General features: G+C 36.1%; 24 protein-coding genes, 1 long non-coding RNA gene, 5 other non-coding genes and 1 pseudogene across 43 annotated transcripts; 15 read left to right on the forward strand and 16 right to left on the reverse strand.

Moving 5' to 3' along the window:
- The first annotated feature begins 2,112 nt into the window (after window positions 1-2,112).
- On the forward strand, window positions 2,113-5,039 carry LOC108839800 (two-component response regulator ARR18). The gene is made up of 5 exons (XM_018612574.2): window positions 2,113-2,628; window positions 2,745-2,894; window positions 2,977-3,375; window positions 3,486-4,696; window positions 4,788-5,039. Exons 1-5 carry the CDS (start codon window positions 2,490-2,492, stop codon window positions 4,851-4,853), a joined length of 1,965 nt encoding a protein of 654 aa, XP_018468076.2. The 5' UTR covers window positions 2,113-2,489; the 3' UTR covers window positions 4,854-5,039.
- A 6,379-nt stretch (window positions 5,040-11,418) lies between these two features.
- LOC130507886 (temperature-induced lipocalin-1-like) lies at window positions 11,419-12,338 on the forward strand. The gene is made up of 3 exons (XM_057002598.1): window positions 11,419-11,517; window positions 11,630-12,022; window positions 12,112-12,338. Exons 1-3 carry the CDS (start codon window positions 11,419-11,421, stop codon window positions 12,241-12,243), a joined length of 624 nt encoding a protein of 207 aa, XP_056858578.1. The 3' UTR covers window positions 12,244-12,338.
- Window positions 12,106-24,223, reverse strand: LOC108827959 (uncharacterized). Its single transcript, XR_008942518.1, has 8 exons — window positions 24,061-24,223; window positions 23,852-23,955; window positions 23,580-23,670; window positions 23,187-23,320; window positions 22,364-23,056; window positions 16,012-16,183; window positions 15,699-15,804; window positions 12,106-12,239 (listed from the first exon to the last, which is right to left on the reverse strand). It is a non-coding gene; the product is annotated as an uncharacterized LOC108827959 (transcript).
- Window positions 14,316-15,331, forward strand: LOC108825253 (uncharacterized). Its single transcript, XM_018598568.2, has 4 exons — window positions 14,316-14,506; window positions 14,596-14,719; window positions 14,808-15,023; window positions 15,121-15,331. The coding sequence occupies exons 1-4, from the start codon at window positions 14,457-14,459 to the stop codon at window positions 15,268-15,270; spliced, it is 540 nt and encodes a 179-aa protein (XP_018454070.2). The 5' UTR covers window positions 14,316-14,456; the 3' UTR covers window positions 15,271-15,331.
- Window positions 24,224-26,788: 2,565 nt separating the features above from the next.
- Window positions 26,789-32,546, forward strand: LOC130507885 (temperature-induced lipocalin-1-like). 4 transcript variants are annotated; one of them, XM_057002596.1, is made up of 6 exons: window positions 26,789-27,198; window positions 27,293-28,114; window positions 28,205-28,330; window positions 31,686-31,725; window positions 31,838-32,230; window positions 32,320-32,546. In XM_057002596.1, exons 3-6 carry the CDS (start codon window positions 28,239-28,241, stop codon window positions 32,449-32,451), a joined length of 657 nt encoding a protein of 218 aa, XP_056858576.1. In that variant the 5' UTR covers window positions 26,789-27,198; window positions 27,293-28,114; window positions 28,205-28,238; the 3' UTR covers window positions 32,452-32,546. The 4 variants fall into 4 exon arrangements, with proteins under 4 accessions (XP_056858576.1, XP_056858577.1, XP_056858575.1 ...); XM_057002597.1 differs by having other exon boundaries at window positions 27,293-27,853; XM_057002594.1 differs by adding an exon at window positions 29,068-29,229 and having other exon boundaries at window positions 26,790-27,198; window positions 27,293-28,330.
- Window positions 32,547-35,579: 3,033 nt separating this feature from the next.
- LOC108841503 (VAMP-like protein YKT61) lies at window positions 35,580-37,417 on the reverse strand. Its single transcript, XM_018614262.2, has 6 exons — window positions 37,088-37,417; window positions 36,843-36,940; window positions 36,661-36,765; window positions 36,372-36,437; window positions 36,094-36,180; window positions 35,580-35,850 (listed from the first exon to the last, which is right to left on the reverse strand). Exons 1-6 carry the CDS (start codon window positions 37,278-37,280, stop codon window positions 35,800-35,802), a joined length of 600 nt encoding a protein of 199 aa, XP_018469764.2. The 5' UTR covers window positions 37,281-37,417; the 3' UTR covers window positions 35,580-35,799.
- An 849-nt stretch (window positions 37,418-38,266) lies between these two features.
- Window positions 38,267-41,439, forward strand: LOC108841498 (glycerophosphodiester phosphodiesterase GDPDL6-like). The gene is made up of 8 exons (XM_018614257.2): window positions 38,267-38,386; window positions 38,496-38,792; window positions 38,874-38,983; window positions 39,082-39,580; window positions 39,665-39,985; window positions 40,062-40,204; window positions 40,377-40,860; window positions 40,950-41,439. Exons 1-8 carry the CDS (start codon window positions 38,284-38,286, stop codon window positions 41,246-41,248), a joined length of 2,256 nt encoding a protein of 751 aa, XP_018469759.2. The 5' UTR covers window positions 38,267-38,283; the 3' UTR covers window positions 41,249-41,439.
- A 1,954-nt stretch (window positions 41,440-43,393) lies between these two features.
- Window positions 43,394-44,769, forward strand: LOC108841502 (transcription factor LRL3-like). Its single transcript, XM_018614261.2, has 5 exons — window positions 43,394-43,595; window positions 43,684-43,821; window positions 43,899-43,964; window positions 44,044-44,178; window positions 44,377-44,769. The coding sequence occupies exons 1-5, from the start codon at window positions 43,401-43,403 to the stop codon at window positions 44,725-44,727; spliced, it is 885 nt and encodes a 294-aa protein (XP_018469763.2). The 5' UTR covers window positions 43,394-43,400; the 3' UTR covers window positions 44,728-44,769.
- Window positions 44,770-45,648: 879 nt separating this feature from the next.
- On the reverse strand, window positions 45,649-48,619 carry LOC108841505 (reticulon-like protein B21). Of its 2 annotated transcripts, XM_057002593.1 has the most exons (9): window positions 48,532-48,619; window positions 47,283-48,336; window positions 47,135-47,182; window positions 46,931-47,033; window positions 46,784-46,858; window positions 46,532-46,685; window positions 46,369-46,438; window positions 46,194-46,259; window positions 45,649-46,122 (listed from the first exon to the last, which is right to left on the reverse strand). In XM_057002593.1, the coding sequence occupies exons 2-9, from the start codon at window positions 48,229-48,231 to the stop codon at window positions 45,821-45,823; spliced, it is 1,767 nt and encodes a 588-aa protein (XP_056858573.1). In that variant the 5' UTR covers window positions 48,232-48,336; window positions 48,532-48,619; the 3' UTR covers window positions 45,649-45,820. The 2 variants fall into 2 exon arrangements, with proteins under 2 accessions (XP_056858573.1, XP_056858572.1); XM_057002592.1 differs by lacking the exon at window positions 48,532-48,619 and having other exon boundaries at window positions 47,283-48,419.
- Window positions 48,620-51,687: 3,068 nt separating this feature from the next.
- LOC108841497 (ubiquitin carboxyl-terminal hydrolase 23) lies at window positions 51,688-55,800 on the forward strand. Its single transcript, XM_018614256.2, has 10 exons — window positions 51,688-52,221; window positions 52,316-52,430; window positions 52,550-52,660; window positions 52,752-52,924; window positions 53,011-53,334; window positions 53,442-53,567; window positions 53,653-54,420; window positions 54,532-55,105; window positions 55,270-55,351; window positions 55,436-55,800. Exons 1-10 carry the CDS (start codon window positions 51,910-51,912, stop codon window positions 55,599-55,601), a joined length of 2,751 nt encoding a protein of 916 aa, XP_018469758.2. The 5' UTR covers window positions 51,688-51,909; the 3' UTR covers window positions 55,602-55,800.
- A 278-nt stretch (window positions 55,801-56,078) lies between these two features.
- Window positions 56,079-59,494, forward strand: LOC108841500 (uncharacterized). Its single transcript, XM_018614260.2, has 13 exons — window positions 56,079-56,431; window positions 56,521-56,663; window positions 56,757-56,873; window positions 57,127-57,241; window positions 57,344-57,481; window positions 57,680-57,775; window positions 57,866-57,979; window positions 58,081-58,149; window positions 58,289-58,359; window positions 58,457-58,550; window positions 58,675-58,803; window positions 58,893-58,982; window positions 59,077-59,494. Exons 1-13 carry the CDS (start codon window positions 56,084-56,086, stop codon window positions 59,188-59,190), a joined length of 1,638 nt encoding a protein of 545 aa, XP_018469762.2. The 5' UTR covers window positions 56,079-56,083; the 3' UTR covers window positions 59,191-59,494.
- A 194-nt stretch (window positions 59,495-59,688) lies between these two features.
- Window positions 59,689-63,182, reverse strand: LOC108841499 (probable cyclic nucleotide-gated ion channel 5). Of its 2 annotated transcripts, XM_018614259.2 has the most exons (9): window positions 63,016-63,182; window positions 62,825-62,864; window positions 62,638-62,730; window positions 61,960-62,545; window positions 61,637-61,849; window positions 61,206-61,519; window positions 60,980-61,091; window positions 60,652-60,888; window positions 59,689-60,543 (listed from the first exon to the last, which is right to left on the reverse strand). In XM_018614259.2, the coding sequence occupies exons 3-9, from the start codon at window positions 62,664-62,666 to the stop codon at window positions 59,872-59,874; spliced, it is 2,163 nt and encodes a 720-aa protein (XP_018469761.1). In that variant the 5' UTR covers window positions 62,667-62,730; window positions 62,825-62,864; window positions 63,016-63,182; the 3' UTR covers window positions 59,689-59,871. The 2 variants fall into 2 exon arrangements, with proteins under 2 accessions (XP_018469761.1, XP_018469760.1); XM_018614258.2 differs by lacking the exon at window positions 62,825-62,864.
- Window positions 63,183-63,576: 394 nt separating this feature from the next.
- LOC130508905 (small nucleolar RNA U3) lies at window positions 63,577-63,792 on the reverse strand. The gene has a single exon (XR_008943089.1). It is a non-coding gene; the product is annotated as a small nucleolar RNA U3 (small nucleolar RNA).
- A 589-nt stretch (window positions 63,793-64,381) lies between these two features.
- On the reverse strand, window positions 64,382-66,348 carry LOC108818679 (APO protein 2, chloroplastic). 6 transcript variants are annotated; one of them, XM_018591599.2, is made up of 5 exons: window positions 66,207-66,347; window positions 66,077-66,110; window positions 65,953-66,043; window positions 65,499-65,845; window positions 64,382-65,397 (listed from the first exon to the last, which is right to left on the reverse strand). In XM_018591599.2, exons 1-5 carry the CDS (start codon window positions 66,229-66,231, stop codon window positions 64,566-64,568), a joined length of 1,329 nt encoding a protein of 442 aa, XP_018447101.2. In that variant the 5' UTR covers window positions 66,232-66,347; the 3' UTR covers window positions 64,382-64,565. The 6 variants fall into 6 exon arrangements, with proteins under 6 accessions (XP_018447101.2, XP_056858580.1, XP_018447123.2 ...); XM_057002600.1 differs by having other exon boundaries at window positions 65,980-66,043; window positions 66,207-66,346; XM_018591621.2 differs by having other exon boundaries at window positions 65,980-66,043; window positions 66,077-66,104; window positions 66,207-66,327.
- A 1,320-nt stretch (window positions 66,349-67,668) lies between these two features.
- Window positions 67,669-69,545, forward strand: LOC108840274 (uncharacterized). Of its 2 annotated transcripts, none has more exons than XM_057002604.1 (4): window positions 67,669-68,141; window positions 68,570-68,640; window positions 68,728-68,989; window positions 69,070-69,545. In XM_057002604.1, the coding sequence occupies exons 1-4, from the start codon at window positions 68,031-68,033 to the stop codon at window positions 69,238-69,240; spliced, it is 615 nt and encodes a 204-aa protein (XP_056858584.1). In that variant the 5' UTR covers window positions 67,669-68,030; the 3' UTR covers window positions 69,241-69,545. The 2 variants fall into 2 exon arrangements, with proteins under 2 accessions (XP_056858584.1, XP_056858585.1); XM_057002605.1 differs by lacking the exon at window positions 67,669-68,141 and adding an exon at window positions 68,181-68,197.
- A 131-nt stretch (window positions 69,546-69,676) lies between these two features.
- LOC108838329 (uncharacterized) lies at window positions 69,677-70,135 on the reverse strand. The gene has a single exon (XM_018611282.2). The coding sequence runs from the start codon at window positions 70,061-70,063 to the stop codon at window positions 69,815-69,817; it is 249 nt and encodes an 82-aa protein (XP_018466784.1). The 5' UTR covers window positions 70,064-70,135; the 3' UTR covers window positions 69,677-69,814.
- Window positions 69,677-72,805, reverse strand: LOC108840884 (protein MULTIPOLAR SPINDLE 1). 2 transcript variants are annotated; one of them, XM_057002602.1, is made up of 11 exons: window positions 72,623-72,805; window positions 72,398-72,455; window positions 72,120-72,242; window positions 71,972-72,028; window positions 71,736-71,815; window positions 71,591-71,639; window positions 71,325-71,438; window positions 71,057-71,234; window positions 70,902-70,972; window positions 70,449-70,658; window positions 69,677-69,984 (listed from the first exon to the last, which is right to left on the reverse strand). In XM_057002602.1, exons 1-10 carry the CDS (start codon window positions 72,788-72,790, stop codon window positions 70,474-70,476), a joined length of 1,083 nt encoding a protein of 360 aa, XP_056858582.1. In that variant the 5' UTR covers window positions 72,791-72,805; the 3' UTR covers window positions 69,677-69,984; window positions 70,449-70,473. The 2 variants fall into 2 exon arrangements, with proteins under 2 accessions (XP_056858582.1, XP_056858581.1); XM_057002601.1 differs by having other exon boundaries at window positions 72,120-72,269.
- On the reverse strand, window positions 70,786-70,857 carry TRNAM-CAU (transfer RNA methionine (anticodon CAU)). The gene has a single exon. It is a non-coding gene; the product is annotated as a tRNA-Met (tRNA).
- Window positions 72,806-73,513: 708 nt separating the features above from the next.
- On the reverse strand, window positions 73,514-74,922 carry LOC108841368 (putative F-box only protein 15). Its single transcript, XM_018614131.2, has one exon. It carries the CDS (start codon window positions 74,770-74,772, stop codon window positions 73,594-73,596), a length of 1,179 nt encoding a protein of 392 aa, XP_018469633.1. The 5' UTR covers window positions 74,773-74,922; the 3' UTR covers window positions 73,514-73,593.
- A 1,234-nt stretch (window positions 74,923-76,156) lies between these two features.
- On the forward strand, window positions 76,157-78,082 carry LOC130508623 (uncharacterized). Its single transcript, XM_057004215.1, has 2 exons — window positions 76,157-76,591; window positions 76,688-78,082. The coding sequence occupies exons 1-2, from the start codon at window positions 76,157-76,159 to the stop codon at window positions 78,080-78,082; spliced, it is 1,830 nt and encodes a 609-aa protein (XP_056860195.1).
- A 541-nt stretch (window positions 78,083-78,623) lies between these two features.
- LOC130508624 (uncharacterized) lies at window positions 78,624-81,721 on the reverse strand. The gene is made up of 6 exons (XM_057004216.1): window positions 80,870-81,721; window positions 80,657-80,792; window positions 80,043-80,497; window positions 79,557-79,903; window positions 79,397-79,478; window positions 78,624-79,313 (listed from the first exon to the last, which is right to left on the reverse strand). Exons 1-6 carry the CDS (start codon window positions 81,719-81,721, stop codon window positions 78,624-78,626), a joined length of 2,562 nt encoding a protein of 853 aa, XP_056860196.1.
- Window positions 81,722-83,033: 1,312 nt separating this feature from the next.
- Window positions 83,034-87,172, reverse strand: LOC108842507 (eukaryotic translation initiation factor). The gene is made up of 9 exons (XM_018615437.2): window positions 86,749-87,172; window positions 86,080-86,151; window positions 85,886-85,993; window positions 85,600-85,803; window positions 85,396-85,493; window positions 85,204-85,291; window positions 84,774-85,124; window positions 84,435-84,677; window positions 83,034-84,355 (listed from the first exon to the last, which is right to left on the reverse strand). The coding sequence occupies exons 1-9, from the start codon at window positions 86,926-86,928 to the stop codon at window positions 83,366-83,368; spliced, it is 2,334 nt and encodes a 777-aa protein (XP_018470939.2). The 5' UTR covers window positions 86,929-87,172; the 3' UTR covers window positions 83,034-83,365.
- Window positions 86,294-86,401, reverse strand: LOC130508887 (small nucleolar RNA snoR103). The gene has a single exon (XR_008943072.1). It is a non-coding gene; the product is annotated as a small nucleolar RNA snoR103 (small nucleolar RNA).
- A 370-nt stretch (window positions 87,173-87,542) lies between the features above and the next one.
- On the reverse strand, window positions 87,543-88,821 carry LOC108840356 (uncharacterized). The gene is made up of 4 exons (XM_018613189.2): window positions 88,626-88,821; window positions 88,269-88,454; window positions 88,137-88,176; window positions 87,543-87,823 (listed from the first exon to the last, which is right to left on the reverse strand). The coding sequence occupies exons 1-4, from the start codon at window positions 88,626-88,628 to the stop codon at window positions 87,765-87,767; spliced, it is 288 nt and encodes a 95-aa protein (XP_018468691.1). The 5' UTR covers window positions 88,629-88,821; the 3' UTR covers window positions 87,543-87,764.
- A 70-nt stretch (window positions 88,822-88,891) lies between these two features.
- LOC130508941 (U2 spliceosomal RNA) lies at window positions 88,892-89,087 on the forward strand. The gene has a single exon (XR_008943125.1). It is a non-coding gene; the product is annotated as a U2 spliceosomal RNA (small nuclear RNA).
- A 164-nt stretch (window positions 89,088-89,251) lies between these two features.
- Window positions 89,252-90,780, forward strand: LOC108822560 (uncharacterized). 2 transcript variants are annotated; one of them, XM_057002606.1, is made up of 4 exons: window positions 89,252-89,431; window positions 89,462-89,821; window positions 89,888-90,514; window positions 90,607-90,780. In XM_057002606.1, exons 1-4 carry the CDS (start codon window positions 89,375-89,377, stop codon window positions 90,628-90,630), a joined length of 1,068 nt encoding a protein of 355 aa, XP_056858586.1. In that variant the 5' UTR covers window positions 89,252-89,374; the 3' UTR covers window positions 90,631-90,780. The 2 variants fall into 2 exon arrangements, with proteins under 2 accessions (XP_056858586.1, XP_018451180.2); XM_018595678.2 differs by having other exon boundaries at window positions 89,253-89,821.
- A 36-nt stretch (window positions 90,781-90,816) lies between these two features.
- On the reverse strand, window positions 90,817-91,736 carry LOC108822570 (uncharacterized). The gene is made up of 3 exons (XM_018595689.2): window positions 91,669-91,736; window positions 91,127-91,336; window positions 90,817-91,028 (listed from the first exon to the last, which is right to left on the reverse strand). Exons 2-3 carry the CDS (start codon window positions 91,323-91,325, stop codon window positions 90,817-90,819), a joined length of 411 nt encoding a protein of 136 aa, XP_018451191.1. The 5' UTR covers window positions 91,326-91,336; window positions 91,669-91,736.
- Window positions 91,737-91,901: 165 nt separating this feature from the next.
- LOC130499252 (uncharacterized) lies at window positions 91,902-93,417 on the forward strand. The gene is made up of 3 exons (XR_008938138.1): window positions 91,902-92,198; window positions 92,591-92,693; window positions 93,102-93,417. It is a non-coding gene; the product is annotated as an uncharacterized LOC130499252 (long non-coding RNA).
- A 3,051-nt stretch (window positions 93,418-96,468) lies between these two features.
- LOC108817700 (tetraspanin-15) lies at window positions 96,469-98,444 on the forward strand. Its single transcript, XM_018590462.2, has 2 exons — window positions 96,469-97,229; window positions 97,748-98,444. Exons 1-2 carry the CDS (start codon window positions 96,612-96,614, stop codon window positions 98,072-98,074), a joined length of 945 nt encoding a protein of 314 aa, XP_018445964.1. The 5' UTR covers window positions 96,469-96,611; the 3' UTR covers window positions 98,075-98,444.
- Window positions 98,445-98,568: 124 nt separating this feature from the next.
- Window positions 98,569-102,440, reverse strand: LOC108817691 (very-long-chain aldehyde decarbonylase CER3). The gene is made up of 11 exons (XM_018590450.2): window positions 102,137-102,440; window positions 101,798-102,021; window positions 101,446-101,690; window positions 100,903-101,122; window positions 100,460-100,587; window positions 99,984-100,240; window positions 99,788-99,895; window positions 99,492-99,698; window positions 99,306-99,416; window positions 99,045-99,218; window positions 98,569-98,942 (listed from the first exon to the last, which is right to left on the reverse strand). The coding sequence occupies exons 1-11, from the start codon at window positions 102,182-102,184 to the stop codon at window positions 98,772-98,774; spliced, it is 1,893 nt and encodes a 630-aa protein (XP_018445952.1). The 5' UTR covers window positions 102,185-102,440; the 3' UTR covers window positions 98,569-98,771.
- Window positions 102,441-117,565: 15,125 nt separating this feature from the next.
- On the forward strand, window positions 117,566-119,859 carry LOC108840263 (VAN3-binding protein-like; annotated as a pseudogene).
- Window positions 119,860-125,281: the final 5,422 nt, after the last annotated feature.

The raw sequence follows: 125,281 nt of genomic DNA on the forward strand, positions 1-125,281 counted from the left end.
ATATACATATATATATATATATACATGATATTGCATGGTTCAAGTTTGCGATTTTAAATTGGTTTCTGTTTTAATCTCTTACTATATTTTGACACACGCTTTAAAAACGCAGAATTAATTTTTGTTTACAAATGTATTAATCTGTTTGTTTGTTTTACTAATATGTTTAAGTTTGAGTGTTCGATTTTCGGTTCTAGTTTTTCTCAGGCTGTTACTATTGAACAAAATCTGGTGAAAGCAGCTCATGTTAGGTTTATGAATCTGGATCTGGTTTTGCTTTGGTTTTCAGTTTGGTTCAAATAATAATACTATGAACCCGATAAAATTTTAAGTCCAGTTACGTATTTCTGATCATTTTAATAATTTAGGTAAAATCACCTTTTATATTTTATGGATCAAATAAAATAAAAAATTCAGGTAAAAAGTACTTAAGTGATTCAGTTCTATTGACAAATTAGAATAATTTTAAATATATTGATATAAAGTAATAAGGTAATCAATTTTTGGGTAGTTATGTTTATAAGTTGCATTTTAAGAAAAATTATAATTTTAAAATTAAATATAGTTAACATTTTAGGAATATCTGTATATTGGATATTCTAGTATATATTCTGTTTTTGGTTTGGTTTCGGTTTTGTTTTAATCAAATATTTTCAGTATTTTGATGTTTATAACTATGAAATTTTATTAGATTTTATTGTAAATCAGTGTATGCATATATGAATGCTAACGATACTCATGCTGATATATGATGTTGCCTTTTATTCTGTTATAAAGATTAGATGGAATGAGCTGGTGAATGGTGAAGAAGACCACTACAGTTCATTTAGTATGACGGTGGTGGTCTTCTTTAAATTTCCTTGAAATATTGTTCGGTCATGTTTTAATTGATTCTCGCATGTGTATGATGATTACTGTGACATAAAATTGGGAGCTTCCCCAGCAGTAAGCCTTGAAGCATCAGTGGAGCCTAGTGCACATGTGAAAGTAAGTAAGAAGGGAATATAAGATTTTTTCAGTTATGTCAAACATTCATTGCAAAAATGGTCTCATCATTCAACTATCCTTTCGATTGTAGCTGTTTCATTATAATTGTTTTTTGAAAAATAGAGGATATAGTCCAGTATTTAAACGATATACGTTTTTCGACCAGATATTTACTAAACCATCGATAGTAGAAGGAAGAGAGTATTAATCTAGTATAAGGTAGTAAGTAGTTACTAAACAATCAATAGTATAAGGGAGGGAGTTTTAATTATTTTTGAATGGGTTTAACTTTATAGAAAAATTGTGTATTTAATTTAAAATTTTACAAAAAAAATTGAGTCCAACAAAATGGTTTTGTTTTAATAAAAAAGATTTGACCCATGTTTGAAAATATGGATTTGATTTTTGGATAAAAATATTAATTGGTATTAATTAATATTTTTAAATTTTGGTTTACACATTTATGTTATTAAAATGATTATATATCTATCTTTATTTTTATTTATTTTCATACCAGACATGCATAAATCTGCAGTTAAGCAAGCAAACCCAATAATCCGCACGAAAAAAAGAAGGTGGACTGGTAAAACATAAATGAGTGTTAATTTTTGAAAAAAATAAAAGATATAATCCAGTATTCAAACAATATACGCTTTTTGGACCAAATATTTACTAAATCATCGATAGTAGAAAGGAGAGAGTATTAATCGTGTATAAGGTAGTAACTAGTAACTAAACCATTTTATCGTAAAAGGGAAGGAGTTTTAGTTATTTCGGATGGGTTTAGCTTTATAATAAAAAGATGTATTTAATTTAAAAATTTACACAAAAAAAAAGTCGAGTCCAACACAATGTTTCCGTTTTAATAAAAGAAAAGATGGAACAATCTGTGAGATTAGATTTTGGATTAGTATAACTGATAAAGAAAAGGGCAGAAGAATGGCTAAGAATGTAAATGCCAGGTCAAAGTGACTGGATGGTGGTATGAATCAGGTCAGTCTTTCTGCCTTAGTCAAATTCTCAATTTTTGGACAAGGTCATCATAACTTTGTATATATGTGAAAAGGAAAGCGTGTCTATCAGAATAGGAAATGAAAACATTTAAGGAAAGCCAGGAAAAGATGAGAAACGCTAGCTTTGAACGTTAGATATTTGAAAAAAGGGAAACAAAAAAAAATAAATGGGGACATTTTTACGAATAGTTGTCTTTTGTGTACAGCTAAGGGAAAGATTCAACCAACAATAAGGAAAGAAAGAGAGGCATGTGACTCTCCATGTCCCTGTTAATGGAAAGAAAGAGCGAAAAACAGAAGGGAATATGTAAATTTATGTAGAAAATTAAGGACCGGATTAAAGGCACAATCACTCTCTCTTTTTGGCCTGCCTCCTTGGACTTTGGTCTCTCTCCTCCTTGTACAAACACTTACAGGTTGTCACACACAAAGATAAAAACCAGATTCGAAGTGTCTATCTACTTACTTCCTGTAGGGACGAGAAAAACTATGGAAAATATGGAGTCTATGAGCAATGAAGAGGGGAGGACTGATCAGTTTCCGGTGGGAATGAGGGTCCTCGCCGTGGATGACAATCCAACCTGCCTTCGGAAACTCGAGGAGTTGCTGCTTCGATGCAAGTATCATGGTACTTCTGACTCTTTGCTTCTGTCTTTTTTTTTCTTTTTGTCTGTTTTTGCGTACGGGCATGATCGCATCATAGTGAGATGTTTGGTTGATTTGATTTGATTTGATTTTTGTCAGTGACGAAGACGATGGAGTCAAAGAAAGCTTTGGAAATGCTGAGAGAGAAGAGCAATATGTTTGATCTGGTGATAAGCGATGTAGAGATGCCTGATACAGACGGCTTTAAGTTACTCGAGATTGGTCTCGAAATGGACCTTCCTGTCATCAGTACGGTCTCTCTTTTCATTCCTTTTCATCTCAGCTTATAGCCTTTCTCTAAATCCTTTTGTTTTGTTTTTGGTGTTCTTAGTGTTGTCAGCGCATAGTGACTACGACACTGTTATGAAAGGGATTATCCACGGCGCGTGTGATTACCTCGTCAAGCCTGTTAGCCTCAAGGAGCTTCGGAACATATGGCAACACGTTGTGAAGAAGAACATCGGCACTTACAAAAAAATCATCGGCGGCCCTTCTCGCCACCTCCTCCCCTCTTCCGAATCCGCCCCGAGCGGCAGCAGGAAACGTAAAGAGAATGTCCAAGAAGACAGCGGTGACAACGGAGACGACGACAGTGACAGAGAAGAGGAAGATGGTGATGGGAGCGAACAAGACGGAGACGAGTCATCCAACCGGAAGAAGCCTCGTGTTGTTTGGTCACAAGAGCTCCACCAGAAGTTCGTCCATGCCGTTCAGCAATTGGGCCTCGACAGTGAGTAAACCTCTCTTTCACGTTTCCTTGTGTGTATGTGATGTTTTGATGCATAGTAGTAATATGGCCGTAGTAATATTTGTTTTTTCTCTCCTGGTCTCAATTAACAGAAGCTGTGCCCAAAAAGATACTTGATTACATGAACATAGAAGGTCTAACTAGGGAAAACGTAGCCAGCCATTTGCAGAAGTACAGACTCTACTTGAAAAAGTTAGACGAAGGTCAGCAGCAGAACATGTCTCATGATGCATTTGGGAACAGAGATTCATCTTACTATCACATGGCTCAGCTTGAAGGAGGACTCAGAGATTATTCTTCCACAAGACATCTCTCAACCTCCTCCCTCTTAGCCCGCTCCAGTCTCTCCAAATTTCATCCCTCCGTGTATTCATCGCTTAACCTCCAAGGATCAAACTCCTCCCCCGGCTTCATCCAACAGGGGGGGCATCACCAGAACTCAAGCAGCTCGGCTAATCCGTTCGGAACATATCACAGTCCTCTGCTGGCAAGATCTCAGTCTCCTCTAGAGCCCCTCCAGTTTCCTAGAAGCAAGTGCTCTCCATACATGGGAGATTTTAAAGGGATAGGGGACCGAGGAATCGGCGGCACTAGCTTCCTTGATTCTCGGATGACATTTGGCAGCTCTAGCTCCTCTTTGCCTAGTGCTGCTTCAACCAACAATCTGATGATGCAAGAGAACTTTACTCACAATCTGCATGGTGCATCTGATGGGAACCAGTCTTGCCTTGATGGAGCAGCTCTGTCCAACTCTGCCTCCCTAAACACCGGCGTCAACGGCTTATCTAGTTTTCCTAGCTGGCAAGGGAATCTGAGAACAACTAGATTCCCATCACACTCTTTGCCGCTGAACCATGCTTTTGGTCAGGATCAGATGACATGTGGAGTGACCGGTCTGGGAGATTATAACACATCTTTGGTGTCCGCAGATAATCATGCTGGAGTAATGCAGTGTGAGCCTCCGTTTCTTGGTGACTTCATGCACAACATGAATAATCAAAAATGGGAGGAACAGAACTGCACCATGATGAACAACAACAACTCATTCGGTAACGTTGACTATCCCTTGCAAGCGGCGGACAACAACATGGTTTTCAGGGATCACAATGCGACCAGAAGCAAAGGTTTGGATGATTCATCACTGATGATGAGTCCAGTAGAGGACAGTGCAACGACTCTCAACAGTCGAGAGTGTGTGGGAAACCTTGCGATGATGGATCCTGAGATGAGGTCGGCGAAGCTAGAGAATGATCTTGTTGACAACCATGTATTCGATGATATAATGAATGAGATGTTGAAACAGGTAAAGTTAAAACAAAAATTACGTTTGTTTGGTGTGATTGGACTGTAAGGTAGAAAATGAAAGTTGGTTGTTGTGTTTTGTTTTGTTGCAGGACGAGAATAACGGAATGGTGTCAGTGGCTGCTAGGTTTGGACTTGATTCGTTTCCTCCTCCTTAGTTCTCATGGCCTTCTCTACCGGTTGCACCATTCATTGTTGTCATTGCTTTTTAAATTTTTTTGTTTTTTTTTGTTCTCCACATTGTTTTATCTGATTATCAATAGAGATCACCTGACACACTGTACCAACAAATTTGGTACTCTCTTTTCTTTATTGGATATTTTAATTCTACAACTTTTATGTTGTTTGGGTTTGAAACTGAAGAAAAAAGAAAAGTAGTACGCCATTGCTTCTTCTCGTGCTTTGATGGAAGAAGCATTTGATTCACATACACATAACATGGATACACACCAACAGACATATAAGTATATAACCTACCTATTAAGAAGCCTCCTCGGTTTATTTCTGTTGAATGTGGTGGCTGTCATGTAAAAGAAACCATCTACGGCAGCTATTTCTTTGCAATGAGTCTTACTGTAATGGTTGGTCCCATAAGGACCCAAGATCAATCATCACACCATGTTAATTCAAAGATGAATTGGTTAACAAATAATATATCATAAACATTATTATGAATTGGTTAAAAATAATAATGTTCTTGGTTAACACCATAAATAATTTATTCTTTTTAAGCTTCCAAATATTTCTATTTTGATGGGATAATTATGATCCACCCTCGATTTCTGCAAAACTTTATAATATATTTTGTTTAATCCAAATTTTTGTAATTTCAACTCTAAATTTAAAGATTATATAATTTTTCTTTCGTATTTTTCGAGTTTTATTATTTTTTGCCGACGATGGTGATGATGGTTTGACTGTAACTCTAAAAGTTTAGCGGCAAAGTTCAACCATAGATGAATTGGTTGCAACTATAAAACTATAATTGTAGTATTTTTACAGGAATTTTTGTTATAGTTAAATTTGTTGTATCTATAAGTTATAGACCGTATGTGAAATATGTGATGTAAAAATGAAATAATTATTTTATCAATTAAATTGTTATATTAATATTTTCTTATAAATGATCAAATTTATTGTTATTTGAAATGTGATATGTAAATAACATTTATGTTATTTAAAATATTTTGATAATTTTAAAACACTCAAAAATAAATTAAATTAAATATTTGTAGATATTTTTAATTATCATTATCTAATTTATTTGATATTATAGATAATTTTTTTATTTTACGGATTGTATAGCCTGTAAAAAAGATTTAGGTTTTTTACTTAAAATACATAATAAAAAATTACTTTAGTTTTTTTGCTATATCTTTCAAAATAAAGTTAAAACATGATTGGTAAAAAAATTATAGAAATTTTATGTAGGTTTTAGTTTTTAAAAATAAAAGTACAATATGATTGATAAAATTTAGTGATTTAAAAATAAATAAAGCTAAAATAAAGAGATAAAACTGAACCATTAACCTACGATGTCTACTAAAAAAGTCTAGTTGAATTAGTTGGAAATAAAATATATATTTTTCTTAATATGCAAGGAAATCAGTATTTTAAAATAGTGTTAATATATCTTACCTATAAAGACATTCAGTTGATCAATTTACAATCAAGACAACTAATTCCTTCTGATTTATTTCCAAAACACTACAATAAACTTTAATTTTAACACAACTAAATATTTATGATTTTTTGTGTAATGTTACAATCTAGTTAATTGCACTATTATGAAAAATGTCTAATTTCCTTCTGATTTCTTTCCAAAACAACAATGAACTTTAACTTTAACACAATTAAATATTTATGATTTCTTAAAAATGTTTAATTGTATTAGAAGAGATTATGGGTGTTCAATCCGGATATCAGTTTGGTTTCGGTTCGTTTTTTCGGTTTTTTGGTATTTTGGTTAGTAAAATACAACTACCAATCTAAATCCATATTTACTTCGTTTCGGTTCGATTTATATACTGTCGGTTTTCGGTTTATTCGGTTTTATACCAACACAGTCATTTATTAAAAAATATTATATGTTTAAATAAAAGAAAAAATGCTTATACCATCTAATAAAATAATCAAGTTTAGAATTAAAATCAAAGTTCAAAATTTTGAATAAAAGTAAAAAGCTAAAAACAAAAAAGAAGCACGAAGCACTAAAGAATTTTTTTTCTATTCTTCCATATTTAACATTCATCAAATTCATGTTTCTTCGATTGAACACGAATCTCTGTTCATTTATAGATTAAAAAAGTTGTGAATAATTTCTACTAATTGTTGTGCATCAAATTTATAATCTTTATTTCAATTTAGTCAATGCTAAAATAAAACAAAAAATAAAGAAAAAAACTAAAAAAAATAAGAAGCATCGGTTGCAATGTTTTACAAATCATGACTTCTTTATTACTGTAAAAATATGGTAATAGTTATTAGCAAACAAATTAATTTATGATTTTCATATGTCGTTATAAAATATATACATATTTACATGTTTCTATTTTTATCGGTTTTATTCGGTTTTATCGGTTATATACTAAACCATATCATAATCCTACGATTTTTAGAAAATTACATCCATTCGGTTTGTATGGTATATACCAAATCCAAACGACATTGTCTATGTCGGTTCGGTACGGTTCGGTTTTACCGTACTGAACAGCCCTAGAAGAGATATCCACATTTTCGTTGGGGCGTTAAAATGGCAAAAGAAAGTCAAATCAAAGAGTGAATGTTCGGCTTTGCCCATTGTATTGTATTCTTCTACCTCCCACACAGAACAAAGAAAAAGAAACAAGACATTCGTGTCCTGCTCGTTTCTTCGCGTTGTATAGCTCATAGACGCTACTAGAAACATCTGCCCTACACGCTTCCCACGTGGCATCCTCTCTTTCCATTTATTATTGATATCTATTCTATTAATTCTCCAGCATGATCAGTGGGAAAACGGCCATTTCATACCCAACATATTGTAATATGTTCAATTCATACCCGACTTATATGGTCGTGCCAAAACATACCTGAACTTATATGATCGTGCCAAAACATACTCAATTTATAATTTTTCGACAAAATCATACACCAGTCGCCACATCAGCTGCCATGTCATCTACTTTTGTTCGTGTGGATACAATGTCAGCTAATTTTGCTGACGAATATGTCATGTGTATAAAAAAATTTTAAAACTAAATAATTTTCTTATAAAAATAACTTTTAGAAAATGTAAAATTTTATAATTTTTTATTATTTAGTAAAATTAACAAAAATAATTTAATTAAATTTTAATCTTATATAAAAGATATATTCGTAAATATTTTGATCATATAAAAATCGTCTTTATAAGAGTTATATATTTATTTCAATGATTCAAATCTAATGCTAGTGTTACAGACATGTTACTCTTGATTAATCATGGTTGTGTTAATCTAAATTTTTAAATATAAATAATATATCCATAATTAATAAAACATAAAAATGAATCATATTACGCTTTATTAATCATGAGTATGTTATTTATATTTAATCTAATTTTTTAAATGTAATAACATACCAATGATTAATAAAGCGTAAAAATAAATTATGTTACGTTTTATTAATCAAGTGTAAAAATAAACTTCTTACATTTTATTAATCATGGATATTTACATTTAAAAATAGATTAACAAAACCATTAATCAAGAGTAACACGTCCTCAACACTAACATTGCATTTGAATCATTACAATACATAAATAACTCTTATAAAAATTATTTTTGATAGGATCGGAAATATATCTTTTATATAAGATTAAAATTTAACTAATTAAATAACTTTTGTTAATTTTACTAAATATTAAAATTATAAATTTTACATTTAAAAAAAAAAATATTTTTATAACAAAATTATTTAGTTTTTTCTTTAAAATTATACATATGGCATATTCGTCAGCAAAATTAGCTGACGTTACATCCACACGAACAAAAATAGATGATATGGCAAGTGATGTGGCGACTGGTGTATGATTTTGCTAAAAAATTATAAGTTAGGTATGTTTTGACACGATCATATAAATTCAGGTATGTTTTAGCACATCCATATAAGTCGGGTATGAATTGAACATATCGCGATATGTTGGGTATGAAATGGCCGTTTTCCCCATGATCAGTTGATAAAATGTTGTATCCAATTAAATTTTTTATGCTTTACTAACTAATTGCCATTAGTCACATATACTATTACGTGACTTTGAGGTATTATTATAACTTCCACTTCACTTCACATATACTACTCTTCTCCTTTTTTATAACTTCCCTTTCTTACTTCCTAAATTCTAGGCCCCATTACTCTGTTTTTTTTTCAATATTGACTTTCATAAATTATTCTCATTTATACTAAACTAAATTCACATCTATTCTATTATATATGAGCAAAGAAAAAATACGATCATAAACTGTTCCATTAAAACATATATTATAACTACATCTAAAATTATTCACGATAAAATCATTGACAGCGAACATTTTCACTATTAGCACCATTGTTTTTTCTTCATACCCGATATCACTTTACTATATAGAACAACACCTACAAAATAATACAAGTCTGTATGTATAATATCATAATAGAAATACAACTATAGCTTTCGGGTCCAACAGTTCATGTATTGTAACTAAAATATAATTTATTCAAATATATTTTTGAATAATCAATATTCATAAATTATTTTCAAGAAATTATATATTTAAAGGCACATTTTAAATTGCAGATTATGTCAATTCTTTTCAGATTTTTTTGGGACAACCACATACAAAAACAACTAAAATAAATTATTTACATTTTTTACTCAAGCACTATGATATAAACTTTTTAAATAGAGATTTTCAAATCAAAATTATAAATGATTAAAAAAATTAAATAGTCACTGAAAATAGACAAGCGTGACCAATTGATAAATGATTAGTCCAATTATTAAGAACCACTCGAGTATATAGGTCATATTTAATAGAGTATAAGACTTGATTTTCGAGTCGATTTCGAATCGGGTTTTTTGGATACAAATATCTATTCTATTAAAACACAAGTATGACCAGTTGGTATAATATTGTATCTAATAATTTTTTTTATAAACTGATTTTAATATAACAGCATCTAACCATGTTTTATATTACTTTTCTGCCGGTTACTTTTCTTCCTGGGTAAACCAGTTGGTTTTATTGGTTTTTGATCCTACACACGATTCATGATCATCTGATATGGAAAGCAGAAACAAACAAAACCGGTTATTGAAAAAAATATGAGAACTTGGAGAATATGAACAGAGTACAAGTTCTGTTTATGTTACAAAGTAAAATATTTTTGGATAACATAATATATATATTTTTCAGATAACGATAATTTTTTAGATACTAATAAAAAAACATCTACTAAATATATATTTTACGGCCATATTTATCGGTTTAACTGTGGGTCTACATTCTGCTTATATCTAATTCATCAAAAAACCACATATATATCCCACTAAAAGAATTAATGTGTGAAATAGTTATGACATAAGTGTATAGTTATACAACATCATAAATTTAATACAATTATCAAAATATCTTACTAATAATTTAGAAAAAAACATTATGATTACAAAAAAACACATATTATAAAACTAAATTTCTTAAAAATATAAGACAAAAAATATACCCGCCCTTTTAAGGACGGGTCAAAATCTAGTGTTTCCTTAAATTAACATTCCAGAATCTTTTTGGTCAATATACAATGATGTCATTTGGGAAAAATATCATAAAATATCTGGTAATACGTTCATTATTAGGATTTGTTTCTTCACACGGTTTAGGTATAAAATATACTACTCACTCATACATCATTTTATGTTAATCTCCATTAAAATTGAAAAACTAGATAGTAACATATAATTCTTTGCATAAGAAAAAGATTAGGCCTGGGCATAAAATCCGAAACCCGAAATCCGAACCGAATCCGAACCGAAAAACCCGACCCGTTATCCGACCCGAAATGTAAAAATATCCGAACGGGTCTTGTAAGGTGGTATAAAAAATATCCGAACCCGAAGTGTTATTAACCGAACCCGAACGGGTTACCCGAAAAACTCGAAACTAATAATTAATATAAATATTTTGAAATATATATATAAGTATTTTAGTTATTAAATTTAATATTTGTGGTAATATGATATATAATAATAAATATTAACAATATTAAAAATGTTTTAAGTATACAATTAGTTATAAATAAGTAATTTATAATTTGTTCATTGGAATAACAAGTCTATTCTCTATAATATAATGTATATTGTTTACAAATACTGTTTGTTTTCATACTTGATTTAACATTTTATTGTTATTTTAGCAATTTTATGTATGATAGATTAATTTTTATTAATTTAGTTGTTTTTCTTTATGTTTTTCTTTAAGTTTTTGTTTTTTTTAATTTGGTTATATCCGAACCGAACCGATATAACCCGAACCCGAATGATATATGGTTACTTTATGGGTTTTAGAATGCAATATAATTTTTAACCGAACCCGAAGTGTTATTATCCGAACCCGACCCGCACTAATGAAATTTTACTATGGGACCTAGGAGCGTAAACCCGAAAATCTGAAAATCCGAAAAACCCGATCCGAACGCCAACGGGTACCCGAACGCTCAGGCCTAAAAAAGATGGTGAAACGAGCATCTTCCTTTTGTCTCCTCTCATGTGTCGTTGTCTTGTTGTTCAGTTTAGTCTCAGCAGTCCCAGATAATCGTCAAGATAATCAGGTACACTGTCATAAATCTACTTTGTCGTCTTTTTCTGTTTTTCCTATATAAAAGTAAACAGAATCCCTCTTTCTTATCCTACATACTACAATAAAATATCTGAAACTTACAGAATAATAAAAGAAAGATGACGACCGAAAAGAAAGAGATGGAAGTGGTGAAAAATCTCGACTTGGAGAGATACATGGGCCGCTGGTATGAGATTGCTTCTTTCCCTTCCATTTTTCAGCCCAAGAACGGTGTGGACACTCGCGCCACCTACAGCCTCAACCCTGACGGCACGGTGCACGTCTTGAACGAGGTGTGGAACGGTGGCAAGAGAGCTTTCATTGAAGGCTCGGCCTACAAGACTGATCCTAAGAGCGACGAGGCTAAGTTCAAAGTTAAGTTTTATGTCCCTCCTTTCCTCCCTATCATTCCTGTCACTGGAGATTACTGGGTGTTGTATATTGATCCTGAGTACCAGCACGCCGTCATCGGCCAGGCTACAAGGAGTTATCTCTGGGTATGTCTTGTTGTGTTTTTCTCTTTATGATGAATGATAGAAAAAGCTAAGGATTGATATTGACTGACTATGTGGGATATGTGGTCTAGATACTGAGCAGGACAGCGCATGTAGAGGAAGAGACATACAAGGCGCTGGTGGAGAAGGCAGTGGAGGAAGGGTACGATGTTAGCAAGCTTCACAAAACCCCTCAGAGTGACACACCACCAGAGTCCAACTAGGGGCGGACCCAGAAAATAATTTAATATGTGGCACAATATATAAATTATATATTATGTTATATTAAATATAATTTAATAAAATTAAACTAAAACTATATTTTTTACAAGACATCAGTCATTAATTTTTCAGAATGAATCTAAACCATTAAAACTGAAGTACAAAAATGAAATACCCTAGACTTTTCCACAATAATTACTAAACAATGCCACTGCCTTAAACTATGTCGTTTTATTTAATTTCGACACCCACACTAACCAAAAACTGTGTCGTTTCTTTTGTGACTTGCGTACTAAGTGCTAATCATTTATTACCAACGAGCTGTTACCAACGATATGATCTCATCACCATATATTTTTGGGATTTCAAAATCATAACTAATTATTTATTACTATCCTTAACAAAATTATCTTCCTATATTCTCGCTATTCACATTATCATTTTTGCATCCATTAGTTACCGCAGTCTACATTCTAATCTTGCTAATCAAGCATAATATCTAACTATTAATAACCTACGTTACTAAAGAGTCGTGAATAGTTAATAAAATAATCATTTTTAGGAAGATAATTATATATGTATATTCGGTTTTAATGATAACATCACAACTAAAAATATCTTTATAAAATTTTCTCGCGTTAACTCTACTTTCTCATCGCTAACTATATATACATCTTCCCCTACACCTACAAACAATATCGTTCAAAGCTGAAACCTCCCAAAAATGTCTATCATGACTACTTTTGTTCCTCTCACGAAACTCAGGCCGTTTAAAGATAACTGGCGAGTCCAAGTTAAATGCCTTCATTCATGGAGATCCATCACACCTTATTCAGATACTTTTGAATTGGTTTTAGCAGATGAATGGGTAAACTATCTTACTCGACCTTTTTAGACTTATATTTTAAAGAGTTTTATCCTTTACCAATATACTAATATAACTTTGTTCATTTGTTAGGGAAACAAAATCCAAGCAACTTGCAAAAAGACACTCATGTCCCGTGTTCAACGTAACATACCTATAGGAAAATGAGTGGTTATTGAAAAAGTTCATATGACAACAGCTGGTGGCCAGAATAAAACAACACACCATCCATACAAGATGAATATCTCAGATGAGACTGTTGTTAGAGGTTCTGATTTATCTGATGATCGTATTTTTCTTAATCTTTCCGATTATTCTCAAATTGGAAATGACCCTAAAGAGCTATCCTTCCTCATAGGTACTGTGTTTTGCAGCTATTATCTTATCATCCTTAATATTTCGTATTATTTTGACTATTATCATCTACACACTGACCTATTTAATTTTTTAACAGATGTGATGGGGAAAATTCATGACCTTGGTGATGTTCTAACCGTCAGAGCACAAGGAGAAGACAGAAAGAGGGTTCAATTTCGCTTAATGGACACACAGTTTGATCTTATAACCTCTCTTTGTGCAAGTTTACTTAACTATTTTGTCCCTAATTAAGTTTCTAAATTTAACAGAGGAAACAGTCTTGTGTGTTGTCTATGGGGTATTTATGCTGAGCAAATTGAAGCTTTTCGCGATGAATACCAAGATCGATCTATTGTTGCTTTGATTAGGTTTGCTAAAATCAATTTCTTTAGAGGTATTTCACTTGGTTCTTCATATTTTTACATTGATTTTCCCCTATATGATTTTAAATAAACGTCCTCTGTTATAGGAGAGGTTCAAATTACTAATGCATTTGGTGCATCACTTCTGTACCTCAATCCAACTCTTCCAGAAGTTTTAGAGTTGTCAGAAAGGTGGTCTACTTTGCTATATTTGTACTTTTTAAAAAAAATATGTCCTTAATGGATTGATGATTAAATAAATTTTCTTTTCTAGGCTGTCAGATGAGCAACTACAGCTTGCCCTGCCTGATAATGGAAAAAAAGGATGGTAAACGCATAAAATATGATTGGAATGATGCTGAGGTGAAACCGATTTCTGAAGTTCTTTCCGCAAATCAGGTTACACTAAATTGTTCCGAGGTTATGTGTTTAATGGTTTAGATGACCATGGTTTTTTTTAAGATGAGCTTTAATAATATATATGCAGGTGGAGATTTGTAAAATCATATGCAGTGTTGAAGCAATCGACACTGACTGGACATGGTTTTATTTTGGCTGTAACCGCCATCAGAAACGTGCCAATAAACTACCCAAGATTGATTATGAAAATCTGAGAAGAGGTGATAAACCAATGTTTCATTGTGAACTTTGTAATGCCAATATCACTAACGTGTTACCAAAGTAAGTTGTTTCCATTTTTTTTTTTACTTACAATTTAAAGTTTGGACATCATACTTATTTTTACAAACGTTTTTGGTGTTGTCTACTAGATTCAAACTACATCTGGTAGTTAAAGATGACACAGACACTTGCAATGTAATGTTACTAGGATCTGTTGCAAAGTCCATCATTGGACATAAAGCTGAGGACTTGTGGGATGGTTCTTATGCAGAGGTTAGTATAATGATGTTTGTTCTGTGTCGTTTGATGATTATTCATTTTTGTGACACAAACAATTTTGTGGATCGACTTTGACACCTAGATTGAAGATCCAGAGATACTTCCTGCGCCTATTCAAGATTTGGTGGGGAAATCATTCTGTTTTGGGCTATCTATAACTTCTGATAACGTCACAAATGGATCAGGAAACTATATTGTCTTAGAGGTTTGTTCTGGAGATAAAGTGTTAAGTATTGAAACTGTCTCCGAGGCTATTTCTGATATAGGAACAACTTCTTCTACCATGTCATCTGCTCCTGTAAGTTTATTAGAAACTGGGGTTTTTATTTACTATTACAATATTACTAAGTCTTTTCTTTTATAGACTGAAATAAATCTTTATTTCATCATTTTAGTGCATGCTGTTGGATACAAACTCATCAGAAGATCCTAAAACTCCCTTTTCGAAGCGCAAGGACGAGAAGGATGATCTACCCGACATAACATCATCCTCAAAGAAAATGTGCACTAAATTGATCAAGGAGGAAAAGCATAAATCAGATTAATTAGATGATATTCTATTCAGTTCCTTCCCTTTTATGATGAGTTATTGTTTTAGTTTTTGATGTTTTTGCTACTTTGATTTGATTTTGTTACTTTGTTTTTTTTCTCCATTGCTTTCTATTGGTTTTTATTTTCATAATAAGACCTACATTTAATAGTTTGATGTATTGCAACTTTGGTTTGTTTCTGTCTTATTTTCTATAGAATTTTTTCTCATGTTTAAGATAATTTGTGTATTTTTAAGGGGTTGCAACTTTGGTTTGTTTCCATTGCTAGCAGACATATATTTGAATAAACGTAGTATAACTTAACATCCTAATTCCCAGTATACGCCAACACACCTAACTAACCATGGAAACATCCTAATCGTCTAAACCAGGCACTTAATTCAATCTAGCTTAAAATACCCGTTATGAAAAAGAATACATACCCGTGTTGATTAAAAGTAGCCGAATATATTGCAGGTGTTTGTCGTAGACTGGTCCTTAAGACAACCTTCTCATCCATCTCTTTGATTATAATAATTTTTGTGTTTGCTTATTAAGCGTAAAATATAAAAATGAGAAAAAATTGTATTAGTTTTCAAATAAGGTATGAATCAATAAATTATATCGATAAATAGTGGAAACTGTATCACTAAAACCTAGATTTCAGCAATAAGCACAACCATTTCACTACATTTAAGGTAACCATATATTTTTCCTCAATAAATGTTTTCCCTAAATAAAAAGATTAGAGATTACATGAGAGAAGTAATTTATTTTCGCCACATATCTCCTTCTTCTGCTTATTGCTCAACGTTTTCTTCTGCATCATTGTCTAAGATGTCTAAACGGAAAAAAGTTGACGAGGGAATAAGCGTTGGCACTCCCACCATCTCCACAACACCGATCAGAGAATTGCAGCGCGACTTTCCTGTGGATTACAGTATACAGAATAACATTGAGTTTAAGGATGTTCCACTCAGTTCTATATATTACAGACTGTTTGAAACAATTGAAAACCACAAAGTTCCACTCAATACAACTTCACCATATCAACAAATAAGTATGCTTTCACCACAAACTCCTAGAAACAAAAGAAGATGTGTCCTTGGTAAGTATTTCTCATGACAAATAAATCTGTTTATATAAAATGTTAAGTCAACCTACTTATTATAAAAATGTGTTCAATGTGTAAATCTTTGCAGGTTTGGATTCGTGGAAAGACCAGGTAGAAGACACACCAATGCCGACCAGTTGTTTAACCTCATTAGCAAGTAAAATTTACACACAGAGCATATTAATTTCGTAAGTTTGTTCATTTCTTATTGGGTGCATTCTTAATGTTTTCTTTTTACAGAGGATTTACATCAGAAGAGCTTAAAATCTATCAAATCTAAGGCGCTTCCTCCACGCGGAAAATCACGTTCTGTACTTAAAGACATAATTAATATAGTCCATTTGCGTAAAACAAACTCACATTCACCATCAAAGAGTGCATTTGATGCATCAACTCATAGCATGGGCGAAGAAGATGAGATTGTTGGAAATGATTTGTTTGGAGGTACCGTTTCTCTTTTTATTTTAGACATGTGGAATTAGATTTTATAAATTTATACCATTATAAATTTTTGTAAATCTTCATTTCGCAGGGATTATTGATACAGATCACCAACAGGTTTTTGAATGTAGTTCGCCATAGAACACTGATACAGAAGATGATGAATCCGACTTTGATGATTCAATAGATTCAGAAGGAAATATTGTGCTACGCAATGTTACAACAGATTATGGTCGTGTTGGGAAATTACCTAAACCTACTAAGATCAATTTGAAAGACACTGGTAAAGCATCAGAACTGATTTATCAAGACTCCACAAGTACTTTACTATTTTTATATTATTATTCATAGTTTTGTGACACTGAAAATCTATGTTACTTGCAGATTATATAGATGAGGGTGATCCTGACTATAATTGTTCTCATTGTGGTGCTATCATGTGGTATGGAGAACAGCTAAATAAGCGTCGAACTGCAAAGAGTCCAACCTTTTCATTATGTTGTATGCAAGGACAAGTGCAGTTGCCTTTACTGAAGGAACCACCAGCAGTACTAAAGAAGCTTTTAGAAGGGGATGATCCACGAAGCAGACATTTCCAGAAACATATAAGACCTTATAATATGGTTTTTTCATTCACTTCTCTTGGTGGAACAGTAGTGAGGGGGTTGAAAAAGGGTAGAGGACCTGATATGTTCCAATTACAAGGAGAAAACTACCACTTAATAGGCAATTTAACTCCACCAGATGGAAGAGAAGCGAAGTTTGGGCAGCTATACATAGTTGACACAGAGAATGAAGTAGAAAACAGAGCTAAATGTTTAAGGTATTAATATTTAACAATATGGTTTTACTTTCAAAACTAATCTAGGGACCTAAATAATATCTTTGTTTAACCTTTTTCAGCTCTGGAAAGCAGAACATCGAGGTCAAGAAAAAAGATAATCTCAGGAATGATATTATTGATGTTTTGATGAAGATGTTAAATGAAGTTAATCCATATGTCAAGCAGTATAGATCAGCAAGAGATCGTTTTAACACTAATCCTGAAGATTCTTTTCATATGAGGATTGTTAGTGAGAGGGTTAAGGATGGAAGGACATATAACACCCCCACGGCTGCAGAAGTTGCTGCCCTTATTCCTGGAGATTTTAGTCTTGATATGGACAGACGGGATATTGTTCTACAACAAAAGTCAGGGAAACTGCTGAGAATAAGTGAGATTCATGCTTCCTACCTTGCACTTCAATATCCTCTATTGTTTACCTATGGTGAGGATGGATTCAGACTCGGTATTAAGAAGGGAGCAACCAAAATTACCAAAAAACAGAAGAAGCCTAACATAAGTATGCGGCAATACTTTGCTTTTCGCCTGCATGAATGTAAGAATGAGTCTCATTCCCTTCTACATTCTAGAAGATTGTTTCAGCAGTTTGTGGTCGATGCCTTCACAACCATTGAGTCTAACCGCCTCAGATATCTACGGCAGAACCAGCCATCTTTGCGACCTGACAGTTACGACTCCATTAAAGAGTCTGAGAATGCAGGCAAGGTTGATATGAATGACCAAGGATCGGAGTTTACCCTACCAGCTTCTTACGTGGGGAGTCCTAGATATATGAAGAACATGTACTTGGATGCTATGGCGATTTGTAAGCATTTTGGATTTCCAGACTATTTCATCACTTTTACATGTAATCCAAAATGGCAGGAGATCACTAGATATGTTAAAGCGAGGAAGCTAAAGGCAGAAGATAGATCAGATATTGTCTGTAGGATTTTCAAGATGAAGCTTGATTCATTGATGGATACTTTAACCAAGAAGAATATTTTGGGAGAAACATCTTCATGTAAGTTCAAGGCGTTTTGCATGTGTTTTTACTAGATCTATATTTCTTTGAACTAATGATGTTTTAATTATTTTTTTTATTGATTGAAACAGCTATGTACACTATTGAGTTCCAGAAGCGTGGTTTACCACATGCTCACATTCTCTTATTCATGAAAAAGACTAAGCCTACTACAACAGATGACATTGACAGCATAATTTCTGCAGAGATTCCTAATAAGAAGGAAGAACCTGAGCTTTACGAGGTCATTAAGGACATGATGATTCATGGTCCTTGTGGAGCAGCGAATAAGTATTCACCATGTATGGAGAATGGGAGATGCTCTAAGTCCTATCCTAAATCATTTGTTGAGAACACCTTTATTAATAAAGAAGGATTTCCGATTTACAGAAGGCGTCAACAGTCCGACAACTTTGTTCTGAAAAATGGGGTGAAATGCGACAATCGGTATGTTATTCCTTATAACCGGAAATTATCTCTTCTTTACAGAGCTCATATTAACGTGGAGTGGTGCAACCAATCCGGCTCTATAAAGTACTTATTCAAGTACATTAACAAAGGTCAAGATCGGGTTACAGTTGCCGTTGAACCACCAGAACACATTGTTGCAAATGAGCTAGGAGATGTTGAGATTACTAAGGAAAAGCTTGACAAGAAAAGGGATGAACTCAAAGAATTCTTTGATTGCAGGTATTAAACTGTTACGATTTAATTAGAAAGAAAGTTATATTGGACGTGCAATTTTGCTAATTATTTTGTCTTTCTTTTTTTTTGGCAAACAGATACGTCTCTACATGTGAAGGAAACCGGAGAATATTCAAATTCCCTATTCACTATCGATCAACTGCAGTAGAGAAGCTTAGTTTTCATCTCCCTGGAAAACAACTTATTACTTACAAAGGAAAAGATAAACTGATAGCAGTTGTGAGCAGGAAGCTTATTGAGAATACAATGTTTCTAGCTTGGTTTGAGTTGAACAAAATCGACTCCTTTGCAAGAACATTGACATTTGCTCAGATTCCTAACTTCTATACTTACGATAAAAGTAAAAGGAAGTTCAAGAGGCGTAAGAGAGGTTTTAAGCTAGGGAGGATTAATTATGCTCCACGTAACCAGGAAGATGCTTACTTCTTGCGTGTGCTGTTGAACGTTGTCCGAGGACCGACCAGTTATGAAGGTGTTCTATATCCGAGCTACAAGGAAGCATGTTATGCCCGTGGGTTATTAGATGATGACCAAGAGTACATTGATGATATAATGAGAAGAGCTTATGACAGTACAGCAAGTGAGCTACGTAAAGTATTTGTTATGATGCTTATGAGTAACACTTTATCTTCCCCAGAGGTAGTCTGGAAAAGCACTTGGGAGGTATTGTCTGAAGATATTGAACACTATAGGAGGAAATATTTCAATCGACCAGGTTAGTAATTTATTTTACGATGTGCAATATTCGATTTGTGATCATATCTTTTATTTATTTTGAATTTTTTTCCCTAAAGGTCTACAGCTGAGTGATGATGACAAGAAAAGGTTTGCTTTATTAGAGATAGAATCACTACTGAGGCGCAGTGGTACTTCATTGGCAAGATTTAACAGTATGCCTAAATTACCAAAGAGAAGTAGTCGTGATTCTAATGTCTTGGCAGTGGACGAACTGAGCTACTGTCGTTCTTCTTTGTTGGAAAATCTTGAAAGAGATATTCCAAAGATGACTTTGGAGCAAAGGGAAATATATGACCAGATTCTAGGAGCTGTTAGTAAAGCTGATGGTGGAATGTTTTTTGTGAGTGGTTTTGGTGGAACTGGTAAAACTTTCCTTTGGAAATTACTTTCTGTATCTATCAGGTCTAGAGGAGAGATTGTTCTAAATGTGGCTTCGAGTGGCATCGCATCTTTGTTGTTGCAAGGCGGTCGAACATCTCATTCCAGATTTGGTATTCCACTCAGTCCAGACGATTTTTCTAGGTGTACGATGAGACATGGAACAGACCAATCTAATTTAGTGAAAGCATCATCACTGATTATCTGGGATGAAGCTCCAATGATGAGCAAACATTGTTTTGAGGCTTTGGATAGAACATTATCTGATATTCTTGGGAAGCATGACACACAACCATTTGGTGGAAAGGTAATTGTTTTTGGAGGTGATTTTAGACAAGTCTTGCCTGTTATTAATGGAGCTGGTAGAGCTGAGATTGTGTTGGCTGCATTGAACTCATCCTATCTTTGGAACCACTGCAAAGTTCTTAAGCTCACCCAAAATATGCGATTGCACAAAGGTGGATTGTCAATTGAAGATGCAACTGAGCTCAAGGAGTTTTCGGAGTGGATATTAAAAGTTGGTGATGGTACACTTAATGAACCTAATGATGGTGTTGCAGAGATTGAAATCCTCGAAGAATTTTTGATAACTGACTTCAATGATCCTATAGAAGCTATCAGCTCAGCTATATATGGTGATTCAAGCTCATTGCATGAAAACAAAGAGGCTAAATTCTTTCAAGAGAGAGCTATCCTTTGTCCAACTAATGAGGATGTTCATACAGTTAATGAATATATGTTGGATAAGCTACAAGGTAAAATTTTATCGCCATTAAGAACTAAAAGTGATGCCTACTTTATGTTTGTTTCTTTCTCTCCTAATATATGTTTTCTGTTTCAGGTGAGGAAAAAATTTACACAAGTGCTGATAGCATTTGTCCTTCTGATACGAGTTCTGTAAACGACGAAGCTCTTTCTCCTGATTTTCTAAACACGATTAAGGTGCCTGGTTTACCAAACCATTGTGTTAGACTAAAGGTTGGTTGTCCTGTTATGATACTGAGAAACATAGCGCCTACTGATGGTTTAATGAATGGGACAAGACTTCAGATCACTGAGCTCATGGATTTTATGGTTCGAGCAAGGATTCTTACAGGAGAAAGCGTTGGGAAAATTATTGATATTCCTAGATTGTTGATAACTCCATCAGACACCAGGTTGCCTTTTAAAATGAGGAGGAGGCAACTGCCTCTGGCTCTGGCATTTGCGATGACAATCAACAAAAGCCAAGGGCAATCGCTTTCTCAAGTATGTCTCTACCTACCTAGACCAGTCTTCTCACATGGGCAGCTATATGTTGCTGTTTCTAGGGTGACTTCCAAAAAAGGTTTGAAGATTTTGATTTTAGACAAAGATGGCAAACCTCAGAAAAAAACTACGAATGTTGTTTTCAAACAAATATTCACCAACCTTTAAATGTTGACTTCATAAGGTAAATTTTTTTTTAAAGTTTATCTATGTTATTCAGATTTTGTTGAAGATTCATCAAAGAATAATAATTTTGAGTGCATTTATTCTTTTGTTTTTTTGCAGATTTCAGTTGTTGACATTTTATCTCGGGTGGAAGTGTGCTTGCTGGTTCAGAAAGTTTTTCTAAACTAAAATATTATTTGGATCTAGATTGTTATTCTTTATCTTTCGACAAACCTACCTATTCTACTACAGTTTATAACAGAAACTATTTTTATTGGTTCTAATCTAAGACTATAAGTAACATATAATGCAAGTAACATCAAACTATTATCAATATCTAAAACTAATGCAAGTACGAAATCAATATCAAACTGTTAATATCGCAGTGTTTCTCAGGAAATAAACTATTTCTAGACTATCTTAAATTCGAAACACCTAACAAATTAGTGTGAGTAGATACGTGATTACTAACCATTTTTTAAGTCTGGTGTCACGTGAAGGTCTTATTCTTCTTATGCAGCTTCTTTCTCATGTCCTTCTGTTACTCCGCAGACAGTCAACTTTAACCCAGTCCCTTTTGCTGTCTTCTTATGTAGTTGAATTCCCTCAATCATTGGAGAACATCCAAGATCATGTAATATATAAAAAATAATTAGAGAATGACAGTATGATTGTATAAAATATTTAAAAATAGTTCTCCAATGATCAACATTTGTTGGATCTAGACTAAAATTTTATCCTTTAAGATTGTTATTCTTTATCTTTCGACAAACCTACCAATTCTACTAAAGTTTATAACAGAAACTATTTATATCTAAGACTATCAGTAACATCAAATGCAAGTAACATCAAACTATTATCATAGTTTAACTAATGCAAGTACAATTGGTATCAAACTTTAACTTAAGGCAGTGTTTCTCAAGAAATAAACTACTAACCGAGTATCTTAAATTCAAAACACCTATCAAATTATTAAGAGATATAAGTGATTATTCAATTCAAAAAAAACAAAAAAGATATAAGTGATTACTAACCATTTACAAGTCTGCTGTCATGTGAAGGTTGTATTCTTCTTTTCAGCTTCTGTCTCATGTCCCTCTCTTACTCCGCAGAGAGTACTCTGTTTTCCAGTCCTTTTTGCTGTCTTCGTATGCAGTTGAATTCCCTAAATCATTGGAGAACATCCAATATCATGTAATATATTAAAAAAAATTTAGAGAATGACATTATGATTGTATAAAAGATAAAAGAAAAAAATAATTTTCCAACAATCATATACAGCTCTGAAGACTTACAGAGCACTGAGAACTAACTGATTATCGTGTCTTCCCTTTCCTCATCACTATGTTGAAACATGAAACTCTTGATCTATAAGTTTTGTCGCTTCTGTCTCATGTCCCTCTGTTACTCCCCAACGAGTACTCTGTCTCTAAAACTAATATATGTCAGACCAATAGCAAAACAGGTACTAGACAAGTGACTCAGACTTCAAAATTTTATAATAGCAAAACAGAAAAACTGCAGCATCCTTAACCGGATTCTCTAAAGCAAACCTTTTTAAGCAAGTAGACTGCCAACTATATCAGATATCCATTTAAATTGTGTTGCTCAATTAAACCCGAGCTAAGGATGGTGCGACTAATAAACTTATCAAGCGAAACTTGCTCTAAAGGAAGAAGTTATTATACCTTTCATTTTTTAAAATTTTGAAACTTCATCAGTTATGACTCCCAGCTTCCTCATTTATGACTCCCGACTTCGCTTCTGTTAAAACCGTACCTGATGCAAGTATCAGACTTTCCACACTTAATACAGATTGACCAGCCTAATGAAACATCATTAAACGGCAGAAGAAGAATGAACAAACATTCATACTTCGAACTGGTAATTTGATAATCACTAATCATACGGTAAATGTTAAAATTGAAAAAAAACGTTTTATACAGAATCAAGGACAAACCATTCAACATTCCTTGTAGATCTTGAGCTCCAGTTTGATGTCTTCTTTGAATGACATGTTTTTGACTTTTTAAAGCATAAGACGAAACTTGAAGCGCAGATCTACTGCATGCAAATGACAAAACTGTTGAAATTAAAAGATTTTTCTATTAAACTGATGGTTAGGGCTTCGAAACGATTTTGTTAATCTCATAAAAATATGTAACTAACCTTAAATCAACTTGATTGATTCCACCAATTGAACGTAAAAAGAATGACTGTTTGGTTTGATTCTTGATTCAACAGTTTTTGCTTCGATTGATGAGAATCCGATGAACATCGAGAAGAGATAAGAGAGATAGAATGAAAGAGAGAGAGAGAGAACAAAAGTAGATCCGAGCGAGAGAGGAGGAGAGAGAGGGGTTAGTTGACCGACAAAAAAAAACATTAAGTACATCTTTCTGTTTTTTTCCCAGGAATAAATTTCTTTTGGGCTTTGATTTTTCATCATGGTTCAAACATGTATCATATCACGGTCCAATATCATATTTTTTCATTGTCAAATTGATTATCACGGTCCAATATCATAATTTCGGCCATTTTGGAGTTCATGTCACATGAAAAATCAATTTTTGGGTTACATGTCCTTTAACTTTTATTATGGAAAAGGCCCATAATTAGATATAGTATTAACAAAAAATATACAAATTTTTTATATCATATAATAAAAATACACACAATGTAATATTCAAAATAATATAGATTTATAAGTTGTAAAACATAGTACTGTTTAATAATACCCTAAACAAACAAAACAAAATACACAAAATTCAATTTTTCAAAAATTCACCCCCCCCGGACGGGCGGGTCCAAAATCTAGTAAAACTTAAGAGAAATAATTTTTACAATTTAAATATTAATTTTAATTACTATCATAGAATTATTTATGCAATAGTAATTTCATTATAAAAAATATTCCTGTTAGTTTTTGTTTTCGTGTTAAGAAATTTACTTTATTAATTCTTCATCACAAAATATTCATGAAAATAATCATCTTTATTAAAAATAAAATAATACAGTTATAAAAAGAATTTTTTTAGGTTAGTAAATCAGAAAAGAAAAATTTTACTAGAAAATGCAAGAAGAAAACGAAAGAAGTGGGATCATACTATCGAACAAGGGTTGGGTGGGGCACATTCTGACCACTACAACCAAACAGCTACACGATTCTTCCTGTCCATTATGTTTGGGTTTGAAACTGAAGAAAAGAGAAAAGTAGTACGCCATTGCTTCTTCTCGTGCTTTGATGGAAGAAGCATTTGATTCACATACACATAACATGGATACACACCAACAGACATATAAGTATATAACCTACCCATTAAGAAGCCTCCTCGGTTTATTTCTGTTGAATGTGGTGGCTGTCATGTAAAAGAAACCATCTACGGCAGCTATTTCTTTGCAATGAGTGTTACTGTAATGGTTGGTCCCATAAGGACCCAAGATCAATCATCACACCATGTTAATTCAAAGATGAATTGGTTAACAAATAATATATCATAAACATTATTATGAATTGGTTAAAAAATAATAATGTTCTTGGTTAACACCATAAATAATTTATTCTTTTTAAGCTTCCAAATATTTCTATTTTGATGGGATAATTATGATCCACCCTCCATTTCTGCAAAACTTTATAATATATTTTGTTTAATCCAAATTTTTGTAATTTCAACTCTAAATTTAAAGATTATATAATTTTCTTTCGTATTTTTCGAGTTTTATTATTTTTTTGCCGACGATGGTGATGATGGTTTGAGTGTAACTCTAAAAGTTTAGCGGCAAAGTTCAACCATAGATGAATTGGTTGCAACTATAAAACTATAATTGTAGTATTTTTACAGGAATTTTGTTATAGTTAAATTTGTTGTATCTATAAGTTATAGACCGTATGTGAAATATGTGATGTAAAAATGAAATAATTATTTTATCAATTAAATAGTTATATTAATATTTTCTTATAAATTATCAAATTTACTGTTATTTGAAATGTGATATGTAAATAACATTTATGTTATTTAAAATATTTTGATAATTTTAAAACACTCAAAAAAATAAATTAAATTAAATATTTGTAGATATTTTTAATTATGATTATCTAATTTATTTGATATTATAGATAATTTTTTTATTTTACGGATTGTATAGCCTGTAAACAAAAAATTTAAGTTTTTTACTTAAAATACATAATAAAAATTTACTTTAGCTTTTTTGCTATCAATATACTATACTAAAAGGCTAATAAGATCAATGGAGAGCATGTCCACGTCACCTATTAATTCAGTCCAATCAGCGAACAGCATTCATCCACGTCGATCCTTTCTTTCCTCTGTTGGGCTTAGAGCTGGGAATCTGAATCTTTACCCGCGGGCCCCGCCTCATTTGACCCGCTGCGGGGCGGGTGCGGGTTGAGCATATTTTCTGCGGGGCGGGTGCGGGTCGATCGAATTTAGACTGCGGGTACCCGCCAACCCGCAAAATAAAAATAAAAAACTTTTTTTTTTAGTTTTTGTTTATAAAAATATGTTTTTATTAAAAAATAATAATAAAATTATGAATATTTAAAATAAAATTATTAAAATATATTATTTATATTATTTTTTTACAAAAAATATTAATAAAACATATAAAATAATTATTTTTTTATTTTTTTATTTTATCCGCGGGTCCCGCGGGTCACCCGCTAATTTATGCGGGGCGGGGCGGGTCTTATTTTTTTCAGTTACGGGTCAAGCGGGTCGGATTTTTGAATCAAAAAAATGATTCGATCCGCAGCGGGGCGGGGCGGGTCGGGGCGGGTCGACCCGCAAACCCAGCACTAGTTGGGCTTCAGCCGAAATCCGACTCTGGGCTTCGACGTCGGGTTGTTTCTGCCAGCCCATTAGCCCAAGACAATGCTCACATCACTTTTCTCTTAACGCGATGAAGAAACCCTAAGCGCCGTGTGCGATTGTCAATTCAGGATCCTGTTCATCTTCCTCTTTCTTCCGTTTGCGAGCCAATCGTCCGTGAAATCAATTTTCCCCCACGCCTTCGCACTCTTTAATCCCTCATTAACCCCATTAATGGGATCCTTTGGCTTCCTCCTTCATATCTTCTATAAAACCTCCACTTCACGAAATTGGATTTACATCCAAATTGTTTTTACTCTCTCCAATTTCAATCGCGATGAAGACTACCGGTGCTCCCGACTCTGTGAACTCCAAATGCGAGGCGGCGGCCCTCTCGGCTCCGGTCAAAACCGGTGATCAATCCGGTGTTCCTTCCGGCATCGTCCCCTCGATGAAGCCAGCGGTGAAGGCTGCTCGGGTGGGGAGCTACTGGACCAATGAATATATGCATTGGTCTTTTTTTTTTTTATGTTGCTTAAAGTCAAAGCTTTGTTGTTTATGTATTGTGATAGGATCGAGAATGTGCCTGATGACTTAGCTAGCAACAACGTAGCCGAGGTTGACGTGAGCGATAAATACATTGACGCAGTAGACCTCGAGAGACGGATGTGGAAGGATCGTGTACGCCTCAAAAGAATCAAAGAACGTACCAACAAAACCGGTTCCCAACAAAACTGTGGTGAACAGTGACAATGATGTTGATGGGACAGAGGAGGCTTCAGCTTCAATAACAGCCACCTCGCAGCCAGTAAGAGATCAAGATAAAGCAGAGAAACACAGGAGAAGGAAAAGACCAAGAAGCAGATCAGAAGCTGAACAGAGAAATGTTATACCTCACATGAATCATGTTGATGCCTCTGCTAGGACATAACATCAACGGTACTCATCACCGTGAAGAAGGTGTTTTGGAACCAAACATAGCCTTAGGACCAGAGGAGAACGGTCTGGTATTGGTGGTTCCAGAGTTTGATAGCAACTGTACTCATCTTCTCCCTGTTAGTGGACAAGCTATGATGCCTGTAGAGGAACGGTTTACGGACCAAACCATAACCAGGAGTTGCAGTTTGGGTCAGGTTAAAACTTCTATAATCCCTCTGCAGTGTTTGTGAATAATCAGGAAGAAGATCTTATAGAAATGAACCCATCTCACAACAATGGGTTTGAGGCCTCAGTAGAAGTACTTCAACCCCATGGTTTACATGAAAATGAAGAAAGAGATTTGTCTACTCAGTTTCAGAGTGACAGTAACAGTCTCAGAGATTTGATTCCTATTGTGCATTTGATGATGACTTCTCATGGTTTCGAGCATAGTTTCTTGAAGTTTTTGTTGGGAGGTTAAGTAACCATTGTGAGGTAGCTTAAGATCTTATAATCTTTTGGTATTGTCTTAATTTTTTCTTTTTTTTTTGCAAGTTATGTTGCAGGTTCAGAAAAACATGGCAGTAGTCTTGAATAACTATGAGCTTGATTATGAGATCCACTGATTTGCAAAAGACATCTATCGCTTTACCTAATTACTTGGTCTCAACTCTTTCGCTCTTTACTTCTTGGTATGTTACTTGATCCTCATGTCGCTAACGCTACTAGAGTTAGGACGAAGTGGAACAATTTTTTTGAAAAGGCACATGTAAAAGTTGTGAATTAAATGGTTCTAAAATTAGAATAAAATTATAATTGGTTGTACATTTAATAAAGTCTTACATCAAAACTTATATAAGTTAGAGATAAACAAATATTCAGATCATGAGCCTGATTAGTTGGGTTGTAAGAATGTATAAAAATATTACAAATTTTAAAACAGTTGTTTTAAAAAAATTATTTTTTTCAAAGGACTATGGACTTAAAGAGAGAGTCAATTAAATTACTACAAGAATAATTGGAAAATAGTTTATAGAAAATTAAAGGGAAAATCCCATGAAAAACTTTATAAGTGGCAAGCACTTCCACTTTAAACCTCCAAATTTTATGTTTCCATAATAAACCTTGAAATTGAAGATATTTTTAACAAAAACCTTCAAAAGGTTAACATGTTTTATGTGATGTTATTATAATAATAAACTCTATTAATGTTGTTATTAATTCTGTCTCCTTTCGATAAAACATGTGACTTATTGTAATTACTTATATTTTTAACAAACCATTTTTTATTTTATTCATGAGCCATCATAAGTGTTTGTGAAAGAAAATAATAGAAAATCTAAGAAAAAAATTTATAAGTAAAAAAGAGATCGTGTTATACACAACATGGAGTAAGATAGTTCTAATATTTTGAATCTTCTTATTCTAGATTTTCGAGTCCATGGAGTAAGATAGTACCTCAAAGAGATCATTCGAAGGTGATGTTGCTTCTCTTCGGAATTTCCTTGAAATCTAGAAGGAACCTACGCCCAATGCTTCTCGTCTCTTCATCCTATGGTTTTCTCTTTGCTTCTCTTCATCTTGTGCTCTGGTAAAAACCGATGATGAAATTGCAATACCGTAGGCGAAAATGATGAACAGATACATCAGAGACTTCAAAGAAGCTATCTTCTTTGTCGTCATTTCTAAGAAACATAAAACACGTTAGTTATCTTAACATCACATAAAACACGTTAGTCATTTTGAAGGTTTTTGTTAAGAATATCTTTAATTTCAAGGTTTATTATGGAAACATAAAATTTGGAGGTTTAAAGTGGAAGTACTTGCCACTTCGAAGGTTTTTCGTGGGATTTTCTCGAAAATTAAATGAAATAAAACATTCCTTCAGTCAGTCACACATAAATAAAATTTAATCAATTTTTCATTTTGGTTCTCACCTTATATATAATTTCCAATAACAAAAATATCAAAAATTTGAATACTAAAATTGTTGAAACTCATATACAGAAAATTAAATAATTGAAAATAATTTTGTAGTTACCTAAGTACTTATATAAACATACAAAATATATAATAGAAACTAAAATTTAAACAAAAAAACCCGGACGTAGCCCGGGCCAGACCCTAGTATCTTTAAAAATAAAGTTAAAACATGATTGGTAAAAAATTATAGAAATTTTATGTAGGTTTTAGTTTTTAAAAATAAAAGTACAATATGATTGGTAAAATTTAGTGATTTAAAAATAAATAAAACTAAAATAAAGAGATAAAACTGAACCATTAATCTACGATGTCTACAAAAAAAATCTAGTTGAATTAGTTGGAAATAAAAATATATATTTTTCTTAATATGCAAGGAAATCAGTATTTTAAAATAGTGTTAATATATCTTACCTATGAAGACGTTCAGTTGATCAATTTACAATCAAGACAACTAATTCCTTCTGATTTCTTTCCAAACACTACAATAAACTTTAATTTTAACACAACTAAATATTTATGATTTTTTGTGTAATGTTACAATCTAGTTAATTGCACTATTATGAAAAATGTCTAATTTCCTTCTGATTTCTTTCCAAAGCAACAATAAACTTTAATTTTAACACAATTAAATATTTATGATTTCTTAAAAATGTTTAATTATATTAGAAGAGATTATGGGTGTTCAATCCGGATATCGGTTCGGTTTCGGTTCGTTTTTCGGTTTTTTGGTATTTTGGTTAGTAAAATACAACTACCAATCTAAATCCATATTTACTTCGGTTCAGTCCGATTTATATACTGTCGGTTTATTCGGTTTTATACCAACACAGTCATTTATTAAAAAATATTATATGTTTAAATAAAAGAAAAAAATGCTTATACCATCTAATAAAATAATCAAATTTAGAATTAAAATCAAAGCTCAAATTTTTGAATAAAAGTAAAAAGCTAAAAACAAAAAAGAAGCACGAAGCACTAAATAATTTTTTTTTTCTATTCTTCCATATTTAACATTCATCAAATTCATGTTTCTTCGATTGAACACGAATCTCTGTTCATTTATAGATTAAAAAAAGTTGTGAATAATTTCTACTAATTGTTGTCCATCAATTTTATAATCTTTATTTCAATTTAGTCAATGCTAAAATAAAGCAAAAAGATAAAAAAAACTAAAAAAATAAGAAGCATCGGTTGCAATGTTTTACAAATCATGACTTCTTTATTACTGTAAAAATATGGTAATAGTTATTAGCAAAAAAATTAACTTATGATTTGCATATGTCGTTATAAAATATATACATATTTACATGTTTCTATTTTTTATCGGTTTTATTCGGTTTATTCAGTTTTATCGGTTATATACCAAACCATATCCAAATCCTACGATTTTTAGAAAATTACATCCATTCGGTTTGTATGGTATATACCAAATCCAAACCACGTTGTCTATGTCGGTTCGGTTCGGTTCGGTACGGTTCAGTTTTACCATATTGAACAGTCCTAGAAGAGATATCCACATTTTCGTTGGGGCGTTAAAATGGCAAAAGAAAGTCAAATCAAAGTGTGAATGTTCGGCTTGGCCCATTGTATTGTATTCTTCTACCTCCCACACAGAAAAAAGAAAAAGAAACAAGACATTCGTGTCCTGCTCGTTTCTTCGCGTTGTATAGCTCATAGACGCTACTAGAACCATCTGCCCTACACGCTTTCCACGTGTCATCCTCTCCTTCCATTTATTATTGATATGTTTCCTTAAATTAACATTCCAGAATCTTTTTGGTCAATATACAATGATGTCATTTGGGAAAAATATCATAAAATATCTGGTAATACGTTCATTATAATTAACAAGTTAGGAAACCAAATCAATAATATTTTATTAGGATTTGTTTCTTCACACGGTTTAGGTATAAAATATACTACTCACTCATACATCATTTTATGTTAATCTCCATTAAAATTAAAAAACTAGATAGTAACATATAATTCTTTGCATAAGAAAAAGATGGTGAAACGAGCATCTTCCTTTTGTCTCCTCTCATGTGTCGTTGTCTTGTTGTTCAGTTTAGTCTCAGCAGTCCCAGATAATCGTCAAGATAATCAGGTACACTGTCATAAATCTACTTTGTCGTCTTTTTCTGTTTTTCCTATATAAAAGTAAACAGAATCCCTCTTTCTTATCCTACATACTACAATAAAATATCTGAAACTTACAGAATAATAAAAGAAAGATGACGACCGAAAAGAAAGAGATGGAAGTGGTGAAAAATCTCGACTTGGAGAGATACATGGGCCGCTGGTATGAGATTGCTTCTTTCCCTTCCATTTTTCAGCCCAAGAACGGTGTGGACACTCGCGCCACCTACAGCCTCAACCCTGACGGCACGGTGCACGTCTTGAACGAGGTGTGGAACGGTGGCAAGAGAGCTTTCATTGAAGGCTCGGCCTACAAGACTGATCCTAAGAGCGACGAGGCTAAGTTCAAAGTTAAGTTTTATGTCCCTCCTTTCCTCCCTATCATTCCTGTCACTGGAGATTACTGGGTGTTGTATATTGATCCTGAGTACCAGCACGCCGTCATCGGCCAGGCTACAAGGAGTTATCTCTGGGTATGTCTTGTTGTGTTTTTCTCTTTATGATGAATGATAGAAAAAGCTAAGGATTGATATTGACTGACTATGTGGGATATGTGGTCTAGATACTGAGCAGGACAGCGCATGTAGAGGAAGAGACATACAAGGCGCTGGTGGAGAAGGCAGTGGAGGAAGGGTACGATGTTAGCAAGCTTCACAAAACCCCTCAGAGTGACACACCACCAGAGTCCAACTAGGGGCGGACCCAGAAAATAATTTAATATGTGGCACAATATATAAATTATATATTATGTTATATTAAATATAATTTAATAAAATTAAACTAAAACTATATTTTTTACAAGACATCAGTCATTAATTTTTTCAGAATGAATCTAAACCATTAAAACTGAAGTACAAAAATGAAATACCCCAGACTTTTCCACAATAATTACTAAACAATACCACTGCCTTAAACTATGTCGTTTTATTTAATTTCGACACCCACACTAACCAAAAACTGTGTCGTTTCTTTTATGACTTGCGTACTAAGTGCTAATCATTTATCACCAACGAGCTGTTACCAACGATACGATCTCATCACCATATATTTTTGGGATTTCAAAATCATAACTAATTATTTATTACTCTCCTTAACAAAATTATCTTCCTATATTCTCGCTATTCACATTATCATTTTTGCATCTATTAGTTACCGCAGTCTACATTCTAATCTTGCTAATCAAGCATAATATCTAACTATTAATAACCTACGTTCCTAAAGAGTCGTGAATAGTTAATAAAATAATCATTTTTAGGAAGATAATTATATATGTATATTCGGTTTTAATGATAACATCACAACTAAAAATATCTTTATAATATTTTCTCGCGTTAACTCTACTTTCTCATCGCTAACTATATATACATCTTCCCCTACACCTACAAACAATATCGTTCAAAGCTGAAACCTCCCAAAAATGTCTATCATGACTACTTTTGTTCCTCTCACGAAACTCAGGCCGTTTAAAGATAACTGGCGAGTCCAAGTTAAATGCATTCATTCATGGAGATCCATCACACCTTATTCAGATACTTTTGAATTGGTTTTAGCAGATGAATGGGTAAACTATCTTACTCGACCTTTTTAGACTTATATTTTAAAGAGTTTTTATCCTTTACCAATATACTAATATAACTTTGTTCATTTGTTAGAGAAACAAAATCCAAGCAACTTGCAAAAAGACACTCATGTCCCGTGTTCAACGTAATATACCTATAGGAAAATGGGTGGTTATTGAAAAAGTTCATATGACAACAGCTGGTGGCCAGTATAAAACAACATACCATCCATACAAGATGAATATCTCAGATGAGACTGTTGTTAGAGGTTCTGATTTATCTGATGATCGTATTTTTCTTAATCTTTCCGATTATTCTCAAATTGGAAATGACCCTAAAGAGCTATCCTTCCTCATAGGTACTGTGTTTTGCAGCTATTATCTTATCATCCTTAATATTTCTTATTATTTTGACTATTATCATCTACACACTGACCTATTTAATTTTTTAACAGATGTGATGGGGAAAATTCATGACTTTGGTGATGTTCTAACCGTCAGAGCACAAGGAGAAGACAGAAAGAGGGTTCAATTTCGCTTAATGGACACACGGTTTGATCTTATAACCTCTCTTTGTGCAAGTTAACTTAACTATTTTGTCCCTAATTAACTTTCTAAATTTAACAGAGGAAACAGTCTTGTGTGTTGTCTATGGGGTACTTATGCTGAGCAAATTGAAGCTTTTCGCGATGAATACCAAGATCGATCTATTGTTGCTTTGATTAGGTTTGCTATCTTACTCGACCTTTTTAGACTTATATTTTAAAGAGTTTTTATCCTTTACCAATATACTAATATAACTTTGTTCATTTGTTAGGGAAACAAAATCCAAGCAACTTGCAAAAAGACACTCATGTCCCGTGTTCAACGTAATATACCTATAGGAAAATGGGTGGTTATTGAAAAAGTTCATATGACAACAGCTGGTGGCCAGTATAAAACAACATACCATCCATACAAGATGAATATCTCAGATGAGACTGTTGTTAGAGGTTCTGATTTATCTGATGATCGTATTTTTCTTAATCTTTTCCGATTATTCTCAAATTGGAAATGACCCTAAAGAGCTATCCTTCCTCATAGGTACTGTGTTTTGCAGCTATTATCTTATCATCCTTAATATTTCTTATTATTTTGACTATTATCATCTACACACTGACCTATTTAATTTTTTAACAGATGTGATGGGGAAAATTCATGACTTTGGTGATGTTCTAACGGTCAGAGCACAAGGAGAAGACAGAAAGAGGGTTCAATTTCGCTTAATGGACACACAATTTGATCTTATAACCTCTCTTTGTGCAAGTTAACTTAACTATTTTGTCCCTAATTAACTTTCTAAATTTAACAGAGGAAACAGTCTTGTGTGTTGTCTATGGGGTACTTATGCTGAGCAAATTGAAGCTTTTCGCGATGAATACCAAGATCGATCTATTGTTGCTTTGATTAGGTTTGCTAAAATCAATTTCTTTAGAGGTATTTCACTTGGTTCTTCATATTTTTACATTGATTTTCCCCTGTATGATTTTAAATAAATGTCCTCTGTTATAGGAGAGGTTCAAATTACTAATGCATTTGGTGCATCACTTATGTACCTCAATCCAACTCTTCCAAAAGTTTTAGAGTTGTCAGAAAGCTGGTCTACTTTTAATTTTTACAATTTAAATATTAATTTTAATTAATATCATAGAATTATTTATGCAATAGTAATTTCATTATAAAAAAATATTCCTTTTAGTTTTTGTTTTCGTGTTAAGAAATTTACTTTAGTCATTCTTCATCACAAAATATTCATGAAAATAATCATTTTTATTAAAAAGAAAATAATACAGTTATAAAAAGAATTGTTTTAGGTTAGTAAATCAGAAAAGAAAAATTTTACTAGAAAATGCAAGAAGAAAACGAAAGAAGTGGGATCATACTATCGAACAAGGGTTGGGTGGGGCACATTCTGACCACTACAACCAAACAGCTACACGATTCTGAGTCCAACGCTGCTCCTGACGACACCAAGGGTGTTTGGTGGTTCAAATCTATGTTCGGCAAATAGTTACAAAAACGACAGACCTTCGTTCATCCCCTTCTACTTCCATTGCTCGTGTAATAATATTACAACCCGTGTTATTTGGACGACAGACCCGTCGTTCTGTTTTGTGTTATACACTCATCCATTTACGTCAGCAACACAGTTGTCTTTTTTTGGGGGGGAGGGGGGGGCAAACAACAACACAGTTGTCTATTAAGCACAAATGTACCAAAGTGAGAACATGAACAAAAGCAATCATATAAATCTGGCAAAGACAATTCAAATTAACATGTATTTGGACGACACACCATATGACTCGAGTCTTGTGGAATTTCAAGTGCATGAGAACAAGATAGACGAAATCAAATACATGAAAATGAAAAACAGGGTCGACCTCCAGCAACAGCTTGGTTGATTATATATATATATATATATATATATACCTTAGGACATCCAGCTCAAAGAATAGTGCAGCATGAATTGGTTTTCTTTGCTTGCTTGTAGAACATCTGTTTCAACCAAACCACCAAAAGATCAGGTTCCCATCCACACTACTCTATTTACCTATACCCCCAATGATATAGCATGCAACAGTTCTCTTCCTAGTTACTCTATTTATCTACAACACTATCAAGCTCCCTCATATCCAGCCCTTTCTGTCGTGTTAACCAACTATGCTAAGAGACGCATACAGTTGAAAAAAGAAAGCAATATAAGCTGAGAAAAGCTAGTATGGGACTGTACAACGTTACCTGGGATGCCATGCTCAAATCAGAGCTCTTCTCAACTAGGCTGTCAAGCTTCTCACCACGGGCTAGAACGCTATCAATGGTCTTATGCTGCAATACAGAATAAATTATTCAGTTTTGGTGAACAATACAAAGAGCTAACGTATCTGCAAGACTCTTGTGTTTTGAAATTACGGAAGAAACAGGACTCATTGAAAGAACATCATACTGTTTGGGGAAAGCATTAATGCATATTTAACTAATGTCGGCAGAAACTTGGGAAAAGAGAGTGCAAAACTTACAAGGATAATCTTGGTCTCATCCAACTCCCTCTGGATTTTCAACAGCTTATCAGCCTCTGCTGGGTCCTGAAGATTACAAAATAAAAGAAACACTTTAGACCAAACCACTCAACAAAACCAACTTGAATCTTGATCATAAAATAATGGGGCCAAATGGGAATAATTAAAGTTGGATCCTTTATGTCCACCCAATTGAGCATATACCTTTTAAAAGTTTTGTTTAACAAGTTTCAAAGAGGAAAACGAGAAAGAAAAAAAAAAAAACAGAGTTGCACAAGTGAAGAGGAACCTGAAATTTGGTAAGAGCTTGGGCTAAGTAAGGCCAGGGCTGAGAGGAGTCTTCTTTAGCAGACCTCCATGTCTCACCAAAACTCTTCTGGTACTCATCTATAACCTGAGAAAAATATAGAAAAATGTCAAGCAAACCGTATCGAGAACCTAGATTGAAAAAAAAACAAACAAAAACGAAACCTGATTGAGAAGAGAAAAGGCACTTCGAACAGGGTAATGATCGTCCATGAATCCAACAGCGCAAAGTCCATTTCTATTGTAAGCGTGAACCTTGTACTCTAATTTATCCAAACAAACATACGAACCCTAATTACCTTCCAAAAATCAACAATAACAAAGCTGCAATCGCATAAAATTGAAAGATCTAGAATCGATAGATCCGAGACAAGGGGAGGAGATCTAAAAGGTAAGGGGGGAGAAGGAACCTTCGTGCTGGACGGACTGGCGCTGGGAAGGAGGGGTGCGGCTGGCGACGGTGCGACCGACAAAGACGACGAACTCCTTGACGCTAGATCGCTGGAAATAGCCGAAGTGAGAGACGTCGGAAGCGTTGGCGAGGATGACGGGATCCGTGGCTTCGGGAGCGGCCTTCAGAACAAGCAAGGCTGTGATCTTCATAGCTGTCTCCGGGGGTGGATCAAAAAAGGTTGCGTGACGAGGAAGCGATTAAACGGAAGGAGAGGAGAAGAGGCGTCGGTAGGCACCTTGGGAAGACCAAAAAAAAAACTCAAAGTCCGGTGGTTAAAAAAAAAGGAGCTTTTTAGGTGTCGATGACAATTTATTATATATACCCTCGCTATCTATTTCTTATTTCATAAGAATTTTTATTAATCCATGTTTTTATATGACAGTACCCCTTAGGGGGTATTATTCGTTTTAATAACTTTGAAAATTCGTTTATAATTAATAATTTTAATTAAAATTGATTAATTTTTCAAAAATGACATATAATCAGTATTTATAGATTCAGATTCTTCAAATTTTTTTTGTATTTTTAAAAAGCAAATTTAATCAAACTCACATAAATTTGTTAGTAAATTCCTACCATTGAATTATCGAGTATGAGGTAATTTTTCATTCAGAAAAAAAGAATATCACGTAATTTGAACTAAAGTTCATAAATATCACTTACAATACATGATTTCAATATAAATTTAAAATAAAAAATGAATAAGACTACATCTTATTGTACACATAAACCAATAATCTCCACTTAAACATTTAAAAAGTTTCACGAAAAAGTAGTTATGTAGGAAATAAATATTTTTGAAGAAAAAACAAGAAAAGTTGTTAAGAACGGAATGGAGGGAGAGAAAGAGATAAAAATAGAAAGTAAATGGCCATAAAAGGGATTTGAGAGTTAATTTTTGACATTAATCAACGCTTTTGTGTTTGACCATCTCTTTCTTCCTCGCTTCTTTTCCCTTGTGAAGAAACACACCGAGGAAAACAAGCAAGGGGGAAGAAGAGATTGATTAATGTTCTTCTTCTTCCGCTGTGAGATCTCTCTCACCTTTTCTGTTAAAAATGTATACATTTTCTGTGCTTTATCGTATACGGTAGTTGACTCTGCTTTACGTGCATGTGCATGCATGCAGGATCAATCAAACAACACACAAAGATGCTAAGGGGTTTCATCATTTTCTCCCTTTTCATACATTCTTGTGTTGCGGTTCCCAAGATTCCTGCTGCTGTTCCTGCCACTAAATGGCTCACCCTTAATGGTATGTACCATTTTCTCGTTTCTTGGTGATGTAATTTATAAAAACTGCTAATATTACATAACATGTTTTTTTTTAAAACATACCTCTTGTTTTTTTTTTGGTCTTTTAGGACAAGAGCCTGCGGTGGTGGCGAGAGGTGGCTTCTCCGGTCTTTTCCCTGAGTCAAGCGCCTCTGCAAATGAATTGGCTAATGCCACCAGCTCCCCTGGCCTCACAATGTTGTGCAACCTTCAGATGACAAAGGACGGTGCGGGGATTTGCTTGTCTGATATCAGGCTTGACAATGCAACAACCATCTCCACCCTCTTCCCCAAAGGCCAGAAGACCTACAAGGTCAATGGTCAAACCCTCAACGGATGGTTTGCTCTTGACTACTCGGCAGACACAATCTTTTCCAATGTCTCTCGTATGTCTTTCTCTCTTTTTCTCCCCTTCAAAAGCTCCCCCACCACCACTACACCTTTTCATGTTTTGTATTATTGAGCAGTTGTTCAAAACATCTACTCTCGGCCTAGCATTTTCGATGGCCAGATGGCTATTGCAGCCGTGGAGGAAGTCCTCGAATCCAAGCCTCCAAAGTTCTGGTTAAGCGTTCAGGTTTTTCTCTTCTTCCCATCTTTGAACAATATGATTACAAACCTAAGGAAGATTCTTGCTGATTCATCTAATAAACAACAAACAATACAAACGTGCAGTACGACTCATTCTACATGGAGCACAAGCTGAGCGCAGCTGAGTACCTGAGAAGCTTGAGATTCCGCGGCATTACCTTCATCTCATCTCCAGAGATTGGTTTCTTGAAGAGCATAGGGATGGATGCACGCAGGGCCAAGACAAAGCTCATATTCGAGTTCAAAGACCCCGTGGCAATTGAGCCCACCACCGGTAAGAAGTACAGCGAGATTCTGCTGAATCTCGCAGCCATCAAGGCCTTTGCTTCAGGCGTTCTTGTCCCCAAAGACTACATTTGGCCCATTGACTCGACTAATTACCTTAACCCCGCATCCACCTTTGTGGCTGACGCCCACAAGGCCGGTCTAGAGGTCTACGCTTCAGGTTTTGCCAATGATCTGAGCACCAGTTACAACTACAGCTATGATCCTTCCGCTGAGTATCTCCAGTTTGTGGACAATGGCCAGTTCTCTGTTGATGGCTTCATCACCGATTTCCCGCCAACAGCATCACAAGCCATCAGTGAGATATGACTTCCCATCTACCATCCTCGTATATATATATATAGGAGAAGCTAACACCTCCACATTTTATGCGTTCTTGCAGCTTGCTTATCTCACCAAAAGAGAAATCTCCCCAAAATAGGCAACGCGTTGGTCATAACTCACAATGGAGCAAGCGGGGAATATCCAGGATGCACTGACATGGCTTATCAAAAGGCGGTTGACGATGGAGCAGATGTGATCGACTGTTCTGTCCAGATGTCCAAAGACGGTATGGCTTTCTGCCTTGGTTCTGCAGACCTCATACCAACCACAACTGCAGCGACCACTCTCATGTCCCGAGCCACCAGTGTTCCTGAGATCCAGCCCACCAATGGCATTTTCTCTTTTGATCTTACTTGGGCGGAGATCCAGTCTCTGAAGCGTAAGGAAACTCTTCTGAAGCCTATCTCATTCTCGACTAAATTGCCAAAAGATTTGAATGTCGTTTTTGTCTCCAGCTCAAATCCAGAGCCCCTTCTCAACTTCTGGGGGATTCCAGAGAAACCCAGCAAACAAGAACGCAGGGAAGTTCATGACTCTCGTTGACTTCCTGGAGTTTGGCAAAGCAAAGGCAGTCACTGGAGTTCTCATCAACATCCAGGCAAGCCTTTTTCATTTTCACTAGAAAATATGATTTTTTAGTGAAGGTCCATTTAAAAAAAAAACCACATATGAAGAGAAGTGGTGACTTCTCTTTTAATATAATAGATAGATAGATAGATGCTCTTTATGCTTACTCAAGAAATATCCACTAACGCCTAGTTTGTTAACAGAATGCTGCTTATTTAGCCTCAAAGAAAGGCCTAGGAATCGTAGACGCAGTCAAGTCCGCTCTGACCAATTCCACACTCGATAAGCAATCAACCCAAAAGGTTTTCATCCAGTCGGATGATAGCTCTGTTCTGTCAAGTTTTGAGGCCGTCCCTCCGTACACTCGAGTCTTGAGCATCGACAAGGAGATCGGAGATGCTCCAAAACCATCCGTTGATGAAATCAAGAAGCACGCAGAAGCAGTCAATCTCAAGAGAAGTTCTCTCGTCACCATCTCCGAAAGCTTCGCCACGGGGAAGACCAACGTAGTGGAGGAAATGCACAAGGGGAACATCTCTGTTTACGTCTCCGTGCTGAGGAACGAGTACATCTCCATAGCGTTCGACTACTTCTCTGATCCCACGATAGAGCTTGCCACATTCATTGCGGGCAATGGCGTTGATGGAGTCATCACCGAGTTCCCTGCCACCGCCACCAGATACTTAAGTAAGTCTTACACCTTCAAAGATCTTTTTATCAGTAAAAAAACAAATATGCATCTTACCAGCATTAATTAATATTTGATGCAAATCCAGGGAGTCCATGCTCAGATTTAAACAAAGACCAGCCTTACGCCATCTTACCTGCAGAGGCTGGCGCTCTACTCTCCGTGGCAGCCAAGGAAGCACAGCCACCAGCTAGTGCCCCAAGTCCACCACTTGACGCTAAAGACGTGATTGATCCTCCTCTGCCCCCGGTTGCAAACATGGGCTCCTCTGATGGAGAAGCTACGCCACATGCCCCTACTCATTCAGGCACCATTACCACAACATCTGCTAATCTTGGCCTTTCCTTGCTGGCAATACTGGCCTTGGGACTACTCTTTGCTGCTTAATAAAAAGATTGATTGATCAGACCATATAATTTTAAAGGTTGAACATGTTCTCCTGGTAGCATACACAATGTGAGCTAATTTATGCTTTACTCATGTTAACCAAAATATGCAGCAAACAGTGATTTGTTGTTATACATCAAAGCTCTAAAGAATATTTGTGTTTATTTTCATAGGAATGTTTGATTTCAGTAGAGATTTTGAATCTTAATAATCGCTCATAATATGTTTACGAACCTTCTCCATCAAGATGTCTCTACTTGCATAGTTGTCGCCTTCTCAACATAGTAAACCTGCAAAAAGTGAAAAAACAATGTCAATTATTTAAAGGTACAAGAGCACTACAGTAACAAAATTACTACTGTGCCGTGAAAGTTTTTTTTTTTCTTAATTATTATTATTATGCAAATACGGTTACAAGATACGGCTATGACAATAGTCATACAGTTTTACAAACGACTAAAAAGAAATAGGAACATAAATGAACCAGAAACAATCATTCGATTGAAATTAGTGATAAAGGGAAAAACTCTAGCCACGTCCACCGCGGTTCCCTCGTCCTCGATTCCCACGTCCGTGATTCCCACGTCCGTAAACCGAGGACTGCAAGAGTATCTCCCTAGCTTTTGCAGATGGTTTAACCGGTCTTTCTTAAAAAATTCTCTTTCCGGAAGGTGTCATAAAATTCATCGAATCAGTTTCTTCGACAGAATCCAATGAATCTTCTTCTTCTTCCAGAGAGAGCAACGAAGCAAACTTGTTAGAACCAAGACCATGCTCTGTAAATTTGATACTTTTCTTTTGAACTGAACAGTCTTCAAGAGTAGGAAGAGTAGCAGAAATGTTGTCAACCGGTAAGGTCGTGGCAGACTCCAAAACAGGAGACTCAGTGGTTTCATTGATGCAAATAAAAGGTGGAGAAGTAATCATATTTTCAAGTTCCGAGATTGTAGCTAATGTAACTAGGTCGTCCACAACAGCCATAGTACTTTGATCAACCAAATTTGATTCTTTAATACCTTCAAGATAAAATTTTTGAGGAGATACCTCAATGTGTGAAGCTTGGGCAGGTAAAGTCACGACAGTAGGACAAGCAAGAGAGTCATAATCTAAAGGAGCTTCTTGTGAAGCTTGTGCCGTGAAAGTTATTTTATAATATCTTCGCTCTCGCTCGAGGCGCTTAGTATAAGAACAAAACTAAAAGAGCAATAATCTTTGAGAAAAGTTACATCCAATACTACAAAAGAGTATACTCTCAGAGTCATCCTTATGCGTAACATAGCTACAAAGGAGATGGGATATGCAGGAGGGAACATACTAGTGAAGGGTGAGGTTGAGCTGCTTTAGCTGAATCACCTTGAGCAGTATCTGGTTTCACTAAATTTTATGAGAATCAACATGAACAATCTGCATCCATGTTGCTGCAGCTAACTCATACAAATCACAATTATTAATTACTGCATTCCAGATCTCCACATTCAGTCCAAAGTAGTCTGATATCAACTCCTTAAGAAACTTGGCTTCATAAAGTTAGTTGGGGGATCCCAAGAGATTGTGATTCTTTTTATAGTCCTCTTCTTCAATTGCTAAGCTTACATTTTATAGCAAATCCTGCACAGCGTGATTGGTAGTTGCATAGGATTAAGAAAACAGAAGCAGCTATGTAAAGAAGATAGTCATTCAGACTTCAAATTTTTTTTCTGATAAACATACTCTGCATTTGCATTGAGTCTGAGGTACAAGTAGAAAGGAGATAGGCACTCAAAATCTAAAACGGGGTAAAGTCGGCCATAAAGTAATCTAACTAGTGACAACATTGTTGCACTGAAACTGACCTTAAACTGACATACCGTTAACATTACAAAACGCTCACAAGTGGGCTTTTTATAACATGATTACTTGCTCAACAAGGAACATCGCAATCATTGGAATGGGAGAAGTGTTACCTAACATGACAGTTAAAAAAGGTTTATATAAAAAAAAATGTAAAATTGATTATATATTGTTCATTCAAATAAACAAAGAGGCCGGCCACATACGACTTGTATAATTAAATTAAAAAATTAGAAATCAAGGTTTTTTTTAAATAATAAAAATGGTGATAAAAATGGTGGAGGAAGCAAAGGAAGAAGGAAGAAGGCAGAAGACAGAAGAGATGGGAAATGAGAATGGAGAAAGAAAGGGAGAGTTCATTAACCAAAACAATAATGACTTCTTCCTTGATTCAATGTCAATGCTCTCCTCTCTTCCTCCTTGCTGGGACTCTTCTCTTCCCCCTCCTCATCCTCATCCTCCTCCGCACGCTTCCACCATTGACGCCTCTTTCCCCGACCACTTCCATCAACCTCAGGTACCAAACTATATCATACTACACAATGGTAAAGAATGTTTTTGATTCCTTGCATCACATCTTCTTGCGTTATTGTTTGTCAATGCAGGAGTCAGGTGGTCCAAGCCAAGATGGGTTGCAGGCACAAGGGACAGTCTCCACCACGAGCGCACCCGTGGCTCGTCAAAAGCCAAGGGTGCGAGCTAGGAGAGGTCAAGCCACCGATCCTCACAGCATCGCTGAGCGGGTATCTCCATCATTCACTTCATCCATCTCCTTTTATATTATCTTTGTGTTTGTTTCTCATTGTGTTGTTTCGGACAGTTGAGAAGGGAACGCATTGCAGAGCGTATGAAGTCTCTTCAAGAACTGGTTCCCAACACCAACAAGGTACTCAACACTTTCCTGATTTTTTTATATAATTCTTGTCCTGAATCTGTATAATAATTAACCGAATTTGTTGATGCAGACGGATAAGGCGTCCATGCTGGATGAGATCATCGAGTATGTTAGATTCCTTCAGCTGCAAGTCAAGGTACTAAGCATGAGCAGGTTGGGAGGTGCAGGGGCAGTTGGTCCACGCCTCAACGGTCTCACTTCCGAGGTCAATTTCTTATGCAAGAGTTGGATCTGTAATTTAGGAGACCATAAACATTTTTTTCCTTAGTTTTATATAAATAACTCCTTAAAATTTGGGGGTTAAAATGAATGTTTCACCCTGTAACTAGAACCGGTCTGCCATTATGGATTTTTAGGTCAAGTGGGATATTATACCAATCATCATGGTTTTTTGGTAATGTAGGTTGGAGGACGGCTTGACGCCCTCTCTGGACCGTGCAATGGCTTAAACGGGAAGGGAAACGGAACAGGATCATCCAACGAGAGCTTAAGGTCAACAGAAAATAGGGTGGCAAAACTGATGGAAGAAGACATGGGATCTGCAATGCAGTACCTTCAAGGGAAAGGGCTTTGCTTAATGCCCATCTCTCTCGCAACTGCAATGTCATCTACATCTAATCCCTCTCGTGGAGCTCTCTTCAACCCCAACAACTCCAATGTCGTAGCAGCAGCAGCAGAAGAGGCAAATGTAGCAGCAGCAGCTGCACCTGAAGACTCTTCTGCTATGGATGATGTATCTGCCTCCAAGGCCTAAAACATAGGGTTTCTCATGTGTTTTCATTTTCTCTGTCTTAAGTCAAACCCTAAATCCATTATCTATTTACTATTTTCACTTGTATTCATTAAATAATAATTTAAAAAGTTTACAAAACAGACAAGATAGAAACACTCGTAAACATACATATACGTGTCTTGTTGAAGATACAGAAGAGAACTGGTGGGACAGGAATCTAATAGACGTGCGTTCCACGTCTTTCCCGGTTCGCACTGTGTCAACGTTGCTATCGTTTGTTCAATTGAGTGTAAGTGGAACCAGTATTATATTCAAGTTAAGCTTTGCACTTTCTATAAATTATATTATATATATGATATATCTAGGTAGTGCCTAATTCATGAACCGGCCTGGATAGCAAATAATTAGACTTATCCCATTAGAAGGAGAAGAAGACATATACACTTCTAAATTCCTTAAGCTTGGATAACTGTGATGAACAAGCCAAGTCTATGACTCACATCTTCAGTAGCTCATTAACCAAATAATCAGAGGTTTTATACATATATATAATTATATATACATATATCAGCGTATTTATGTGTTGTATGCTTGCAAAGGGATCAACAAATATTATGGGCAATAGTCAATAGACAAGGCAAACAATCAGGTTTTTGAAATGGGCCTCTTATTCCCACGTTGTAAAGCTTACAACTCAAATGAAACAAAATGCATCTAGGAAAGCTATAAAAGAAGTCAAACTACTTGCAAGTAAAAAAACTACAGTATGCTTCAAGAAGATAAATTAGGTTTCAAGGAATGACTTTGACAATGCAATGGCCATTGTTCATCAGTGTCAATGGCGGCGGCAAGCTTGTCTCTACTGGAAGAATGCCCCTGGAGAATCACTCACACTCACAACAAGAAAAATCTGATAAATTTCAAAAACGGACGCAAATCAAGAAGCTAATGAAGCAAAGAGATTAATAAAAAAAAGGATATCATATTAACAATCACATTCTAAAATGCATAGAAGCTACGTAAATTATGATATAGTGAAGTAACAGTGAACCCTAACTAGAAACTAAAGGGATTATTACATCATTTACATATGTGGAGGAAAAAATAGGCAAATTTAAGAAACTTTCTTTAGTTTATTCGGCATCATCATCATGTAAGGATCTCTTTTGAGTTTAGGTACTTCCTCTTCTTCTTGGTCGTCTGCCTCATATTCTTCTTCATAATCATCATCTTGATCAGTGGTCCAAATCATATTTTGCTGATAATATCTAAAGGCAACGAACAACATGAAAGCTGCCCACACACGGGCAACGACAGATGAGAGGTTCCAGACGAGGGTGAAGAGTGCCAAAGCCACCGCCTTTTTGTGGTTGCACGTTTCCCATGCGTCCCTGAATCTCCTCACCCAAAATATACCTAAAAATGTACACAACACCTGCTTGATTAACTGTCTCAACGAAGGTGTAACATAAAAGGTTATTCATTACCATAAGCCGAGAAGTGGGTTGAGTAGGAGATGAATATTTTAGGCACTGTAAATGCTCCAAGAAAGCCTGTGCTCACAGAATCAAAACACTCAGAGCTCAGAATCTACCACAGCTACACTTCTTTAACACAAGAAACCTTGCAGTCCAGTGTTAGAAATGGTAGAGGCAAAGTTACCAAATTTGGCAAGGTTCCAAAGAGTGATAGAAGAGCCACATCTAGCCAAAATGTACAGCACCACTCCCATCTGAACATTATCACAATATCATCATCATCTGCTCCCTCTTTGTTGAGCTCAATAGAGGAAGGGAAAGAGAATAGAATTAAGAAGAAGAGTAACCTTGAGGGTGGTGGAGGGATCGCCGGAGAAAAGGGCTCTGAGTTGAAGCAGAGACTCGTTGAGGTAAGGCATTATGAATCTGAGTATCCTCTTCACATCTTCCTCTCTCACTCCAGCACCTTTATGCCTCTCCTCTTCCTCCTCCACGATTCCCCTGCTCCCATTCATATATATGTTCTCTCAGACTCTGAGTTTCAAAACCCAAACATGCAGAGATAAGGGGAGAGAGAGAGGTATCTATGTATTACTTACCTGCGGATCACCGCATTGAATAAGAACATGACGCCCAGATAGATGAGTCCCATATAAGCTACCACTGATATGAAACTGCACATATACTTCTGCTAATTAACCATAAACCATCATGTCTTATCTCCTTAGTCTAATGAGAAACCAAACCTGAAGTTGAGATCACTGGCGTATGAAGAAGAGATAATGAGAAATGTTCCGAAGCCGAACACAAGTGTCGATCGTGATGCATCTCTCCACATCACAAGATCCTCTGTTTCATTTCACTCCATCAGTTATATATAACTTCAATACTATTTTGATATTTAGAAAAGAAAACTGTGTGTTCTCACTGAACACCATGGAGAATCTCACCAAGGCTCTGCAGTTTGCTCTGTGGATGAGTGAAGTTATCTTCTTCCTCTGCATACGATAGTTGTAGAAACAGAGGTTTTTATACGAATTGAGTAGAAAAATTACGGATGATGAAACAGAGCACTGAGATTCGGGATCAAAGAAAAACCTTTGCTTGGTGGGACGGAGTAAACCGGCGGTGGAACTTTACGGACGGACGAAGGAGATGGAGCGGTTCTGTTGTGAAATTGACTGTACTTTTTACTCTCAACAACACCGACTCTGTTTTCGCTACTCTGCTTTGCAACGTTCATCTCTTTCACATCAACACTCTGCTTTTCCACTTCTTCTTCTTCTTCCTCCTGATCCTCTTTGTGATCATCATCTTCTTCTTCTTCTTTCTCCTCGTGATTGACGACTATCTCCTGACCGACATCGAACTCCTTGACTTCCTCTGTGGTCTCCTGCTTTTGGACGACGGTATCCTCTGTTTCTACATGTACATCCTCTGTTTTTTCGTTAGTTTTGTCGGAACCGTGAGCTGGTAATGAATTCACCTTCCTTAACGGAACTGAATCAAATTCACCGGAGTTGACGACCGCCGTGCAAATCTCCGACCGGGTCTTCTTAAACCGACCCGGAGTCTTCTTCTCAACCCCTTCTACGGAGTCAGATCTTTCCTTCTTCGCCCCCACAAACACAGTCAAAGTCTTGTCATTTACGTCACTAGAGATCGATCTCTTCGGCGGCGTCATCGGAGTAGTAGGGCCAGCGGACCTCCTCGGCGTCACCGGAGGTGTTGAACCAATCGATCTCGGCCTCGTGAGCTTCAAGGAATCTCCCCTGTTAATCTCATTTGATGGGCTCTTCCCATCGGTCTTACATGCTCGTCTCTTTCCGTTAACACCCACCAAAGACGCCTCCTTTAAGATCATCTGCTTGTTAGTAGAGTTCTTGTTGTCTTCGTCGGGAGCATGAAGATGAATGGTCTTCTTGACGATGGCTTTATTACTACTAACTTCCTCGTCGCTCTGCATTCTCGTTTCCAAAACAGAGCCTACAGCAATAACGGCTCCTCCAACCCCAATCCTTCTTCTTCTACTGATGCTTGGGTCCATACTATATCGTTATGTCACTGTCCTACTGGTGATTGAGTTGAATGTGAGGGGTAGAGAGAGAGAGAGAGAGAGAGAGAGAAGTAGTAATTATAATGAGCCTTGAAGCTGAAGGAAGGTTAGTGGACACAAAGTCAGATAATTGAATTTCATCTACTGATGTGTGTGTCTAGAGAGAGAGAGAGAGAGAGAGAGAGAGAGAGAGAGAGAGAGAGAGAGAGAGAGAGAGAGAGAGAGAGAGAGAGAGAGAGAGAGAGAGAGAGAGAGAGAGAGAGTAGATGTTGTTAGATTAGAGGAGGGTACCTGTCATTATCTCATGAGACTATGGATCACCAAATATGGCGTTGGCTACTGCTTTTAACTAACCCCTCCCTAAAAGCCTTTGCATGTGGTAAGATGCTGCTTAAACACAATCATTAAGGTTTATGAATGATCACAATCCATACTTTTATCTTCTTTTTTTTCCACCTTAATTTTTTTGACATTTTTCTTTTGGCTTTCTTTCTTTCATTTCCTTAATCATAAAAGTTTACGTTATCAACATGTGCCGTGCAAACAAAGACTTTATCTTGGGTTCACCCTAGGTATTTAGGTTCACCAACCAATAGGAATTAGTTATTTTAGATTGAGTATCTTTTGAAAAAGAAAACAAAATAATTGTCAAGTTATATTATGTTTTAAAATAAAAAAGTAAAAATAAATAAAAGTAATAGTAATTGTATAAATGTATTTAAAAAAAAACTATATATAAATTTTAAAGTTTAGAATCTATCTAAAGGTTTAAGATTTAAAATAAAAAAATTCAGTGTTTTTATGATTTAGAGTTTGATATTTATGAATGAGAATTTATGATTTATCCAAGGATTTAGGGGTTACCCAAGGGTTTAGGGGTTAGGATTAGGGTTTTTTTTTTGAACGTCTGGATCGATTATTATCGATTAATTATGCTATTACAACGATGAGAATATTACAAAGACGAATACAGCCGACAATTCTACCACCTTGTGAGAATACACGCCTGACTGCACCACTCTGAGCCGTCCTATGAGATTCATGTTCGATGGTACGCCCTGCACCAAGCTGAAGATCTCCTATAACATGTTTCTCCATAATCTGCTTAATTTGGTATTTTCTAAAGTTTGAACCCCAGACCTCCGGGTGTAGAAGCAATTGAACCTTTAGTCAAACCACTGGACCAATGGGCTTCCACATTAGGATTAGGGTTTAGGATATAGTTTTTTGCTGGCGGATTTAAAATTATTTTTCAAAAATTCATTTTTTGTTAATTACTATTTTTATTTATTTTACATTTATTTTAAAAATATAATGCAATTTGATAATTATTTTGTTTCCTTTTTTTAAAAGATATTCAATCTAAGATAACAAGTTTCTATTGGTTGGTGAACCTAAAGGTTCACTCTAGGGGATGAACCCAAGAATAACTCGTAAACAAATGAATGGCTTCAAGTGAAAGGTTTGGTTAATTTGGAATGTTAAATGTAACGAACTAATTATAAAAGGGAAATAAAATTGAATTGCTTCCACTTTTCTTGTTAACTCACGAGATCAAAGTGAAAAGCTTCTCTCCATATTCACATTCATCATGAAAGTACTCACGTTTTGATTAATGCAGATGGCTATAGACCCCGTGTAAATGGCTTGGATTCAAGAAAGGAGTTCACTGAGTTGAAGATAAGTCAAACTAAACCATTTTCTTTTTCTTTTTCACAGAAGGTTTGAGTGTTTGGGACAGGAAAGAACAAATAAATCCAATTTAACGTTTTTTGGGGTATAGTTCCTTTCTTGTAAAAGCACCAAAAACTGTAACCGGATCGGTGAAATGAGTACCACCGACAACTTTTTCCGTGACGAAAAAGATCATAAAACACAACCGGTGCGTTTATACAGACAGATAGATTTATAAGCATCCAAAATGTAAATTTCAAGACATAACAATGAATACATATATAGTTGCGTTTATATTAAAGACTCAAATACCGTTACATGCAAGGCTTAGGTATGTTGATAAACTACTCTACCTAATGAGTAAAAAACTCCTACGATTTACAAATCTGGATCTCCGTGAAGATAAGTAGCAACTGCGTGCGTGCGCATGTGTCTAATTACACTAGTTAGTTATTCAATTAACTAATCACATAAGAGCAATAATCAAAATTAAAATCTGTAAGAATAGAATCGGAAGTTGGATTGGTGGGATTGCTTAGACGGCACGTGGTCGAGTGGGAGAGCACGTGACTCGTGTCACGTCTCCCCATACACCTGCCCTCATTGTTTTTTTCTTTGCCTCTCTTTTGTATTTGCATGCACTTTCTTTCTCTCTTTACACATTTTCTTCTTTCTGTATATGATAAAATACAATTTGTTTTCCCTCTTCATGGCGAATACATTATAAGTTTTAAAATGTCTTGCTAGCCCAACTACCATGGCAACGATTGGTTGTATATCAAGCGATCATATATATAAATATTTTAACTAAAAATTGTGTAGTTGCGATTGACATTTACCTAAACCTCCAACATACACACATAGTCATTAATTTATCATTGACCAACTTTAAAGAATTGAAACAAGCAAGCAAGCGATAACGAAATATGACTCCACTCCCAATGTTGCGCATAACTTATGGGGATTAGATATTGAATTCCTCCTCCCAGTTCACCACAATCTATCTTAAAATATACAAATACAATCTCTACTTTGGAGTTTTCACCTACATGGGATCCTTACACTTGTTTACCATTAGCAACGGTGTCTGATACTATATAACTTATGTAGTTTATCTCTCCCCCATGCAAATCCTCGCTTTACCTCTTTCTTTTTTCCCTTTCAGCTTTTAAGCTTAGTTTAATACTCCCGCTGTTTCATTATAAGTGTCGTTTTAGATTTGTGCACACGGATTAAGAAAACATTTAATTTTGCATATTTTCAATATAAAAACATCATTACCGATACAATTCAACCAATAGAAAAATAGAATGGAGAATAAAGTTAATAAATTTTGCATTGAAACTCTAAAACGACACTTATTTTGCAACGAAAAAAATTTTCTAAAACGACACTTAATATGAAACGGAGGGAGTAGTATATTTTTAAAAGCCTTCAGATTTCTACAATAAACAAAACAAAGTTTTCAGATTTCTACAGAAAAATATACTTCTTTATTGATTAGTTTATCAATGCTCAACTTGCTGTGGCTTGTATAATATTTTCTTTTAATTTCAAAAGTATTTAGCAAAAGAAAAACAAATTGGGCTTACTCACCAAAAGGCCCAATCTTTGAAGCAAATTCCAAAATTCATAACAAATGGGCTTTTACTTAAGTCCACACTGTATAATACTGTTTTATTTCCCGGGTAATAATCCGGCGCGGTCAAGACCACCTTAATCGAAACACGAGCTCTGGTTCTTGTCACTAATGTGTCAGATTAATAAAAAGAAAAGAACAAGTGGTCGAGTAATGTCGGGATGGATATTTGCTAGGGTTTAATAGTGCGTTTGCAGCTGCCACTCTCTTTCTCTCTTTCAAAAGATAGCCGTAAAAGAAAAAGCTCCCTTCTTCTTCTTCTTCTTCCTCTCTTCACACAACTTTTACTCCCGACAAAACCGTGTCTCTTTTTTCTCAACGCGGTGGGGTTGTTGTCGATTCCTCTCGATTCGTAAATGGAGTCTGTTACGATCCAGACGGATCGGGACCCGCCGCCGAGTAACGGATCTCACGCCGTTTCCTCCTCCTCCTCCTCCGCTTCCGCCGTCTTTAGAAAGATCGACTTTCATCCCGCGAGGAAACCCTTCAACGGCTTTTCTAACAAGGGTTCCGATTTCAAGATGGAGACTTTGAATCCCTGCTCCTCCGCTGCTAACAAGCGACCCTTCTCTTCTTCTCCTTCCTCCGCTAAGAGGTCTGACGGGTCTGATCCGTTGGAAAATGGGTTGGATCGGGAGCTTACTTTTAGCAGAACCATCCGCAAAATCGTGAGTGCTTTGCTTTAATTCCTCCCTAAAGATACTTCCTTTTTGTGTTATTTTGTTGATATATCTGGAGTCTGGTGTTTTGTGATTTTTGTAGGGTGCGGGTTTGGAGAATCTCGGGAACACTTGTTTTCTCAATTCTGTAGTGCAATGTTTGACTTACACCGAGCCTTTAGCTGCTTACCTCCAAGATGTTGGGCACGAGAAACGCTGTAAGTTGATGCCCGTAATGCCAAGTTTCTTGCTGGTTCAGTTAATTGCTTGGTGTGAGTGAATAAAAACTATACTCAAGTGTCTGAAACAGTGTTCATATCAAAACGTTTTGTTGTAGGCCACGTGGCTGGGTTTTGTGCTTTATGTGCAATGCAGAAGCATGTCAGGATTGCACTTCAAGCTAGCGGCAGAATAGTAGCACCCAAGTATTTGGTCTCGAACTTGCGATGTATGCTTTGTCTGCTTGAACTATTTAGTGTGTGCCAGTCCCGGCTTTTTTACTAACCAGACTAATGAGGGATTCTCAACTGGTTGATTAGGCGTATCAAGAAACTTCAGAAACTGTCGGCAGGAAGATGCACATGAGTACATGATCAACTTGCTTGAATGCATGCACAAGTGTTGTCTGCCTTCTGGTGTACCAAGTGAATCCTCTGATGCTTACCGGAGCAGCTTGGTACATAAGATTTTCGGTGGTAGCCTCCGTAGTCAGGTAAAAATGCTTTTTATTTTTCAGGAACTCCTTTATCATTTGGAGCAGGGCCTCAGCTTTCTCTAATATTTTTTTTTACTATTCAGGTGAAATGCGCTCAGTGTTCACATTGCTCGGACAAGTTTGATCCATTTCTTGACCTAAGTCTAGACATTTCGAAGGCAGATTCATTGCAGAGAGCGCTTTCACGCTTCACTGCCGTTGAGCTCTTAGATGATGGCGCAAAGGTTTACCAGTGTGAAAGATGCAAGCAGAAGGTCAGGGCTGTAAAACAGCTTACTGTTTCTAAAGCACCTTATGTTCTTACCGTACATCTCAAACGGTTTGAAGCGCACAGATCCGGAAAAATCGACAAGAAAGTCGAGTTTGCTTCTGCAATTGACATGAAACCTTTTGTCAGTGGTCCCTATGTAAGTAGACTTGGTCTTGTGCTCTGCTTTCTAAGAATATAAATGAAACAGATTCTCTTGAGCTTCATGATTTCTTTTTGTAACAGTACAGTACTTGTGTTGAACAGGCAGGTAATTTGAAGTACACTCTATATGGTGTTTTAGTTCATTATGGTCGAAGTAGCCATTCTGGTCACTACGCTTGCTTTGTACGCACTTCAAGTGGCATGTGGTATTCCCTTGATGACAACAGGGTAAGCAGCGATGTTCTACGTTATCTTGGGTTGCAAACTGTACATGGTTCCTTATAGTAAGTTCCTCTTTACATTGTTGCTGTAGGTAATCCAAGTTAGTGAGAAGACTGTGTTCAATCAGAAGGCGTATATGCTATTCTATGTTCGCGATAGACAAAACCCAGCCCCAAAGAACACTGCTGCCGTGGCTAAGAAAGAGACTTCCAAAGAGAACCTTGCCACAAAAAGATCTTCTTTGAATATGTTTTCTAACGGAAATGATCAAGTGAATGGCTCAGCATCCATGAAAGCATGTAGTTTAAAGGCTCCTGTTGCCAATGGTACATCACCCTTGAGATCATGTGATCAAGGTGCTCCTGCTGTCTTGACCCAAAAAGATTTGAATGCTAAAGAGACTCAGAAAGATCCCCCAAGCAGTGTGGAGGCAAAAGAGATCCTCAAGAGGGAAAATGGTACAACACCCTTGGCATCATGTGATAAAGGTGCTCCTGCTGTCTTAACACAAAAAAAAATGAATGACAAAGAGACTCAGAAAGAACTTCCTAGCAGTGTGGAGGTCAAAGAGATTCTTAAGAGTGGAAATGGTTCAGCACTCTTGAAACCATGTGATCGACGTGCTCCTGCTGTCTTAACACAGAAAGACTTAAATACCAAAGAGACCCTTCAGAAGGAAGTGCCACTTCCACAGGCTAATGGGGATGTATATTTGGTAAAGGAGGGCTCCAAGTCTGCATGCACAGTGTCACTAGGGAAGGATTCTCTTCTCCTGGATGGCAGCACAAACGCTAAAATTCTCGTCAACTTGCCTAAAGATGGAAATAACTTGAACGAGGCTGCTGCCAATTCACTTGAGGTGAGTGTATATAACTAATTACCTTAACGAGTCAGCATCTTGTTTATTACGGCCACCTTTTTTATCAATGGGAATGAATGTTTCTAACTTGCATTTCGCTTTACTCTCCAGGTTAAAAATGTATCGAATGGTAGTTCACCTATTGAAGAAGCTGTTCTTGTTAATCAAACTTTGGGACATCACTTGAAGGAATCGGCCACTTCCCTGGAGTCAATAAAGGCAAGTTCTGATGAGGGGACCCTCACCACACCAAGAAAGACTCGCAAGGGTAACATGAAAACCTTGCAGGTGGGAGGATTAAAGTCTTTTAAGCTGAGCTTGGGCGTACGTAAAAAGAAGAAACAGAAAAAGGGAAGATCAAGTAGCTTGGCTATTAAGGTTATTTCGGAGAAGCTCCCATCCAAGAAAAGAGCTACAGATAAAGAGCGTAAAACTTCACAGATAAGTACTAGTGCTTCTGGCTCGGCTTGCTTGAATGGGAAGGATAACAGAGTCATTGTCCATGATGAAAAGATAAGGAGTCGTAATCAAAATAGCGCCGTTCTTGCGTCAGACCAACAGCAAACGCTGAAGAGCTCTGACATGTCTGAAGCAAGCCAAAACGCCAAAAGAAAGAGAGAGCTCTCAAAAAAACAAGATGAAGAAGAGGTGACCGTTCTCACACGGGGTTTGCCAGAGACAGTGGGTAAGTTTTCCGTTTTCTCAACTTATAATTGCTATAACGAACTTTATTTTCCAACACTGATTCTTTAATAAGAAGTGGCATCAATTAAACAGTTGACTTGAGCAAGAGCATGGTCTAATATTGTGATATGTTTGATGGTGATTAAGTCTGATTAACTGTTGCAGTTGGCAAATGGGATGAGGAAGTTTCAGCTTCTAAGATGAGGAACAGTGAAGAGTCAAGAATCGGATATGTAGCAGATGAGTGGTGAGCTTTGAGATTTAGAAGAATTATTTGCTCTATTATTAGATGGTTGGTTTAACATGAATGGGGGTATTTGGAATGTGGCAGGGATGAAGAATATGATAGAGGGAAGAAAAAGAAGATAAGGATCAAAGAGGAAATGTATGCAGGTCCGAACCCGTTCCAGCTGGTTGCATCAAAGAAACAACAAACAGATACAAAGAAGAAATGGACGCAACGCATGAACACTGCAAAGACAGGCTTCCGAATATGATGAGTAAGAGAGCCCCATCCATAACTATTAAAAAAAGAATGTAATCCACATGTTGCTGCTGTATTTTGCATTTTTGTTAACAAGAGAGGAGTAGAGAGAGGCTATAGACACTAGTAGTCATTGTTGTGAGATCTCTTTTCCTCTCAGTTTTGTTCTGTTTATGAGATGAACAGAGAATTACACATCCCCTCTTTGATCTGTTGTCTTGTGTTATCTTTTTCTTGCTCCACCAGTTTCATGCTATTCTACACTTGTAATTCATAATAATACTGCATTTACATTGTTAAACAGTTTCTACTGGTGAAGCCCAAATGATAGGAGCAACATGACAGAGAAAAGCAAAGCAAAAATTTAGAATAAAAAACGGAAAGCAGTTCATTGAAGGATTCAGAAAACGTCACGTAGTTGAAGACAAGAGTATAAAAACTGACTCCTCCCTCCACCACAATCTTCTCGAGTTACTTCATATTATCTATCCAACCATGAGTTCGTTTTTGTTTCCTTCTTCTTCTCCGATTCCCAAATCTCACTGGCGCGCGAACTACATCCCTAAACCTAACCGCCCGATTACACTCCCTCTTCTTCACGGCAACTCCTACTCCTCGTGGAGAGTGTCTTGTAAACTTAGTCTCGATTTCGAGGAAAGCGCCGTGGAGGAGGAAGATGATGAAATCCCTCAGTTTCTCGATTTCTCTGCAGAGGAGGGGGAGGAGCCAAGTTTCGACAAGGAGACGGTTTCTGCTCCTACTACGACGCTGATGCAGAGGAAGAAGAAGAAAGGAGATGAAGAGAGCTTAGAAGATAGATTCAAGCTCAGAAATGGAAAAGAGGTTGGTTGCATTCTCCTCCTCTTCTTCTTCTTCGTCAACGTTTCTTTATGGTTTTGAAGTATTAAAAGAAGGATAAAAATCATTTGCAGGTATTTGAGGAGAAGGCGTATCTAGTGGGAGTGGAAAGAAAGGGTGATGGAGAGTGTTTGTTTGATATAGAGGAGTCCCTCGAGGAGCTTGAACAGCTTGCTGATACTGCTGGTCTTATGGTCGTTGGTTCTACCTATCAAAAGTTTGTAGCCTTTTTTTTTACCTCTCTTATGTATTGAGGAATGGATTCTATGTTCACTTGTGATGCTAATATCACTGATGGTATATACCACAGGCTGGCTTCCCCAAATCCTAGAACATATATTGGATCCGGAAAGGTCTCAGAGATTAAAAGCGCTATTAATGCACTTGACGTGGAGACTGTCATCTTTGACGATGAACTTTCACCAGGGTAACGTTTCTGCGTATCTTTAGTTATCAGTTTTCTTTACTGCAAGCTGTTCTGTTTCTTCTTTCACTAAACTGTTACTTGTCATTCAGCTTATTAATAGTTACTAAAGTGGTCATTGGATTGTGTCGTATGTAGGAGTTTCATACTCTTGTTTGTTTCCACTCTAGTTTGTCAACATACATGATACATGTGAACTGAGTGTGTGTTTGTGTGTGTGTTTCATTTTCTTACTACTTCATATTTATAATTTCAGGCAATTGCGTAACCTGGAAAAGGCCTTTGGTGGGGATGTTCGAGTTTGTGACCGTACCGCCCTTATCTTGGATATTTTCAACCAAAGAGCCGCAACTCATGAAGCAGCCTTGCAGGTTAGATAAAGCTTGTCAATAGAGATGACTGTTGTGAAACATTTTAGTTATGCTCTTTCAGGAACCGTGTGCTCAAAAGCCTCAAACTGTAATGGTTTGCAGGTTGCTCTAGCGCAGATGGAGTACCAATTACCACGATTAACTAGAATGTGGACTCATCTTGAGCGTCAATCAGGTGGCCAAGTTAAGGGTATGGGAGAAAAACAAATTGAAGTTGATAAGCGAATCTTGCGTACCCAAGTAAGTAAAACATGTATATATTTCTGCAGTTTCTAGCCTCTTTTGCTTCTTCTCGTTTTTCAAGAGATTGTATATGACACAGATTGTGATTATATTTGTGATGAGCAGTTTCTTAGGCTGTGTCTTTGTTTTGGGTTTTCTGTATAGGTCAGTTAAGATGGAATTATGTTTTAATTGTTTCGACATTATATTGGCTAGATTGGAGTTCTCAAAAAAGAGTTGGAATCTGTTAGAAAGCATAGGAAGCAGTATAGAAGCCGGCGTGTTGCTATACCTGTTCCTGTTGTATCTTTGGTAAGTTCAAGACAGTATTTTAAACTCGTAGGGTTAGGAATTGAAACATTTCATTTCATATGTTAATGTTTTATACCCATTGTGTTGTAGGTTGGTTACACAAACGCTGGAAAGAGTACACTTTTGAACCAATTGACTGGTGCTAATGTTCTCGCTGAAAATCGTTTGTTTGCGACCCTTGATCCAACTACGAGAAGGGTTCAGGTCAGTGAATTTTCTTAGAAGAGCAGATCTGCGAAAGCATGGTATTTAATGTGGTATCGAGTTTTGACTTGAGATTTCTTTTCTGGGTCCTTGTTCGTCAGATGCACAACGGGAAGGAGTTTCTTCTCACAGATACTGTTGGCTTTATTCAAAAGTTACCAACCACCTTGGTAAGGTCTTAATGGCTTTTTTTTCAACTAGATCGTACCTGGATATCTCTGCATGTGCTTCTATCTATTTGTTAACATTCCAATAAGTGTTCTTGGGTCTGCGGCCTTGTGTAACTTAGTTGGAAAGTGATTTCTGCAGGTTGCTGCTTTCAGAGCAACACTCGAAGAGATATCAGAGTCATCCCTTTTGGTACATGTTGTTGACATCAGGTTTGTTATCTTCATATCCTGTTTTAAATTGAAGCAAGTCCATCGTATCACATCATGATCTCACCTCCTTATGATAATATGCTTGTGAAATGTTTAGCCACCCACTGGCAAATCAACAAATAGAAGCTGTAGAAAAGGTCATGTCCGAACTCGATGTTTCATCAATCCCCAAATTGGTAGTGTGGAATAAGGTAATGTAAAGTAGTAGAGAGGCGAATAAGATTTTGTATTTTCTATTCAGTTTCCTGCATTATGTGCACAATAACGTGGATGATACAATAAGATTCTGTATAATACTCTTTACGCCTCGGTTAGGTTGATAGAGTGGATGATCCTCAAAAGGTCAAGCTGGAAGCAGAGGAACATGGGGATGTAATTTGTATATCTGCTCTGACTGGAGAAGGACTAGACAAATTCTGCAGTGCTGTTCATGAGAAGCTTAAGGTTTTAGTTTCATCAAAATGTTTCGTTATTCTCTGGCTTTTTACAGTTAAGACCCATTGGAAATTTAGTTATTCAAAAATCTGTTGCAGGATTCAATGGTATGGGTTGAAGCGCTTTTGCCATTTGATAAAGGGGACCTTCTAAGCACCATACACAAGGTTGGAATGGTGAAAGAAACTGTAAGTATATGACCGACCAATCTTGCTTGGTTTCTTTTTGTTGATACAAACAACTCAAATGATGATCATGCCTTTGTGTTTGTTGCATATATAGGAATACACAGAGAACGGGACCCTTGTCAGGGCACACGTTCCGCTTCGTTTTGCACAGCTGCTTAAACCTATGAGACACTTGGTCAAAGATGCTTCCATATGCAAACTAGGGTGAAGTAGAATTATAGCAAGAACTTGAAGGCCTGTCTTTTCCTTGCAATTGTAGACCAGATGTGGTCGGCCAGAACCACAACAAGTTCTAACAACTTCCTGAACATAAACCACAAAGAAAGACAGTAAGAATATTCGTCAGTAAAAAAAAGAATGTGGATATACACAAGCAATATAAGCTTGAACCCTAGTTGACATTGTGTACTGGCACACCCTTTTTTGTACAGAGAGTTAGTATTTCTGTTGGAAACATATAACAATTTCAGTTAACCAAAATGGGCGGCTAGCTCGTCGATACATGATTTACTCTCTTTTTTTGAACACATGATTTACTACTTATAGTACCAAACCTAACATCAGTGACAAAAAAAAAAAAAAGTACCAAACCTAACATATCAACACTTGCAATGACTCGGGACAAAAATATGATCCCAAACTCGAGAGTGGAAGTGGCACCTGCGAAGAAAGCAAATCAGACTTAACTGTAACTAATGGTTCAAAATTTAACCGAAGTAAGATTTTTGGCCTCTCCATTTATTCCATCCAACGGCTATGCCACCGGCTTGGTTTCTAGTTATATTATACATTTTACAGAACAGCACAAAGCAGCTATAAAGCCATGCAGTATTTGCAATGACATCATTTCTATAATTATAAACAAGCAGAGTGTCTACAAGCTGTTCAATCAATCAGCATCTTCTGCAGTGAAATCAGGCTCAGGAGGCTTCTGCAGCTTTACCAATTCCCTAATCCTTGTGTTCCGGTTCCTGTGAATGGTACGCAGCGCACTAGCCGCAAACTTGGTGACAAGAAATGCAGCCCCCATGGAGGACGAAGTTCCAGTGGTTGACATGGGCACGGCCTCTGCCTCTGCCTCTTCCATCTTCTTCCTCTTGCAGTACCGGCGCCAGGCAGCCTGGATAAAGCAAGCAGCCCAAGTCCTCCATTGGTGAGAGTAAAACCTGAACGTGTGCTGCACTTGCCTGCTATGTAGACGCCTGAACTGGCTGGCTACAAACTTCAGCTCCTCTGAGGCCAGCGCAAACGCCTCTACTTCTGTCAGAGCCTTCACGGTTCTCGTGGAAGACGGGAGATTCGCACCTGATTTTGGATCCAGTGCCCATGTCAGAAGCTCTTCACCGCAGAACTCTCCTTCTTTGAGGAGACTGTAGTTGAAGAAACCGCTCCTGCCTCCATCCGTTGTCACACTCTCTAGGCGGCCACGTATGATGAATAGCATCTCGTCTACAGGGTCTCCTTCTCGGACCAAGTAGGTACTCTCTGTGAACAAGCTTGGTTTTAGCCGCATGCAGATCGCATCTAGCAGCTTGTCGTCCATGCTCTCAAACAATGGAACCTAATATTAATGGTGAAAATGCCATTAATATATAGTAAGCATGTTCAACACCAACAGGTTCTATGATCTTCTAAATAGGTTTGAATAGATAACAGTGGGAAACCTTACCCTGCGCACTAAAGCCAAACAGAGATGGCGCTTGATGTCTCTCCTGAGATCCTTGGGGAGATTCTCAACGAGATACTCTTCATCTACACCACGTGTCTCCAGCCATTTGTACTGGTCATAGCGTCTCACACGCTGCCTTAGATCTTGTGGTAACATCCTGTGATGCATCCATTGTTCTGAATCACGCCTCTTCACTCTCATTTCTTCCAGACGGATAGTAAGAGATTGGAGATATGTCTGCCCCCCAAGATTTCATATGTGTTGTTAGACAGAGTCCTTACAGAAAATGTCTATTGATGATCAATGCATGATGGGTAGCTAAAGTCACCTGCATGTTTCCGATGAGAAGAGCAAAGAGAATCAACCCGGAGATGGCCAGAGTGATGGAAAACATAATCTCTAATGGGTATGTACTGGTTTGAAGCCCTTGTCCAAGTGTACTGTTGTGCAAACCAATGAAAGAAACAAAGAATGTGGAATGTATTTCATATGAAACTCAAAGATCTGTTATAGGAGCTGAACTTTGTAGTTCTGTGAGAACAAAAGAAGGTTACCTCAAGTTCTGAAGACCCCACCACAAACAGTAACAATACTTTGTGATGAACTTTTGAGAAGAGACAATGCCAGAGGATAAAGCCTGTGTATAAATCCCAAAGTCAAAGGAAGGATTAGGATCATCGAGGTCAGCGCGGCACTTGGACTGAAGAACAGATTCTTTGGTCTTGTTCCAAACGTCATAGCCGTCCATGTTTTGATTGCCACAGTACAAGAAACCTGTTGTGCAATTTTTCCCTGCATCACTGCAGGCCTCCTGCCAACAGGCGTCGTTACGTTCTAAGGCTAAAAGGTACCAGAACGCTCCAACTATCTGCAACATAAGCAAACAGTGGTTATTGAATCAATATAAAAAAACTTACCAGTCAGCTTATTACCGAACATTAGGAAGATAATAGGCATATATACCATCAGAAGCTAAGGCACTTACATGACTTGCAAGCATATATAACATCAGATAATATGCAGCACCAGCCCAAGCAGTCTCCGCAAAGACACCTGCTGTTCTTTTCAGTTCTGATGTCAAGGGTAAGACACGAAGAAACCGAGGTATATACTGAACCAAAACAATGAAAAGCAAAGCCTGCTTTGTAGCCAATACATCTGATCCCCTTGACCTTTGCAAGAACCTCCACACTACAATCTGCACACACACACACACACACACACAAAGTGAATAAAGTAACTCTGAAACCAACTAAATGCATCCTTTTCAACAAATCATCAAGCACAGGCAACAATTATATAACCAACCTGAGGGACAGGGAGTACAGAGAGGAAATCAATGATAAACCAACGTTGCAAATATCTCTTTGCTATCTGTGCAGGATCTATCACAAGCTCACCTCGCCCAAAGACCCTGGAGGAAGGTGCAATATAAGCAGTCCTAAACTGGAGAGCCATGTGAGCAAGATAAAACACATCGATGAAAGTCCGAAACGTTGTTGCCGTGATAGCCAGTTTCCGGTCAATACCGAGACACTTGGACTCACCATCGATCACAGGAAGATAGAAGAAAAAAGGGTCCACAAACACAGAGAGAATACACGACACAACCAACAGTTTATTGCAGAACAAGAGAGTTTTGTCCTGAGGATCAAAGATCTTCTTTTCGGATACTTTAAGGTCTTCTGGGAAGACAGCTCTGTAAACACCGAAACCAAGGGAACGACCTATGGATTTGAGACCTTTGGAACCTTTTTGGAAACGTTTCTTGAAGGATCCAGATGTGTTGTGGCTTCCGTGAATAGGGTGGAGTGGTCCACTGATACTGGAGGTGTAGTTATGCTGACGGGATACAGATGATGATGATGGTAGCTTAAAGTCTAGATCATCCACCCTATTTAAAAGTATGAGCTTTCAGATTATTATTATAGCATCAAACTAACAGGCAAGGAGTGATATCTAATAAAACCAAAAGGATGCACTAACCTCACAAAAGTTTCTGGTTTGCCTGCCATGATTGTTAGTTAGGAACCAGAACTCTCTATAACCTTGAAAGACTAAGTCCACGGTCACTTTGCTCTATTGATAAAGAGAGAACAGAGTTTAGCATAGAGACAAAAAAAGAAACATTGTATTATTCTTTTTTTCAATAAAAAAAAAGATTCTCTCTCACCAGCAAATGAAGCAAAAATCATCTTGATGAATTAACATAACTGATACCGATACAAAGTAGTAGAGACGAATTCAGAAATATAAATCCGACACGAGAAGAAAAGAGAGAGGGGCCTAATAAGAACATATATGGGAAGTTGGGAACAGAACAGAAGGGAACTTGCTAAAAGAAAAGAGAAGACAGTTACTTACTTAAAAGCTAATACATGGCTTTAAGAGGCGATTTCAAACGTGACGACGATGATGAGGATAACGCTATTGCAGTTTGAGGAAAAAAAGAAAGAGCAAGAAGACACGAAAGTGGGTGTGTAAAGTGAGCAGACCAGACAAGTGGTATCTCTCGCCTTTACCAAAGATAAAATAAAAACTAAAAGCAATGAAGAAGAAAGAAAGGGAGCCTGTGTAATGACGCTTTTACCCTTCAGTATAGCGAAAAGTAGATTTTTCTCCTTTTTGAAAGGCGATCTCAAAAGCAATGTTTTCAAAACACAAGATGAGACACCGTCATTAGTCAAACTGGTTGGATTTAAATTATGGATTTTTAATCAAACAAATATATACTAGCCTTCACTGCCCCATCTCTTAGACAAATCATCGTAGAGAGGTTCTATAAGGAACGACAGCTCAAAACTGTAGTAACAATCATCCCTGCTTCCATGATTCATAAGCAGTCCTGAGAAGAAGACGACACTTGAGAATTTGGAACGGTGAAAAGTTGCGAGGAAAAAAAAAATGGGAGGCGGAAAAAAGAGAAGCCTGTCAGACAACCGTGTGACCACTCCGGAGTGGTAAGACCAAACCGGATAGCGATCCTCTACAGCGCAGGGAGTCCGAAGACACTCAAAGCCGTTAATCACACTCAGATCGCACGGGCATGATTCATCATCCAGGGTAAGGGGCCTGTCTCCTTAGAAATCAAGGATACAGAGGTACGAGCCTATAGAACAGATCCTGTTCAAGTAAGGTCGTGACCTCTATCGTATTCTCTGCGATATATAAACAAGACGACACTTCTCTGTGTTCTCGATGTGGGTGAAAATATATAACTTCAACCGACCAATACGCCGCCGTTTAAAGCTCATCACATTAATGCCTCTGATACGCCGTCGTTTAGTTATCTAAATGTCTGATGAAGAAACTGTGAAACAAAGGTTTATTTTCTTAGTTAATAATCAGAATCTCATTTTGCATAAACCCTTTTAGGATTAGCGTTTTCTTTGGAAGTTACTTGTGGTGTAAGTTCTCAGAATCAGAATCTCATTTTGCATAAACCCTTTTTCGGTTAGCGTTTTCTTTGGAAGTCTCTTCGGTTACTTGTGGTGTAAGTTTTTCAGTGGCTCTACGAGATTCTGGGTTCGGAAGATCCATCTCTTACTCATGTAAAGTTTTCAAATTTTTTGAATGTAAAAGAGAATTTGGTGAAGCACTTGTTGATATTGTGAAATGTTTAGAGTAATTTCTTTTATTTATATGTGGAATCTTTAGGATTGTGAAATTGTTCCATAGGTTTTCTTATTAGACTTTTATGTTAATAGATCGAAGTTTTGAACTGACGCAAAACAATGTGACTACCAGTAATATCCGAAGACTCCTAACATGTAGAAATAAGCAAGTGTACAAATCTGTTTAAGTTGTTCTTAGATGCATACACAGTGTTTATCTACTGCAAAGATGTCATTCCATAATTCTCAAATTAGATTGTGGTGGTAACAGAGAAGCAGTGATATCCTATAAACATAAAATCAAACGACCATTTCAGCTTCTTTAACACTCGAAGGTATCCCAACCTCCAGTCTCATAGTAGCTCTATACTGCTCAGGCACTTCCGCACCAGCCTGCGCACATATCTCCACAACAGCAGGCGCTTGCCCATAAAAGCTTCTCAGCTCCCTCTGCATCGGCGGGCCATTCACATCAGGAACATGCCAAACGTACCTCGGCGGTATCAAGTCGTCGAGCACCGCAGACTGCCAGCCATGCTGGCCGTTCCTCTGCTGGTGCTTGAACGCACCGCAGTTCTGCGCCTTGTGTCCCGTGGGTCCCACGTGGACCTCAGGACAGTACCCGCAGACTCTAACCCTGTACGCCCTCATCAGCTTCTTGGCTCCCCCTCTCATTTCTTCCCACGCCTGCAAAGTCTCTTCCGCAAGGGAGACCGTCTCTTCTCCGCTGGAAGGTGGAGCGATCTCCGAGGGAGGTGACTCGGTTAACAGTGGCTCCGGAGGAATGTGAGGCTCGGGATCAGGCAGTTCGGTTTCGTCAGCGTCGACGAACTCGCTTTTGCCGATGCGGATGATCGGTTTTCTCCTCCTTTTGGTTGGGAACTCGGGGATCTCAACGCCTCCCTGGATGCAGAGCTCAACTAGAGCGGGGACTCGAGGGATGGTGAATCTCTCGTCGTGACGGATGCGATTGCCGAGGCGGTCGTAGAGGTGATAAGCTTCGAGAGGGACGATCACGTCTTCGAGGACAGAGTTTGTCCATTCGTGATGACCTTTCCTTTGAGAAGCACTAGGACCTTTACATGACTTAAACGGATGCCCGTAAGGTCCAACATGGATCTCATTACACCACCTAAAAGACACAAAACAGAACAAAGGTCTAAACCAAACAGAAAACGAACTGAAACAAGAAGAGGAAGAAGAGGAATTAATTTATTATTTTTTATTTATTACCCACAAGCGTTAACACGAACAACTTTCATGAGGCGGTGGAGATTGTTGATGAGTCTGATTCTCGCATTGTAGACTTTGTAAGCGAGAGGCACAAGGGACTTGACGAGCATACCGTTTTTAGGAGGAGGGAGAGGTCTCTTAGGTTTGTCTTTGTTGTTCTTGACTCTCTCCCTCGCGGCGCGTCTCAGGTCGACGATGGGAACGGGAAAGGGTTTCTTCTCTCTCTTGGAGTACTGCTTAGGTGGGTCTGCGTTCTGAGGATGATCACTACTTCTCACAACAAAAGGAAGAGGTTGACGCCTTTTACAAAGCACAAGCCTAGAATCCAGCTGAAGTATGCTACTTCCCTGCATCAATACACAACAGAAGGTAAGTACTTTGACACTCTACACGTTACTATAGCATACAACGATTTAAATAAACAGCTGAAAAGGAGAGAATTGGAGATACTGACTACAAAAAGAGGAAGCTGCTGGCTGACCTGAAGACAAGCAGAGAATCCGAAACTAGAAGAAGACGAGTTGGGATTGATAAATTGGTTCCTGGGTGAGCATTGAATAGCAAAATGTACACTTTTTGGCGAAATCGCCGAAAGGGTACCAGCATCTGCCCCTGGGGAAAACGAAAATCAAATTACAATCTTACAGTGAAACGATGATACTGAACATTGAGGACGGTTCGAGAAGCAAGAGTGAAGAAGAAACTAACATGAGACAGCGTACGTAATCGACATCGTCGACGACCGAGATGGATTAAAGCGGCATCGGGAAGAGATAGAGAGAGAGAGAGAGAGAGGATAAGATGAGATGAGAGAGTGGTGTCTCTGTCTGTGGTAGTCTCTGGTAGACGAACAAGATTGGCTCATGAGAAGCGCGGAGAAAAAAAAAACATATGAGCCTAAATTAATGGGCTTTTAATGGGTTCAAGTGGCTTAGACCCACTTGGATAATATATGCTTTACACCTAAAGTTATGTCACCGAACCGGGTTTAAGAAATAAACCATTCATCTTTTTCTGTTCATTTCTATGCTTTTGGATTAACCGAATTGGACAGCGCTGGATTTTGAATGCATATTTGCTGATCTGAGCCAAAATTAATCTGAATTAACAATAAAACCGGTCATGAATCAGATTTAAGTACTTCCTCTGTTTCATAATAAGTGTCACTCTGAGCTCATTTTCTTGTTACACAAAGAGTGTCATTTTACAATTCCAATGTAAATTATACTAACTTTCAGCTGAAAATTAATTGCAAACTACATTGATTTTATAAATAATTTTATTTATCTAAAATACTATTGGTCAAAGAGGTATAATTAATTACAACTTACATATATTTCAACAACTTTCTTAATCTGTGTGAAAAATATCACAACGACACTCTTTAAGAAACGAAAAGAGTATTTCTCAAGTGATAAAATAAACAGAAACCGGAAAATACCTACCGAAACCAAATCAAATTGGGCAAAATTAAGATCTCTGGATTATTGGAATCAAATAAGTCCCTCCCATGAACCAAATATTAAAATCGAAGCTCGTGAAATGAAGAAGCTAAGCGTTACTGGGTTGTGTGTTGATTCCAAAACCAACTCTTTCACTATTGCCTTCACCCTCTCCTTCATCATGTAAACAACAACAAAAAGTTATTACCTTTGGGATATTTATAAAAAAAAATTGGGTGATATTTAAAGCAGAGTAATTGGTTTGCATGTGCGAAGAGATGGGATATTAAATATGGATTAATTTTATAACCATCTCGAAGTAAATAAACTTTTACAGGAAAAGAAAAATCCTAAAACCCAGCACCAATGTCCATAGATCAAGGCAGTGTTCCTGCAGAGTCCGTATATATATATATATATATATATATATATATATTAATATTAACTGAAAAGGTGATATGTTTGGTTTCTCCTCTGACATTTCTCGAATACAACTATATTAAAAGTATGAGATTTACATCCCAACCTCCACTCTCATCGGTCTCTTTCCAATGGACCCAAGTTTGAATGGTTTATATATTTTTACAGACGACAATGGAACACAAGAAACAAAGAGAGATAAAAAGAGAGGTTTCTTCAAGACTTCACCAACTAACAAAAGGAGGTGGTACTGTTGGTTAAAAAAAGTTATAAAAGCAAGTTGCTTTTCACTTGACCCAACACCACCACAATTTAGTGCACAAGTCATTTCCAACACTGCACAAAGTCTGCCTGCTTCCATCTTCATCACTGCTGTCTCAAACCCATTAAAAAAAAAGAAAGCAGTTTTGCTTTTATTTTATTTCCCTTTCTTTTTTTTTTTTCCTTCCTCACAGTCACAGCAACAACACCAAGCAACAGCAACATGATGTGTCCTTCTTTTCTGCTTCTTTGTCCTTCTCTGACTTCTTCTTCTCATCTTGCTCTATTAGAATACTACACGATACCCATAGTAGCCTCTCTCTCTCTCTCTCTCTCTATCTCTTCCCATTCCTTCTTTCAAGAGCTTCCCCTTCTGTGATTCTGTAAGTACACATCTTGTGTTCTTCTGATGAATCCAGATCATGGCAGCTTCACTCCCTCCCACTCTAATCCTTTTGAGGATCCTAAAGTAAGATTTAAGCACCATAGCCTTTTGCAAGACTATCAAGAACTGCATATGGTACCAACTCTTTTTCTTCTTCTTAAGTTTTTTAAGACTATCAAGAACTGCATATGGCACCAACTCTTAAGTTTTTTAAAACAAGTTTTAGTTTCTTAATCTACTCTACTTGTCTCTGGATCTAAAGGAATCTCTCAAGATTTTCTTGTTCTCACCCTGATCTGTTCTCACAACTCAAATGACCTGAAAAAAATGGATTAACTTGTTGATTTAAAAGAAAAAAAAAAGATTGAAACTTTGAGCTTAGTTGTTTCCTTAGCAAATATAAAACGTCTTACTTTTTTTTGTGTAGTCTTAAAAGTTAAAACTGACCAAAGACTGTTCTTTTGAGTCTTAAAATGATCAAAAGAGTGTTTTATCTCTTAAGATCACTTTGGTTCTCTGTGTTTTTTTTTAACGTGTACTGCTGTTTTGTTGGATCACACAAGTATGCTGAAGCAATGAGAAAGAAGTTGCAGACTATGCAAGAGAGAAAGGCAACACTAGTGGCCGAAGTCCGGTACATATTATTTACAAAATCCTTGACAATATATCATGAAGTTCTTGATGTGTGTTTTTCTTCAACTGTTTATGTTTTGTTTATCAGGTTTCTGCGGCGGAGGTACAGACATTTGAGACAAGAGTCTCAGCCTGTTATGCAGCCAACGGATGTTAAGAAAGGGAGAGGAAGATCAAATGGTGGGAAGAAGAGTAAGACGCAGTTGATCCGAGTGGAAGTGTCTCCTAATAAGACAAGTGAAGAAGAAGCTAAACATGTTTCACTTCCTGACTTAAACCACTCGGGAGAGGTTCATCATGACGAAACCAAGACCAAAAAAGTTCCACTATTCGATCTAAACCAGATATCTGTAAGCACTCTTTAACAATATTTGCTTACAAAAGAAAAACCAAACATGTCTTTTACTCCCATCTCTTAAATTGATTATAGGGAGAAGAAGAGGAAGAGATGAACAACAATAGCGAAGAGAGAATGAGAGTGGAACAAAGTAAGAGAATGAGCAGCAGCAGCATCGAGATGCTGTCGTGCAGGAATGGAGGAACCGGTTCACATAAGAGGAAAATCTCATGGCAAGATCCTGTTGCAGCTCTTAGAGTCTAATAAAAGACATCAATGTCAAAGTTCTATCTTGTAACATATAGCTCTCACATCAGTTTAGCTTTGCTGTATTTGTTTCTCTTCTCCGTTGAAAGCATATCCTTTTTGTCCACTGTTGAAGTGGCGACTTTATACAAGTGACGTTTGTATACTAGACATGTGTCGTTCTTAGACGAGTTAACAAATTCTACGGAAGTGATCCAAAAGTCTAGGAACAAGATCAACGGTGAGAAAAGTGTCCACACGTGTATAAACAGAGAATGTTTCGTGTAAACTTTAAATTCATTACCGAACACAAAAGACATGATGATCTTGATGTCTGAAACGTAACAAGAAAAAGAAAAAAGCATTTATGGACGAAGACGTGTTGGCTCCATAGATACAAGGCTGGAGCCAAACCGGTTAGGTTGTTACTTGTGTTATACTATAGCTCACAATCTTCATGTTCCACACATTTATATAGAACTCAAACTTATATGAGAATACAGAGAGTTTCTTGTTGACAATAACTATTGACTACAGCAATTCTTGTAGGGAAAGTGAAAGGAAAAATGACCTTTGACAATAAAAAAAAAACCTAGAAAAGAAGAGAGAGCAGGAAAGAGGAGGCAAAGCAAGCAGTCATATGGAAGGAGCCTGACAAAAGTGTTACAGAAGCTGATGTGGTGGTGCGGGACCTTCTGTACCCTCCTCCTCCCCTTTTCCTTATGAAAACTCCAAGCTTCCTTGTTTGACCAGCTTCATGACCTGAACACAAAAGAAGGGACTGAGACAAGAAGAGGACCAAGATGATTGATAGGATGACTACGCGTTTGACGTCAGCCATCTCTGCTCTAAAGATAAGAGAAGGTTTTGGCCCATCTGCCGTGATTATAAAGAAAAAGGCAATAGTTGAAGAAGATACGTTTTGTATAATTTAATAGCATTTGGTGTGTGATGATTGAGACATGAAATGATAAGATAAGGTCTTAATGTCATGTGGAGCCTATCCCGGTCATAATTCAAAGATTTTTGACTCGCTGGAGAGAACTAAAGTGTCCAATCTCACTAAGCGATCATCAATCAAAGGTCAAAGCCAACCATGATATATATAATTACCGAATCAATTATACATTAATGCCAAAGTGAAACACTATTCTTTGATGAACTATGGGTAAAACGAGTTCCAATATTGGGGGAAAAGGCTTTTTTACTGGGTAGATGCTACTAACCTGGAAGGTAATCATTCTGGGTAGGCTAAGATAAGAGTTTGTCCAAAATGGCTGGCTCCACCTCCCGGAAAGATGTGACTTGACCAACTCGTTTAGCTAATTCCCCTGTGACTCGGTCCATGTAAAGAATATACAATCCGTTTCTTTCTTCCAACGCAGCTACTGCTTTCCTCGCATGGACTACTGATGCTATCCACTCCTCTAACAGAACTGCAGGCACAACTAATCTCAGCATCATTTGTGTTTTTTTCTGCGATATGTAATTGTATCGTGCCAGAAATGGAAACAAAATAGAAAACGGCATACAAAAGAAAAGGAGTAAAAAATAATGGACTTTTATCAGAGCCAGGTTTCGATCCTGGGACCTGTGGGTTATGGGCCCACCACGCTTCCGCTGCGCCACTCTGATTTGTTGTTCAAGTATCATTAACACATATGTAGAGTTTAAATTACCAGTTTCAAATGATTCAGTCTCAGCCCAAGGTAGCAGATAGTCACATATCAGGAACTCGATAAGCTGTATCCTACATATTCATAAGACAGCATAGTCAATCTCAGCAGTCCATGTATCATAGAGACACATTCTCATTATAATCTGAAATACTTACAATATAAACACGCACTCATCTATCTCTGGTAATGATTCATCAAATGGGTCCATGACCAGTAAGTTCTCGGCTAAAACGGATATTCTCTGTGAAATAGCAAATATTGCACGCTGTCCAATGCGTGAATCACTTCCCAGTTTACGGATAAGATGTTGGGCATAAAACCCGATACTTGTTTCTACTTGTTAACACACACAAAAACAAATATCAGAAATGATAACCAGAAAGAGAAACACAGTTAGAATCAAAACTAAGCTGCTAGAGTTACCATTTCCTTTAAAGGGAGTGCACATTCTGTTGATCAACTGTGTAATCATGAAACTAATAGATTCTTCAACAGATTCCAAGTTTCTCCCAATCGATATCAGCTTCCTTAGTGAAGCTTGAACATGGAAAAAGGAGAAGCATATTAGCAAGAAGGTGAACAATAGCAAACGTTTGTTTCATAAGTGCAAAGCAGCCTTCCAATAAAAGGAATGGCAGCTGGGGATATAAGATAATATGTTTGCATTTCATGAGTTTCAGTAATATTACCTAATATGGAATCCACAGCCTGATGTGACCAATTGCTGAAATAAGAGGCCTGCAGAGATATAAGAAGCAAGTTCAATATCAGAAACCATGCAACAAAGAGTGCACATTAATTAAAAAAATAAATTCTTAAGAAACAAAGCCAAACATTGGAGTCTGCTTCAGCCAGTTCCAGTAGAAAATCAATAGATATCTTTAGATGCTCTGCTTCCTCTTCATATACCGGTCCTGCAGTCAAGAGTTTCTACTCAAATTAGAAAGAGTCATAGAAGATGAACTGGTGGTGTGCTTGGTTCAATATACACTCTAGGTAATTATGGGTATGGTGTTGTATAATAAAGCACAAAGCAAATAGGAAGTTAGAGATAATAATAGAGTGTAAACCTGAGACCCCCAATCTTTGAGATGGTAGAGTTGTTTTCCTTCTCCTTCTTGTCCTTGCTAGGGAGGGATTCAAAGGACAACACAAGCTAATTAGTTAACCCCCAAAAAAAAAACATAAAGGATACAGATCAGTGGATAGGAGAGAGACCTAATCTGAGAAATCTACGGCGAAGAACAAGGTTGAATCTAGGTTCAGAGGCCTCCTCACCAAACCGCCTCCCGCTGAACTCTCCCAAGTTATCAAAGAAATAACACTTGCAAGAAGCATTCGCTGGGAACAAATCACAATGTGAACCACCTTAGATGATGCATTAACAAAAAAAAAAAAAGATTATTCAGCTCCAGAAACTGATCTTGCAGACTTTCTATTTTGGGAGATCATTAAATAAACGAGTTGCTAAAGTTGAGAGAGAGACAGAACACTACTTTCAGCATCCTTGAGATCTTCCTGGAGTCTGATTATCTCTTTCTTCCTCTCTTTAGCCTAATTTTGCAAAATCAAAAGCCACACAATGTTAGAACATCCGAGAAACACACACAAATCATGTAAGCTTCCGAGCAAAAAAAAATCATCGATATGTAGCCCTAGAAATTCCGTAGCAGATTTCAGTAAAGAGAATTGCACTTTAAACCCCAAGTTCGAAAGAAAACCTTGTGCTTCCAGCGAAGAGCATCAGTCTTGGAGGAAGAATTACAACGGAGAGTAGAGGAAGAAGATCTGCGTTTCTGGATCTTAGATCGTAGCAGAGAAACAGCGATCGCCAGTTTCAACGACTCTTCCTTCTCCATCTGATTTGCTTCAGCTAAGCTCGAACCCATTTCGTTCGAATTTTTTTTTTTTTTTTTTTTTTAATTTTCGGGATAATAACCCTGCGCGGGAGAGCTTTTGTGATACTATACGGAGGCCGAACATGGCCCATTACCCCTCATACAAAAGGGCCCATAAATTCAAGCGGCTACGTGTTCTACTTGTTTCTTTCAAATAAATAAAAAAAGATGTTTTAGTTCTCGGTATTAGTACTGGGCATTCTGACCCAAATTTTTGGTTTAAACCCAATCCAAATGTAAATTCTTTATAATTTGGTTCCATTTTGGATCTTATAAAAAATTTAGAAACTCATCCTGCACCTTAATATTATCTGAACTAATCCAAACCGAAAAAATATATTCTAAATGGAACTTAACTAACACAACCTGAATAACCCGAACTGATGTAAACCGAAAGCCGAATAAGCACTAACCTTGACGGTGCCTTTCTTCTTTTCCCTCCAAACTCAATCTAATAATAATATGCTGATGCTGTTAGTCATTGCTACTTTTAATTATTTTCCAGGTGTAATCTGTACTTTACTCTTGTATTTACATATATAATTTATTCGTTTTTTTACATCAGAGTGATTTTTCTTCTTCTTCAAATTGAGCTAAAAGCTCTTTTGCAATAAGTAGCATTTTTATGTATCTGTGGACCATAACCTAAACCTTTTCAAGATTATCATACAAAAAAACAAAACCAATGTAAATTTCAGCGTCATCTTTACAGTGCAAAAGATTAACAAACAAAGAACAAAAACTAAAAGCTTAGAAGACGAAACTAAACGCTCTTTCTCTTATCCACCTCTTAATTATACAGGAAGTGGGACTAGACTTGGAACGTACAAGTAACCACAAAGAAAGGTGCCAGCATAGTCATCCTCGTAGTGTTCTTCCGTCACAAGTCGACTACTTACCCCACCCTCATCAATTTCATAAAGAGTGATGCAAACAGGTAATCTATCACCTTCATCTACCTCTACCTCTCCCTCGCACCAAGCGATGATACGTTTGTTCTCGGCAATGTAGTACACCGGATGACTAGCCCTAGCTCTATCAAACAGTAACGCCGGGAGACCGGGGCTGGAAACAGTGAAATATCTGGTAAACAAGACATTCCCATCATCCAACTTGCTTGAAACCCACACCTCAATCGGGCTTGTTTTTTCGTCTTGGTCTTGTTGTATCAAAGACAATCTATCTCCATCGAAACAGCTCAAGTAGTTGTTGTCGTAATAAGCAGGAGGACAGAAGCATACGTCCTTGAACGTTTCAACCGAGAAATCGAAACCTAGAATATAGTATTCGAGATTCATCTCCTCACCCATCCTTCGAGCAAGCCAATACATGTTCCCCGTGACAGCCACACCTCGGCACGGACTATCTACAGACCAGTCAACCTTGGCATCATCAAGAGTTCTCCAAGAACTCGTCTTGCAGTAATAAATCTCAACGTCTGCTTCACGGTGATAATGATGACGATTCCAAGATTGATCATTAGAAAACCTCAGGATCTTGTAATCATCTTCTTGATACTTGTTGTAACCAATCCCGTAGTAATCAGAAGTCGTGAAACGCTTCGAGGGACGGATCCATTTGATATCCCTCGTGAGGGGGTTCCAAAGAGCGATTCTCGATTCCATGTCGCGACACATGCACAGCATGAGTCCGTCGCAGTGAACCATAGCTTTGATGTAATGTCGAGTTTGGAGCTCGTATGGGATTCGTGTCTCTGATGAGCGTGTTCTTCTCACTGGATCCATGATTTGCACCGTCTCGTCGATTCTTAGGAAACGTCTCTCATCGGTTCGTTGCGGGGAGCGACGGAAGTGTTCGTAGCGGAACCTCTTGTTGTTGGTGATGAGATCGTACCATTCCTTGCATGCCGGTTTTGATCGGGCTAGAGATTCTGCTGGAGTCCTGTGAAATATTTCTTCTATCAGAACGAGTGGCAGCGACGACAATGACCATGAACGCTTTGAAGAAGCCATCTCTGAACGATTCGAGTCGTATCTGAGTTTCTTGATAAAACTTTTCCTTTCTTGGCCGTTAAAACAATTAATGATTGATTCAACCGAACCAAAACATGAATCTTAATTTTAAATTCATTGATTGGATAAAGCAAGTGAAGCCAGTTTAGGTTCAGCCGAACCAAGTTGGTGAGATTCTGTAAACCAATAAAATCAAGTTGGTGAGATTCTGTAAACCAATCAAATCAAAATAACAAGGAACTTCAAAAGGCATCACGACGTCACGTTATACTTTAGGGTAATTTTCTTTTCTTGGAGCGTAAGTTTTCGGTTGTGAGTAGGGATTAAGATTATAACAATATGCAAGTATGACTTTGTGGGTTCAGTTAAAAAAAAAAGTATGACTTTATGGGTCATACATACATTATCTAATTGGTTCGAATGATTACATTTGTTTGTTTTCCAATTGATCAAATAGCTCTTTCAGACTAGTTGCATGATTTTATGTAACAAGTTTTGTTGAATATGATACAATTGTGAACCATAACCGAAACGCTCTCAAAGATTGTCATAGAAAACCCAAAACCAATTTCAGTTTCATTCTATACAAAAAAAAAAGGGGAAATTGTTTTTTTGGGCCAAAAAAACAGCAACTATGTCCCATTAGTCTAATTTCTTTTTTGTACCATATTTTCCTCTAATACCCTTTAATATTTTCTAAAATAAATCAAATAAATAGTTTAGCAAACAAAAAAAAATTCAGAAAATAGTAAATACTGATGAAATACTTATATCAACTTATAGATATATTTTTTAAGTTCAAAAAATGTTTAAATCATAAATTCATATTTTGTTCTAAAAAAGGTAGAATTGACATTCTACATAGTAGAAAACGTATTCTACTTTTTTCATTGAATCTACTTTGTTTAGAATACGTGTTCTACTTAAATAATAGTAATCTAAAAATCTTTAGAAAACACATTCTACGCTTAACATATAGTTCTAAAATCCGTAGAAATCAAAATCTACACTTTACTAAAATTCTAAAACCTGTAGAAATCAGAATCTACATATTGCTATAAATCTAAAACTAGTAGAAATCGATTTCTAACATATTTACTCTATTCTACCTATTTTAGAATACAGGTTCTACGGATAAGGATAATATTAGAAGAGAATATTTTGGGAATATTCGGTTTCCTTATTTATTTATTAAAATCGATTTACAAAAAAAATAAAAAAAATATTTTTTTTAAAACAAAGTCGTTAAAAAAAATAAAAAAAAAAAGTAAAATCGTTTTAATAAAAAAAAACGTGATTACCCAAATAAAAACATCTCACGTCATCTTCTATATTCCATTGATTGATCACCAAATTTTCACAAAAATTTCACATTCATTCTACCATGATTCATGTCTATGGTTCATGTGGTGTTTGGGAATTGGTTGTACCTTCAGGTTGGAGTTTTTCTGTTGATGCAAAGATAGGAGGAAGATTACATGGTTTCCAATTGAGCTCCTCTATTGAAGAGTTTCAGAAAATTGTAATTGAGGATTTTTGTTTAAAGGTAACGGATGCAGATTTGGAATTGAGTTATCTACCTATTGGATTGATCAATTCATCAGAATGTCCACCAGTGATCATTGCAAACTCAAGCCAAGTTCAAAACTTTCTAGGGTTTTGTAAGAAGCATCCGTCAACTCAATTGTGTGTTACGTATAAAGCCAAGCAAGATAATGAGAAGAAGAAAGGGAAGATGAAGCAAGGTCAGGTTGATGGAGATGATTATGATGCTGACAAGCATAACAAGAAAAAGAAAGGAAAGATGAAGCAAGAGGAGGTTGATGGAGATGATGATGATGATGCTGACAAAATCATTTCTGAAAAAGAAAACAGAGAAACTTTAGCAAAGAGTTCTTTGCTCGATTTGGTTAAGAAAGGAGATCTTTTCCTCAACAAAACAGTGTTAAAGGCAAGGTTTGAGTTATGTGCAATGAAGCATAACTTTCACTACACAGTTACCAAATCCAATAAATCAGTTTGGTGTATTAGATGTGCTGATAAGGTGTGCTATTGGGGTGCCCGAGCAGAGTGTTTGAAGGGCTCTACATATTTTATTATTAATAAGTATGTCGGTGAACATTCATGCGCACCTTCAAACAAATCCAGTGGCGGTAAGACAGCTTCAGCGAAAACAATAGGCAGTCTCATCATGCATAAGTACGAAGGTGTCAAAGAAGGACCTAAAGCAAAAGATATTGTTCAGATTATGCGTCATGATTATGGATGTGAGATCTCTGATTCTTTAGCATGGGATTCCCGTGAATATGCAATCAATGCCGTCAGAGGTATTCCAGACGAAAGTTATGGAAAAATACCAAAATACTTGCACATGCTGGAAGAGGCCAATCCAGGTACCCATTCCTCTTACGAGACTGACGTCAATGGAAGATTTAAATATCTATTTATAGCGTTTGGTCAATCGATTAGAGGCTTCACCAATGTCATGAGATGTGTCATTGTTATAGATGGAACATTCTTGAAGAGTAAATTTAAAGGGGTGCTACTGGTTGCAACTGCTTTAGATGGAAATTCAAATTTGTATCCTATTGCATTCGGGATAGTAGACTCTGAGAATCATCAGTCTTGGGAATGGTTTATGAGACAATTAAAAGTGGTTGTTGCTGATGGTAATGGCTTGGCTTTTATTTCGGATAGACAAGGGTCTATAGCGAAGGCAGTTGAGAATGTGTATCCTCTAGCGGCACATGGTATTTGTATTCATCATTTGTTGAATAATGTGGTAACATATTTCAGAGGCAAGGGATTAGCTGGGTTGGTTTCTAAGGCTTCGAAGGCTTATAGAGTTGCTGACTTTAAGAGAATATTTGGTCATGTCTGCAATATCAGTCCAGCAATAGGAACCTATCTAATGGAAGCAGATGTGAAAAAATGGGCTAGATGTCAATTTATTGGATTCAGGTATGACATTAGGACAAACAACCCTGCTGAGTCTATAAATTCTGCTTTGCGTTCGCCAAGAGAGTTTCCTGTTATTCCTTTGTTGGACAGTATTAGAGAAATGCTGACACGGTGGTTTTTTAAGCGTAAGAAAAAGATTTCAAAACATAAGCATCCTTTGACCATAGATGTAGAGGAAAAGATTGAAAGGAGAATCGAGAAGGGAAAAACTTTCGTAGTTTACCCTATAACAGATAGTCAAGTGATCGGGATAAAATTGAGAGAATTAGGGTTTATCAATTTTGGGAGTTGGGGTTTCTCCCTTTTGTTCTTGAAGGAGAAGAGGAATGAGCAATTGATCTTGCAATAATCGATTTTGAACACTTAAAATCGTGTTTGTTCGGTTCAAATCAAGTGTGATTTAAACCGACTTAAACCGAGATAAACCAGGCTCTCGATTTTTAACTAACCTGGGTACGGGATCGATCGATCTACGCAAACGAACGATCGATCCACATCGGGATCGATCTTCCCCGATCGACCGAAAATGTGGTTGGTCGATCATTTTCCATTCCGCAAAATATCGTTAGTTTGTATATATTTAACAGGATCGACCGACTAGATCGATCAGTTTCACTAAGACCGATCGATCCCTTTGAGGAGGAAAAACATCAAATTTCTAGTTTCACAAATGTTTTGTTAATTAATTTAATTAAAAATTATAACATGAAGGAAATTAATTTAAAATTATATATTTATAATTGGAATTAAAGACAGTATTATCATTATGAAACTTAAGCAAATTTTCTTAAAACATAAATCAAATTAACTCCAAATTATTCTTCTAGTCTGAAAATACTAAATTAAAACTAAGAAATTTAAAAAACAAAGTTCCAACTTCACATCTGAAGTTACAGAGGATCAATTTCAATAGCCTCAGTAGGCGTACACTTAAGAGGCTCATATTTTGACATCCTTTCAATCAACTCTGGATCATGAGCTGCTTCCCATAAATCACACAGAGTCTTTATCCTACAGCCCCATATGTTATCATCATCCACCAATGCTATGTCTAATCCAAGCGCGTGGCATTCAATGTGTTTTATAGTGTACACACCACAATGACTTTTTTGTCGGTTAAGTCCACTCATAGGTACATAGGAAACAGTGTACGGAGAGACGACGAGATGCTTCTGTACTGTCAATGACTGAACAGCCTTAACAATCCGAGGAATAAGATGCGTGAAAGCTTCCACTTCTTTGATTCTCTTTTTACCCGCACAATCAAACACCTGGATATTCCTAGTCACAAAACTGATGCATAAAGCGATCCAATGGTTGCCATTGACCCAAACAGGTACGTACATCCTATCTACGTCGACATTCCACAACTTCCGTGTTCTTCCATGAGAAGGCAGTTCACCTTTACCGTATTCGAGTAATAAAGGATTCATATTGTACTGCTTGATACCCTTACAGAAATGAATGTAATCACTAGCAATGAGGTCACTGAAAACGCATGTCATGAAAGCAACACGATCCACTTTCCATCGTTGCAGTGTTGTTCGTTCCCGGAATATGTACATTAAAGCATCGATCTCCTACAAAAACAAAGACAAATCTGTAAAATAAAGATTTTATAGAAAAGGTAACTTGTAATAAAAATCAGCAGTTGAATGCTTACATAGTTTTTAAGCCATGTGCTTACAGACATAACACGTCCGGCTAATTCTCCATCTAATATTGAAGGACCAATCTGTATAGCTCTGTAATCAAAATATAATACTATAGTTATCAAATACTAACAACATCATCGAAATGATATATACAAAGAAATTACTTACGTTCGTGTATTTTGCCATTCTGTCATCTTCTCAAATTTATCTGGATGCACAAACACCAACCAATTATCTGGGTCTTTGCTGCCTGCTACCCCTATCTTTTGGTCATCTAATCGTGGTGATGATACCTTCAATGATGGTGGAAGTTCCAACCAATCCAATGAATCTTCGATTGTAGGCTTAGATGTATCCAAATCTTTAACAAATGTGTCTTGTGAAAGTTTCTTCATGCAATTTTTGAATAACTCGTTTGTATCCATATGAAGATCACTAGCTGATGATTGAGTCAAATTACCACTAGGTAACTTAACATTCAAATCATCAGTCTTTAACTCTTTTTTATTCATACCCTGTTGAGAAACATAAAAGTATATTAGAGAGTTGAATATTATAAACGTCAAGTTCCAAAAACAAATTACACATACTCACATCAAATTCAAAATAGAATACTCACATAAACATTTGAGTAGAATATTATAAAATGGTTACCTTTTTCTTGGATGGAGCTGTGTCTTTTTTGCTCATGGTAGATATAGTGTCGATTTTTATCTTTTTAGGACCGCTTGGTTGATCACTCTTCCCCGCCAATTCAGTAATCAGTAAAGATGTCCTCATCTGTGTAACTTCACTCTCAATCTTCACCAATCTGCCAGTTACATCTGTCTCAAACTGCTCTGTTCTACCCGAAGCTGTCTTGAGCTGTGTAATATCAGTCTCAATTTTCGTCAATCTGTCAGTTACCACTTTCTGAAACTTGTCAACTATATCCGAGAACTGGTTACTGATTTTCTTCTCAAAAGTAGTAAAAGAAGCTTGTAGTAGACCCTCCAAAAACTTTTTCATATCTGTATCAATGTTGACTTTCGATGAAGCAGCTAGTTCACACAAGACCTTCTTCTTCCTTGACTCTGCTCCTCGATCCACATACTTTCTTTTGTTTCTTCCTGAAATATCACTACTCTTAACAATCTCAGTATGACCTACTTGTTCTTCTCCTTCCTCTCCTTCTTCTCCTTCCTCTTCTTCGTTTCCTTCCTCTTCCTCTTCATCAGCTTCCTCAAATTCGGAGCTTGTAGTTTTTTGTACTCTCCAAACATGATTACTCCAATCATGTTTTCTTTCAATCATATCGAGGATGCGATCCACTCTTTCATCTTTCTTCTCATCTTTTCTTACAAAATCTGTTGCCAAAAAGACCTTTCCATCTCCTTGGAATTCTATGAGTGAATGCATAATTCCCTACAAAATAATCAAATCTTTAACAAAGTGAACAAGGCAATGAAAACATTATTATTAAAAAAAATATATTAGCATACATTCTCTGGAAATAAAGTCTCAACACCAATGATATCTTCATAAGAACATTTTGCACATCCTTTCCAATTACCACACAAAGGACCTGTGTAATTGTCGCTGACTTTTGTACCACAAATCTCTCCTAAAGCAGGAATAGCTTCCATTATCCAAATCTGGAAACCAACCAAAAATCCTTCCATCAGGTACCCCTCCTTATTCTCCAATTTAGCCTTTGTTTTATCAATCTGCTTCAACAGAAAATTGAACGAATACAAACCCCATGGGTAGTTCCGAAACTTGTCCAAATCCATTGCCAACTTCATGTAAAGAAGTGGGAAATTCACCTTCTCATCTCTCCCCATTACCACACCCATAACAACGCAAAGATAGACCAGCCTCACCCTATCAACCCAAGTCCAGGTACTGCTTTCTTCCAAATACTGGGTTTTTATGATCTGCAAGTTGATTTTCCCTCTTGTCTTTATCTGGTTGCTCCAAAAACCATCATCATCTTTCCATTTAACCAACCTACTTTTCTTTTCTTCCATTACTTTGAGACCAGTTACAGCATGATACTCTTGCAATCCGAAACGCATAGGTCTCTTAGCAAATGTGAACCACTTCTCATGTCTCTTGCTTGTTATCAACTCCTTACACAAGAAAGAGTGTACTAGCCTCGCCGAAAACTTCAGATTATTTTTCTCGATATTCATAATATGCGAGAAAAGGGGATCTTTCATCACTTCATCATATTCTGGTTCCATTTTTTTTCTCAGCAACTCGAGCAGTTTCAAACGGCAGCTGTTATTAATCTTTTTAACCTGAGGTTCCAAGCCTTCACCGTATTGACGACTCGGCAATTCCAACTCCATACCTGAAAATTAAACATAATTAAAATATAATAGCTATCAATAACTAATATGAATCACTAAAATAATAGATTGTGTGTGAAATCTTCGTTAATCATCATCCTAACAGACAATTTAACAAATTCAAAAATTGCCTCTTTTATATATATATATATATTTTCGAATTCTAATACTGGTGATAGAATTTCATACCTTTGTAAATCGACTGAAATAGTGATAAATTCAGAAAGAGATCACAAAATCTTCTCGGCTAGGTTCAAGAATCGTCGAAATCAGAGTGAAATTGAATGAGTTAGGGTTTATAAACTTGGGAATATGATATTCTACCCCTTGTTCTCCAAGGAGCAGAGAAAAATAGGTTTGATAGATTAGAAATCGAGTTTTAATAGTGTAGATTCGTGCTTGTTCGGTTTAAATCAAGTGGGAATCCAACCGGACTTAACCGACTAAAACCAAAAAATCATTTTTCGACTAACATGGACACGGGATCGATCGGTCTCCAATATATGACCGATCGATCTACTGTCGATCGAGCTATAGCAGATCGGCTAACCTGGGCTTCGCTCGATCAGAATATGGTCCGCAATTTTTTTTTGTTCTGGACATTTATCGGGATCGACTGATTCAGATCGATCGGGTGATTACGGGATCGATCGGTCCCGATGCAAAATTGTCTTCGTCGTTTTTGTTTTTTTCTTGGATTTTAATATATTCTTTTAATCATTTTCGTTTGAAAATATAATTTATTACTTAATATTTTTTTTTCATTATTATTTCGTATTTTTAATTGAAATTAGGGGCAGTATTGCCATTTAGAAAAAAATTAGTCTAATAGGACATAACCAATATAAGATTAGACTAATGGGACATAGTTACTGTTTTTTTGGCCCAAAAAAACAATTTTCCCAAAAAAAAAAGGATCAACAAACAAAGACTAAAACTAAAGCTTGGAACAGGAAACAAAATTCTCTTTCTCATATCCACCTCTTATACGGGAAGAGGGATCAGACTTGGGACGTACACGTAGCCAAAACCGACCCTGATCTTTTCGAAGTTGCAGTTAGACCAATGGGTTTAATTTGTTGTCAATTTGGACAGTGTCCGCAATTTGGAACGTCGTTAGTGCATCTATTTTAATAAAACCACTGTTTCACAGATATTACTTTAAGAATTAACAAGTTCTAATCGCTTTTTGAATTTCTTTTTAAGATTGAAGTTTGTATTCGGTTGGATTCGAATGATACCCAAAATCCAAAATATCATATTCTCAGTCGATTCAGCTATTCTGAGCTCTCAGCTAACCGAAAGACATAAATGATCAAACATTTCCAATGTAAATATCTGAAGCAACCAGTTTATATGGGTCTCAGGTCTGAACAACAATCAACTGAATAGTATCTGAGACCCTAAAGCAAAAATGCAAAGGTCAAAAAAGTAAAAGACAGAGAGTTTCAGAAGAATACAAAAAGAGAAGATGAACACATTCCCACATCAACAGAAAGGAAGAAGTGAGAATGATGTCATAATAAAAAGAGCTTAGTAAAGAAAGAGCAAAACTCCCACAAGTTTTCTTGTTGGAAACTATCTTTTGAGTTCTGTCCTTCAAGCTTACAACACAACATCCATCGCCAAAGCAATTGGTTCCTTTTACAGATTCCGACAAGCCTCGACGTCTGCAGCCTGCGAGGCCAGCAGGGACTTCCCCTGCTCGCTAGATTCCACAATGCGTACAGCTGCATCAATCACCGCCTTCTGGAACCTATCATCCTCCATCTTTCCAAGGACCTCTTTAACCAATTTGAAATCCACACCACCTGCCACAATCAGCTTCCCTATAATCTCACCAAAGTTGTTTGGCGCCTTGGGAAGATCGATTCCAACGTCGTCCAGCATAGCACCGAACAGCAAGCACCCAGTTTCAAGATCCTTGGGTGTGACCACCTTCTTGGATAGCAAATACACCAAGAGACTAGCCATTGGCTCAACAACAGGCGGGCTTTTCTCAAGCGCCAGAGTGATTGCTTCCTTCACAAACTCTGCGTGATACGAAGGAGACGCAAGCTCCTCCAAACACTGCATAGCTTCATCAAGAAGCCGCACATTGAAATACTCCTCCAGAAGCGACTTTGTTTTCCTCTTGAGAACTTCCTCGCTCAACTTGGGAGCAGCACTAGGCTGTGGTGCTCTCTCAACCGGAACCGGTACAGCTACAGGTGCAGCTCGCTGAACCGGTTGTTCTGCTGGGCGTGAACTACTGCCCTGTAACAAGGCGCTAGTCTTACCACTCATAAACCCACTGCTCCCTTGAGGCAAGAGCCTGGTGTTCATTGAGGTGGACTTGCCCATTGCTGGAGAATGCAGAGGTCCTGGCCCGTCGCGTCTAGACATTGATCTTGTCCTCGGTACCTCCCAGTTATCATTGTCCCCCACAGGCGCTCCCGGCATCCTCCGCGTCCCAGGCATACCAGGCATCAACCCACCTGCACCAGGTCGTCCTCCAGGGTAGATAGGGCCAGGACTCACAGGCCCACCGCTACTAGAAGCCATGCCCTTCCTCATGTTTGCAGTGGCGCCTGGTCGGAGACCCATATTCTTCTCAGCGTCAGTATGGATTTCTGATATAGTCTTTGCTTTCATCTGCACAAGAACATTAGAACTGTTAAACAATGGTACAATTTTTAGATTGAGTCATGAGATTTTTTTGAAGGCTAGATACCTCTTCCCGCCTTGGAACCCAGCCATTAGAGCGCAAATCAATGATATTCTGAACCATGAATCTCAGACGCAGTTCCAACTCAGGATTCTTTGACAGAACCTGTAGGCGTTTGAAATATGCATCATTGATACGTTTTGACTTCATGTTTGCGTCAAGCTGTTTGCCAATGGTTTTGAAGAAATGGCAGATAGCTTCAACATTCTCCTCTGCTGGACACGCTTTCTCATCAGCCCCCAGAAGCTCCTATGCTCAGAACAATATGGTAAAAGGTTAACACAGAAACTACCAAAACAAAAAAAAATGTTTTAAGAAAATGTGTAAACTTATATGTTTTTTAACCTGAACGATGTGATGAACAATCTTTTCTGGAACCATCTTCTGCTTGAGAAGCTCACCAATCAGACGAATATTTCCTAGAGTCTTGAGCTTCAGCAACTTCTCTTTGTCACTACGCTCAGCCTCCTGATCTGGAGCACTCATCTGTTTAAGCTCCTCCCTCAGATCGGAAGCGCTTTCAAACGCCTCTTGGCAGATATTCAGCAGAACTCTCTTGAACGTGATCTCTTTACCCCCAGGCTCTTCAGGTGGGAAGGTGGGCAGCTTGTCGTTGATGTCAGAGCACAACTCAGCATACATTGGGCAGAAAGTCGGCTCAAGGACAGCTTTGTCAAAGATAAGATTTATCACACCCTACAAAATAAAAGACAACAACACTCGTCAGCAACATGACGAGCCTGGATGGTTTAAACAAGACTTCATTTATGCTCACCTTAAGGATATCAGGAGATGTGATGCCAGATTCAATAAGTTGGCCCTTAAGAAGATCATACTTTTCAGGGGTAAGCTTGTTCAGTATCCTAAACAAGAATAGAATTATATTTGTCAGTGTGCAAGCACGGTTAATAGAGATTCAAAGTTGGCAGTAAAGGAAAATAATGCAATAGTCTAGACCAGGCAATACCCTTTCACGGTCTTCAGGACACGGTCATTTTCAGAAAGGTTTCCTCTTCTAGCTGACCAAGGTACTTCAGCTTTGACGAGGACAGGAGCTGGCCCACCCTGCTTCCACACGGATATATAAGTAAGGAAGTAACATAAATCATGCCATAATGAAAATGACATAGAAAAAGGAAAAAAAAAAAACATTAATTAACAGAGCAATTACCCCTTGGTTGGATGAGACTTGCCCCCTAGGCTGGCCTTGACGATTGTATTGGTTTGCTTCAACATATCTGGAATCCCTAGCTTCACGGAGATTCTCCCATGACCTTTCCTCGCCAGAGGGTGGTGGTTGTGGTTGAGCAGCGGAACGGCTGCGCCAATTGCGAGTGTCTGGCTCAGAGAAGCGACTTGCAGACTGAACAGGAACCTAGAGCATTAAGATAACAGATCTGCGTTACAACTCATGAAACTTCATATCGGAAGAAACAATGCAAAAAGTTGATGCTTACCACATTGCTTGGGACAGTTTCCCCACGTGCCCAAGTCTGTTCCTCACCAAACAGTTCAAGTTCAGTTTCCCGTTTGACTTTCAGAATTTCATCAGAGAGTTGAGCGGTCTGTATAATAATATAGAGAGACGTCAGTAACCTCAAATAAATTAAAAAAAATAATCTCAAACTAGACCAGGCTTGATTCTACTCACCTCTTTAAGTTCCAGAAGCTGATCACGGGTGTACTTCACACGTTCACGGCTATCGAACCTCGAGTCTCCACCCTGAAACCAAAAACATAACGGAGGATGAATCTTCACTAACAAATACTCAATACACACAAAGGACAAGAACCAACAATGCTAAGTACAAAAAAACTAAGCGATGAATTATTCATATGATTTGATGAAGTAAAAAAAGTGCAAGAGATGTCAATAGGTCCTTTATGAGCAAAAAGGCAGCTAACATAATGCTCACCTAAAAGCCTACAATATCATTTTACGTCCATATTTACAGCAGCTACACATACTTGTGTGCGCCACTAAGAATCAGGACAACACAAATTGCTTACTTAAGAAGTTTAAATTATATGAATGTTTCAGACACGTGATTCTATGTGGTCGTGAAGCATCCAATATTTCCAACAGGAACTAAGTAGTAAATTACAACTAGTAATTCATTACACAAAAGGCAGTGAAACTCGCAAATCAAGAAGCTTTCAGCTAATTACGTATATTGCAGACAAGACATGTGAGATTCTATGTGGTCGGGACTCAATCCAATATCCAACAGAAGCTCAACAAAAACTAAATCCCATGAACAAGAAAGACCTTAGATCCAAGCTACAGAGGGGAGCTTTGTTGCCTAAGAAAAGAAGGTACCTTGAAGGAGGGGAAAGAGGAGGAAGAAGGAGGAGCGCCATGAGGACGAAGGAGAGGTAGATCGGAGGAGGAAAGAGATCCAAAAGAGATGGAGGAAGAAGAGGAGGATGAACCGAAGATTCTGTTTCCTCTACCGCCACCAGGTCTCAAGCTCAAAACCGATTTATCGCCCTGCTGCATACCGAGATCTATAACCACCTTGTGAGATCCGATCGAATATCTCTAAACAAACAAACAAAGACAAGGAAAGCGTAAAGGCAAAACGATGAATCCGAGATTCAGAGAGAATCTACGGAAAAGAGGTCGGGCTTTTTTGTGCGTGTCTCTCTCTTTCTCTCCTGGCGTTAGCGAAGAAGAGATTGAGATGAGGAGAAAGAAGAAGAAGTCGAGAAGGAAGACACAATCCCTTCTCTTTATTACCGTCTTATTCCTTTACCCAACCAGATACATCTATAGCTCCTTTTTTGTTTTTTCTTTTTTAATTTGTCTGTTCAAATTACCGTTATGTCCTTCACTTTTTTCTTTTATTTTGTCATGTACCCATTGGTTTTTCCGTCATTATCTACTTCTAAGCTTTTAAAAGGTGACTTCAATGTGAAAAGGTGAATGGAGCTGCCTTGGCTCGTGTGCACCAGCGAGTCAACAACAACACTTTGTTCTTCTTGAAGTTGTCCTAGTTTTTTTTTTTTTTTTTTTATCAATTTCTGGTTACTTGACAGAAACACTCTCTTTGTTTGCTGGTAATTAGAGGCAGCGATTGAAAACATGTGATAGAGATATCATGAAGGACTTCATCACCGACAACTAGTATTCTTGCAAGTTGCACTTCCACACATCTCAATATCTTTAATTACAACCAACTTTCTGTAACAACTAAAGAGGCATTTGTTGACACATTGCAGAGATAATGAAAACAACTTAATAATGCGTTTATAGGCTACTCGCGTTTTGAATAAATATACTCTTCTCCTGTTGAAGCAAAGGTTCTCCTGATACCAGCCAGTTTAGAATCTTCTTCAGGAGATTGACAAGTCTGCAAGCTGTGGAATGTCGACATCCTCAAACTCGTTGTCATCTGCACAAGAAAGAATGAGATTCAACACATCATAGCTTCAAAAGGAATGCAATACCGCATCATAAACCAGATGCGTGTAATCAATCAATGTTTGGCTAAACATAAGAATACTGGGATATAAACAGGAATCATATTCAGCCACAAAGATTTTAGAGAGAATGCAACTCTGCATACAAATCAATAAGTTCAAAAACATATTAAAAAAAATTGTGGTTACTAGTTAACCAAAATGTACATTCAATTACGAGCAGTCCGTGTTACCTAATTTATCAGAACAATATATAAGGAGCAAAGGGAAATGAGAGATACGTACCTTTCCTCAAAGTCAGAGCCACAACTGCATCATTCTCAACCTGAACAAGAAAACAATGAATATAGCAAACAAGTCACAACCACTACTCAAAAAACACACAATCGGAGGCAGTGTTCCTTACGATTAAGATACCTTCTGCTCCGCCAGAGATTTCGAATCCACTAATACTTCTTCAGTAGACATTAAGACCAGACGCTGGTTGCTAACTGGTTGCTCAATGAGGGTGAACAGTTTCTGCTTAACATCCAAAACAGTCTCTGTCGGATCGCATTGTATAAAGTAAGTGGCTTTCATGCGCTTCACACGGATGTACATTGCCTGCAAAACAAGATCAACGCAGACTAATCAATACTCTACAATCATCATGGCGAGATCCAAATTCTTAATTAGATCAAAACAAACTCCAAGAACAACAGTCGAACAAACGCTTATAACTTTCTCAGTTAAATAAACAAAGAATGTAACCAAGTAGAAAGATATAAACAATACCATGGCAAGAATCTGGCTTCCTTAATTTCGAGCTGTCAATGTAAAGCTCACTCACCTCTCTGTACAAGGTAAGGAAGAAGCAGTATTGGTGGCTTATTTGACTTCTTTAGGTTTAAGACTATAGTCGGTTACAAACCCACTAAAAGAGACAGAGTGTTTGTTTTCTACGTTTATCAAACTCTTTAAACGTCCCACATCGGTAACGAAACAAACATGGGAGGCAGGAGAAGCAGTATAAAATAAGATGCTAAGGGACGTAACAAATCATACCTTTCTCGGCCTTTTGGCTAAGATCAAGTGTAGTATCTGTTCTTATCAGTTTAATATCTGATATGTGGCCCATCGGGTCACACGATATTAACTCTATTTTTTGAGGGAGAATGCCCGTTAAGATAGCTTGCTATCTGGGCTTTCACGAGTCGCCCATGCGTTGCACTATTGCAAGGGCCCGGCTCAACCCGCCAATTATCTAGTTTAATTTTTGGTCCCTCGACTTATATAATATTTAAATTCTGATCCCTTATTAATCTTAATAGTATCAAACCCCCATTGCGGTGATGAGTTATTCGTTATGGGCTTAATGGGCCTACGTGACAATATTACAGTTCTGAAATCGGACAAAACTGAACTACTTTGCTTCTGTCCTAAAGGGATCTAAAACCGCGTTAAATTCTCAATTCGAATCATCCTCGATCTCGTCGACTCCTTGTTTTCTTATCTCGTAGGTTAATCGAGAGAGCGGAGAGAAGATGGTGGAGAGAACGATGAGTCTAGGGTTCGGAGCCAACGGAGAAACCACCTCAGGGGTTAGAGAAACAATGTGGGCGCAGCAAGAGCTTCTTCAGAAGATCACTCAGGAGCTCGACGACGAACGAGAAGCCTCTTCGTCGGCTGCTTCAGAGGCCTTGTCGATGATCCTGAGGCTCCAGGGAGAGAAAGCAGCGCTGGAGATGGAGACTAGTCAGTACAAGAGGATGGCGGAGGAGAAGATGTGCCATGCTGAGACCTCTCTGACGCTCTTCGAAGATCTGATCTACAGCAAGGAGATGGAGATCGCGTCTCTCGAGTTTCAGGTTCAGGCTTACAGATGTAAACTGCTCAGCGTTGGTTGCTCTGATCCTGCCGTCGTGGAGAACAAGTTTCCGGAAAATCTTGTCTTGTCTGGTGATACGAGGAAGATGAAGCGTAATCTATCGGTAAAAGCTTTATGTTTTCATGGTTGAGAGATGATAAGCAAAGTTTAATATCTTGTCTGTTTGCAGAGTCCTTTCGATGGGATGAGCAGTGAGAGAAGGAGGTTGCTTCTGTCTGCTGATAGTAATGGCGACGGTTTTGAGGAGAAGAGAGGTTCTTTATCTCCTGGTGAAGACTTGAGCGTTTACTGGGAAGAGATGAGGAGAATAGACGACCATGTTCGTGAGATTTCAGACACGAGAGATTCTCCCAAGGAGACTAAATGGCCTTTGCTTAGGCGCAAGTCTATGTCACATGCGTTGGTTTCACAGGTCAGCAGTACTATCCTGGAGTCAGCCAAGAGCGATGTCAGTTCGATAATGGAGATGATGAAGAACCCTGATAGATTCTCTTATTCGTCGGAGGAGTCTCGGTCTATAAATGTCTTTGAGGTTCCAAAGACAAAGGAGAGCCTTACAATCATCGAAGAAGAAGAGGAAGAAGAATCACAACAGGTTAGAGGGAAGAAGAATATGGTGACTAGTAAGGCGCAGCCAAGCATCAAGGAAGAACATCTGAGTTTGTTAAAGGAGATTAGAGAACAGGTCGGTGTAATGCAGTCAGAGATGAGAAGCTTAAGATCAGAACTGCATCAAACTCAACCTGTGTTGTCCCATCATCTTAAGGAGGATCCATCCCTAAACTCAGTTCATGAGGTAACTAATCATCTAAAATTCTTTGTAAGAGATGGCTTAAGTAAATATGATCAGAGCTTATAAACAATTTATATTATGTTTTCTTGAAACAGGCAATGATTCACTTCTGGCTCTAGAAGCTACAAAGCGTGGGCGGGCGTGGTTCTAGTTTCTTACTTACCATTTTGTATGTTTACTTGAAAAAGGGATTTAAAAAAAAAGGAAAAAAAACTGATAGATTTGTATGTAATTCCATTGGTCATTGTGATAACAAAATCTTAAAAATCTGTTATGAAATATCTAAAAGTTGGTCCATGAAAGACCTAGCTGGTGCATAAAATGCAGGAAGGATTATCAAGATCAAGAGTGGTGCCTCTCAAACACTTGAAGTGGTAGACATGACCACAAGCCAGCACGCACGCTTCTTGTAAGCTACGCAAAGAAGCATTAGGTCTTTCTGGATCAGAGGCTAGGTCTCTCCCGCACACGTCACATAAATGTCCAACTTCCTCAGCAGCAAACACCTTGTCAAGCTCTGCGAGAAGAGAGAAAAAAGTCACCCACATCATAAGACGAAAAGCAAACGAAACTGCTCAAGTAATTAATGGTATCAGATGATTAAAGATTATATACCATCGCGAATCTGAGCATTTGCAGTCTTTTTCGTGAGAAGAAGTTGGATCTCTTTAGAGATGTTTTGGAGTTGAGTTGAAGTGTAGGCCGATGATGATCCTGACGCTTTGAGGTCAGAAGTGGCTTTCGCAATCTTCTCTTGAAGCTTCAAGAGCATCTCTCTCCTCATGATCAGACTTTCTCCTTCTTTGGATTCCATGTTTCGGTAATCTAAGACAAAGACAGATGAAAACAATATAAAAGAGTCAAAATATTTGTTTGATTTAATATGAGGACGGTCGTGTTGAAACTTGTGTAACAAGATATTTAGGTTTACGAAGCAAAGTACAATTAGGGTTTCAACCAAAGGAAGGAAACGAAGCGTCTACCACAGTACCACTAGATCATCCTATAGAACAAGATCTAAACTTTAAGTTAAACAGTCTTTCGTTAGAAAATTAATTAACAGCTGATTTCGACATTCATAAGAAAATCAATGCAAAGAGTGGATGATGATGTTGTGTGTATCATGAGAAAATCGAAATAGAGAAAAATCGAAGAACCTGTGCTGTGGTGTGTATATCAACAACGAACAGTCGTGAAAAGGGAGGGATTATGTTGCTGCTGATTTGGAGTTAAATATCTTAATACAAAATAATTGGCTTTTTTCTTCAACGAAGGAAAAAATGACACATGTCCTCTCTATAAATTATCGTAGATCTTGGTATATTTTAATACTTTATTCATTAATGCGATGTAATGTTCACATACGAGCCCAATTAATCATCTACAAAAGTCCAATTCGTTTGATCACTTGCTTGTTGCCGTCACCGCCTTACACCAAATGGAGAATACAACTCCTCTGCAAATCCAGCTCCGTAACATCTCTAACCAGCATTCAATCGATATAATTAATGACCACATTTACATCACTTAAACCACTACAACTCATTCGCCCCTTCTATCTTCCATGGTTACAGAAGAAATCTTCTCCTATAAATAAATATATCACCTTTAATTAAATTCATCACTCATCACTTCGATGGAAAAGTGTTAGGTTCATCAAAGGAATATAAACGTGTCATTGATCTTGGTAAGTCTTTGTTCCTTTTTCTTTTTGATTGGTTTATATTTCCTTTAAAAAAATGGTGATGATAAAGATAAAGATAATTAATATATGATTGTTTAATATTGTGTTTGAATCCACTAGATTAGAACAAGTGTATATCAGTGGTTATAGCAAACAAAGAAGTCGCTTATGGTTTTTGTACTCCCCAACATGATTTATGGATTATTTGTGTTTGATGTGATTGGCTAGCTTGCATTGAACATATCCTCCAAGGACTTGCACACTCGAGATAGATGAATAAGCCATATGCTAAACTGAAATTCTAAAGTGTCCATATATGATTGAAGGATCATAGAGCCTCATGTTTACTGAAACATTCCTCTGTTCATACTAACAATTTAATACTTTCTCGACAGACACTGAAGATCAATCAGCTCGGCAGCATCGTAGAAGGGAAGAGAACAATGAGAAGATGCCTTTTGTGTCCGAGTACCAGAAGAAGATGGTCCTGCTATAAAGGTATGTCTCAGCATCTAAAAAACTAAGGATCTAACTTTGACGGTTCTCATTCTATAAGCTTCCAATCTCTCTTTCTATCTCTGAATATTAATCAGACCTATAGGGTTATCATCTTATTAAGATTCTCGATTTTTGTTTCGAGTCTATGTCTCATTTCAAAGTTGTGTTAGGTATTAATGATCTGATTTAATTTTCTTTTCTTTTTTTATTTCTTCGTTTAGTTTCATGAATCAGCTCCTCGCTTGAAATCGTATAACCACACTCTTTGTTACTTTAGTTTTTTCGCTAGATTCGTTAACTCTGATATTATTATGTGTGTTCATCTTCTTCAGTTTGCATATGCTATCTCTGTTCTGATACTGTTTTCTTCAAGCTTCTTGCTATGTATCCATGTTTGGTATGTTGTAGGGTTTTAGTCGGAGTAGACTGAGATAGCTTGATGGCTATTATTAAGCCATCGCTGATTTAAAGGTTCTACAGAAGAAGCAAAAATATTTTACAAAAGAATATGGTTGCGGTAGTAGATGTGGAAAAAATAGCGGCTTGGTTTGTTGGTGTTTTTTGGGGATTCTCCTGGTTTTCATTGTTTGATGTATTATGTTCATGCATTTATCTTGATCATTATGTTTATGTACAATACTTGAAACATAGAGAATGTGAGTATGATCTCAAGACATGTACATACTTTTACAAAGTGAGTTTCACAACATGTCCAGTTCTATGAAATAAAACTTCATATCTCATTTTCATATGGCATACCTCAAAATTATATTCTTAACTTACACATGAATAAACATTTTTGTTTTTGTTTTTTTTTTATAATTGAGCATAACTTGTATTTTTCTTGGTCTCGACTTTTTTTTTCAGTTTTCAGAATATGAAATTTAACTACAACTTTTTCTTTAATTAAAATACTTTTTCAAAAATTATGAAGACGAGAATTGAAGTTACGAAAACGTGAATCGGTAACTGTTTTTTTATAATTTGAGCATAACATGTATTTTTACTGTTCTCGAATTTTTGTTTCAGTTTTCAGAATCTGAAATTTAACTACATTTTCTTTAATTAAAATACTTTTTCAAAAATTACGAAGACGAGAACTGAAGTTACAAAAACATGAATCGGTAACTTTGAACTATGGCAAACAAACTAAAACAACATAAGACATTAAAAAATCTTCCTAAAGTATCCAATACAATTTTATTTTCTAGATCCCAACATCATGATATTAATACTAACACATAAAAAATGATCCAAACAAACAAAAAGTCAACGCCAAAACAGCCAACACTGAAAATAAGAAAATAAGGATTGAGTTATTATTTTTTTGTTCTAGTTTTTGAAGAAAAAAAACAGATTTCAGAAATTATTTGTATGCACTTTGGTTCGTCTTAATTTCCCGATTATTAATGGTTACACTACATTTTAGTTATTTTGGCTAAATTACGGTTTGGATCATTTTAACTTATTCAACATAAATTATTTGATATGATGCGATATGAAACTCAAGTAAACTTCAGTTAAAAATGTAATATTTTATTAATTTATAAAACTATTAGTCTGTAAAAAAATATTTTCAAATAGTATGAACAAAATTTCCAACAAATAATTTTGTTATAAGACAAAGTTTAACAAATGCTAAAATAATTTACAGAGTATAATTAATAAAATCATAAAACTAAATAAAATTAATTTACAGAATATAATTAATAAAATAATAAAAATTAAATAAAATTTCATTATAGATTTAAAATCTAATATAAAGTGAAACAAACATATATTTTGAAACATCATTTGTTGTTAAATAAATTTTATTAATTATTAAATATGACATTTTGAAACTATTTATATAGTAATTTAAAATATACTTTTTATAATTTTACTACATTATATATTCAACTTATTTAGCTTGGAGAGTAATTTATTAATATCATGAGAAATTAATTAGTGTAAAATATTAAAATTTGAAACACTTATAAAAAAATTAGCATTCGTTTTTCTTTTAGATTTTCTTCAACTATATCAATGTGAAATAAACATCAAAAAATAAATATAAATCATTTCATTTTCCTTAATATTTTTATTTAATTATTTATTGTTCCTTAAAAATATGTTAGTTGTTCTTTTAACTCAAGCCAAAAATTGTAATCGAATTTAAAATATAATCTTAAATTTAAAAGTATATTTATTATTTTAAATGTCTGATAGAATTAAAATATTGAAATATTAAATAATTTTATTGTAAACTCACCCATCTATAGAGCAGACCAACAAATGATGAGCTTATTGATGTCTTTCCGGTGACCTCGAGAATCGAATTAGCCATTCTATGGGAAAAGTGTCTATTTCAACCTGAACAATTTGGATCGTGCCAAATACAATCCGAACTAATGGTTAGTGCCAAATACGACCTGAACTCAATTAAAACTTTAAAAACCTACTCGAACTTTTTAAAACGTACCTAAATCTACATTGAAATATTATTAAAAAATTGACATTATATAAACTACTATTTTTTCATCGTATTAAATTTTAAAACTTTGGTGATAATTTTTTTCTGATTTACATAAATACATAACATGTTTTTACTTATTATATCTTCAATAAACTTATATCTTACTAAAATATAAATAATAAAATATTTATAATTACATGATCTTAAATATACTTAAAATTTTGAAGTTATTTATAAAAATTTCTTGTATAGATTATTTTTATTTTTAAAACTTAAGTGATTTTTTTTCAAAAGTTATTATTATATATTTTAATATTTTGTTCAATTTTGAAAGGTAAAAGGTTCAAAATATAAATAACTTCAAAAATTTTGAACAAAATATCAAAATATATAATAATAACTTTGAAAAAAATCACTTAAGTTTTAAAATAAAAATAATCTATACATTTTTTTTATAAATAACTTTAAAATTTTAAGTATATCTAAGATAATTTAGTTATAAATATTTTATTATTTATATTTTAGTAATATATAAGTTTATTGAAGATATAATAAGTAAAAACATGTTATGTATTTATATAAATCAGAAAAAATTATCACCAAAGTTTTAAAATTTAATACGATGAAAAAATAGTAGTTTATGTAATTTCAACTTTTTAATAATATTTCAATGTAGATTTATGCACGTTTTAAAAAGTTCGGATAGGGTTTTAAAGATTTAATTGAGTTCAGATCGTATTTGGCACTAACCATTAGTTCGGGTTGTATTTGGCACGATCCAAATTGTAGGCACTTTTCCCGCCCTTCTATATGCACTTCTTGGGTTTTTCATGGGCCATAGAATTTCATCTAAGTATGTTTTTTTTTATTAATTTATTTAATAAGGTTGAAAAATCTGATTAAACACACAAAAACGAAATTAGACATACAAATTTGTTTTGTTCTTTTTTTTTCTTGTAATAACGTTTAAAGGACGACTGATTCGGCTGTCCTAAAATAGTAACAAGATATGTTTTCCTCCTATTTTGTAGATTGTAAACTAAAAGTACATATATTCTTTTGAAATTTGGGATTTACTACATATATCCATTAATCTCGATTTTGTAATATTCTGTATTTTGGGTTACTAATCCATGAATATATGGGTTATTCTACCTTCTAATGTATAAATTCAGATTGCACTGAAATTAGACAAAAAACAGATAAAGAAATCGCACCGCAAGGAAACAAAAACAAAAAATACACTTAGTGGATAATAATAACAAAATCCTCGGACAGGATCTGCTTGTACTTAATCAAAGTGTCCTTAATTATCTCCAACTTACATTTGACTGTAAAACCCACCACACATTCACTCACTCACTTACACACCTATACTATGATCTTCCTCCTTTCTATATATAACATTCCTCATATCAAACTTAACACCTCCATAATAGAGAACCTTTTCTATAACTCTCTTCATGGCTGATAATGTCCAAGTGGTACCCATTGAGGAACCAGCCGCCACCGCCACGGCTACAGCCACCGCAACAACAACGACCGAGCCAGAAACCAAAAGCTCCGATCAAATGGAGTCACAGAGAGACAAGCCACCCGTTGGAATGTTGGTCACGATCGTAAACCTTTGCGCCATCGGTGTTCTTCCAATCTTCACCTTCTTTCTCTCTCTCACGCTCCTCGGCTACGCTGTCTGGCTCCTCTACATGCGCAGCTACGAATGCGAAGACATCCTCGGTCTGTCACGTGTCCAGACCCTCGCTAGCGTCGGTCTACTCGCCGTGTTCGTCGTCAGCAACGCGGCTCTGTTTCTCCGGAGGAAGTTTCCGATGCCGGCACTCGTGGTGATGGTGGTGATTCTTTTGCTGATGATGTTCATCGGATTGGCGTACGCAGGAGTCAATGAGATGCAGAGCAGGCGGTTCCCGGCGACTGGGAGGTGGTTTAACCTCAAAGTGATGGATGATGTGAACTGGAACAATATCAAATCGTGTGTCTACGATAAAGGAGCATGCAACGACCTTTTTTACCAATCTCCTGAAGAGAAACCTTACAATAGAAGAAAAATGCCACCAATAAAGGTTTGCTCATGATACATACTTTGATCTCATAAAGTGCAACAAGTGCATACTAACATGATACCTAGGCGTGGTTATTTTAGTCGAACCGAACAAAAAATTTCGTTTCCGGTTCAATTTGGTTCGACTCCGTAGTTTAAAAAATGGTTATTGGTTTAGTTTGGCTATGGGTTATTTTGTTTTTTTCATTTTTTAAAAAAAAAATACAACCAAACCATACCAATTCTAACCAAAAATCCTAACCAAAATTTTAAATGAAATTAACTGAATCTAACTGAAATCAAAAACTTCAGTTAAGTCCGATAGAATTAAACAAAAAAAAACTGATCTAACCAAATACTGACCAAACCGTGGTTAATTCGGCAAATTTAGGCTAAACCGAACATGAAATCATTATATACGGACATAACGTTTTGTGAAACATTTTTCCAAGATTTTCAAATAGTTTGAGACGACCATGTTGCATCTTTAAACATGTAGATTAGTAACACAAGTTGTTTTGACTTTTGTTGTTGTTGCAGAATGGATGTTGTATGCCGCCGGAGACATGTAACATGGATGCGTTAAACGCGACGTTTTGGTATAGAAGAAAAGACGAGGGTCCACCGTTGGAGACGGAGGTGCTGTATGGTGGGATGGGCCGAATACTAAGCGACTGTGAGTTGTGGAGGAACGATTGGAGCGTGTTGTGCTATGATTGTAGATCTTGCAAGTTCGGATTCATAAGATCTCTAAGAAGGAAATGGTGGCAGCTTGGTGTCTTTTTGGTTGTCATCTCTATTCTTCTTCTCATCTCTCACCTCTTGATCTTCTTGGCCACCTTTTGGGAAAGATTCAAGGGTCAATAATCATCATGGAGGTGGAGAGTTCTATGTGTTAAAAATAATTCTTTTGTTCTGTATTCATTTTAGAACTCAAGCAGATGTTCGTTCAAGCAGATCTTCAGCTCTTCGTCCTTTCTCTCTGTCTCTTTGGTCGGTTTAGTGTAAAGAATGTGTTTGTAATAAAGTACAAACAATTGGTTTGATTCAGAACCCAAAAGGAAGTTCTTGAGTCCATTGCTTAATCCCTGAAGCAGGGGACTTTAAGGTTTAGAACTTAAAAGCATCATTGGTCTTACAACACGGATGGGAAGGTCTAATATTTTGCATGTGCATGTGCATGTGCATGTGAATGTGAATGTGAATGGTGAACTACGTTATATGTTTGTAGTGCTTTGCTGTTATTCATATGTTTACGCACGATCTTCTCCCATCCGTTATAAGAAACCAAATCAAATGTAACAAAGGAGAGCCACAATGAAGATACTTCTTTGATTGTCCTAAACTACCAACAGAGAGAGTGAAAAAGCTTGGATGATTAAAGCTTCGTGGAAATTAGGTGCACATATAAATACTATTAGGGAAATCGAAAAAGTGGAATACATCTTTAATAAAAAGGTGAAATTCTACTTTTTGTTTCCCTGCTTGCATCCTTCATCTGTACAAAGAATGGCCAATCTTGCGAGAGTAAAAGACAACAATCAAAAGGGTGGTCTCTTCACACTCAATTAGTGAGTGATGACACAGAGCTAAGGCCGTGTCTCATGGCTGCTTCCCACACCAGATCAATACGGTCAACGTCAATGGCTCCAACCTCATGATGCTCCCAACCCTCCAGCATATGAACCAATCCTCCTGCATGGCATGCATGCACCACCCCTCTCTCCATTGTGTACTGCCACAACACAAGACACACACGCACAAACAGAATTCAGAGTTTAGCCTAGTGGACTAAAAGGATAAACATACAACCTAATAAACCAAACCGTCTTCATACCTCGCAGGTTCCGAGTCCTTGAACATCTTTAGGGAGCCTCATAGCTGCTAGATCTCCATAAGTGCAGTTCCTTCTAAATTTGAGGATTGGTGGCACTACAAACTGGTGGAAATGAGTTCCCGCTGGAGCCCAGCTCTGTTCCCTTGGCGTTAACCACTTCCCAACGATCCAAGTCTGCATATACATAATTCAAACACCCCAAAGTCAATATATTTTACATTTCCACAACAAATGAAAACCACTTAGAATCTAATATGCTACCTTGCAGTTTTGAGCAGCGTTGTATTTGGTCACTTGTACGAGGTAGTTTTGGAACTCAGCAGGAGCTTCTTTCTGAATCTTCTGGAATCTCTCTATCGAGAGTGTCAACATCTGTCAATTATTCAAACATCTGTCAGACTTTGAGACAATATAGTTAGGGTTAAGGATTTTAGTAAGAAAACTTACGAGAACTCTCACTCCACGACGACAGAGGTAAAGAGCGATGGCTCTTCCCAGCTTAGAAGTGGCTCCTGTCAAGAACACCTCTTCCACATCTTTTGGAATTTCATTTAGAATCACTGCTGCGGTTAATGTGTTTCCATGGACCACACGAACTCTAAGGTCAGGATGCTTGTTGACAAACAAAGTCCCACCACCATTTAGAGCTTCGTTCTGAGAATTTAAAAAAAAAACACAAACATAAGTAAGTAACCCTTTTAAGTGACTTGACTCAGAAGTTTCAAACTTTTAGAGACTTAAACCTTGTTCAGAGCAGCCAAGCTTATAACTTTAACACCAATCTTATCAGCTCTCAGAATCGCAGCCTCGATCTGATCATTAATTCCTTGTGTAGCAAACGGTAAAAAGTACTGCAAAACAGAGGAAAATGCTCTGTAAAACACTCTGTTCTCTCTGTTTTCAAGGGCAATTTTTTTTTTAGAAAAACAGAGGAATTACTTGGAATCCAAATCTGGGAACTCCCCAAGTCTGGCAAAGATTGTTTCTGAGGGCATAGAAGCTGAAAAGAAAAGCCTTTGACCAAACCCACATGCCCAACATCACCATAAAGGTGAATGGCCACATGGGCAGCAAGAAGAGTCTTGTGGTGTATGGCATTGAAGCGAATGATCTGAACACAAAAGGTGCATGCATTGCCGACATCACATCTACCCCATGAGCCAAGAACACAAATTCCGGCACTCTCTTCCTTTCCCCTGCACACAGATCTCAATTCTGCTTTTAAGAAAACTGTAACTTTGAGGTCAAGGAAGGGGTACTATTGTCTTTTCAGTCTTTGGCTTTACATGCTTGACTCTGACCTAGTAGGCACTCTACAACTACTAATGTCTCCTCATTAACTAGCTTAAACTGTTTGGTATTGCTGCCTAATTTATTCAACTAGTCTAGTAATAGTTTAGGTATGTTGTTATTACCTGAAGCTAAACGAATCTTCTTTTGGAGTTCCCATGATTTTGAGTTAAGTGTGTTGCCCAAAACATCAAAGAGAGGCATAAACAGACAGAAGTTGGTCCCCATTTCTTGATGATGCAGACTATGGTACCTGCATAATCCCCACCAATAAAAACAATCTTTAAACATTTTTAAAAAAATTCATCACAAGTAAGAAAATCAATATAGATACAACTAGAAACTATAGAATCTTTGGCATATTTGCTTCTTAAAGTAAAATGACACAAGTCACGTTCGTGTGTTTCTTATTCAATGAATAAGTTAGAGAGCCTTTATTGGAAACTTCTATGGTGTGTGGAGCCAATAGATCTAACCAAATCCACAAAAAGTTAACATGTGAAGTACTTTTTTTTGGTCGAAACATGTGAGGTACTTCGGGGTAAGAAGATAAACGTTAAAAACATACGTTGGAGTGTAGATGAGATAACGTAGGATTGGTAGAGTCTTGAATAGCTTGTGAGAGAAGATTTCAACGTTACAATGTCCTAAACATCTTAGGAAATCAAACATGATAGCGTATCCGTAGATCAAGCTTATTGATCCAACACCTAACAAGCAAGAACCAATCAAAGGAACTCCAGCTACTACACAGAGGATAAGGTTCTCCAATAACGTCGCATTTCCAGCTGCACACAACAGATGAAACATTGTTCTTACATAAATCAGAGGAACATTTTTTTATTTTTTTTATTTATTACTCCCTCCGTTTCATATTATTTGTCGTTCTAAGTCTTTGCACACAGATTAAGAAAACATTTAATTTTACATATTTCCAAAATAAAAAATAATATTACCAATACACATCAACCAATATAAAAATAGAATAGAGAATATTTTCAATAAATTTTGCATTGAAAATCGAAAACGACACTTATTTTGAAACAAAAATTTAGCTCTAGAACGACATATAATTTGAAACTGAGGGAGTACAAGATAGTGAGAGTTTTACCAGTCATGGGGTGTGGAACAGGAGATGAGTGGTGGAACAAGTGGTAATGTGTGAATAAGTAGTTGTTACGGTGTAAATATCTATGAAGATAATAGTATAAAGGCTCTGAGAAAGTCACATGTATCACAATTAATGCGATTAGTCCTTTCGTGTTCCAGAGAGGTATACTGTTCATCAACATCAATGGAGGAGACATGTAGCAGATCATGCTCGCTATTATTGCTTGCAGAATTATATAATTGTCCCTGTAATAAAAAACCCACATATATCAAAACGACATTTTTGGTGGGTTTTAAGAGTGTTTTAAGACCATAGCAATAACAGAGAAACAAAAGTAAAAGTGGTTCTGTACCAGTGCCATTCGTGATCAATCTGTTTAAAGTTGACACCATTAGGGTTAATCCTTAGAGTGCGGGTCACCCAAAGCATGTTGTTGTAAACGCTCCAAAGGACATGAACTAGTCCTTTGATTCCACAGATGATGAGGATATGAAGACAGCAGAGAGCCCTCGGGTAGTCTTGTTCGTATGTCCATGAGTACGCTACTTGTGCTGCTAAAGGAGCGTATAGAAGATACTTCATAGACAGAGAAAAAAAACACAAAAAAAAAAGCTATGAGTTTCAGAAGAAAAAACCAAACTTTTGAAAAATAATCAAATTTTATTTCTGTAAGAAGGAAAGAAAAACAAACCTTAAGATTGCCATAGCTTTCCCAAGGCCATACTGATAAAGTAACCATTCTTCTTCTTGTACTCTCAGATCTCTCTATGTCTTATTGGTCTATAACCTTAAAGACTTCCCAGGTTTGAAGCAATCCTGAGAAAATGATGTTGCCCTGTTTGTGGAAGTCAGAGAGAGAGAGAGAGATTTAGCTGTTGGGGTTCTCTCTGATCTCAAGAAAAGAGATGAAGATTTTTAGTTGAGGTTTTAAAATTCGTTGAAAGAATTAAAACCTTAAAAAGATTAAACCAAAGCCTAGTTGTGTGACATTACTGAGAGCCTCGAGCTTTGTTTACTTATATAAGCATTGAAACTAGGAGGGCCAACTAGACCCCAACATTTGTTCTTTTATCTCTATAATGAAATTTAAATACAGTAATTTTTAAATCAACATTGTGAAGAAAATCGTTTTCACCTGAAAATAAAACTACAGCGATCAGAATCTGAACACTGTATTCAGTGATAATTAATTTTAACTCTGGTCAATCGTACTGATGCAAATCTGTATCAACATTTTTACTGTGGTGGATAGCAGATGTTTTTATTCGAGTTTTAATTTGGAGTTTATTTAGTTTTGCGCCAACCAAAACAACCAGAGAAATACGTCATTCTTTTCATTTCAATAAAACTCAAAATCTTAAAATATATATAACAAACCATAAAAATGTCACAAAAGGAATTTTGAAGCCAAAGGCTGACAAAAAAAGAAAAAAATATTTTGAGGCCAATTAAACAAAAATAGAGAAAATGAGAAATAACTGTGTTGAAATATAAAATAAATATAACTAATTTTATCTGAAATTATATAAATACCTAATGAATTTTGTTAGTATATATAAAACTAATACATTTTATCAAGAATTATGTACAATTATCTATTTTTATATGAGAACCAATGTAAATCAGAAATGTTTTCATTGTTTTCCTGATGTAAATTGCTACAAGAATAATCATACATGTAAACCAAACAGATAACTATTAGTATAATTTAAATTTTTGTAATTAAAAGTGTTGAACAGTTTTATAAATATTTTAGTGGTTTGTTTATTTTTTTTTAAACTTTTTATTAATACCTAACGACACAGAAGTATAACCAATTGATACAATGGCATAGCTTCACAGCTGGATTATCTCTTTTCTTAAAGAAAAGCTGGATTATATCTTTCTCACACGCATTTAATGTTCAGTTTACGGTTGAAGCGGCGATGGTTACACATCTCGCCCTCGGTGGCTTCTTCATATACTCAAATTTGTATTCAACTTGTCCTCTTCTTCTACTTTTCTAACATTTCTTTATATTTTTAATGGTTTTTCAAACCATAAATTAATCCGCATACATGTCACGTACACTAAAGCTTAGCAAGCAAAAGTTTTAAGCGCCTGAAATATATCACATGTTTAAAGCATCATTTGACCAAAAAAAATTAGTGAAGTGGTAAAAAGTCTTGCACTTACCAAAAAGTTGTTTTTTTGTTACAAACCAAAAAGTTGTTAAGCGCCTAAAGTATATTACATGTTCAGAAGTGGTAACCAGAAGCAGCTTAGCCAAAAAAAATATTAATAATATATACTAGAAATTTTGCTTTGGAGTGGTACAAATGTTAATAAAAGACTCAGGATTTAAGATTCATATAAATGCCATGAGTGAAAGACTAAATCTAAAGACTAGTCAAAAATAAATCATAAGCTATAATGCCAGCCTCGCTATTTAATGCCTTGACAAGAAAAATCATGTTTGTAAGCAGTTGCTAATTTCCATGTTTTGATGTTCTCATATCTAGTTGGACGTTATTTTTAACAACTAATTAATGCGTATAACATTAAACACCCTAAAAAGCGTGTTCAGACTTGAAAACTTCTATACTACAGAAAGAATAGTCTAAAACACACCGACTCGATTGTGGTTACCATGATAATAGGAACATTACTGCCGAGTGATTTGCAATATGTTCAAAATGGATTCACATACTGCCTACTGGACTGGCCAAGCTTATGCATCATTGTATGGATCAATACGGTCCAAGCAATGGAACTGGATATAGTGATCTTAAATTATACAATTAAAATTAATAATTTTAAATTATACAATTATGTCTGTTTAAAATTTTAAAATCAGGAAATAAAGAACTGAGCATGTCGGTGTTAGAAATATGTTATTTAACGAAATTGAAAATTAATAAGGTAAAAACATAAGCTATTAGCACACTGAGCAAAACATCATATATTTTGCAGTATAAAAATCTTAGTTATCCTTCTGTGCATAGTGACTAATGATACATATATAATAAGTTGGTCAAAAATGATACATATAATAAATTAATAGTAAATTATATAAATATGTTGAAATACGCCCCTTAAACACTGATGGAGCCGTCTCAAATTATTTTTGGACCCTGTTCAAAAAATATTATTGGAACGGGCCTTGTGGTCAAGTGGCAGTGGACGGGCTTGGGACGCCAACACGTTTCAGGTTCGATCCTCCTGCTATGCGAAACTAAGTCACATTGTTCTGTTCACCTAACGCGGATATGGGTCCATGCTTTAGGACCCATTTGAATGCCCAGGAGAAGGAGTCCATCCGCGGGCTTGCGATTCCCCCGGGGGTTAGGTCTGGTTCCAATAGTGACCCGGGTTTAACCCTTTTTTTTTTCAAAAAAAAATAAAATATTATTGGTATATTTAATAATGTAATAGAGTAGTTTTAAAAGTTTATATATTTTTATTTTATATACATTTGACATATTTTTTGAAAATATAAGCTTTAAATTTAATAGTATATCTAAAAGTTTAAAGTTTTATATCATAATTTATATATTTGTATTTAAAATTCTTATTTCTTTTTTAAAAAAATTCTTCGGATCCTGTTCGACCGTTCCACTTGCACGTGCTGTTAGACGGCTCTGATATACACACACGTGGCCTTCATCTTATAGGATAGACAGGAAGGTGGAATCTCGAAAGAAGGGGGTTTAGATTTATCGTTTTGTAAGTTTAAGTTACTATTTAAAACAACCCAAAAATGTAGAGAACCCATAATAGGAAACTGCATTTGGCCAAACTGAAAATATAGATGAAAGTAATAAACGATACGGAGCATATTGTGGATCTTCATTTTGTGGTCGTCAAAAACATTTTGGATGTAAAATATTATTATATATTTATTTTGAATGTCTCTTAGTTGATATTGTATCACAAGATTCAAAACGAAACTCCAACTGACTGAAAAGGAAATTTCTTGCTAAAATGTATGCAGTATGTTTATAAGAAAAATGGAAAGAACAATATCTTTTTTTGACATGACATCAATGGAAAAATAACAGTTTACAAAATTGTTGTCACACATAAATATAGATTTATGCTCTTAAAAACCTATAAATGATCAGACAGATAAGTTGATAACAATGATAAGTATACAAACCTGGCATATATTTGAGTGTTCTATATAAACTATATAAGGTTTAATTTGAATATATGCAACAAAAAAATCTGCATATTAAAGGTTTCACTATATTGCATGTTGAGCTATCCTGTGTAGTGTGTACATGCATTGCGAGTTGGGTTAAGCGTGGTTTAAGTTTATGCGCTGAGCCATATGTGGCTCTCCAGTCTCCACCGTGGTCATACATATAGTATATATTACAATGTGTTACAAAAAAAAGTATATATTACAATGTTTTTTGCGGTTGCACTAAATATATATCCATATTATTAAAACTGAAGTACATGGATAATAACAAGATAAATGAAAATTGTTTAGAAATATGGGTAACAGATTAAATAGTTTCTTTTATTTACATATTTAGCCATTACATTTATCATAAATTAAATATTTTTGTATTTCTTTTTATTTAAAATTATCCCATTTGCATTTCAAATAGATTTAAATTAATTAATTATAATGGTTGTTTTTGTAGTGAAAATAAAAACACAACCTGAAATATATAGTATATATTATATAAAACAACTTTTAAATATAGTATTACCTTATTTAGTTTAGTCAAATATAAAAACTTCGAAAATTCAATTTTCAAAAAAACAAAATATTATAAAATTAATAATAATTCATAAAAATCTAATGCAAAGGATTTTTTTTAGTATGTTGTTTATTTTAAAATAAATTAACAAAAAGAGCTTAATATATCGTTAGTATAGTTACATCAAATTTTATCGAGTTATAATTTTTAATATAATATTATGTAAAAATAAAAAATTATTTTCAAACATGTATATTATATTCTATATGTAAATTACAAAATATAAAAATATAAATGATATTTTGTTTATAAAACCAACAATTTATGAGTTTACGTCGAACACAAATTAAATCAAACATCCGTGCATATTAATTTCTAGTTACAATGTTAAAGCCAAATAAGAGAAGATGGGGTCTACGGATTTGTAATCAATACATAGGTTTGTTAGCCAGCCAAGTTTTTGATTTGTGAGACTTTTATTTAGTCGGTGAGGAGTTTACACTCCGGATCATATACTATTAGAGAGTGTATTAAAAATGATTTGGAGTAATTTAATTAACGATAGAAAATTAAATAATTGTAAGTAAATTGAAAAAGTTAATATGATTTTAGTTAAATCATTGAAAATACTATCTATAACTATATGATCTGAAGTATCATTTTTAGTTTAAAAAACGTCCCCAAAATATGTAAAATTGTTAAAACCTTCATAAAATTCAAAACTTAAAATATTTTTAATAAAGACCATATACTATAAGAGTGTGTATTATTTGGAACAATTTATTTTTCAATAACTATAGATTAACAGAAAGAAACCCAAAAGTTTTATAGGAATGAAAATGAAAAATTGGGTTAGGCAACTCGTTGAGATCTTTCTTTAAAAGAGCTATCAGCAGAACAAAAACCTCAAGCGAAGGTTCAAACCAACTGATGTTGGTGGAAAAGACCAAGGGAAACATTGACACTATGGAAAGAATTATCTCTTGCAAGGGTAATAACAATAGAAATTTTAATACTATTTCATTTAAATCATTTTAACATTTCATCTGTAACTATAAAATTTGAATCATTATTTCTAACTAAGAAACACAAACAAAAATCTATAAAATCATTAGAACTTCATAAATTCAAAATATTTTAATAAATGTAGATTTCAAAGTACTTATAATATAACAAAATAGGTGAGACTAACGTTTAGATCATTTTAAAAAAATATATATTTAGATAAAATCATAATTATCATTTTAATACATATATTAAAATAACAGCATGTTTGTCACTTGTCAGTTTTCTAACAAATGAGACTTACAAAATTTAAATGTTATTTATTTATGTACATTATTATTTCATTTTAAATAGAAAATATAAACTAAACATATTTTATTAAATTATATAAAGCTATTTGAAAATATATGTTAAATAATTTTATGATTATTAATTTATATATATACATATATTAAGAATACAACGAATAAATATAAATTTATATTTTCTCAAAAGAAACATAGAAGTAGAATTTATTTGACATATAAAAAAATTAGCGACATATTTATATATCTCATTATAAAAGTACATTTTATTTGATATAAAATATAATTTTATTTTGAAAGATAGATTATTGATATACATAGCATACTAATTAATATTTAATTTATAAATAGATACATAAGAAAATGGTTAATGTAGTCAGAATTATCATTGATTGGTTATATAATTTTGATTGGTTTAATATCGAACTACATATAAACAAACAAGAAATTATAGATAGTTAAAAACTATTAATCTATCATAAATTTTATATTGCAAAATTGAACGAACACCCATACAAATGCATTTCTAATCATTAGATTCTTATATTGTAAAAAAAAATTATATGCGTATTCTATTAAAATAAACAATTGTGCAGATTAAAAAAAAAACAATTGTGCAGATATACATGGTTCAACTGTAGTTACTCTTTAAATCTGGAAAAGCATCGTCATCTAACATCAACGATTGTTGTCAAAAAAAAAATTTGTAAGAAAAAAAAAACTCCACATATAACGAAGTCTCAACTAGTTTCAGAACATTAGTTGATTATCCTTTTAATGCATCAATCATTTTCTTAACGTTGTTATCAACAGTCGTTGACTCGTTGTTTAAATTTGTAATGACGAACATGGTTATGTAATATCAGTGATTAACAACAGGGCTGGCCCAGAGAGACCGAACCCAGCCGTGGATTAGAACATCCAAACTAATGGAACATATTTTTGAAAAAAAATCTTATTAGTATTTATAAATAAATAAACTTTTGTAGAAAGATCTTTAAGATAGATAGATTATTTCAATACACTCATGAATCAAGTTCTACTTCTTTTGAATCCAGATTTGAATAATTCAAAAGATATGAAAAAAAATTTGGATTTTTTTTTTGCTTTTAAAAAGGTAACTAATGCAAGTGATGATACATTGATGGTATTAATCTTGAATTTAGAACTTTTTTTAAGTAGTGGTACACATTCAGACATAGCTGTTATGTTTTTTTTATGGAAGTAATTTTTTTTCGAAAATCAATACCCAAAAAAATTTGAAAACCTATTGAAGTGTTCGATTTTTTGAAAAAAAAGGATTATTATCAAAATATAAAAATTTCTTAACGCATATTGTCCAACATTCTGGTAACGATTACCATAACTGAATGTTGGTTATTATATCAATTGAAACGAAAATGGTTGAAATACTTGATTCTATAACTATAATGGATAATTTTGTAAGAAAAAATGTAAGAAAATCTATACTTCGACGATAAGTGTTTTAATATCACCATTTTTTATAAATAGACTATGGACTTTGATTTTTTTAAAATAAAAATTTAAGTTGTTTTTAATACTGTTTTGTGATTTTGATAAAATTTATATAAGGGCATAATTTAAAATTTTGGACTGGGACATTATAAAAAGTTAGTCCGGCAGTGGTGATTAATGTCAAGTACTCTGATCCTTTAGATTACTAGTTGATATGTCAGTTTTGATGATATTGCTACCACACAATAAAGAGTACTGGGTTTCCCACAAATATATTTACATTGGCATGCACTTAACCAAATCGGAAATAGTTAATTTTTAGCTACAAAAGTTATCATTGTGTCAATGGATTAATGCTAATTGTTCTTATCCTTTACATATATTTTGATAATACTGAAATCACACGTTAGAAGAGTATTTAATTATTTATGGGCTTTGTTAGCTTATATGTATGTTGAAATTGACGCTTAACAAAATCGGGAACAGATTATATCTCAACATTTTGTCCCCACACACATTGCCCTTGAATTTATAACCTGTTTTTGGGCACGAAAAGAATGGTGCCTCCTTACCTTAACCATCGCCTTTTTTCTTATTTACTTTTGAGAATAGATTTCGAATATATTTAAATCAATTTGTATAAATAATTGATTAGCCGGTTAGATAAATGTTTCAGTATTGTCACACATATTAAAAAAACGCATTAAATCACTATAATAAATACATTGTTTTCTGTACTTTTCAATAAAACCAATTAATTTTTTTAAAATTTGCAATTTTTTCATAGAAAACATAAAACAACTATATTTTAAAAACAATTTTTTTCCAGAACAATCAACTTTTAAGAACGGAGAGAGTATTTATAAACGAATACTAGTGACTTTTTATAAATTTAATACCCCTTATAAGAACATTTAATGTTTGCATGGTACATGCAAAGGAAGCATGATACGAAAAGAGTTAAAAGAGAGGTGAAGAACAGTGAGATTACGTAATCTTGCGTGCTAGCTTTCAGCTTTGAAAACTAGCAGTACTATATACCCTCCTCGTAAACAAAAATAAAGAAAAATAAAAATAGTCCGTTAAGAGTTAGGAGAAAACGAGTGGAGCCTATGAGTTCCAAGCCCCCCAACTAGCAACTACTATCTGCCGCCATGATTTGATGGAGATTGATTTTCAAATTCACATCGGTCTTGTTGTTGAAAAACGTGATCGCCTAGGATATTCCACGTCTATTTATATTACATATATTCACGATAGCAGGTGTATATGTATGCCTCCGGATATTTTGTACACCAAACATATAATAATAGTATAATATCAATACTTCTTAACAAATGATTAACGATGTGAAACTATTTTAGCAAAAAAAAAAAAACTATTTTGGCTGCGTAATATATAATTATACTGATCTGTTGTTAAAAAAAATTATACAGATCGAGAGGAGATGTGTTGAAGGGTTGCAAGTACACATTAGATGAACTGGTCTTTCAAATCGTTCGTCCTTGGACGGTTGGACCCAACGACAACAATCCAACATGCATTCTCCCTTTCTCCAATTGCCTGCCAGCTTTTTATTGTTGGCATGCTAATTTGGTTAATAGAAAAATTGCATTTTAAGCTTTTAAATTATATTTATAATAAATTTATACTTTTTTTACTAGTACTTCTAGCCTCTAAACTAACAACTCGCATATCAAACATCAAACTTCAGTTTTGGTCAAAACTGATGATGTGAAAATTATGGTAATAATTATAAGAATATAACAAAGTAAATATTAATGATGTGAATTTTATATGCTTCATTCTCTTTGACCTAAACGTAAGGGAAAAACCTTTACAAAAAAAAAACCTAAATGTAAGGGAGGCATTCAAAGGTTTCTCAAGCAGAACAAAGTTTTAAAGTTTTGCTGTGATCCCTGATAAAATAGGTTGAATTAATGGGTTATGTTGGGAATATATAAGTTGCTGTTTTCCTAATAAAAACTCAAACATAAACATGGGCCTAAATGTGAAAGCCCAAGCGACTGAGATGTAACAAATTTATTGGTTTATACATTTCTATCATAATCATACTCGATCAAAAGACTACTATTGAGATTGAGTTATGATGTTTTTAGTATTGGAAGAAAAATTCAGTTCAGGCTGGCACAAAGCGTGTACTCAAGTGGTGTCGGATCGAGCAGTTAGGTTCCCAGACTCTAAATAACTTACTATAAAACAAATTGACGACATCTTGCTATGCTTTATTTGTACTAATTGTCTAACCTTTAATATGATATGTTAAAATTAGTTTATAAGCTATATTCTCTTTCTGTCGGTACACACACACACAAACTTCTTGGCAGTTGGCACTTAAAGTAAGATTCACATGGTCAAATGATAACATCTTTAACTAAAACGACCTTTGATTTGAAAAACACGCTATTTTGATTATTAATTAGTAAACCTTTACTCAAAAACTGGTTAACTAGTGTTAAAAATATACTTATTGATCATAAGTAGTAGAATTATTTTACACAAATAGTCCTTTTCGTGGTCTTTTAATACTAAGACCCATTGCATGCTTGTGTATGATTCATGCCTCTTATCTATCTACACAATGCAGTTTGTTTATTAACAAGTATAATTGCACTTTTAGATCTATGATCATTTCTTTCTTCTTTCTTCTTTCTTCCAGGAAGTTTCACTATCCTTCTCCGCCAGGACATGCCTATAATTCATACCGAAATCACCAATGTCCCAATTTAACTTGTTTAAATCACTTACCTTTCATATATCAACTTTATTCTTTTATACTATATTGTCAGTATTGTCAAGAAATTATAGCCTCGTTTCACATTTTCTAAAATATCTTAAGTTAATTCAAGATTCAGTTTCTGCATCAAATATATATTATGAAGATTAAGAACACAAAGATGTTTAAGAGATTTCTATTATAATTTTCAATGATTTTCAAGAGAGCTACAAGATAGCTTTATATACACAGCTAAGGATTGTTCTAGATCTTATCTATGCTAGCTGTAAAGGTGATTAGTCATCACATTGGGATGAGAGAGCATCGTAACGGTTTTGTACAAGAGCTGGCTTTGTCGTCTTCGTCAATAGCTCTTCCGTACTTGATCTTCCCGTTGATGCTCTGTTCTTAGACACAGAGTCGATTATGTCTGGGCCTCTCTTTTCTTCTTGGGCTTTATGTATATCTTCGAGGCCCAATGGCTTGTGTCTATCATTCCCTCTCAAACTTGTGGGCACTTCTTGCACACCAAGTTTGCATCTTAACTCCAAGAACAGCTTCCGTGACAAAGGCTTCGTGAAAATGTCAGCAAGCTGAAGCTTAGCTGGAATATGTTGTGTCTCGATCAAACCAAGCGCGACCTGCTCCCTGATGTAATGATAGTCGGTATCAAAGTGTTTGCTTCGACTGTGGAGAGCAGGATTAGTGCTCAAGTAAACTGCAGACAGATTATCGCAGTGCAGAGTTGTCGAAGTAGGCTGAGATACATTCAGGTCGCGAAGCAGAAATGATATCCATGTAACCTCTTGAGCAGCAGCAGTAAGAGCGCGGTACTCAGCTTCAGTGGAAGACCGAGACACTGTAGGTTGCCTCTTTGCAGACCACGAAATCAGATCCTTGCCGAGCAGAGTGCAAAAGCCTGTTGTAGATCGACGCGTCTCTTTACACCCTGCCCAGTCGCTGTCACAGTAAGCTGATAGAGTTAAGTCCGTGTCTTTGACAATCTTCAGCCCCAAACGCATTGTACCCTTCAGATATCTGAGGATTCTCTTGAGCAAACTGAAGTCAGAGACCGTAGGAAGGTGCATTCGCTGACATACAAAGTTCACTGCGTATTGTATGTCCGGTCTCGTTATGGTTAGGTACTGAAGCTTCCCAGCTAGGCACCTGAAGTAAGCCGGCTCAGAGATTGGCGTAGCATCATAGTTTTCAATGCGTTGAGGTAGAGGCGTAGGCATAGGGTTACAGTCTATCATAGCTGCTTGTTGTAGGATGTCTTTGGTATACGCCTCTTGATGCAGAAACATTTCCCCTTCAAGCTGCTCTATTTCAATTCCAAGGAAATATTTCGGAGTTCCCAAGTCCTTCATCGCAAAGCGTTTATGAAGTGCATCTAGAGCTTCTCTGACCAGATCATCATGACTCCCAGTAAGCAGTATGTCATCCACATACAGAAGCAGAACCAGGGACCGTCCATTTTGATGATATGTGAATAGCGAAGGATCAGACTTACTGCAGCTGAAGCCAAACTCTAGGAGGAAGTTGCTAAATGTGTTAAACCAAGCCCGTGGTGCCTGTTTCAGTCCGTATAGAGCTTTAGTAAGTTTACAGACATGATTTGGCTTCAAAGGGTCAACAAATCCGGGAGGTTGATACATGTAGACTGGTTCTTGCAGGTCACCATGTAAGAAAGCACTTGAAACATCCAGTTGTTTAATCTGCCAACCTCTGGTTACAGCTACCTTGAGGACCAATCTTATTGTTGCTGTACGAACCACCGGACTAAATGTTTCCAGATAGTCTAATCCCTCCTCCTGCTCATTACCTCTTGCTACAAGTCTTGCTTTCAGAACCTCTACTGTCCCATCTGGCCTGAATTTGATAGTGAAAACCCAACGACTAGTCAGTATGTTCATCTCATTAGTAGGTTCCACCAACTCCCAAGTGTGAAGCAGATGAATCTTGTTAACTTCATCTGATACAGCACCATTCCAACCCGGATGCTTCATAGCTTCAGTGATGTTTTGGGGAATTGTAGGAGCATACTTAGGAGCAACCAAAGTGAAGCGAGTATTGGGTTTATGAATCCCTGCCTTTCTCCTAGTCTGCATAGGATGAGCATTAACCGTTGGAGCTGGAGCTTGAGCTGGAACAGGTTGAGCAGCTTCAGGTATCACAGGATCAGTTACAGGAGGTGCTACAGGTTGGTGGACCGCCTGTTCTGCTACTGCAGGCTGAGTCGGTTGAGGTGGATGCACGTTAGGAGTAGGCAGGGCACGAGTAATCCGATTATCTACAGGGACTGGTGGTGGCGCCGTTGCTTGTTGCCAAGCACGCAGTATAGGAGTCTTGTAAGTTGGAACAAACTCCTTATAACTTGTCTTGAAAGGCAGGCATTCTTCATCAAACAGAGCATGGCGAGTAATATAGACTTTTCCAGTTGGGGGATGCAAGCACCGATATCCCTTATACTGAGAAGAGTATCCTAAGAAGACACATTGAAGGGAACGTGGTTCCAGCTTGTGGCTTGTGTATGGTCTCAAGCATGGATAACACGCAGACCCAATGACCCGAAGAGCAGAGTAGTCCGGTTTGCTGCCAAATAGCTTCTGATATGGACTCTTACAATCGGACTCAACTGAGGGAAGAAGATTACTTAGGTAGCTTGCAGAGTAGAAGATGTCCACCCAATATTGCAGTGGTATGTGAGCATGAAACATCATAGATAGCGAGAGCTCTATTACATGTCTATGCTTCCGCTCTGCCATGCCATTTTGCTGAGGAGAGTAGGGGCATGAGATACGATGTTCTATGCCACTATCGACTAGCAACTTCTTCATTTGCAGATTCACAAACTCACCACCACCATCACTTTGAAATTGTTTTATTTTCAGGGAGTGTTGATTCTCTACAAGCTTCTTGAATGCCACAAATACACTGTAGAACTCAGACTTTTGTTTCAGAGGATATAGCCAAGAGAACCGTGTATATTCATCAATAAAGATTGCATAAAAACGGAACCCTTGGTTCAAGATTACAGGCGATGGTCCCCAGAGATCACAGTGAATTCTCTCTAAGGGACTGGAAACAAAAGACTGAGACGAAAAAAATGGCAAACTACTACTCTTCCCCATCTGACAAGGCTCACAAATGGAGGCAGTGGTCTTCTTATTAAAGCTAATATCCTTGTTGTTGTTGAGAAGTTGAAGAATCCTCGAGTTGGAGTGTCCCAAACGATGATGCCACACTGCTGCAGAAGCTGCTACTTGTCTGTTTGAGAAATGCGCTTCAACCTGAGTACTCTTCAACATATAAAGCCCCTTACTTCGAGGCCCTGTTGTCACCACTCGCTGATTTTTCGGATCAATCACATATACAGCATTAGAATCAAAGTAGACCCCACAAGAGAGATCATCACACAGTTTGGACACTGATAACAAGGACTTTTGCATCGTTGGGACCACTAGTACATCATGGAGAGGAAGATTACCTGTCGGAGACGCTAAAGTGGTTGAACCAACATGCGTGATTGGGAGATAGGCACCATCACCAACCATGATTGCATCCTTTCCTTCATAAGGGTGAACGTTCTGGAGCTGCTCAGTAGAGGCAGTCACGTGATCTGTTGCTCCAGAATCCGGGTACCACTCCCTACCGGTCTCATCCACAAGGCGCAAACTGGAGAATGCTGCAGCAGGTTGATAGTTATTATCAAACCTGTTGTGACATTTCAGCGCAGTATGGCCGAAGCGACCACATATTTGGCAGGTAGGTCTCTCTCCACCGTTGCTTGACGTTTGGTGTTGAGAGAACCCCCTTCCTCTGGAGTTGTAGCCACCACGACCTCTGTAGTAACCAGAGCGACCTCTTCCCCTTTGAGCTGGATTGTACGTTGGGGCGTTCTGTCTAGCTCCATCTCCTTGCGTGTTCCTCTGAGTATTGTAGGCCAGATGTGGAGTAGCAGCGGTATCTTGTTCATAGGACTGAAGTTTCGCGTCAAATCCTTGAACCTCAGAGACCACATCAGTGAATGAAGGAGGTGGAAACTTAGACAGAGAGCTTTGAATGACTGTGGTGATTGGGTCATACTCGCGACTGAGACCGTTCAGGAAGCCAAAGATCTTCATAGATTCATCCACCGGCTTCCCAATGGCACTCAAAGCATCACAAATCGTCTTGAACTCACGGTGATAGACTGTTAAAGTCTTGTCCTTTTTCGCCAGAAGTTGCAGACTTCGACGCAACGAGAACTCTCTGGACAACGAGCTCTTATTGAAGCTCTCAGCAAGTGCAAGCCAAACCTCACGTGAGGTCGGAATGGTGTGGACGGTACCGAGAACTTCTTCCGACAGTGTACCGAACATCCAAGATCTAACCAGTTGGTCAGAACAGAACCACGCATCAAACTGTGGATTCGCCTCTTCGACAGTAACTTCATCGCGAACCACCGATACCGTTGCAGCAGGAACCGTGACAGCTCCATTTATGAATCCCAGGAGCTTTTGGCTGGAGAGAAGAGACTCGAACTGGGTCTTCCAAAGAAGGTAGTTGTTTTCATTTAGCTTCAACGTCACGGAACTGAGGATGTGAACGTTGCTTGGAAAGGGATAAGGGTTTAACGGTTCCGCCATTGATTGACCTGTTAAGGTGTCAAGGGCTCTGATACCATATGAAGATTAAGAACACAAAGATGTTTAAGAGATTTCTATTATAATCTTCAATGATTTTCAAGAGAGCTACAAGATAGCTTTATATACACAGCTAAGGATTGTTCTAGATCTTATCTAGGCTAGCTGTAAAGGTGATTAGTCATCACATTGGGATGAGAGAGCATCGTAACGGTTTTGTACAAGAGCTGGCTTTGTCGTCTTCGTCAATAGCTCTTCCGTACTTGATCTTCCCGTTGATGCTCTGTTCTTAGACACAGAGTCGATTATGTCTGGGCCTCTCTTTTCTTCTTGGGCTTTATGTATATCTTCGAGGCCCAATGGCTTGTGTCTATCATATATGTTAACTATACCATATAAATCCAGCTATAGATCACTTATGTATTGAGTGGCAAGTGGAAAGGAGGTCCAGATATTTATACATAAAATATGCTCTTGTTTTGAGTGCTTAGCTTGAACCTATGGTTTCAATTTAAAGATATTTGAAAAAGAGATGCAAGAGGGTCCAAGCCATTGTTGTTAATAATTTGGCTTCACAAATCACAATGGTTAACAAGTTAGCATATATTTGTGTATATGCATTTCCTCTCAGATAAATTCAATTAGTATTTTCTTCGACTCACAACTTACTTTCATTTACATTAACTTTTTGGGATATACTAATAGCAAGAGAGAATTAGCCATTCTCTGTCCGCGAAGGCTTTCCTTAGTTATTTATTAACTTTAAGTCTTTAACTCATACCATATGCAATCGTTTACTCTTTTTCAACTAACTACACAGTATTTTCAAGGAAGCATAATAAACTTAAGCAATTGTGTCTAACTTATCCATGTTTTTAGTGGTACTTTAATTCGGAAAACAAAAAAACTAATAGTAAAAGACAAATCCAATGGATTTCATGCCTTGTTGCGATATAGTAGAATCCAATCCAATCTTTTTTTTTTGTTATTAAAACAGTAAAATAGTATCATATACCATTTTAATAGAGTAGTGGCTTAACACTATCAAACGAGCACTTGCCAATCAAAATGAAAGTTATTACTAATGACAAAACGACATTATTACATATACGGATATACCTAACTCCCATTTTGACAGAAAGTTGAGACTACTATGCTAAAAAGAATAGACAAAAAGTTAAGACTACCCCTCCATTTGATATTATAAAAAGAAAATATGTTCCAAGGATGATGGTCACTTTGATCATGGCCCAAATCATTCCCACCCATGGAAAAGATGCTCATGCCATCAAACCTTTTTTCAAAAAAAAAAAAAATAATAAAGGGTAGAACCCACATCAAACTAAAAAAGTAAAGTAATTAACCATTTCCTTCTTTCGTACCCAATAACATAAATATTTGATCAATCAACAAATCGAAAATCGAAAATCTTTGAAAACAAAAAAGAAAACACTATGGAACTATCTCTAGCATTAACATCAACAGATCATCAGCATCAGGTTAACAATAATCCATCACCTTCAGAAGCACATCCAGACACTATGGATTTTCTATCTCGAGAATGGTGTAATTTTGCTGTCCAGTCGCTTCAGCCCGACCATATCATCTACGACCGTTCCATTGTCCCCGTAGAGACATCACTCGCCAAGTTTCAAGGCGACTTAAGTCTTGTTCCTTGTGGTGTAAGTAACCAGAGATTTTTTATTTATTTATTCCTGATTATTTCTTCAGGTTGCTTTGGTAAGTGTTTTTAATTAATGAAGATTGTCAAACTAGATGGATAAGAGTATGAAGATGGGCGATGCAGATTTTAAGCCCTCTATGCCTTCATGGAAACCAATGATGTCAAGGTTAACATATCATGTTGAAATTATAATTTTCTCCTATAATACGGTTTGTTTGTTGTATGGATGTTCATATTTTTCCTCATATTGTTTTTTTATATTTATAATTTTGTTAAGGTTTATTTGATTCACAATTGGTGAATTTTTGGTTAATGAAAACATATAAAAACCCAATAAATTTACATTTTAGAGAATAAAACAGCGATTAATAGAGAAACTTAAAAGATTATCTTATATTGACAATATTTTTGTTGAACGATGTAAACAGTCATGGATATGGATGCAACAAGCAATGCACCCGGAGTTGAGCTACGATGGCTTCTTCCACAAGAAACTTGTAGAACCCTGTTTTGCTATTTCGTTAGGTTTGATTTTTAAATAAACGTATTGGTTTTCTGAATTAAAACAATAATGGGATTGTAGAAACTTCCTTGGAAGATTACGCCATCCATAAAGAAATGGTGGAAAGAGATTAAGGCCAAACGAAAAGAAGAAGTGAGGCTACAGAGAGCTGAAGTCCACGCCGCCGTTTCATTAGCCGGTCTGGCTGCAGCTCTAGCCGCCGTAGCTTCAGAGAACGCTGGGAAAGACGGTTGCAATGGTCGACCAACAACTAAAGAGACAGCCGTGGCTTCTGCTGCGGCTGTGGTAGCGGCGCAGTGTGCTCAGATGGCAGAGACAATGGGAGCAAACAGAGACCAGCTCAGCGCAATGATTGGTTCCGCTATGACTGGGACAAGTGTTAGTGAGATACTCACTCTCACTGCCTCAGCTACAACTTGTAAGAAAAAGATTTAAGTTTCTTTCTTTGTGTGTATTCTATAAGTATGCTCTGTTTCTGAGTCATTGGTTTTTGGTAAATAAGCTTTGAGAGGTGCTGCGACGTTGAAAGCAAGAAGAGGTTGCAAGATCAATAGATTGAACGGCTCTGTGCCTGTGTTACCTATCGAAGACTCCTCTGATTTGCTTCCTGAATTTGACAAGAATACATCTCTTCTTGCTAAAGGAACCGATCTCTCCGTTGAGACACCAGATGGTATATAAATCCTCTGTTTTTCTTCTCTTAATTCCTCTGTTTTGTGGATAAACTAATGATATATCATTGGACTGGAACAGGGGATTTCAAGGTTAGGACAGTGTCTATAGTCTTAAACAAGGACAGGAAGGTCTAAATCTTGCACTAATCCTCAATACTCTTAACCAATCATGTTTATTAAACATTGATCTTGGGTTTATTTTACACAGGTGATTCTTAAAATGAAGAAACATAACCTGCTCAGGACCAAGAAAGAATGTATGAGCTAGCTTCTTTATCCCTTGTGTTTTGACCTAACTTGATTTCCAAGCTAAGATTTCAAAGCATTGAGTGTTTTGTTTGTGATTTGTGTGGTAAGGTATTGTGACGAATGTTCATGTGGAACTTTATAAAGATTCGGAGAGCGAAGACAACAACATAGAAGACACTTGTTATCTCATTGTCCTGAAGACGAACAGAGGAGCTATCAAACTAGACATGGAGGACGATTACGGCCGTTACAAGACATGGGTCACAACGATTCAACACATGCTCACTCTCTCTTCTTCTTCTTCTTCTTCCTTCCGTACAAAATACGATCTCACTTTCTACAACAAAAACTGAAATGTTTCTTAGTTTTGTTGTTCAATTTCTCTATGTAATTTACTTTAATTTGCATGTTTATTTTTATATCCTCCTCTGTTTCTTTTCTTGCTCTCGATTTGATCCTATAATATAAAGCATAATTTGAGAACTTACGTTTCTTATACTCCACAGACATCAGCTAGCATTCTAAGTAAAGTAACCTGAGATTTGAGAAGCATAAAATGCTGATTGACTTGATGATCAAGGTAATGACTAGGGGAAACCTACAAATTAGATAAGTAGTAAGGAAACAACGTATATAAAAAAGTAAAAACATAACATATGAACATTCTATCAAGCTACTCCTTTGCTAGCTTGGTTTTTGAAGGATAAAATGTAGCGACCAAGATTCAAACTATCCAGCATAAGGATAGTTGATCAGGCGCCTCACTTATTTAATGATTCAAACCAAACTCAGCAAAGTCGATTCAGAGATATTATTGGCTATAGAAAGAAAATTGATCAGGCGCCTCACCAGCTACATCATTCAGAACAATTTCACACATAAATTTCCTGAGAAGACGCCAATTTGTTTGCTTTCAAGCAATGTAAGGGAACATAAGCAGCCACAGCATCAAGAAGAAGAAAAATTTATAAATCAAAGTAGAGAAATATTTGTGAGATAAATTAATTTGATTGAAACCAAAAAGTAGAGAAGAAGTTGCAAGATCAATAGATTGAACGGCTCTGTGACTGTATTACCTATCGAAGACTCCTCTGATTTGCCTCCTGAATTTGACAAGAATACATCTCTTCTTGCTAAAGGAACCGATCTCTTCGTTGAGACACCAGATGGTATATAAATCCTCTGTTTTCCTTCTCTTAACTCCTCTGTTTTGTGGATAAACTAAAGATATATGGTTATCATTGGACTGGAACAGGGGATTTCAAGGTCAGGACAGTGTCCATGGTTTTAAACAAAGATGGAAAAGTCTAAATCTTGCACGTATCCTCATTATTCTTAACCAGTCATGTTTATCAAACAATGATCTTTGGGTTTATTTTACACAGGTGATTCTTAAAATGAAGAAGCATAACCTTCTCAGGACTAAGAAATAATGTATGAGCTAGCTTCTTAATGCTTTTGTGTATTCGGTTTAGGAAATTTACTTTTTTTATAAGTATGTATTCCTAATCAGAAAAAGAAAATCAGGTTTTGAGACTGCTATAAATACATGTTTAAGGGTTTGTAAGATTATTAATTCACACAATTATAAGAAGTCTCTCAATACGTTTTGCTCTTATTTTCTTCAAAGTTAATTTGCGTTGATTCACAACAGACGTGATATTATAATCTATTAAATTTATTATGAATAATGACAATCAGAATGTTGAGGCTATGTTTAACTACTCGATTTAACATACAAATACGAAAATGATACCCACCCAAACAAGAAAATAAACAACATATACCAAATCTCATTTCCAACTGCTCAGACTTACAGTTTATTTTTTTAACTTTTACATTAAACTTTAGGAATCTTTATGGTAATCCAATTTGGATTTGTAGAGGATAAGTCACACGTGTTTTCTTTCTCTTGCTCAATAGTCAAACCTATGTAAAATTACCGGCCAAACTTTACCTATTTGGTTTTAAGTGAAAAAAAAGAAGAAGAGAAGATGTACCAAGTATCAACTTTGATTTGACACAATGAAAAGAACCAAAGAAAAGTATTATGTACTTTACAACAACTGGAAAAAGAAGCAATTATCGACACTGTTCAGACCAGTACAACTGTCCAGAAAAAGAAAGCAAGAAGTAATATGTCAACTTATTTGAGATCAGTATGAGTTGACTACACCTAAGAGCAACCGCTATGGCATACGGAACATAACATAGACTTCTGTGACAGGATTTGCAGCACCACTGGCAGATTCTTGAATGTTTCTAGCCAGCACATAACAAGTCTTTTCAAGGAAATGTTCAATCTTCAAATCTTCAATCCAAGGGAAACATCTTCCAAGTGACTCAAGTACAAGATGAAGATCGAAACTCATCCTATCTAAAAACCCATCTTGAATCTCTATAGTGTCTTCAGGGTAGCAGATGTCTTCTCAACCATTGTGTTGAATAAAGAAGGCATGAAGCCTAAACAACTTTGGAGGTGGATATTGAATGAATTTTCATCAAACCACTAGAGTAGAACATTATATATGTAAAGGAAATAAATTTATCCGAATATTCCTATCTTCCATTATCTCGTCAAATTCTTTTTGTTTACTGATTTAAAAAGAAACCCATATTTTTGCAAAAACTATCTAGTTTGTACTAATTTTGATACTATGTCACCATATGAATTCTCAGTGAGTGCAAGAGTTAATCCTAATTTGTATATGTGTCTCCACCTTATTGGCTTCGGTTCAAAATATTGTGTCTGCAAATTTTATCAAGCTACGATATATATTAAAAAATATTTACATATTTGCAATATATGAAATTTAATTTATAGATGAAATTTAAACTATCATTAATATTTGTGACTAGACATGTATTGAAATATTTTTTGATCATTATGATCTGTTACATTAAATTTGTTCTGATTGCGAAACAGTCGCTTAAATAATTAACATGACTTTATTTTTGGAACTATAGCAAATCGAACTACTATATTAAAACATATTGCTTTAGACATAAACCTTTAAAACCAGTTAGAATTTCATATGGAACTATTTCATCAATAATTTTATAAAGAAAATAAACTAAGCAAATCGAAACAATCGCTTAAATAATTAATATGACTTTGTTTTTGGAACTATAGCAAATCGAACTACTATATTAAAACATATTGCTTTAGACATAAACTTTTAAAACACCAGTTAGAACTTCATATTGAACTATTTCATCAATAACTTTATAAATAAAATAAACTATATAAAATTACCGGCCAAACTTTACCTATTTGGTTTTAAGTGAAAAAAAAGAAGAAGAGAAGATGTACCAAGTATCAACTTTGATTTGACACAATGAAAAGAACCAAAGAAAAGTATTATGTACTTTACAACAACTGGAAAAAGAAGCAATTATCGACACTGTTCAGACCAGTACAACTGTCCAGAAAAAGAAAGCAAGAAGTAATATGTCAACTTATTTGAGATCAGTATGAGTTGACTACACCTAAGAGCAACCGCTATGGCATACGGAACATAACATAGACTTCTGTGACAGGATTTGCAGCACCACTGGCAGATTCTTGAATGTTTCTAGCCAGCACATAACAAGTCTTTTCAAGGAAATGTTCAATCTTCAAATCTTCAATCCAAGGGAAACAGCTTCCAAGTGACTCAAGTACAAGATGAAGATCGAAACTCATCCTATCTAAAAACCCATCTTGAATCTCTATAGTGTCTTCAGGGGTAGCAGATGTCTTCTCAACCATTGTGTTGAATAAAGAAGGCATGAAGCCTAAACAACTTTGGAGGTGGATATTGAATGAATTTTCATCAAACCACTAGAGTAGAACATTATATATGTAAAGGAAATAAATTTATCCGAATATTCCTATCTTCCATTATCTCGTCAAATTCTTTTTGTTTACTGATTTAAAAAAGAAACCCATATTTTTGCAAAACTATCTAGTTTGTACTAATTTTGATACTATGTCACCATATGAATTCTCAGTGAGTGCAAGAGTTAATCCTAATTTGTATATGTGTCTCCACCTTATTGGCTTCGGTTCAAAATATTGTGTCTGCAAATTTTATCAAGCTACGATATATATTTAAAAAATATTTACATATTTGCAATATATGAAATTTAATTTATAGATGAAATTTAAACTATCATTAATATTTGTGACTAGACATGTATTGAAATTTTTTTGATCATTATGATCTGTTACATTAAATTTGTTCTGATTGCGAAACAGTCGCTTAAATAATTAACATGACTTTATTTTTGGAACTATAGCAAATCGAACTACTATATTAAAACATATTGCTTTAGACATAAACCTTTAAAACCAGTTAGAATTTCATATGGAACTATTTCATCAATAATTTTATAAAGAAAATAAACTAAGCAAATCGAAACAATCGCTTAAATAATTAATATGACTTTGTTTTTGGAACTATAGCAAATCGAACTACTATATTAAAACATATTGCTTTAGACATAAACTTTTAAAACACCAGTTAGAACTTCATATTGAACTATTTCATCAATAACTTTATAAATAAAATAAACTAAGCCCCCCCCCCCAAAGAGTTTGTGACTATTAAGATTTTTACTGTTACACTGTTTGAGACTACGAGGACTTTAGTTGTCAACTCAAATATTTAACTGTTTAAAATAGTTATATTTTTAGAAACAATTAAAGCCAAGAATTGTGATTTTAAGAAAATAACCAGGTTAGTTCCATTGAATTTAATGCTGCTTTTTGAAGTAACCATAATTTAGAGCAAAAATTCTATCACCATCACATGAGAAACCATCAACAATTGAAACCAGTAAAGATCTGTCGCCACCATCTGCTGTCAATTATTTTTTTCTAAACGGTTCAATTGAAGAAAATCATTAGTCTTTCCATTTCCATTGGAAAAACATACAAAAAAACAATAATTTTTTTTGCCAGATTTAAAATAAATTGATAATCAAACAAATTAAAAAACTAAAAATAAATCAAATAAAAAAAAGAAGTAAAACGAATCAAACAAGTTGATGACAGAGCTAAAGTCTCCTTCCATCGGCTTGAAGAAAAATCTCTCTTTTCTCTCTTCCCTGACTAATAGGTTACAAGAGCAATAATAAATTTGACAGGTTAGTGTAATAATTGAAAATGTAATAAATATAACTAAGAAACATTTACACCTGAGGTCACTTTTCCTCTTCTATATTACACGGTAAGTCACTTGTTACTCCTAAAGTACTTTTGCACACTGAATCATGCATATTGCTTATTCAAATGACAAATATATCCTTTTTCGTTTACTTAGCAGTGCAAACTTTTGTCGGCAAAATGACTTCCTTTTATTTTATTTTATTTTTTGCTTTGTTTTCTTTTTCCTAAATTGAGAATCTAGATGGAATGTTAGAAGAGAGAATAAATCAAACGGCTGGGTTCACGGTAGGTGTTCTCGCGGCTGACGGCTGCGGTGTGAACCGGTGTCATTGGTGGTGATGATGATAGCGGCGTGACGTTCTGTTGGTGGATGTCTCTTCGATTAGTAACAATTTTAAACAGGAAATTATTCAGTTTTGTGGTTGATTGGTCTTGTACTTGTCTCTCTCGATTATATCTTTTTTTTTTGAACAATCTCTCTCGATTATATCATTTCCCGTTTTGTGGCAGGTGTTATGACTAACTAGCTTAGTAGTTGCATAGAGTTGGAATCTTCCATGTTAGGGAAGAAACCCAACTTCTGGGTTTTGATTCAATATTAAAGTTTGTTTCTTTTGGTAAGTTCACCATGCTTTTGAGATGTTCGTTGATACTGAAGCTACATGGATCCAAAATAGTTGTATTTCTGATACATTTGGATAACATTCTA

This window comes from Raphanus sativus, chromosome 2 (assembly GCF_000801105.2).
Source record: "Raphanus sativus cultivar WK10039 chromosome 2, ASM80110v3, whole genome shotgun sequence".
NCBI classification, from domain to species: Eukaryota; Viridiplantae; Streptophyta; class Magnoliopsida; order Brassicales; family Brassicaceae; genus Raphanus; species Raphanus sativus.

What these genes read in the sequence shown, in the direction of transcription:
- LOC108839800 (XM_018612574.2), top strand. Translation starts at nt 2,490, where the DNA reads ATGGAAAATATGGAGTCTATGAGCAATGAAGAGGGGAGGACTGATCAG. An exon ending in AATGGACCTTCCTGTCATCA is followed by an intron (nt 2,895 to 2,976) that starts GTACGGTCTCTC and finishes TGGTGTTCTTAG; the next exon opens with TGTTGTCAGCGCATAGTGAC. An exon ending in TGAATGAGATGTTGAAACAG is followed by an intron (nt 4,697 to 4,787) that starts GTAAAGTTAAAA and finishes GTTTTGTTGCAG; the next exon opens with GACGAGAATAACGGAATGGT.
- LOC130507886 (XM_057002598.1), top strand. Translation starts at nt 11,419, where the DNA reads ATGGTGAAACGAGCATCTTCCTTTTGTCTCCTCTCATGTGTCGTTGTC. An exon ending in ATAATCGTCAAGATAATCAG is followed by an intron (nt 11,518 to 11,629) that starts GTACACTGTCAT and finishes TGAAACTTACAG; the next exon opens with AATAATAAAAGAAAGATGAC. An exon ending in CTACAAGGAGTTATCTCTGG is followed by an intron (nt 12,023 to 12,111) that starts GTATGTCTTGTT and finishes TATGTGGTCTAG; the next exon opens with ATACTGAGCAGGACAGCGCA.
- LOC108825253 (XM_018598568.2), top strand. Translation starts at nt 14,457, where the DNA reads ATGTTTCATTGTGAACTTTGTAATGCCAATATCACTAACGTGTTACCA. An exon ending in ATCACTAACGTGTTACCAAA is followed by an intron (nt 14,507 to 14,595) that starts GTAAGTTGTTTC and finishes GTTGTCTACTAG; the next exon opens with ATTCAAACTACATCTGGTAG. An exon ending in GGGATGGTTCTTATGCAGAG is followed by an intron (nt 14,720 to 14,807) that starts GTTAGTATAATG and finishes TTTGACACCTAG; the next exon opens with ATTGAAGATCCAGAGATACT.
- LOC130507885 (XM_057002594.1), top strand. Translation starts at nt 29,120, where the DNA reads ATGTTGCTTCTCTTCGGAATTTCCTTGAAATCTAGAAGGAACCTACGC. An exon ending in TCTCTTCATCTTGTGCTCTG is followed by an intron (nt 29,230 to 31,685) that starts GTAAAAACCGAT and finishes CTTGTTGTTCAG; the next exon opens with TTTAGTCTCAGCAGTCCCAG. An exon ending in ATAATCGTCAAGATAATCAG is followed by an intron (nt 31,726 to 31,837) that starts GTACACTGTCAT and finishes TGAAACTTACAG; the next exon opens with AATAATAAAAGAAAGATGAC.
- LOC108841503 (XM_018614262.2), bottom strand. Translation starts at nt 37,280, where the DNA reads ATGAAGATCACAGCCTTGCTTGTTCTGAAGGCCGCTCCCGAAGCCACG. An exon ending in CCAGTCCGTCCAGCACGAAG is followed by an intron (nt 36,941 to 37,087) that starts GTTCCTTCTCCC and finishes TGGATAAATTAG; the next exon opens with AGTACAAGGTTCACGCTTAC. An exon ending in CCTTTTCTCTTCTCAATCAG is followed by an intron (nt 36,766 to 36,842) that starts GTTTCGTTTTTG and finishes TATTTTTCTCAG; the next exon opens with GTTATAGATGAGTACCAGAA.
- LOC108841498 (XM_018614257.2), top strand. Translation starts at nt 38,284, where the DNA reads ATGCTAAGGGGTTTCATCATTTTCTCCCTTTTCATACATTCTTGTGTT. An exon ending in AGTTCTGGTTAAGCGTTCAG is followed by an intron (nt 38,984 to 39,081) that starts GTTTTTCTCTTC and finishes ACAAACGTGCAG; the next exon opens with TACGACTCATTCTACATGGA. An exon ending in AACAGCATCACAAGCCATCA is followed by an intron (nt 39,581 to 39,664) that starts GTGAGATATGAC and finishes GCGTTCTTGCAG; the next exon opens with CTTGCTTATCTCACCAAAAG.
- LOC108841502 (XM_018614261.2), top strand. Translation starts at nt 43,401, where the DNA reads ATGGGAAATGAGAATGGAGAAAGAAAGGGAGAGTTCATTAACCAAAAC. An exon ending in ACCACTTCCATCAACCTCAG is followed by an intron (nt 43,596 to 43,683) that starts GTACCAAACTAT and finishes TTGTCAATGCAG; the next exon opens with GAGTCAGGTGGTCCAAGCCA. An exon ending in CTCACAGCATCGCTGAGCGG is followed by an intron (nt 43,822 to 43,898) that starts GTATCTCCATCA and finishes TGTTTCGGACAG; the next exon opens with TTGAGAAGGGAACGCATTGC.
- LOC108841505 (XM_057002593.1), bottom strand. Translation starts at nt 48,231, where the DNA reads ATGGACCCAAGCATCAGTAGAAGAAGAAGGATTGGGGTTGGAGGAGCC. An exon ending in CTCCGTCCCACCAAGCAAAG is followed by an intron (nt 47,183 to 47,282) that starts GTTTTTCTTTGA and finishes TATCGTATGCAG; the next exon opens with AGGAAGAAGATAACTTCACT. An exon ending in ATCCCTCCACCACCCTCAAG is followed by an intron (nt 46,439 to 46,531) that starts GTTACTCTTCTT and finishes GATAATGTTCAG; the next exon opens with ATGGGAGTGGTGCTGTACAT.
- LOC108841497 (XM_018614256.2), top strand. Translation starts at nt 51,910, where the DNA reads ATGGAGTCTGTTACGATCCAGACGGATCGGGACCCGCCGCCGAGTAAC. An exon ending in GTGGTAGCCTCCGTAGTCAG is followed by an intron (nt 52,925 to 53,010) that starts GTAAAAATGCTT and finishes TTTACTATTCAG; the next exon opens with GTGAAATGCGCTCAGTGTTC. An exon ending in CTGCTGCCAATTCACTTGAG is followed by an intron (nt 54,421 to 54,531) that starts GTGAGTGTATAT and finishes TTTACTCTCCAG; the next exon opens with GTTAAAAATGTATCGAATGG.
- LOC108841500 (XM_018614260.2), top strand. Translation starts at nt 56,084, where the DNA reads ATGAGTTCGTTTTTGTTTCCTTCTTCTTCTCCGATTCCCAAATCTCAC. An exon ending in AATTGGTAGTGTGGAATAAG is followed by an intron (nt 58,551 to 58,674) that starts GTAATGTAAAGT and finishes CGCCTCGGTTAG; the next exon opens with GTTGATAGAGTGGATGATCC. An exon ending in TTGGAATGGTGAAAGAAACT is followed by an intron (nt 58,983 to 59,076) that starts GTAAGTATATGA and finishes TTGCATATATAG; the next exon opens with GAATACACAGAGAACGGGAC.
- LOC108841499 (XM_018614258.2), bottom strand. Translation starts at nt 62,666, where the DNA reads ATGGCAGGCAAACCAGAAACTTTTGTGAG. An exon ending in CTGTACTCCCTGTCCCTCAG is followed by an intron (nt 61,850 to 61,959) that starts GTTGGTTATATA and finishes GTGTGTGTGCAG; the next exon opens with ATTGTAGTGTGGAGGTTCTT. An exon ending in TTCTCATCGGAAACATGCAG is followed by an intron (nt 60,889 to 60,979) that starts GTGACTTTAGCT and finishes CTTGGGGGGCAG; the next exon opens with ACATATCTCCAATCTCTTAC.
- LOC108818679 (XM_018591615.2), bottom strand. Translation starts at nt 66,231, where the DNA reads ATGTCGATTACGTACGCTGTCTCAT. An exon ending in GATTCTCTGCTTGTCTTCAG is followed by an intron (nt 65,846 to 65,979) that starts GTCAGCCAGCAG and finishes GTATTGATGCAG; the next exon opens with GGAAGTAGCATACTTCAGCT. An exon ending in GTTCGTGTTAACGCTTGTGG is followed by an intron (nt 65,398 to 65,498) that starts GTAATAAATAAA and finishes TGTGTCTTTTAG; the next exon opens with GTGGTGTAATGAGATCCATG.
- LOC108840274 (XM_057002604.1), top strand. Translation starts at nt 68,031, where the DNA reads ATGAATCCAGATCATGGCAGCTTCACTCCCTCCCACTCTAATCCTTTT. An exon ending in ACTATCAAGAACTGCATATG is followed by an intron (nt 68,142 to 68,569) that starts GTACCAACTCTT and finishes GGATCACACAAG; the next exon opens with TATGCTGAAGCAATGAGAAA. An exon ending in TCGATCTAAACCAGATATCT is followed by an intron (nt 68,990 to 69,069) that starts GTAAGCACTCTT and finishes AATTGATTATAG; the next exon opens with GGAGAAGAAGAGGAAGAGAT.
- LOC108838329 (XM_018611282.2), bottom strand. Translation starts at nt 70,063, where the DNA reads ATGGCTGACGTCAAACGCGTAGTCATCCTATCAATCATCTTGGTCCTC.
- LOC108840884 (XM_057002601.1), bottom strand. Translation starts at nt 72,790, where the DNA reads ATGGGTTCGAGCTTAGCTGAAGCAAATCAGATGGAGAAGGAAGAGTCG. An exon ending in AGATCTCAAGGATGCTGAAA is followed by an intron (nt 72,270 to 72,397) that starts GTAGTGTTCTGT and finishes GCATCATCTAAG; the next exon opens with GTGGTTCACATTGTGATTTG. An exon ending in GACTGAATCATTTGAAACTG is followed by an intron (nt 70,659 to 70,901) that starts GTAATTTAAACT and finishes TTGTGCCTGCAG; the next exon opens with TTCTGTTAGAGGAGTGGATA.
- LOC108841368 (XM_018614131.2), bottom strand. Translation starts at nt 74,772, where the DNA reads ATGGCTTCTTCAAAGCGTTCATGGTCATTGTCGTCGCTGCCACTCGTT.
- LOC130508623 (XM_057004215.1), top strand. Translation starts at nt 76,157, where the DNA reads ATGATTCATGTCTATGGTTCATGTGGTGTTTGGGAATTGGTTGTACCT. An exon ending in GAAAGATGAAGCAAGAGGAG is followed by an intron (nt 76,592 to 76,687) that starts GTTGATGGAGAT and finishes GATTTGGTTAAG; the next exon opens with AAAGGAGATCTTTTCCTCAA.
- LOC130508624 (XM_057004216.1), bottom strand. Translation starts at nt 81,721, where the DNA reads ATGGAGTTGGAATTGCCGAGTCGTCAATACGGTGAAGGCTTGGAACCT. An exon ending in AGACTTTATTTCCAGAGAAT is followed by an intron (nt 80,793 to 80,869) that starts GTATGCTAATAT and finishes ATTATTTTGTAG; the next exon opens with GGAATTATGCATTCACTCAT. An exon ending in GAATGGCAAAATACACGAAC is followed by an intron (nt 79,479 to 79,556) that starts GTAAGTAATTTC and finishes TTTTGATTACAG; the next exon opens with AGCTATACAGATTGGTCCTT.
- LOC108842507 (XM_018615437.2), bottom strand. Translation starts at nt 86,928, where the DNA reads ATGCAGCAGGGCGATAAATCGGTTTTGAGCTTGAGACCTGGTGGCGGT. An exon ending in AAACTGTCCCAAGCAATGTG is followed by an intron (nt 85,804 to 85,885) that starts GTAAGCATCAAC and finishes TTAATGCTCTAG; the next exon opens with GTTCCTGTTCAGTCTGCAAG. An exon ending in CATCTCCTGATATCCTTAAG is followed by an intron (nt 85,125 to 85,203) that starts GTGAGCATAAAT and finishes TTTATTTTGTAG; the next exon opens with GGTGTGATAAATCTTATCTT.
- LOC108840356 (XM_018613189.2), bottom strand. An exon ending in AATCTCTGGCGGAGCAGAAG is followed by an intron (nt 88,177 to 88,268) that starts GTATCTTAATCG and finishes TTTCTTGTTCAG; the next exon opens with GTTGAGAATGATGCAGTTGT. An exon ending in GGCTCTGACTTTGAGGAAAG is followed by an intron (nt 87,824 to 88,136) that starts GTACGTATCTCT and finishes TTTCTTGTGCAG; the next exon opens with ATGACAACGAGTTTGAGGAT.
- LOC108822560 (XM_018595678.2), top strand. Translation starts at nt 89,375, where the DNA reads ATGGTGGAGAGAACGATGAGTCTAGGGTTCGGAGCCAACGGAGAAACC. An exon ending in AGATGAAGCGTAATCTATCG is followed by an intron (nt 89,822 to 89,887) that starts GTAAAAGCTTTA and finishes GTCTGTTTGCAG; the next exon opens with AGTCCTTTCGATGGGATGAG. An exon ending in CCCTAAACTCAGTTCATGAG is followed by an intron (nt 90,515 to 90,606) that starts GTAACTAATCAT and finishes TTCTTGAAACAG; the next exon opens with GCAATGATTCACTTCTGGCT.
- LOC108822570 (XM_018595689.2), bottom strand. Translation starts at nt 91,325, where the DNA reads ATGGAATCCAAAGAAGGAGAAAGTCTGATCATGAGGAGAGAGATGCTC. An exon ending in AAATGCTCAGATTCGCGATG is followed by an intron (nt 91,029 to 91,126) that starts GTATATAATCTT and finishes CTCTTCTCGCAG; the next exon opens with AGCTTGACAAGGTGTTTGCT.
- LOC108817700 (XM_018590462.2), top strand. Translation starts at nt 96,612, where the DNA reads ATGGCTGATAATGTCCAAGTGGTACCCATTGAGGAACCAGCCGCCACC. An exon ending in GAAAAATGCCACCAATAAAG is followed by an intron (nt 97,230 to 97,747) that starts GTTTGCTCATGA and finishes TTGTTGTTGCAG; the next exon opens with AATGGATGTTGTATGCCGCC.
- LOC108817691 (XM_018590450.2), bottom strand. Translation starts at nt 102,184, where the DNA reads ATGGTTACTTTATCAGTATGGCCTTGGGAAAGCTATGGCAATCTTAAG. An exon ending in AAAGCTATGGCAATCTTAAG is followed by an intron (nt 102,022 to 102,136) that starts GTTTGTTTTTCT and finishes CTGTCTATGAAG; the next exon opens with TATCTTCTATACGCTCCTTT. An exon ending in ATTGATCACGAATGGCACTG is followed by an intron (nt 101,691 to 101,797) that starts GTACAGAACCAC and finishes TTTTTATTACAG; the next exon opens with GGACAATTATATAATTCTGC.